The 141,964-nt window shown below is 37.9% G+C and overlaps 12 protein-coding genes, 1 long non-coding RNA gene and 2 pseudogenes across 16 annotated transcripts in view; 5 read left to right on the top strand and 10 right to left on the bottom strand.

Annotated features, from left to right (window-relative positions):
* Positions 1–2,228, bottom strand: part of LOC143851800 (tetraspanin-8-like) — a 4,414-nt gene extending 2,186 nt beyond the window's left edge. Inside the window, exon 1 of the mRNA XM_077361285.1 lies at positions 1,521–2,228. Within this exon, the coding sequence (XP_077217400.1) occupies positions 1,521–2,030 (510 nt within the window). The 5' untranslated portion in view covers positions 2,031–2,228. The remainder of the gene's footprint in view (positions 1–1,520) is intronic.
* A 963-nt stretch (positions 2,229–3,191) lies between these two features.
* LOC143849463 (enolase-like) lies at positions 3,192–12,380 on the top strand (annotated as a pseudogene).
* A 351-nt stretch (positions 12,381–12,731) lies between these two features.
* LOC143849461 (NAC domain-containing protein JA2L-like) lies at positions 12,732–14,607 on the bottom strand. Its single transcript, XM_077358469.1, has 4 exons — positions 14,451–14,607; positions 13,860–14,194; positions 13,026–13,152; positions 12,732–12,901 (listed from the first exon to the last, which is right to left on the bottom strand). Exons 1-4 carry the CDS (start codon positions 14,605–14,607, stop codon positions 12,732–12,734), a joined length of 789 nt encoding a protein of 262 aa, XP_077214584.1.
* A 1,563-nt stretch (positions 14,608–16,170) lies between these two features.
* LOC143849460 (uncharacterized) lies at positions 16,171–18,005 on the bottom strand (annotated as a pseudogene).
* A 3,527-nt stretch (positions 18,006–21,532) lies between these two features.
* On the bottom strand, positions 21,533–27,452 carry LOC143849935 (Methylenetetrahydrofolate reductase family protein). The gene is made up of 4 exons (XM_077359241.1): positions 26,869–27,452; positions 23,239–23,884; positions 21,866–22,106; positions 21,533–21,728 (listed from the first exon to the last, which is right to left on the bottom strand). Exons 1-4 carry the CDS (start codon positions 27,406–27,408, stop codon positions 21,650–21,652), a joined length of 1,506 nt encoding a protein of 501 aa, XP_077215356.1. The 5' UTR covers positions 27,409–27,452; the 3' UTR covers positions 21,533–21,649.
* Positions 27,453–30,004: 2,552 nt separating this feature from the next.
* On the bottom strand, positions 30,005–45,254 carry LOC143851025 (choline/ethanolaminephosphotransferase 1-like). The gene is made up of 20 exons (XM_077360350.1): positions 45,141–45,254; positions 45,013–45,049; positions 44,583–44,788; positions 42,478–42,487; positions 42,317–42,367; positions 41,327–41,404; positions 39,815–39,890; positions 39,696–39,718; positions 39,507–39,607; positions 37,097–37,191; positions 36,811–36,879; positions 33,963–34,032; positions 33,435–33,498; positions 33,310–33,350; positions 33,117–33,201; positions 32,095–32,157; positions 31,764–31,822; positions 31,585–31,637; positions 30,581–30,653; positions 30,005–30,293 (listed from the first exon to the last, which is right to left on the bottom strand). Exons 3-20 carry the CDS (start codon positions 44,720–44,722, stop codon positions 30,272–30,274), a joined length of 1,173 nt encoding a protein of 390 aa, XP_077216465.1. The 5' UTR covers positions 44,723–44,788; positions 45,013–45,049; positions 45,141–45,254; the 3' UTR covers positions 30,005–30,271.
* A 780-nt stretch (positions 45,255–46,034) lies between these two features.
* LOC143849459 (uncharacterized protein At2g29880-like) lies at positions 46,035–47,009 on the bottom strand. Its single transcript, XM_077358468.1, has 2 exons — positions 46,689–47,009; positions 46,035–46,604 (listed from the first exon to the last, which is right to left on the bottom strand). Exons 1-2 carry the CDS (start codon positions 47,007–47,009, stop codon positions 46,035–46,037), a joined length of 891 nt encoding a protein of 296 aa, XP_077214583.1.
* A 217-nt stretch (positions 47,010–47,226) lies between these two features.
* LOC143851931 (uncharacterized) lies at positions 47,227–48,419 on the bottom strand. Its single transcript, XR_013236567.1, has 2 exons — positions 47,889–48,419; positions 47,227–47,805 (listed from the first exon to the last, which is right to left on the bottom strand). It is a non-coding gene; the product is annotated as an uncharacterized LOC143851931 (long non-coding RNA).
* Positions 48,420–52,124: 3,705 nt separating this feature from the next.
* On the bottom strand, positions 52,125–59,869 carry LOC143851329 (cell division protein ftsH). The gene is made up of 4 exons (XM_077360716.1): positions 58,482–59,869; positions 57,568–57,891; positions 57,160–57,460; positions 52,125–52,537 (listed from the first exon to the last, which is right to left on the bottom strand). Exons 1-4 carry the CDS (start codon positions 59,526–59,528, stop codon positions 52,338–52,340), a joined length of 1,872 nt encoding a protein of 623 aa, XP_077216831.1. The 5' UTR covers positions 59,529–59,869; the 3' UTR covers positions 52,125–52,337.
* Positions 59,870–67,213: 7,344 nt separating this feature from the next.
* Positions 67,214–87,530, top strand: LOC143849389 (Ypt/Rab-GAP domain of gyp1p superfamily protein). Of its 2 annotated transcripts, none has more exons than XM_077358396.1 (9): positions 67,214–67,460; positions 68,769–69,007; positions 69,207–69,402; positions 71,801–72,004; positions 72,108–72,224; positions 73,005–73,202; positions 84,082–84,141; positions 84,225–84,323; positions 87,127–87,530. In XM_077358396.1, the coding sequence occupies exons 2-9, from the start codon at positions 68,835–68,837 to the stop codon at positions 87,250–87,252; spliced, it is 1,173 nt and encodes a 390-aa protein (XP_077214511.1). In that variant the 5' UTR covers positions 67,214–67,460; positions 68,769–68,834; the 3' UTR covers positions 87,253–87,530. The 2 variants fall into 2 exon arrangements, with proteins under 2 accessions (XP_077214511.1, XP_077214512.1); XM_077358397.1 differs by having other exon boundaries at positions 67,219–67,460; positions 71,834–72,004.
* Positions 87,531–89,044: 1,514 nt separating this feature from the next.
* LOC143851555 (ribosomal RNA-processing 7 protein) lies at positions 89,045–103,082 on the bottom strand. 2 transcript variants are annotated; one of them, XM_077361021.1, is made up of 9 exons: positions 102,929–103,082; positions 102,716–102,844; positions 101,606–101,734; positions 101,073–101,222; positions 100,581–100,709; positions 99,292–99,450; positions 97,601–97,698; positions 96,656–96,863; positions 89,045–89,536 (listed from the first exon to the last, which is right to left on the bottom strand). In XM_077361021.1, the coding sequence occupies exons 1-9, from the start codon at positions 102,930–102,932 to the stop codon at positions 89,451–89,453; spliced, it is 1,092 nt and encodes a 363-aa protein (XP_077217136.1). In that variant the 5' UTR covers positions 102,933–103,082; the 3' UTR covers positions 89,045–89,450. The 2 variants fall into 2 exon arrangements, with proteins under 2 accessions (XP_077217136.1, XP_077217137.1); XM_077361022.1 differs by having other exon boundaries at positions 102,716–102,852; positions 102,929–103,077.
* A 706-nt stretch (positions 103,083–103,788) lies between these two features.
* LOC143851877 (H/ACA ribonucleoprotein complex subunit 2-like protein) lies at positions 103,789–108,059 on the top strand. Its single transcript, XM_077361377.1, has 4 exons — positions 103,789–103,952; positions 104,742–104,811; positions 105,477–105,582; positions 107,618–108,059. The coding sequence occupies exons 1-4, from the start codon at positions 103,826–103,828 to the stop codon at positions 107,777–107,779; spliced, it is 465 nt and encodes a 154-aa protein (XP_077217492.1). The 5' UTR covers positions 103,789–103,825; the 3' UTR covers positions 107,780–108,059.
* A 1,160-nt stretch (positions 108,060–109,219) lies between these two features.
* LOC143849702 (inorganic pyrophosphatase TTM2-like) lies at positions 109,220–127,243 on the bottom strand. 2 transcript variants are annotated; one of them, XM_077358860.1, is made up of 12 exons: positions 126,975–127,243; positions 125,493–125,886; positions 124,065–124,179; positions 123,765–123,960; positions 123,509–123,622; positions 123,245–123,418; positions 120,341–120,535; positions 111,067–111,189; positions 110,850–110,971; positions 110,437–110,560; positions 109,930–110,202; positions 109,220–109,774 (listed from the first exon to the last, which is right to left on the bottom strand). In XM_077358860.1, exons 2-12 carry the CDS (start codon positions 125,857–125,859, stop codon positions 109,559–109,561), a joined length of 2,019 nt encoding a protein of 672 aa, XP_077214975.1. In that variant the 5' UTR covers positions 125,860–125,886; positions 126,975–127,243; the 3' UTR covers positions 109,220–109,558. The 2 variants fall into 2 exon arrangements, with proteins under 2 accessions (XP_077214975.1, XP_077214976.1); XM_077358861.1 differs by having other exon boundaries at positions 110,437–110,557; positions 126,975–127,238.
* Positions 127,244–130,945: 3,702 nt separating this feature from the next.
* LOC143850890 (putative fasciclin-like arabinogalactan protein 20) lies at positions 130,946–133,559 on the top strand. The gene has a single exon (XM_077360168.1). The coding sequence runs from the start codon at positions 131,022–131,024 to the stop codon at positions 132,015–132,017; it is 996 nt and encodes a 331-aa protein (XP_077216283.1). The 5' UTR covers positions 130,946–131,021; the 3' UTR covers positions 132,018–133,559.
* Positions 133,560–133,688: 129 nt separating this feature from the next.
* Positions 133,689–139,540, top strand: LOC143850889 (uncharacterized). Its single transcript, XM_077360167.1, has 6 exons — positions 133,689–134,012; positions 135,854–135,996; positions 136,432–136,575; positions 137,507–137,692; positions 138,541–138,665; positions 138,976–139,540. Exons 1-6 carry the CDS (start codon positions 133,811–133,813, stop codon positions 139,199–139,201), a joined length of 1,026 nt encoding a protein of 341 aa, XP_077216282.1. The 5' UTR covers positions 133,689–133,810; the 3' UTR covers positions 139,202–139,540.
* Positions 139,541–141,964: the final 2,424 nt, after the last annotated feature.

Genomic DNA, 141,964 nt, shown 5'->3' with positions numbered 1-141,964 from the left:
CTTTTTGTTTGTTGTTGTCTCTATGTTCAGACCATCTCTGTCGCAGTTCGTCTCTTTCCATCTTTTAATAAACCTTAACCATTCAAAAAATATATATCTGATTTCGACTTGATGAACAGGAAGATCATCAAACTGTTTTTTTTTTTTGTTATTGTTAAACATTTCTTTTACACTTAAGGGGCCTTTTGGATACACGGATTTTAGAATCTTGGATTACCTCAAAATCCTAGAAGGGAGATGAGAGAAGAAGGAGACGGTTCATTGTTTTCTGATTTCTCACCTTTCTTTCTGTTGAGCGAGAGAGTAGGAGATCATTCCGTTTCCAGGTTTAGAAATCTCAAGATGTGGAGAGATTTCTAAAACCTGCATTCTAAAATCCACATATCCAAACAGCCCCTTAAGAAGTGCCTCATTGTCTGCCAAGTAACATACACATGTTAGCTGCTTTAGTTTTTTTTTTTTTTTTGAAATGGTGAATCATATTAGAATGGAAAGGGAAGCCCGAGATGGGACAGCCCAATAGAACAGATTACAAGAAAAGAAAGCAGAAACAGAAAATACGCAACATCAACAGAACAAGACATGGCTGATCAAGGGGGAAGATAATCAAACCATTGTAAAGAGTCACTAGAATGGAAAAGTTAGCTGCTTTAGTTACAAATAAGGGTCATGAATTTTGCTTCTAAAGAGAAAGCACTACGTTCTTATTGACAATTCTGTATATCTGCTGTCCCAAGGCCTTTCTCAAATTCCCTGATGAAAGGAAAATAGCACCATCAAAATATGGTTCACAAGTATTTATTTGTTTTAGATCGTATAACTATTATTTATGATATGAAAATAATAGACGTGTAGGAAAAATGATTAAGGAAATATCTTAGTAGTATTGGGGAGTTTAAATTTTAGTCACACTTGCACATGTCACAGATGATCATTTAGCCTGGATTTTTTTTTTCAGGATATTACTTTTGTTGGTTGAAATTTGATTTAAACATGCTTCCTAAAATTACCTTTGCAAAGTCAAATGTATCTTTCTATTTCTCATAAGTTATCTCCTTTTTTTCCCCTTAATTGTTTTAATGCATCTTTTTATTATTATTTACTTTTTCTTTACCCCCATGGATCACAAAGGGTTTCTTACTAGTTGATTTCTTTATCCCCCAAGCACTCTTCTGGGTTTTTTTTTACAGTGATTGTAACATATACTAAAATAACAATAATTTTGTTCGATCATCTTCCCCCGTAATATAATTTTGTTATTTTTATTGTATCTTTTTTACTTCTTCTCTGTTTCTTCTTTCTTGTTTTTGTTCTCTGGGGCAAATCGCTATTTCAAAAAAAAAAAAAACAACAATGAAATTATAAGAATGAGAAAAAAACCACATATTAGATTTATAAGACGTCATAACAAGGATCAATGGATAGAAGGACATAATTTAAAATTTTGAAAAACACTGACCATAAAAAAAGGTCTAAAAACAACCCAACAAAAATATATAAAAAAGGAAAAAAATCGGAACCTGGATCGGCGATAGATTCCTCTTGTAAAATTCCTCGGCCTTCTGATAAACACCATGTCCAAGACTCTCACAAACCTTCGCATCATGCAAACAACTATTGATCTTCTCCCAATTATCTGCATTAGTAAAGCGCTTTTGCAGCCAATGCGAATAATCTCCCAACCGATATTCCTTATAACCTCTACCCGATACTACTTCTCCCACACCTTTATGGGTCACAATAAAGGCAAAGATGGTGAAACAAAAGAGCCCAATGATCAAAATAAACATCACAAAGAGATAAATCCACAACAAGAATGCGGCACGGCAACATGATCCAATCAGGCCACATAATGAAACAAGAAATAAAAAGACTCCAAAGATCAAAAGAGGGAATTCAAGAAACTTATGGCAACCGGAATTCACATGATGATCAAAGTATAAATATAAGGAATACACAATGATGGGAAGAGAAATCAAAAGAGTGATGATATTTAATAAGCCTAACAGATTGTTGCTAATACGAACCATTGTTCTAATATCAAAAGAGAGAGAAAAACACAGAGAGATTTGAAAGAAGATATGGGTTATTATGATGAGAGTCTCTTTGTTTTTATTGTTTTACTTTGCCTTCTAAAAATCTCTCCAAGAAAATGGCAGAGAGAGAGAGAGAGAGAGGAAGAGGCAAATAAACGTCAAGGAAGGTGGTTTTCTATTTTTGTAGTATTAGGATTATTTGTTAAGTTGTTGTAACCAATAAAAAAACAAGAAAATATTTATTAGGAAGGTGGTTTTCTATATCTAAGATTATCTATCTTCTGAACACGTGTCTTTTCTGTTTATCAAGAAGCCTAGGTTGGAAGTTGTAACTGTAAACCGTAAATTCCGGGCATATAATTTCACGCTATCCAATATATTATCTCAACCGTTTAATGTGTTTGCATCATCCATCCGTTACGAGGTCACTAAATGGACGGCTTAGATCACATAGATGTGGTAGAGAGCTCAATAAAACCATAGGAATTTCTCCAAACACTAAAAATAAGCTGTACTCTATTTATTTTTTTTAAATTTGTGAAACTGAGTGTGGCCCTCATATAACGCGTATTTATTCAAAAAAAAATTATTTGGGACCCACCCTGTTTGAAGGATCCAAACGGTTCATTTGTTGGGGCCGGACGTAAATAGGGTTTCTTTCTCAAAAATCATCTCCATAAATTGAGCCTAACTCAGACGGGACGGGTTTATATATGGTGTCATCTATTTATAGATTGGATGGTTTGGATCATCCAGCGGAGATGGTTTTTATATGGGCAAGGCCTATATGGGGTCCAACAAATGAACATTTTTTTAAACAAACAAAAGCTGCTAGGATGGGGGAACCTGACTTTAAAAAATGTGACAAGTACCTGAAATTTTTAGACGGCGAGGCAGAAATAACCAAAATGCCCTCGTCTTTCCAACTGAAAATTCGGATTTGATTCAAACCCTTGTTTATTTATCAACATAAACCTTTGATTTAGGAGTTTTATTTGTCTTCATTCACACCATTATCTCGATTTGCACATAAACCCTAATATTTTAGGGCTTTTTTAATGTTTTTATCAATGTTTTTTTCTTGAAATGTGGGTTTGATGTAGCCATGGGGTGGGGTTTCATTGTCTGTGGTGAAGATGACGGCGATGGTCGGAGATGGCGACGGCCCCAGTGGCCAGAGGTGCGACGGTGGCAGTGGGAAATGGCGTAACCCTAATCCCTCTGCAAATGAGGGTATTTCTGTCCTCAAAATATTAACCATGGTTAGTTTCAGTCTTTCCGTCAAGTTAAACTGGCGGACCGTTGACGGAGGGGGTGTACTTGTCATGTTTTCAAACCTCAGGGTTAGAGTTGAATGTGTCATAAACTAGAGGGGTGTAAATGTAATTTTCCCTTTTTTTTTCATTAACAAAATGAAGCCTGTAATAGTGAACAAGGTGGGCCCCATCTAATTTTATGGTGTACTTGAAATGATTGCAGTTGTTTGATATATTTGCTGCTTTATATGAAGATCTTACAAAAGGTGACACTTATTTATTTATTTGTTGAATGGTTACAAAAGGTGACAGTGTTATCCCTTGGCTTATGAAAGCAATTGATTGATGAAATTGTTTAATTTCTAGTCCTCGTATAGTTTTTAATTATTCTTTCTTTCCGGGTATCATCTTGGAAGGATTTCAATATTGTGTTCCCTCATCCCATGTTTGGATTGCAGACAAGATAGTTCTCGATTGATTTTTATGTAATCACATGATCAACTGTATAACAATATACTTTCTACCATTCAAAAAAAAAAAAAAAACTTTCTGCACAATTACATACTTCAGTATGCCTGGTAATACTTTTTAAATGCTTCCCAGTTTATGTTCATCTGTGTCCTTGTGTTTATGGCTAAGCCGAGTAACAACCAAGCAACAGATCAACTTAATAAGGTCCAGCGACTAAACCTTGAGTCATGTTTAGATGGTTGAATTTCAGTCACTGCATTGCCCCTGCAATGAATGAAAGATGAAATCTCTATTTTTAGGACACAATTTTACAATAAATACACCTATTGGGGAGTGCAAGAACATTGCCTCAAAAATGAGTGGCTCTTAATCCTTGTTGTGATATTGCCTCCTTAAATGAACGAGGCATTGCAAGGTGAATGAGTGAAGCATGAAACCTCTATCCCCAGTACTGAGGATAATAGCAAGTTTTAGGATAAGAATCTTCTTGGAAGTTGGAAGTGCATGGACATGGTGAATCGGAAAATGAATCCGTGTTGGTGATTTCGGATCAATGTCACTCATGGGCTGGCAATGAGGTTGGGAAGTATATAATCCCCTCCACAGAGTGCATGTTCTGGAGCATGCTTAGCCCGTAAGTGTTGACCATTGACTAGCCAAAAAGCAGCTCCTGTAAGAGCATCTTTAGTAGTGTCATTTGTTGTATACTCTAGTAAATTTGACTCACTAGGGAAACAAACTAATATCTATAGATATTAATGGGGCTCGAAAAGATATGGATCTCCCTATGAGAAATGAACAACAGCTTGGATGCCACCCCATAAACGAATAAAAACAATGAAGCTGGATTTTGCTTGTCTGTCTTTTCTGTGAGGGAGTACCACAAGGCAAGCTGTTAGTACGATGCAGACTTATACAATGCTGTATCCAGAGGAGCAGTCCATCAAACAACAACAGTAGAGGAGGACCTGTGCCTTAATTTTTTCAACACGACTACGATCAATCCTCTTACTATCCTGGTGTGCTTATATCTATCATATCTTTACTTCTACAATTTGATTTTTATGCATTTCTTTTGTGCAGTAAAATCTCGTTGCTTTTTGTGAACAGCCTGCGTTCAGTATTTACGGAATATAAGGCCCTGACATGTATTCCTTCCTCCTTACTAATCAGGAACCGAGTTTGATGGAGCTCCAAATAAATCAAAATTTGGGGCTAATGCCTTTCTCTGAGTATCATTAAGTGTATGTAGCTGGAGCAAAGGTTGTGCCTCTGTACAAGCACATTCAGGAATTGGCTGGAACAAAGGAGCTTGTTATGCCAGTTCCCGCATTCAATGTGATAAATGGAGGCAGCCATGCTGGCAATAATTTGGCAATGCAAGAGTTTTATGATATTGCCAGTAGGTGCCTTAGAAGCAGAAATCTTCCCACGGGGTGCCGCTCCCACCTCGGAACCTCGATTCGGCGCTCCTTAGGAAGGAGCTTCCAGAGAACGCGACCCAAAGAGACGGGAACCGCTCCAATGACGATACTAGCTTGCTTCTATTACTCCATAAGTCCAACCGTCACCAACTTCCTTGCATCAAACTCCTCCAACTCTTTAAAGCACTTCATTGGAGCAAGCAAAAGGCTTTGCATCTTCAAAAGGCACGAGGATGTGCACGTAAATGAAGATGGTTAGAAATTACTAGTTTTTGACGTACTTAAATTTTAGAAGATACATATGAAAATGGTTAGAAACTATTATTTTTTAATTTACTTGAATTTTGAAAGATGTATAAAGAAAATATTACATACACGCTCCCATGGTGCTCCCAAACTTAGACACTTCTAGACCCCCCGCTTCCATGCCCCCGCTCCCGCACCCGCTTCGTGCTTCTAAGGTAGGTGCCACTTTATTCGCGGAGGCTTTGCGCATGGGTAGTGAAGGTTAGCATGCTCTTTTTTTTTCTCCAAATTCCCTTCAGTTTTTTCCCTACTTCCATTTAAAATTATGTTCAGCCCATGGAATTTGTTTGCAGTTTCCAGTTTTCTAATGTATGTACTATGTACTAGTTGGTTCGGTATGCTGCTTATTTGCTTGGAAGGGTGTATCTGTTGCCATTATCTGCTATATCTGTCAACTACATTGGTAACTTTCGACACTAATCGATTTAAAACGCTGTTGTTTTGTAGGGCCAATGTAATAAATTGTAGTGTGTCAAGCTTATGTCAGCATTAGTCCATGATTAGTAACGACGAAACTGGAATAATGTGTTCAAGTTTTATGTATGGAACAGTATATCATATATTGAAGGGCATCATCAAGGCAAAATATGGGCAAGATGCATGAAATGTTGGGGATGAAGGAGGCTTTGCACCTAATGTTCAGTATAACAGGGAAGGGCAGGTTTTGCTTCTTGATGCTATTGAAAAAGCTGGTTACACTGGGAAGGTAGCGATTGAGTGATTTTTCGTGCCATTTCCATTGTGGTGTTACGTCTCATTCCCGTATGAATAACCTCAAAATGGGTTGCGCAGATTAAGATAGGGATGGATGTTGCAGCCTCGGAGTTGCTCACAAAAGATGGGAAATATGACCTGGATTTTAAGAAGCAGCCAAATGATGGTAACCACGTGCACACGGCTCATAATCTTGGTGAACTGTACAAAGAGTTTGTGAGAGATTTTCCAATTGTGTTAATTGAAGATCCCTTTGACCAAGATGACTGGAGCTCATGGGCAGCTGCAGTTATCAGCTGGTATTCAAACAGTAGGAGATGACTTATTAGTCACAAATCCAAAAAGCATAGCTGAGACAATTCAAAAGAAGGATTGCAATGGTTTGCTATTGAAGGCAAGTGTTTTGGCATCCGTTGTGCTTTGTCCCTAAGGACATTATCTTTGTCACTTGGACTGTTCACTATAATTTTACCTGCTCTATTCTCTGTTAGCATATCCAGTTTTTATTTTTCAATTTTTTGGGTACGTAAGCTGGGATTACTGCGACCTCAAGGTTGAGATACAAAGCCTCAACCAATTGAGCTACAGGCCCAACCCCTGCATATCCGGTTATTTTGGAATCCCAGTTTTAGCTCCTGAATTTTGTGTTTTTTTTTTTCAACTCACTGTTTATACTTGTATGGTTACCTAGATAAAATAATACTTTCATTTGGCACTAAAAATGATATTTTCATTGTTTATTATTATGCACTGCTGAGAACGTGAAAATCTGCACTGGCCTGGGAGTCTGGGACCATTCTGGAAAGAAATCAGCCCATGCGAATGAGAAACCAATAAGGCGTTCTTTGTTTCAATCAAATGAGTGAATTCCCCCATAAAAAAATCATTTTGAACTTAAATAATTTCATAATATAGGACCATAAGCCACTTAGGAAAATTGGGAAGGGAGTTTCCCCACTAAATGAGCAGTTAATTGTCATTCTTCCATGTTGAGGTATGTCCTCATCTAACAATTATATTTGTTTTGCAATTCAATCCTGAGTTCTAACACATGTATAGTACAAATGAAGGCTTTCTTATTGAATGTCACTGTGTGTTGTGACAGTTGATTTTTTTTTCGAAGCACTCAATGTTAAGATCATTTAACTTACCAAAAGTACTTTATTCGGTTATTCAGCAATAACCATGATATTTTTAGCTTTGGGTCAATTGTATTTTCTCATCATGGAGCATGGCCCCTTCTTATGTTGAGCTCAATCTCGTTGAGGCACATCCTTTTGCAGGTAAACCAGATCGGCACTGTAACTGAATCCATACAAGCAGCTCTTGACTCGAAAGCTGCAGGCTGGGGTGTGATGGTAAGCCACCGTAGTGGTGAGACAGAGGATAATTTCATTGCAGATCTCTCTATTGCTCTGGCGAGTGGACAGGTATTGTTGGAGTTCCACGCAAAAGCAAAATAGCCCTACATCGGTAAAGTGAAGTGGATGGGGATGGGTTATAAGGGAATGGGCACCCTCCCTCTAACAGCTAGCTTTTGAGGCCGAGTTCTACCCGGGTCCCAACAACTGGTAACAGAGCCGGGCACGTGGTAACCCCGGTTTAGCCTCCGAGGATGGAAATATCCCTCAAGGAAGATCTCGGTAACCCCGGTATGCCTCCGAGGACGGAAAAATCCCTCGGGGAAGATCTTGTAGTTCCCACGTTCCTGCCGTGTGGAGGGGCGAGATTGTCCACGGTGCTTCCATGTGGAGAGGGAGATTGTTGGGGGTTTCGAAAGAAAAATAGTCCCCACATCGGAAACGTGGAACGATGTGGATGGGCTTATAAGGGAATGGGTTCCCTCCCCTTAACAGCTAGCTTTTAGGGGTGAGTTCTACCTGGTTAAGTTTCCCTAACAAATGGTATCAGAGCTGGGTGCGTGGTAACTCCTAGGAAGATCTCGGTAACCCTAGTGTGCCTCCGATGACGGTGGAATTCCCTCGGAGAAGATCTCGTGGTTCCCACATAGCTGCCATGTGGAGGGGCGAGATGGTCCATGTTGCTTCCGTGTGGAGGGAGAGATTGTTGGAGTTCCAAGCAAAAGCAAAATAGTCCCACATCAAGTGAAGTGGATGGGGATGGGTTATGAGGGAATGGGCACCCTCCCTCTAACAGCTAGCTTTTAGGGGTGAGTTCTACCCAGTTAAATTCCCTACAGGTATGACCTCTAGAATGCTCAATTCCTGAGGTTATTGCCTATGTCTTTGTTGATGGTATTTTGGACTTGTAATTTTTATACTGTTTGGTTTTTTTGTCTTACCGATCAAAACAGGAGCTCCCTGCCGTAGTGAGCGGTTAGCAAAGTATAATCAGGTACTAAGAGGCTCTACTCCTCTCTTTTAAGTGATTGTTATCTTCTAAAGTGAAACAACTTTTTCCTGTGTACAACATGAAATATTTCTCAAAGAACTTGAAAAATGATATTTGGTTAAATAAGCGAATGAAGATTTGATTTAAGTAGTCATGGTGTCACTCTTTGATAATGATTGGTGCTCCACTTATTCATTTTGTTGCTAGTTTGCAATGACACCCTAAATTCTTGGTAGTTAATTTTTCAGAATAACATTCAGTTCCCCATTCCAAAAATACCTCGTCTCCCATCAATCTGTAAAGTTAATTCAACCATCTGTTACATTCGCTTAAGAAAATGTGGAACCTTCTATTTCAAAAAAAGAATTTGTGGAACCTTTATAATTTTCAAAACCATTTGAGTGTTAAAAATCTGGACTGTTTCACTCCAAAGGAGCACGCAGTAGTTTAGCCCATGGTGTCAAAACGACCCCCAAGTCATTGTCGGCTCGCCCAAGTGGACTCTCTTTTTCCTTGGCCGCATCTTTGTCCGAATCCGCATTTTTCCCTGTAAAATCATTACTCTGCTGACTCTCCCAAGTTATGAGCCTGGGATCCGCCTACTCGGGCACACCAACTAGGATTTTCTTTGGCCGCATTTTAGCCTGCTTCCACATTTTAAAAAGGTGGACTTTCACCATAAAAAAAATTGGTGATTTATCTTTCCCTAAAATTGTAATTATCTTACAAATTGTCACTACACCTTAACATGAGCTTATTAATTTCATTTAGTCAATTTGGTTCCAGCTTTTGCATATTGAAGAGGAGCTTAGGAATGTGCACTATGCAAGGGGATCCATTATCCCCTTTCTTGTTGTAATTATGGCGGAAATTCTTAGTAGATTGCTGGCTAAAGGTAGTAGCCTGGAGATGTTTAAGGGTTTTAAAATAGGGGGTGATAATGTAGAGGTATCTCACTTACAATTTGTGGGCGACACCTAATAAGGATCAAGTGCTCAATTTGGAAGCTACTTTAAGATGTTACGAACTTATCTCTTGTCAAATATCAAATTTTCACAAGTCTAAAATGTATGCCCTAAATATTCCCTCGGCTGAGCTTTAGAGATGGCCGGAATTTTAGGGTGTGATCTTGATTACCTTCCCGCTTCTTATCTTGGTTTACCTTTGGGAGTTAGTAAACCTGATAAAACTGTTTGGGAACCGATAATTGAGAAGATTGGAAGAAGGTTGGATACTTGGAAAAGAAATATTGTGTCTAGGGGAGGTAGGTTGGTATTGATTAAGGCAGTATTGGCCAATTTGCCTATATATTTTATGTCTCTTTTCATGTGTCCGGTTAGTGTTGCCTTGTGTATTGAAAAGATCCAGTGTAGATTTTTGTGGGGTGGGAATGAGGAGAAGAAAGGCATCTCTTTGGTAAATTGGAGGGATGTATGTGTACCTATAAAGTTTGGAGGTTTTGGCATTAGGAGGTTTAGGGAGTTTAACCATGCCTTATTGGGGAAATGGTTGTGGAGATTTGGGGAAGAGCAGTCTAATTTATGGGCTAAGGTGATCTGTAGTAAGTATGGATGTATTCCAGGTGGGTGGGAATCAAATGACGAATTTAAGAAAAAAGGGGTTGACTGCGTGGAGAGATATCTTGAAACTAGCTTGCTCCTTTAATCTAAAGGTGAGGTTCAGGGTCTATGGTGGTGATAGAATTAAGTTTTGGAGTGATGTGTGGTGTGAAGAGGAGCAGTTAAGGATCTTGTTCCCTAGGCTGTATCGGGTGGCTGTTAACAAAGAAGCCTTAGTTTGTGAATGTTTTGATCGTAGTGGTGGTAAGTTGATATGGTGTCCTGCCTTTAGAAGAATCCTTTTTGAGTGGGAAAGTGAGGACGAATCTCAGTTGCGGCGGCTCCTTAATAAGTGCTATGTAAAACGTGGGAGTGAAGACAAACGAATATGGACAGTGGAATCATCCGGCATTTTCTCTGTTAAATCTTTTTATAATGGTTTGATGCCTCCTTCTGTCCCTGCATTTTCAGCAAAGGCATGGAATTTTCATTGCCCACCTCGGGTTAGTATCTTCAGTTAAGTCGTTTGTCGTCAAAGGATACAAACCATTAACTTCTTGAAAAACCGTGGGATGTTGCTAATTGATCACTGCCCTCTTTGTCTTAATGATGGGGAATCTATGGATCATTTGTTCATGCATTGTTCTTTCACTAGGATCATATGGAGATGTATCTTTCTGAGGTTTGGAATCACTTGGGTCTTCCCAAAAACTATTCAGAATCTTTTGAGTATATGGGGTTTGTGCCATGGAAAAAGAGAGGGAAATTATTGTGGAATGTGTGTTTGCTAGCTAGGTGGTGGGTGGTTTGGAAGGAAAGAAACTCTAGGGTGTTTGAGGGTTTGGCCAAATCGCCTTATTATTTGTACATGCGGATTATAGCATTGGTCATATCGTGGGTTAGATGTCTTCCATCCTTTCTTTTTGTATCGGCCTTTGATCTTTAAGAACATTGGAGGGAAGTGTGCTCTAGTAGTGAGAGAAAAATTAACATTGTCCAAAGATGAGAGCCTCTAATGCTAGGAATGTTGAAAATCAACTCTGATGGTGCTTGTTTTGGAAACCCAAGTCCAGCGGGGGTGGGGGGGCTTTGTCGTGATGAGTTTGGTGAGATACTTTGGGCTTTTTCTGGTCCTATTGGTGTGTGTGATTCTTCTGAGGTGGAAGTCAAAGCAGCCTATTTTGGGATCAAGAAGTTGAGTAGGGAAGTCTTGGACCATATTGTTGTTGAAGGGGATTCATTGAATGTCATTCGGTGGTTGAAGGGTGGTGTAGCTCCTCCTTGGAGATTTTTGGCATTTTTTGATGAAATTGAAAATTTTGTTGCGGGTTCGACTATTGTCTTCAAACACGTTTGGAGGTCTTCAAACACGTTTGGAGGTCGGCAAACGAAAAGGCGGATGTGTTAGCCAAGCAGGGAGTTGGGATGGAGAGTATTCTCTGGTTCGATCATCTTCCCCCGTAATATAGTTTTGTTATTTTTGTTGTATCTTTTCTTCTTTTTCACTGTTTCTTCTTTCTTGTTTTTGTTCTCTGGGTTGCCCATTCTGGGGTGCTCCCTTGTCATTTAATACAAATCACTATTTCAAAAAAAAAGAAGGAACGTGCACTATGCTGCCGAAGCTTTCTGATCACCCTAGCAAGAGTAAATTCACCTTTTTTACTGAATCAACACATCTGAGTTATTATTTAGAGTAGGTTTAGCAAGGGCCAGAAAAATCTTTTGTAGAATGCATTTAGGAGAGCATCTGTTGATCTGCGAGTGTTAGCTACACTTTTCTTGTTTTGTGGAAATATTGCATTTTATTCAATTCAATAGGAAATGTGGCATTTTGTGTGCTGCATTTATTGGTAAATTTGTTCCTTTTCTCTATGGATTTTATCTACCAAATCATGAACGCCTGCAGTGTGAGTGTATTTTGTAATGTTGGATTGGTTTGGCTTTTCCAGTGGTATATAAATCCACATTGCAAAAAAAAAAAAAAAAAAAAAACCAGCTAACAAGGGCACGCCATTGGATCTTCGCCACCTTATTGCCTTTCATATATTTTTTTAAATGTTAAATTTTTCAGTGCCTTACAAATGCAGTGGGAAGAGATCCAATGGATTACCCTTGCCCATGGGTATTCGCATGGCCATCCTTACATTTGGCATTCCTCACAAATCAATTACGTGGACTATACAAATTGTAGTCGACCGGCTCAATTACATCGATTTAAATGCCAAAAATACCTATACCGCAACAAAAGATGAATGGGTTTGATCATCCATTCATGGGAGTAGCAGGGTACGTTGAGAGTGAGGAGATTGTAATGGGTGAGAAAGAAAAAGAAGTCCAGATTAGGGCCTCTCGCATAAGGCATCACCTACTTAAACTGAGGTTGTGACGTTGTGTACTCAACACGATGATTTTCTACAATTTTGATTAAAATTGCCTAAAACTGTGGGTGTATTCTTAGATTAGACACCCAAAAAAACAAACCATCTAAATCATATCTTCAAAGGCCTTCTACTTAATTTAGAACGTTCCGCGTTCATAATTCGAACATTTTTTATAAGTATTGATTAGAACTGGTAGGGTCGCTATATACCACTCAGATCTTCATATGGAAACTCAATTGAGACGATGACGTTTAAGTGGCATGGAGTGAAGTTGTGGCATCGAATGAACCAGGCTTTGATCTCCATGCACATGTAAATCACCATCAACGATGTCTCCCTCCTCTGAAATGCCCTTCAAGATGTGATCGATGCTAAAATTTTCTTGGTTGGCCGCATCCAGCTCTGCATAGATGTCAAAATCTTCAAATAAAAGACTGAAATTTTCTTCTGAGTAGTCTTCTTCTTCATTGCATATCCCATCCGGCAGTTGAGAAGAAATTGGTTCATCTCTCCATCAAGGGTTCACTGGATTCATTAGCATTATACCCATTGCCTTCGACAGCTACTTGCTCAACTTCCCTCGGTTGACCTTTTGCAGGTTTATCTGCACCTCTGAAACTCTGATAAACCTTACATAGAATGCAATCATTCAACTGAAAATGAATAGAGGGTTATAGTTAGTAGAGAAAAGATAATATAAGGCATAAAAATGACAAATTAAAAATATCTATGCATAGCATAAAATAAACGTTAAAATATAGCAGGGGAAAGTTACGAAAGTTGGATCTTTAATACCTTGTTTTAAAAGTTTTCTTAAATGCAAAAGATAATTTTTTTTTTGCTGTACAAGTTTTAAGTGAAATCTTAAACAACAAACCTACAAAAAAAATTCATTAAAAATGAAGTTTTGCAAACTATTATCATGTATGAGATTAATGTAAATTCGAACATAACAATATTCCTATTCTTTAAGGCTCTGTTCACTTCTTTTCCCCGGAAAGAAAAGGAAAGGATTTCGTTTTCCTTTCCTTTCCAGGTGATGTGGCAGAAGGAAAAGGAATCCAGGGAAATTGTCAAGGAAAAGGTTTCGTTTTCCTTGGAAAGCCTCTTTCTGATATATTTAATCGGAAACCAAATCTCGAGTAACAGGGAAAAAGTCAATTTCCACGTCATTTTCAGCTTTTAAAGAAGAAATTCCTCATCTGATAATATTTTTCCCTGGAAAGGAAGTGAACACAGAAATTTTGTCTTGTCAATGTCTTGTCAGGGAAAAAAAAAGTTGTTTTCCAGGAAAAACAGAACCAGGGAAAAGCAGTGAACAGAGCCTAAAAGAAAATATTATATTGTTTCTTTTACGTACCATCATGTTGCTGCCGGGATGATCCTTTTTCTTCTTTGTCAATTCTGGGATTGTATACTCTTGCATAAGCCAATTGGTCTTAGTTGCCTTTGGTTTATTGGTCTTAATTGCCTTTGGTTTATTGGTCTTAGTCGCCTTTGGTTTATTTTCTCTATAGTAAACCAGTGATTGCTTCTTCCCATAAACCTTCCCGTCATGTATAACATCCATATTTTCTTTCCTAGGTTTCCAGAAACCATGTCCGGCAGTGCGATTTGGACGATCCCCACCCTTATACTTCCGTTGTCTGGACGTGAAGAAGTACCATTCGTTCTCACCACCAGGCTCGTAATTCTCTGTTAATCAACAAAAGTGTCTTTGATAAATAACAATATTAAAAAATAAAAGAGCATTGATGTACTTAAATACAATACAATACTTTAGGCTCCGTTTCTTTGTACATAAAATGTACTTAAAACAAATTTTAAAGAAAATTAGCTTAAAGAAAGATTTTTTCCAGTTTCTCATCTAAAACAAATTTTAGATATGTTTTACGTCCAGTTTTAAAATATCAAAAGAAAACGCAAAAAAGAGATAGATAAGAGTACGGACTTGTAAGAACATCGGGGCTGGAATCATAAAGATTTACTTCTCTGATGGGATTGTAAGTAAGGGAGAGACGATGAACCCTCTTTTGAAGATAATGAAAAAATAGTTCATGGTCACGAGGTGTAAACCTGTAACAAGGAGGTACCTTTCCACTTTCCATGGCCATCAAGATTAGAACGAAAAGTGGTAGAGATGAAACTAGAGTGGGAGTGGGAGAGAGAGAGTTGACGAGGCTTTTAAAGGGCAAAAAAATCTTCATAACGGAATAATGAGATATAATCTCTCTCTTTCCTTCTTCAGTTGTAAGAAAAGGCGGTGCACCAATGAAAATGCACCATGCGCACAAAAATTCTAATGAAATAGAGGGGAGCTAGATATGTGGAAAACCGTAAAATCTTATCATTTTCACTTACCAAAAATAGATTCAAAAAGATCTGGCCGTTAATCGGATGATCAATCTGATTGGGTTATCAGATTAAGTGAAAGAGAGAGGCCGGGACCGAGAGAGAAGAGAGATTTTATAACTAACCTCTACCATCTTACATATATAACTTTAGACCAATATATGTTACGGTCTTTTTATCTAGAAGTTTCCACCAATCTGATTTCTCAAAAGAAACCTGAGAGATACCACCAAAATCGTTCCTTATGTCCAAAAATATTTACCCCCCATTATTCACTTCTAAAATTACATGCAAATAACACCCAGCATATAAGGTCACACGAAAATGACTCTCATGCAAAATTTATGTGCTTTTATGACTTCATGTTTATGAGATACAAATATAACTTAAGGTTACATGGTTAATAATTAAAGGAAGATGACATCATCCCAGCCGTTTATTTGTAATTGCACAGACTCATCTTGTCTCTTCATTTTTAATTGGCTTGTCACAGCTTTTGGAAACTGTAACAACCTTTGACATGCAACTCTTTAAATAATAAAAGACAAGAGGAGTTACTGCAATTATTAAAACACAGTTGTGCTGATATATATCATTTCCCTAAATAAATTTTAGGGGTGTCAATGGACCAGAGACATTGAGATGTACTATCTGAATCCAAAGTTAAATGGAGAAGACCTAGACACACTACTAAGATCCATGGACATATTTTGGATCTTGATCATACGATCCGAAAAAATTACAGGACAGTCCTAAGTCCGATATTGTTATATTATTTTATGAAAATATCCTCCAAACTTGATATCATTAAGTATTATATCAAAGGGTATTTTAGTAAAAATAAGCCATATCCACTTATTGCCATTGCTAGGTGGAAGTTTGCCCTGCCATCTGTTCATAGCCCATGGCTGCTACAACCATCACAACAAATCCCACTAAAGAGATTGAAGAATGTTTCCTATATAGTTATATACAATGTATAGATTGAACAAAATTATGTATGTACTTTGAATAACATTTCCTATTAAGGTTCCCACTATATCTTATATCATTAGATTTTTGTAATAAGCATTTGAGAGAGAGAGAGAGAAGAGGGGGGGGGGGGGGGGGGGGGGGAGAGAGAGAGAGAGTTTTGTACACAACTTTTTTAATTTATTTTGCATCATATTGACCTACTACACATGAAATTAAAGGATATAAAAGAGAAACCTCTCATTTTTATGTATTTTACATTACATAAACACATGCACCACACTAGAAGTAATATATGTAGAATTGAACCTTTGTCAAGGCATTGGTGCAATACAAACACCCATTAATCACTCCCATTTGAATTGAACACGATGGGTGTGCCTAAAATCATATGTTAGCACCACACTTCCATCCATCCTCCTCAGTACAAACCTCTCCACCAACACATAACAACCAAACTTCTTCCATCCACCACCTTCTCCTCCTCCTCCAAACTCCTCCACTCTCTCCACCCTCACTTCCCCTTCTTTCCCTTCAACCCACCCTTCTCTAACTTCCTCCCATCTCATTCTCTCTACAATTGCCAAACTCAAACCCACACCCAAACCTCCTCCCCCTGCTTCATGCGTAAGAGGCCTAAACCATCTCATCCCATCAATCACAGATGCGTCTTCCTCCACAGGTTCCTCACTAGGAAGCGACACCGCCACAACATTTCCTTGGTGACCGTCATTCTCACACGTGTGAATCACTTCCCAAAATTGCTCCATACTCATCTCATAGTACAAGGATTTCTTCATTTGCCTCTTCCTTAATGAACATGAAAGGGCAATACCATTTTCCCACGACCGTGCTTGGTGAGCGCTTGTTAAAGATTGGAAAATCGAAGTCAGGAAGTCGGGATCGGAGAGAAACATCGAGCCCATTCGCTTCACCTAACTGGCAATCATTCGGACTCGAAGCATAAGCTGTCCATCCTCTTCTCATCAAGAATCTTGGGGGGAAGGAGTCTATGGCTACCGATTTGGCAACAAAGTGACCACTACTACGGCGGATGATCTCCACCTGCTGGTACATGTTCATGTGATCTAGAGGCCTTGGTGTTACATCTTTCACGTAGTTGCACAAGCAACATGTACCCATGTCCTCCTCTCTTGAACAAGTGCATGCTTGCCTGTAAAAAAAAAGTTTGACTAAAAGCTGGTTTGGATGCACAATTTTGTATTTTTCTCATTGCGCGCACATAAAATATGATAATAAACTACGGGAGGGAACACTTTCTTTCCAATAGACAGTTTTGGTTGGCAAAATAACATCAATGGATTTACAAAAAATGCTAAAAAGACTTCATTTTTTCCTTACTAAAATGAACTTTAGGTTCATTCCAATAGAGGTAAAATTGTCGTAAAACAAATTGTGGACCCACTACCTCCTCTATGATCGAACGACCACCCTAACTTCAGCTAAACGCCTTTGAGAACATCTTGATCGGATTATCCTAAGCCCTTGATCCATCAAGGCTCGTTTAGGGTTCCAGCAAGAATATATACTGTTGATTTTTGTAGTTCTTTGTATTGTCTGATGTCTTCTCTGGCTAGGACCGAGACTGTGGGCCAACTCATTATGATCTACAAGATCAATGGTGGAGGTTTCACACAAGCCCCTATGCATCCTTATAGGATCAACAAATTTCCTTAATTTTATCATCCTTATAGAATCATCCGATGAAAGTGAGATCAAGGGCAATTGGCCAGACTTGTGATGGGCAACAATATTCATGTACCCGATCGCAGTGGGCCCATGCAGCAGAAGTGATTTCAGTAAAGAGATTTTAAGAGAGAGTTTAATTTTAAGAAGAGAAGGAGATTACCCTTTGTATTGCCCTTATAACATAATAGCGATTGGAAGCCAAAGGGTGGTCCAAGACAGGGACAAACAACACCTTGTCCCAGTGATGCCGGTGAACCTCTCCATGATGCTCAGTAAATCTAACGGTTAGCATCTTATTCTGAGGAAATGGAAGATCTCTAACTCGGTTATCTATACAGCTTCCAAAACAACATGTGGCCTCCGATTCTTGGTCAAAAATAACTAGATAACCAGAATTTGGACCTTCAGGGGGAGGCATACGAGCTGCCTCAGCAGATTTCCTGTACATTGAAAGAGGCCTTGTCACATGCATACATCTCTGTATCTCTATAACTGTCTCTCAGTTATTTTGAACCCGATCTTCTTGTACTATCTTATATAGAGAAATAGGAACATGGGTGGTGAACAAAAGGCCGCTGAATGAAATTTTATGGAAATGATATCCACACCCTTTTACTTTATTAAACTCTTTTCAAATGATATTCAAACACCTTGGCGCAGATATCATTTCCCTAAATTTATTATTATTGCGACCTTTAACAGCTTATTAGAATATAATAATGTCATTGACCCTGGAGGTTATCCGCAAGATATGACAGTCTTTTTTTATGACACGTCATGGCCAGTTCCCAAGAAAAATCCCAAGGTGGAATTTTTCTCTACATTAAGTAAGAATGAAATTTTTCTCAACATTGACTAATGAATGTGCTGCTAGGTTCCTTCCTAAGTCCTAACAGCCACTTTCTGGGCCCCACATGTACCATGTAGATGTGATCATGTCTGTTGATATCAGCACAACCATGTTTGATATTTTCACTAAGGGCCAGTTTGGATACCTCATATTTTGCATTTGGATTTGGAATTGAGTTTTGAATACAAAATGAATAGATCCGCCAGCTCATGTTGAGGGAGACAGAGAGGGAAGGGGGTACTTCCTATTGGAGGGGAGAGGTTGAGGAGCAAAGAGGGTGAAGGAAACTGCGACATCTGTAATTTCCAACAGCATATTTGGAAATCTGTTTCTTTCACTGTCAGTCGCCGATTTGGAAATCCAAGGATTTGATCCCGATGAAAATCACAACCCAAAAAAGGCTGCAAATGTGAGGAATCCAAATCAAAATCTTCTCGGCATCCAAACGGGCCCTAATGTATCTTGTCTATTTAAAGAGTTGTCCAAAGTTCTCAATAAGCTCTCACAAGCCAATTAAAAATTAAAGACAAGCGCAATTATTAAGACATGGTTGTCTGGTATCATTTCCCTAAAATAAAGGCAGCAAAAAGTATGAAAAATTACAAAAAACAAGAAACCAAGACTGTAAATGACAACATATTAAATAAAAACTTCAGGAGATAGAAAACTTTATAAAACCAAATTGTTGGGGTTCCACGCAAAAGCAAATAGTCCCACATCGGATAAGTGAAGTGGATGGGGATGGGTAATAAGGGAATGGGGACCCTCCCTCGGACGGCTTGCTTGAAAGGGTTGCTTGAAGCGGTGAGTTCTACCCGGTTAGATTCCTAACAAGTGGTATCAGAGCTAGGGCGTGGTAACCCTGGAAAAATCTTTGTTTGGTTGCTTGTAGATGGGTGGGAGACTAGAGAAGAAGAAGTCAATGGGGAGATCACAAGCAAATTAGTCAACGGGGAATTAGTGGTGAATCTATGAAATATTGTTTGGTTGCCTTGGGAGATCTCCGGAAATTCAGATGATGTTGAAATAGAGCCACAGATTTGATTCCACGAGAATTTCTCTTCAAAATTTCTTTGATTTGATAAAATTCGTTGAGGGAATTTTAGGGGTGCCACGTCACTCGACAGTGGCACGACCAAGCCGGTGGTCAAAACCCCTATTTTGGTGAAAAAGGCAACCAAACATCTTTCAGGAATTCAACAGAATAAGTTTTGCCTCTATTCTCCTCACAAAATTGAACCAAACAGAGCATGAAGATCTCGTAGTTCCTAAGTTGCCTCCGCGTGGAGGGGCAAGATTGTCCACGATGCTTAGCTTTTAGGGGTGAGTTCTACCCGGTTAAATTCCCAACAAATGGTATCAGAGCTGGGGGCATGGTAACTCCCATGAAGATCTCGGTAACCCCGGTGTGTCTCCGAGAGTGTTCCCACATTGCCAATCCGTTGGGGGGGGGGGGGGGGGGGGGGGCGAGATTGTCCATGTTGCTTCCGCAGAGGGGCGAGATTGTCCACAAATCGGTGTGTCTCCGAGGACGGTGGAATTCCAAGACCTCGTAGTTCCCACATTGCCAATCCGTGGAGGGGCGAGATTGTCCATGTTGCTTCCGCAGAGGGGTGAGATTGTCCACAAATTGTCCACGTTGCTTCTGCGTAGAGGAGGGATTGTTGGGGTTCCACACAAAAGCAAATAGTCCCACATCGGATAAGTGAAGTGCATGGGGATGGGTCATAAGTGAATGGGAACCCTCCCTCTAACTGCTAGCTTTTAGGGGTGAGTTCTACCATGTTAAATTCCCTACACAAATAAAACTAGAAAACCTAATGTAGGACGTTCCCATGAAATTTACTTGATGCAGGACGTTCTTTGTTTTAGGTCTCTTTTAGTTAGCTTATTTTAGGTCTCTTTATTTAGCATGAGTAGTAGTTCAGCCAGGAATCCTAATCCTTGTCGGAATAGAGATAAGAGTTTATCATAATCCTGATTGGATTAGAGATAGAGTTTGATTAGAGATAGAGTTTATCCTAATTGTATTTTACAGATCTTTTCATAGGGTGAGGCCCGTCATTTTAAACCTTATGTTTTGATATTGTAATGACCACCGTTTCACCTCACGCTTTGATGAATGTGGGGCCCACCTCCAACACCTTATTCCATGCCTAGGGTGGGGCCGACTATTTCACACTCTGGTTTGATGGGTGGATCTAACCAACTCAAGCCCATGCATCTAGTAGAGCCCGCCATTTACCTCACATTTGTTTTGATGAGATGTGTCTCAGAGTCTCCACCCAAGCCTACGCATATGGCAGGGCCCATCATTTTGCACCTCATGTTTTGATGCGGTGGGTGCCACAAACTCCACCAAACCCACAGGCTCACCATTTACACCTAATATTTTGATGTGGTGGGATTCAGTATTTTACACCCATGCATGGCACGGGCCAAGAATGCTAGTATACACACACGCCCCCGATACTAGTGAGCCTCGCTTTTGGTTAATCTGGCCCATACATATGGCGTGCCCTACATTGGATCTCTTATAGCTGAAACGTCACAAGACCATGTAGGATTCCTCTGATTCACTAGGCAGTTGACTAAGTCTATCCAAATCCACAATGTTTTCCTCATGCTCACTTCGGTAAAACCGAGAATGAAAAGCATGCTCCGTGTCTCAATGTTTTTGGGTGGCAGATTGATATACCAATTAAAGGCCACTCTTGTGAGAGTTGGGAAAAAGCCGAAGTTTTTAAACTTCATGGCTTGTCTCCCCACACAATGAAATGGCCTCCATGGTCGATGGAGGATGGTAGAGTTAATATCTTCCCCAGAATAGGATTCTCCAATTGGTACGAGTTTTTGGCCCTTTGGAGATCCAATATAGGTCGTATCAAACGGATGACTTACTATAAAATAGTGGGCATACCTCATTCTATTAGTATAAGGCAGCACCCGAATAAGCATTTGTCCGGGGCTGAGCCTTAGCTCAATTGGTAGAGACTGTTCTTCAAGCATGAGCCTCTAACTCAATTGGTAAAGATTATGTTCTTCGCCTCAGGTCGGAGGTTCAATTCCAGCTTACAAAAAAAAAAAAAAAAAAACATTCTTCCCTGACCCTTCGTCAAGAAACAAAAGTTGATAATGATTTCCACACATTAATCACAAAGCATTTCCATTTTATTTATGTACAACCTACATATAAAACACAACCCCACATATTTCCAAGTTACACCTTGCTAATACATAATGGTCTTGTTGTCATCCATGCTTGATCAAATATTGGCCTTGGGTACCATCTTGTCAACCTCGTTTCCCAAGATTGCAGCCTTCAATCTTCTATTCAGCTCCCTCCTAAACACATGCAAAAGAAACAAGGTCTGGAGCTGTTAAGCTGAGCTTTTTGACAATTGATATTCAGATATTCTTACTTTGTTTAAGTGAATTCTATGAGAAAAAAATAACATTTTAACTTGGTAAATGTTGAATACCTTATAAGTTGTCTATCTATTTTTGATGCAGATAAGAGACCTCTGTTCTCTTCAGCCCTTCTAAGAAGGTAAGGTATGACTTTCTCAACTGGCCCAAAGGGCAAATACTTGCTCACATTGAACCCTGCATTTCTCAATCCAAGTGAAAGCCCATCTGCCATTCCCTTCAATTGTGCGAATTGAAGCCTATGATTCCCCTTCCCAATCCTTAATTCCTCAGCCTTAGCAGCTGCCACTTTTCCTGTAGTTGATCAAAAAATAATGTTAAGATAACCAGTTGAAATTAAACAAAATGATCATTTACCAATTCATTTAACAGTTATTGAAGAATTAAACTGCTTCTGAGTAAATCTTTTGCTCAGACATTAGATAACTGTTAAAGATCCAGTTGTTGAAGAATTGATGACTTGCTTGAGCAGCAGATGATTCTTCTTTGTGTATTGAGAAAAAAAAAATCGACTATGGATAAGACATTATCATGTATACAAATCATAATAAAAAAGGCCTCTTTCGATGTCACAAAAATTGGTCTCTATTTGCAAATAAAGCTAGGGATTTGCTAGGGAATTCTGCAGAAAGGCATTTCGCAGTTGACTTTTGCATAAGAGGACGACCACAAAGGCTCACTTTTCAACAGATCTTGTCTTTTTAATCTGATTCATTGACGTGGCTGTGACCCGGGTAGAACTCACCCTCAGGGGAGGGTGCCCATTCCCACATAACACATCCACATCCTCTTCATTTTACCAATGTGAGATCTTTTGCTTTTGCGCGGAACCCCCAACAGGCTGCTCCGTCATGCAAAAGTGAGTAGCGTAATTCCTCTCCGCAAAGTTCCAAAGCAAATCCCCTAAAACTATATAACAATTATTTGCAGATAATATTTGGGCAGTGATAAATCGACCCCCCAAAATGATAAATCGACTCCCCATGTGTCTATCTCTCTCCTCTTTCTCTCTCTAACCCAGAGGAGAGAGAAAGAGACATGGGGAGTCGATTTATCACTCCCCTAATATTTAACTTCAAAACTATTTGCATATAAAATTAGAGAAATGCTAAACAAGTAGCTTTTTTTTTCAAAGCCGCCCTTCAGTTTAGCATTTCCCATAAAATTATAAACAAATAATTTTTAGAGGTGTCCAAAGAGGCATTCAGAATTTCAGACAAATGATCCTGCTCTTTACCTAATTGTTGAAATTTGAAAGGGAGATTAATTATTAGTTGATATGTGTCATCTAAGGGTTATAGCCTATCTAAAATATGGCCTATTTAATGAACGGCCTGGATCAATGAAACTCACGAAAGATTCATTTAAAAAAAATATATATTTTATGGGTCTAAACAAAATTAAAAATATTCATGAACCATCTTACCAGAGTCAAGATTATGAGTTGCAAGTACGACAGAGCCATGGCCTTTGGCTATCTTTTCGATCATGAACAATGCGCACTCATTGTAGCATGCATGTGTCTCCTGAATGGATGAGTGAATAGGACTGGGAGCACCCAAGGAAGAAGCAAGCTGGGTTTCTCTTGTCATATAAGCCCCTCTAACCAATTTAAATCCAATGGGAATTCCCTTTTTCTCTGCAACTTCAATAGCTTGAACTAATCTCTCCTTTGCATCTTTCAAGTACGCTTGAATTGTCCCGTAAACAATTGGGTTGTCATCTTTGTTGTAATGCAATGCGGCTGAGTATGTGAAGTAATCAATGGCAGGTTGAATTGATGTGTATTCAGCATCAACAAGTAATGGAAGGATGTGTTGAAGGCATTTTTCACAGAGTTTAAACAATCTTTGGTGAGCTAATTGGAGGTCCTGTTCTTCTGTTTGGGATAGAGGGTCAGGTTCTGATTGGGTGTGATAAAGAGGGCTGGAATTAGAGAGGACTGGAAATGAATTATGCTTCCATGGAAGATTGAATGAAGGGTCTTTCTGTTCCCATCTAATTAAATCGCTTATTCTTTCTAGCAGCGAAATTGGGCAGATTGCAGAGATCTTCACACAAGCGAAGCTCACCTGTTACAGAAAATTAATCAATCAGTTATTGTTTTGATGAAATTTGATGGTCCAACATGGATTTATTAAAAGATTGATGATAGATTGAGATATCAATCCATGGTGATATACCCTCTGATTGGTCATCTACCTGAAGATGCCACGATCCAGAGTATAGATCCATTAGCCTGAATATTCAACTCGATGGACAATCCTAGCCGTCCGATCAGAGGACTCTAATGTAGACTAGCACTAATTTATTTTTAAGCTCTCCTAGATACCCATTAGATGGTTAAGATCTTCCAATCAGCGTGATTTTGGGCTATGGAATCTTCACTTGAGTGGCATAATCTTGTGAAAATAGATGGGGAGAAATTATCCCTGAACTCCATTGGTTTGATAATGGCACTCCTCATTAATTGGTAAAGTGTAAATATAATCTGCACCCCCTTATTGATATTGGCACTATTTATTCTACACTCTCCCATTAGCTTGTACAAAGGAGGAGTTATAACTTATAAGGTGTCGGACGTAAAATTTGAGTGAAATAGCGCATTTGTTTTGGTGCCGAAAAGTTGAATGGTTTGGATCATCAGATCAAAGTGCTAGGCACCACCTGTATCTAGACCATTATATCTTTCCTCAAAAATATAAAAATTCACAGGGACAGCAAATTAAGTTCCCAAAATAAATAGAGTGCCAGTATCAAAACATGGAGCTATCATAGTGACCATAAACTATACACAAAAACAGACGTATAATAAGCAATCTCTAGGTCCAATTAGTGCACATGGGTCAGAAGTGGACCCACGCAAAAGATCCTAACAGTCCGATAACTGGACTCTTTTTGTCTTTAGCTATTTCCGACAACTTTATTGTCCATCCAAAAGCTGGCCATTGGTTGGGGGGGTCTAGATCTCATTGGCATGCGCACTGGTTGTGGGTGAAGATGGATTATGCCACCAACTTTTGTTTTATAGTTTATAAGGTAAGATCACTATTATTGACATGGATATAATAGAATAAACAGAGCTAGTGCAGATATCATTTTTTATTAATTTTCAAAAGGGGACCTCTCTTGTTTATATTGGTAGCCCTCTCATTATTTTAGCCTAATACCAAAACAGAGAGTGCGGTTTTCAGTTTTTCCCTATTCAGAAGGAATGCTAGCGGCAGTCACAGGGTGTCCATACGCACCATAGACATATCGACATTTCAGCCCAAATAGCAATCAAATAGGTATGCAAAAAGCATGGAAAACACATTGGAAACATGATGATCAGGACCGTCCTTCTAGTGAGCCAGTATTATTTGGCTTGAGCCGACCATGAATCCATGATGATCTGGATTGCCCATACCCCAAAAATCGCCAATGATCAGACAACTCTACCATCCATCCAACGAGTGGAATCTCTCCCCCTCCCCCCCCCCCCGCGCTGATTGAAAGGCTAGGATCATCCGATCGCTACTATTTTTGGGGATATGGCCTATCCACAAGGATGGCCCACCAGTTTAAACAGTCTTGGATTGTAGGAATTTTATGGAAAAGCTTGAAATGGAAAAATGTTTCTAAAATTTCCTACTTTTTTTACACGCTACAAGAGATTATTTGAACCAACCGTATTCAATTTTTACATAGAAGGACCTTCAAATTATAATAGGGGATTTTTGCTTATTAGTCCCTACATGGCAAAATATTTGCCTATTAGTCTCTAAGAAAATTACCCAAACAGTCCTACTTTTAGAAAATATTTGCTAAAGGTCCCTAAAACTCACCAACTTCAATTTTCTACGTTGAAAATTTTAAAATGACAAATTTACCCCCAACCCATTTAATCCATTTTAGGGTTTTTGGATTTCCCTTCTAATATTTTCGGAAAAAAACTAGAAAAAAAAGCAAAAATATTATCTCTTCCAATATTCTCATCAAAAAACCTTCAACAAAAAAATCATTATATGAATTAAATAAATTGAAAATCCCTCTAAAATAAATTAAATATGGTCGGTTTGAGTTATCTTTTCTTCATGGATAAATAAAGTAAGAAATTTTATGAATATTTTTGGTTTCTAACTTTTCCAAGAAATTCCTATCTTGATTGTATTGCAAGAAAATATCTCTCATGGAAAATTATTTCTATGGACATTTTTTTCATTGAGTAATTATGTCTGATTAATTTAGAGGAATAACATCATACGCCGAAGGTCCCTGACTGTAAAATTGCATATGGTTGGTTTACTTTATCTTTTTTTTCATGTGTAAGAAATAAGAAATTTTAGATTTTTTTTCCTTTCCGAACTTTTCAAATAAAATTCCTACAATCGAAAATATTAGAAGGAAAATAAATAAAAAACGCTAAAATTGATTAAATGGGTTGGTGTAAAATTTGCCATTTTAAATTTTCCAACCGAAAAAATTGAAGTTCCTGAGTTTTAGGGACCTTTTAGCAAAGATTTTCTAAGCAGGACTGTTAAGCTAATATACTTTTTTTTAGACACTGATAAGCAATTATTTTGCCATGCCTCTAAATTTACCATAATCATATCATTTCCCTTTAAATCATGAAAAATCCAAAGAGGGCCTGAAGGTGTGCCTCGTGTACAGTGAGTGGTGACGGAGGTGACAGACAGCTAGCTACTACTATAATGGGCAAAATAAAGATAATCACAGGAAATCAAGTACCGCTAAATTTAGCAAAAACTGTTATATTTAACTAAAGATGGAAATCCCTCTAAATTTACCAATACAGAAACTCAGCTTTTCCAGTAAAATTTTAAAGCGGATTTTAGTTCAAGAGCTATTAAACTAAAAAACGGTTATAACACCAGGTAATAAAAAACGGTCTTGCTTTTGATCAAACAATTTTGAGGTGATCGAACGAATAAAAAAAAATCCAATTTTTCTCAACCGATCAAAAGGAAAAACAAACAGAAACAAGAAATTCTACTTTAATTCATCTAAAATCAAAGAAACAGAGGAGAAATTAAAAAGAAGGAATTTTGCTTACTGAAGAGGGCGGAAGCATCGAATTCATCTGGACAGTTTTAAGAAACCCCTCAAGATTCCGATCGCAATCTTCATTATTCTCAGCATCTTCGAGACCGTAATCGAGAATTCCTGACAGACCTTCTTCCCAAAGCCTCTGCAAATTCCGGCCAGCTTCTTCCAGTCCTTCTCCGGCACAAAAATGCTCGTAAGCAGTTCTCTTTAAGATCGACACCATGAGTCCTCTAAAAGCTTTATTTTCCATCAAATTCGATCTCATCAGACGAATTCCGATATCAACGATCGGATCAAAGGACGCCATGTGAAGGTTTAAGGAAGAATTCAGAAGCTGTTTGGTTGGAATCGATGAGAAGAGTCGCTCGGAATCGCCGAGATTTAAGAGATCACTGGTTGCAGGTTTCGTAATCGACGGTTCGGATTGTTTCTCCGCTAGATTCAGCGGATGGACGGCTGAGATTGACGATGAGGATGACGATGACGATGATGATGAGTTTAAGAATCTGAGATTTCGAAGGAGCTTTGGAGAGAATCTGATCGCCATTCAAAGTAGCTAATTTCTATTTGGGAATGAATTGGAATGATAGAAATAGAATAGCAGAGGGTTTAATAGAGGGTAGGGGTGAATTCGTCATTTTGAGAAAAGGTAGGGGTAGTTTAGGTATTTAAAGAAGAGATATATTGATAAGGATTGAAAGCGGGATTATGAGGTGGAAAGACAGAGAAGAGGAGTAAGAATAGGGGGTGATAGTAGCCGAGCCATATGGGCGGTTAATATCAAAACGGACCGTTCTGATATTTAGAAGTAAATCCCGTTTTTTTCCCACTAGTTATGAACTTATATGACTAACGAGTGTAGTTTTCTTTGGCCTTCCGGTATCTTAGGTAAGCTGTCAGGAAATTTGTAAAGGGGACGCATCTTCCTCACGCAACTTTAAACCGCAAATATCATGGTCCCACGTGTCTAGGCTTAAACCCCATGACTTTTCCAAGACAGTGACTCAGTACACACGTGGCACGTGTTTTGGGTGATCTGGAAGATTGATTGGGTGCTTGCCTAGGAACGAGACTAGGGGGATTCCGACCCGGTGTTGGACAAGTTTAAAGGACCTAGCCTAATACATTTCATTGGCTCTTGCGTTTAGGGTATTGGTTAGTTACCTAACATTTGGTACCAAACCAGTCACCACATCACATGTTCAAGTCATGGAAGAGGGGTAACACATAGGATAGGATGGACTATCTCAGCCAAGCTGCCCAGTAAAAAACAAAAATGTTAGACTGAAAGAGTGGACTGCCACAGAAGTGGACCCACCCCCTATGGAAAGGACTACTTAGAAAAGAAGGATAGTGAAAATGGGACGAGGTGGGACCTAGCCTAATGAGTTTCATAAGCTTTGAGACTTTTGCCGTATTGGTTAGGTACATAACAAATCATGTAAATGCATTCTTGTTTAAAATGTAAGTGCATAAATACGTGTCCATTGGAAGAGTAAAGGAATCGCAGGCGGATGGGATCTTTCACTGCAGATAATTTTTTCTAAGGATTTTTTTTTTGTTTCAAAATTCAGAGGGCAATGATATGACTATGGCTTATTTAGAGAGATGTCTAGTTTAAGCTACTTCTTTTTACAATGTAATTAGACAATGGAAAAGTGGGAAAAACTTGAAAAGGTTTTCTTTTCTAACTTTTTAAGAAAATTCTTGCAATCCAAATAGGGCCAAACTTTTTATTTGCACTTGGCAGGCAACCAATCATTCGATGACACCGTAGAACTGCTTAGGATTGTAACATTCTAAAACTCTCTGAAGTCAGCATCTTCTCCGACCCACTTTGTGATGGCTTTCACTTTGGTTTTCATCGGTCGCCCTTTTGTTCGTAGTCCACTTTGTACTACGCACTCACTCTAGTTGTTGTATGTAGCCCTTTTCACAGGTCACCCCTTCCAAACAATGGCCAACTTAGTGACGGCTTTCACGCTGATCGCTCCATGTAATCCTTTCCATAGGCCATCACTTTCATGACAAGAACCCAAGACTTGGCGTTAGTTCCGATACCATATTTTAGGTATCTAGCCAATAGGCCAAATTCCAGGCCCTTAATATTCGATATTAACATCAGGAAGTGATTTGAATTAGTTAGTGGGCTTAGTGGGAAAGCACCTCATCAAAAGATTCTACCAAAAGAAGAAGACAAAGTGAAAGCTCCCCTCACCAATTAAAATCCAAAGATAAAGGGATATGATATATCCCCCCCTTTTATCACCAGGAACACCCCTGTCAGTGTATCAATGACTAAAGAGGGGCTGTGGTACTTGTATCCGAAGAACTGGTGATCAAAAGGGGCGGATATATCACTTCCCAAGATAAATTATGAGATGGACCCTTTGGGTCGCTTGTTAGGTTCTCCAACAAAGGGGCAGTGAAATAATTCCTTTTGCCTTCTATTATCAAATGACATGGTGTAAACGAGCCGAGCCCAGGCTCGGCTCGTTAAGCTCAAAAGCTCGGCTCGAGTTCGAACCAAGCTCAGCTCAGTCATGCTCGGCCAGGCTCACGCTCAGCTCAGTCATGCTCGGCCAGGCTCACGAGCCTTATCGAGCTCGGGTTATATTAAATTCACACCCCTCATCTTTCCTGGACAGCCCTATCTAGTGTAATTTGACTACTCTTTTTACAATCATCACCGGTAGAAGACAACTTTTTAGTCTTACAATGAGGGCCCAGGGGTTGTATGTGAGATCAAGACCGTCAAGGCGTCAATATTGGAGAACATCAGGAGGCGACCCCAATGGTCTCTGTTCCAGACACTTCATGTGTAAGATAAATAACCACAAAAAATCAAAATTTTAGCTTTTGGGGGAAAACTAAATGAGAATTGATGGAAATAAACAAAATTTTATTTTAAAAGCAGGCATAAATTTTGTTTTTTGCTCGTTTTACATAGAAAGAAATGGAGGGTTAATGTTTACTGTCGTCATTCATAGACCATGATCAACAGATTAATGCCATCCATCTACTATGGGGCCCACAGTACAAGAGGAATAGTGGTGGCCAGTTAAATCAATGGCCCCGATCTCATCTCTTCCTAAAAATTAGAGGAAATAAATGAAACTGATTTGAAGTGTAAATGCAATAAATCAAGAAAATAATTCTTAATTCTTCATTAAAAAAATTGGAAACCCTATTGGAAAAGCAACCAAACAGACACAACCCCACTTCTGATCAATATCTGAATGGAAAAATAGCATATTCCTCTCAACTGAGAGGATTCTCAATAGAAATTCATGGAGATACCCACAAAAATAGAAGAAAATGAAAATATAGTACAACACAATGCTCTGTTTCCAAATGAAAAAAATTGGTATTTGAGAAGAAACTACCCAAAAAGACTCGCAAGATTGATATCAAGCTTCTTTCCTGGTTATCCTGACAGTCAGATAAAACAACTGTTAAATAAGCTACTTAGGCCCTGTTTGGATTGCAAGAAAAACCATTTCTGATGGAAAAAAATTATGTTTAATTTAGAGGACTATTATCATAAATTGAAGGTCTCTAAATAAAAATTCAAAGGGTCGGTTCAAGTTATCTTTTCCCCGGGTAAAATAAGTAAGAAAGTTTAGAAATATTTTTCCTTTCCAAACTGTTTCAGAAAATTCCTGCAACCAAAGAGGGCCTTAATATGCAATGAGTTTCAGATGAAGCATTGCTCTTACTTGAAACAGTAGATACCGAGGGCAGTTGTGATTTCATGGGCGACTGACGTTGCAAAATAAATGTAGCGAGACACTGACATGAGAGAAAAGAAATATGAGTTGTGAGGAACAAATATTCAACAAATGAAAACACTGACTTTAAATGTAGATTTTGTAATGGAGCAGAAGTTCTAGCATTTCAAAGATGCTTGGCTCAGCAGTTTCAGTTAACTACAGAACTCAAGGTAAGGAAATGGATAAATTTTTTTAAGAAATGGATAAATTACGTTTATATTCAGTATTTTTTATTTTTTTTGCCCATCACAAATATCTGACTTTTTCAAAATATTGTGATATTATTGTGATATTTTCCATGGTAAATGGTAAATGTAAAAATATTGTGATTATTTTTAATATTTCGGGATTATTTCGGGGTATTGTAGTTTCATAAAAAAAAAAAAAACTTTATATTTTATTTTTTCTTAAAGAGAACAGGAAACCAGTTTTTCAACAGAGCAGGAAACCGAACAAATGGGTTGTTGCCACCAAATCACAGGTGGTGTATAACCAGTCCTTCGGTTTAAGAAAATCACCAAAAAGGTATTTTTCCGCACACATGGCACATTCTCATTGCTGGTTTCTCCCATCTGTCTTACTCTTGGTAGCCATATCATTTTCCTTTCTTAAATTATAGATTTTTCTATACTTTATTATTCTAATTTTTCCAGTTTTTTTTCTCAATATAAATCCGAAAGTAATAAAAAAAATTAAAATCTCCCCAGATATACACTTTCCAAGAAATTCCTGAGCCAAATATTTGTGACTAAGGTTTTTGCTCAGAAATTTCCTTGGGAACTCAAGGTGTAGGATGACGCACCAGTGCCAATCTCAGAGATCAGATCTTAGTCAAAATAACATGGACACTGGGCTGGGGTTCAGCTACTGGCATTAATTTGTTTTAGATGTGGTTTGCACTACAAACATGTAATAAACAAGAACTATAAAAACAACAGAAACTGTTTTACCTGAAAGACCACAGTAAAGGAAAAGAACGAAAAGCTCATTGACCAAAGGAGTTCTGCAACAAAAAGAGGCACCAAAGGAACCTGTGGGTAAGCAGAGTGCTGCATGCATGTACAGACTAGAATGTGTAATACAATTATAATCTTCAAAACATCATAAGGAAATTTGAAAGAGCACATACCCATTATTTAGCCTAGAAGTGAGTGCATTTGCAATTGCAAGTGGAAGAAACAATAGTGACTGTTCAAAACCATATAGACATTAGTATTCTGCATGCCAATACCATTAAATAAGAACCGTGCATTGGAAAAGATAGAAATTATTTGTTTTATAAGAAAAAACAATCATAAGGTACCAGTACCAGAATTTTAAAAGAACTTGTATGGCAAAAGCTGCCATAAAAAATAAAAAATAAAAAATAAAACATGCATATTCACAGCCAAAAAAATAGTATGGAACTTTGCTACAAACAAAAGGTTTCATAATTACTATCACATGGAAAGACTGCATACCAAAAACATTCCAGTTTTCAAGCCTTTAGGTTCATCACATAAGCGAGCCAGAATCATTCTTCCCTGCCAATCCAAAGGTTTGATTACAAAGAAGCCATTAAAATAAAATGAGAATATCAACTGCGGCTAGGATGCAAAGAATTACAGACATGGAACTATGTGGTCTAGTTGGGATATATGGGCTCTTAGCAGAGTCAATATCTACCCAAAAGCAAAAATATCTCCAAGAAAGCAGGGGATTTGAAACTAAACACAGATGAGGCTGATAAAGGCAACCCTGGCACTTCTGGTGGTGGTGGGTCTTGAGAAATTATAGAGGCAGCTTGATCTTTCTGTACTCATACTTTTATAATATTGGTACTAACATGCAGGCGGAAGTGAGGAGTAAGTTGGATGGCCTCAGATATTACAAAGCGCTTGGTTTCACACATATCCCGATTGAAACGGACATTAAGATTTTGATTGAGTTTCTTAGTGATAATAAAGATCCTCCTTGGACGATTAAAATGTTGTGGCGGGAGCTGAAATTATTGATCATGGAGCTGAAGCCTAAGATCTATCATGTTTTTAGAGAAGCTAATCAAGTTGCTGACTTCTTGGCTAATTTTGCATGTGGAAGAAAATTCCATAAAGCCTTTAGAGAGTGGAAGGAGCTCCCTACTAGAGCTAGGGGTACTATAAGATGTGATGGTTTGGGCATTCCAAGTATCCGTTGTAAGTAGCGGGTAATTTTTAGGTTTAGAGGTAAGGCGGCATGTCCCTGTCTTTTAACTCTTTTCACTCATTAATAAAATTTATGGTGCTGCCTTGGGTTCCTAGATAAATTCCGGGAAAAAAAAAAGTACAAACATGGAACTTACTATTGGCTGACATCCATATGTATCGCTTGAAACATCTCGATTTTTCAGTGGGACAGTACAAACAGCGGAATGTATGTATCATCATAAACTTTAATATCCAATGAACCAATTCAATTAAGTAATTAAGGGAAAACTAGCCCATTAAAAGCACACATATCTTACCACAAGGTATCCGAATGCCAATCCAGTTCCCACTATAAGTAAATGTGGGTGAGTGCGCATAATATCTGAAGGGGACAAGAAAGTCCTGCAGAAGATTCAGATGTCATATGTATAGAGTTTTTCTCATCCGCATAAAGTCTACATAGAAAGGATAATCTAAGTGGGACAGTATGAAGAAATCATATAGCCTTACCAGAAAAGAACTCCACCCACAAGAACACCAAAAGGGAAAAGCTGGCAAAAGTATCATTTCTCAGAAAAGAGAGCAAAAAAAAGTTTCTCCAGATACAGATCACATATTTCACACAACAGTATTACCATTGCTAATGCCAGTAGCATATTTCCGTTCCTTGCACGAACAACCTGATAAACATTGTAAATGCTACACAAGAGCATGTGAAATAATGACAACTTGGGGCACAATCTCAGCTCATCTTTGAAAAATAATTTTGCATTAGCCAAAAATTAAATTCAATGTCGAGGTTAATCAAACTTAGGTTGATCTCATTATAGTTGGAAATCTTGAGGCTTGGACTTCAGCTAAATTTTTGACTTGGGCGAGTCAGCACAATAACTCGGGAATTCTGTAAAATTGTACTTCTATAATGTGCAAATATAAGTTCGAAAGTCTAAAGTTCGAAGGCTATTATAATGGAATGGTTCAGCCCCAAAAAATACAACCTAGAAGACTTTTAGGTAACAGTCTGATCACTATAATAGGTAGTGCAAAGTAAAGAGTAATAACATTTAATAAATACTTGAAACATGGACATATATGCAATGATGCAAACAAGAAGAGAATAGGTGAATTGTCAATTATCATTTAGAATAGGGAAAATTACTTACTTGTATCCAACAGTCGGTACAACACCACCAATAATCATTAAAAATAACCCAACTCTGTATACTGAGATATCTGACAGCAATAAAAAAACCATGTGATAATTCCTGAAGAGGAAACTATGACAAATCATGAAAATGGTAACTGAGAACACATAGGTCGGGAAAAGCATTAGATCAAATAGCTTCACCAAGTACAGTTAACATTGTTATATATGAACCATCATTCAATGCATGTGTATGGAATAAAGAAACCTCACCAAAAAAAATTTTGAAACATTTAATATCAGCAAGCTATCATGCTGGTGACCAAAACCAAAATTATATCTGATCAAAGTTGATGATATGGATTGTTAACATAACAATGGCCTGCCAAAAGCACCGTGAAATCCAAAGCACAAGACATAATCAAGGTTACCTGGAACGCGGTTCGTTCCGGTACGCAGTACGGGAACGGGTACGGGGTACAATGGTAGCCTGGTACGCGGTACGATGAGAGTAGGCTAAGTCGGTTGGCTATTTTAGCTCACGGGTTGATTTGGAGCACAAATCTGGGTCGCTCTTGTACTCTATATATATAATTTCATATATTTTTTACAAGAATATCATTTTATAGTCCATACTTACATACATTTAATAAACAAAACCAAAAACCTCATGTATGCCATTCATATATATTCAAAATGAAAATTCCAGTTCCAATCCAATCCATAAAATATAAAATTTGAAGATCTCCAAATATCACTAAATTAAATACCAACATATATTGCATTCTCAATCTTAACCGAAAGCAAACAGAAAATAACTACCCGGTTCTGAAATAAGAACATAAAAATATAATCAAACTAATAAACTATTGTGCAACTCTCTTTTCATAGTCCACCTAAGTATTCCCTCTCTCTATGCATTGCTCCCTTTAGCGCGGGTCGCCCGGGTCGCCATTTTTTGTGATCTGGGTCGCAAACGACCCACGTTTCGGGTCGGCGACCCCGGATCATGGGTCGGAGGGTGGGAGGGCGATCCTGGTAACTTTGGACATAATATCAGGGTCGATCTACTATCAGTGATCTCGGCTAGGGTAAGAAAATTTTATTATGGGAAAATACAATTAATGTAGAAAGGGGAAGTACAATCTTTTTATCTAGGAGAATTGCTAGTCTCATAAACTAAAATAGAAAAGGGGATACTGTGATGTAGATGGAACCTGAAACAGGACAATTGAAATGACTGAGGAGCAAAATATGTTGATCCATGAGAATTGCTAGCCTCATATACAAACTGCAGAAAAATATTTCAAAGCACAAAGCAGCATATGCCCTAAAATGGTGTGGCTTTAGACCTATGATTTGTGGACACAGATTCGTGTGTTGAGTGTCGACACGGATACGAGGTGTCTAACACAGCAACCTCTAAAAATTTAGAAATGGGATGTTGGAATCGAAATTTTACAAAGAGGGCAAAATAGTAAAATCTCTTATTAAAATAAGAAGAGAGAGAAAATGAGTGGTTACGCATTACGCTATCCCCTAAAGTAAAAAAGATAATTATAAAGTACTTTAATAAAAAAAAGGGGGGGGTGGGGCGTGGGGGGCACAACTAAGGGAAGAGAAATCCCTAAATTTTAGGAAATAAAAATAACTCTCGCCAAGGGAAAAGTGAGTCATCCACTTTTTAAAAAGAAGTTACGTAACTCCACACAAAAGGGGAAGTGGAGATCGTGAAGTTGAGAGAAAAGGGGTGATGTGGCAGTTGCCAACCACTTTAAGAGAATTCTATAAATAGAGAGAAGATCCTTTAGCAAAGGATCGGATCTTCTAGGGGAGAAAAAGATACGCGAAAGGAGAAACTGAAAAAAAGGAGAAAGGTGAGAAGATTTGGCTAACAATTTCTTTTTTTTTTCTTTCTTCTTTCTTTCTTTTGCGGATTTTCTTCTGGTTTCATGAGAAGGATGAAGAAAAACCCTTTAGAGTCTCTTCCAAGGACTTTCTAGGATATCTTCTCAGAGACTCCCTAAAGGGAGAAGACCTTTCTCTTCAGGGAGAAAGATGATAAAGGCGGTGGTTTCTCCCAAAAAGATAAAGGCGGCGGTTTCCCCAAAAAAGAGAAGACCTTTCTCCTTAGGGAGAAAGAAGAAGAGAAAGAAGAAAATCCCTTTAGAATCTCTTCCCAGAGACACTCTAAAAGTCCCTTTAAGATCTCTTCCCAGACTCCTTAAAGGGAGAAGAGCTTTCTCTTGGAGGAGAAATACAATAAAGATGACGTACCCCCAAATGAAAATGAAGAAAGTTTGAGAAGATGAAGAAAGTCCCCAAGACTAACCAAAAACCATATCTTTCTGGCATATAATTAATTAAAAGTTGTATTTACATAGGGAACCTCTTGATGGATAATCAGAGGTATTTTCTTTCTTCAAGAAACGTAATTAACGACCAATAAAGCCGGAAGTGTACGATCCCTACCAAAATTAATAAAACCTCTTCTCACAAGAGAGAAATTTTGCACAAGCCGGAAGTGTACGATCCCTACTATTTTCAATTATAGTATCATTTTCTGTGCCCAGTACCAAACAGATACTTATTCGGCAAAAATATTACATGAGACATTTCCATAATTCACTGAGTGACTAACTTGATCATTAATTGGCCTGGATTTGCTAGGGTCCATTGCAAAAAGCATTTCGAAGATGGACTGTCGCATCTCAGAGTAGCCACCTCATAACTGATGACAAAATCTACTGAAAGTGAGCCTCTGTGGCTGCTCTGAGATGCGACAATCCATCTGCGAAATGCCTTTTGGCGATGGATGCTAGCAAATCCTTAATTGGCCATTTAAAAAATTTAGTGCAAAAGCTCACCAGTGGCCAATGGTATCCAACTCAAAAATGGGATAGACCTCCTGAAATCTTGCACCCACCATTCAGCGCCTAGAAAAGAAAGAGTTAAAAGAAATATATCAAAACAACATAAAAACATGAAGTTTTACAATGCATATTAGCAATTTTTAAATCTAAATATAGTGTACTCAACTCAACTACTCAACTAAGCCTTTGTCCCAAACTAGTTGGCGTAAATCTAAATATAGTGTGAGAATATAAAATCAGAAGTAGGCATTGCCTCAAAGATGAAAGTTTACTAGCATACCTACAAGACATGTAAGGAAATGGCACATATAAATCAGCATGAGACCTTCTGTGGGTCCATTTATTTCTGGAAGAATAAGTGTATTGGTGAAAAAGCTGGATCAATGAAAAATAGAGTTGGTAAATATGCTGACAAAATTCACAATAGAATTATAATTCAAATAAATATGAGTGATATTGAGAATTTGTCTAAAGCAAACTTTATGAGATAAAGTATACACTAAGAATGTATGGCTAACTAGTAACATGACTTCAAATTTCAATGAAGAAAAGCCAAAAGAATAAGAATATTCAAATCTACAATAATGAGCAAAAAATCCTTGAGCACTTCATGTAGTTATTCAATAAGGGTGACTCCACAATTGCCAATCTAATAATTCTCCTTCACCATAATTGAAGGATGTAGGAATATTCAAATACAACTACAGATAAAAGTGTTGGGAAGGGTAGATTCGTTATTTTTGACATATTGTATACAGGCCTTTATAAGTGAAGTATTGACCATCTATTTTTATGATTAAATAAAATATGGGAAAGAATCGAGAGGCAAATACACAAAACCGATTCCCTTCCATCTACCTTCTTTCCCCACTAAAACCCTTAGTCTCAAAACTCCCCTGCGTCATCGTGGACTCTCCTGAGTCGACTCCCTTTTGCCCTAACCATGTTCCGTGTTTTGCCTTGCAAAGTCAATAAAAACTCCTTTGGCTCTCTTGAGTTATGACCGTGTCAACCGAGTACTCAACAGCGTTGTGCCGAGATGACTAGGATTTTCTTCGGCCCTGTTTTGATCCGCATCATTTTGAAACACTGCTCCACTGCTTCTCTTCTTGTCATAAAAAAACACTAGAAACATTTTCATCTTTGTAACAAGCAATTATCAGATCTGTACCTGGGTCTTTCCTTTCTTCTTCTGATCATAAGATCAACGAGAGGCTATATCATCATGGTGTACAGCTGATGACATCTGCTCTGTGACAAGGTCTATAGCAAGCATGAGTGTCTTGTGTGGTCTACCAAAAACACCAAAAAGGTTTGTATACTATATCTTGGTATGAGATCAGCTGTATGACAAAGTTTATATATCTTGTTATTTTTCCCATAAATTTCTGGCATTCATATGTATGTTCATCAAAAATAACTGAAACAAAAAAGATTTCGTGAATCTGAACTTAGTTTGAGTTGGGATTTTTTCGCTGGGGTGATGTGCATTGCCTGTCCCTTACCAAGTTTCTGACAAAGAAACAATGCCCATAACACCAGAGAAACAATACTCATAACACCATCGAATTATATCAAATCAGCACTTGCACCTGCAACTTTCAGATAGCCAATTCATCATTGCTGCAAAACCCAAATTCCATTTTGCAGTGTGAAAAAGTGCTGGGATTTAATGGGCTGTCCAGTCAAGCTTACTCAATCAACTACTGCACATACCATATCTTCTATTGGCATCACTTTGCCTTCTACCAAAAAAATCTCAGCAGCCTTCTACCAAAAAAATCTCAGCAGCCAATTAGAGAAGTGTAAAATAAGGTGATTCGTCCCATTATCAAAAAATGGTCCTGCAGATATCAGTCCCCTCAATTTTTACCACATTTGTCTTTATCATATCTTCATATTCTAAGCCTTTCAACAAATTTGTTATAAATTAGTAGTATTACAAAATCTTTAAACCATAAAAGAAGTAATATATTCAAAAAAAAAGGAAGTAATAAATACATAAAAGTGTTTGAAGGAAAAAATGAGAGACATACAAAATGCAAACCAAATATTACAAGCTAGACTGTCCTAGGTGGGTTTCAACATGGTGTGCAATTAGCCAAAGTTGAATGAATGCAGGGGTGTAAACCAGCCGAGCTGAGCCGAGCCGAGCTTGGCCCAGCTCAGCTCGGTTCATTAAGCTCAGGAGCTCGGCTCGGGCTCGAACCAGGCTCGGCTCCGCTTGGTGAGGCTCGGCCAGGCTCGCGAGCCTTACCGAGCTCGGGTTATATTAAGGCAATGATATATTCACACCCCTCATCTTCCCTGGACAGCCCTATCTAGTGTAATTTGACTACTCTTGTTACACCACGGGGGGTGGTCCAAGTAATAAATGGGGTTCCAAAAAAAAGTGACATATTTTGCCTCCCCCTTTCACTCCCTGGACAACCCTTTTTAGTGTATATATTAATATATAATATATATATTTAAATATACTAAATCCTTAACGAGCCTTAACGAGCCGAGCCTGGCCTAGCTCGGGCTTGGCTCGTTAAGCTTAACGAGCTTGGCCAGCTGGCTCGGCTCGGCTCGGCTCGTTAAGGATTCGAGCCGAGCTCGAGTGAGCTTTCGAGCCCGAGCCAAAATTGACACCCTTAAATGTATGAATTAAACCGTAAGACCTGATAAATACCCTTAAGATAACTTACTGTTCCCATGTTGCAAAATAAAATGGGGTAGCTGAAATAACCCAGAACCAGAAAGTGTTCCTTCCACACATGGCAGTGCTTCCAAAAGCAAGTGTTTCGAACTGAGGAGCATAAAAAAGCATGTCTTGAAAGGAAGCCGAAGTGTTAATGATGCAAAACAACAACCAAATATGAGAATGACGAACATACCGCACATGCAAGCGCATCACATCCTGCGTTTAGATAGAATTTGCAAGGTTCAAAATATATTTCACGACTTTCAAGAATTTCTAAAGGCAACATTGCAACAACAAAAAAAAAGGAATCACCATGATCAAAAAGCTCCCCTAGTGGACTGGATGAATTTGTACGCCTTGCTTGCTTTCCATCAACGGCATCAAAAGTCTGGTAAGCATATTTATTGAAGAATTTAAAAGGCACATACACAAACTAATTAAGAGAAAATAAGATTAATAAAAAATCAGAAAATAATGTTCAGGATGGTAAGGAAACTAGTTACTCTTGGCCCACGAAAGAACAGGGCAAAAAGGGCATTGAAATCAGTGTTTAAAAGGTCGTACTAAGACTAGAATTCGGCCAAGAAAAAACTGATCAGTTTTTATCAACTCCGGGGAGTCAAATGAGTTTCTGATTGACTAGGTAGTGCCAAATCTGAGTCGATTCAAGCAAGTTAATGGTTGACTTGGGGAGCTTTAAGTAGTGATTGAAAGAAGAAGAAGAAGATTGGAATGAGGGCAACTCAAGAGTTGCTAACTCTTCTTTATTCTTAACTTGCTATTTTCCCTTTCACATGCAATGCGCTTGCAGCAGTAGTGAGTGATGATGATAGCTCCTTAAATGGAGATAAGAACGAAGGTGATGGATATGGTGGTGATGGTGGTCATCCTTAACCAAATTCTTGGATTAGAATCTTTGTTTTATATTGCTTGTGTTGGTTTTTCTCCCCTTGAAGATTGACATGCTCCTACTTGAAGGTATAGAACTACATATATCATGCATATGGTATACAAAGAATTTATCGATGTGTTTAATGGTTGACCTCTCTAAACTATTCTCTCCTTATGGCCAATGGGCACCAAGCCACTGGCATTGGTGCCCAAGGGAGGCCACTGCCTAAGTGACCTGAAAACATTCTTTTCAACTTTTTGTAGCCACTCTCGTTTCCAAAAACTCAGATAAGGTCATGACCAAAACCGACATAGATACCCATGTCCAATGCTGATAATATCCTAGACCGTAGACAAATCCAACATAACATCTGAGCATTCATGAAAGCAATCAAAAATCAGTACAGATTGAAAACTCATTTTCAAATGCATATAATAACAAAGTAATTGAAACTACCACACCTCATCTAAGCATTCTATATGCACATTGCAGTAATTTTTTACCCAAATGAGTTTGAATTTTGAACAGCACTAGAATAATATTTGCCTTCAAAAGAAGTACGCTAAATCCATTGTATTCAGATGAAAGTTCATTGGGAACAATTGTCTACATCTATTTCCACAAAGAAATGTTAGCATCATAGTGGACATGAACAGACTGCAATATGAGTAGCTTGATTCATTTTTTATGAGGCAATAAATACAATGAGAAATTACCCAAGAACAGAAAAAAAATATATAATCAGAAATCATGATGAACAGAAGGGCTGGTAAAAGCAAACTAGATAGAAATTCGTTTATGCAGACATCATACATATACAATTCTTTTATAAAAATATGATCCAACACACTTGCACATGCAATGCAATGGCATACAGAAGCATGAGAAACATGCACGAATGCACAGCTCATAGAATAAGAACTTGAACGAACCTGGTATAAGAACAAAAGCAAACCATGAGCAAAATGTACCCATCTCGGGGGAGCTGAATCCAAACGAGGTGAATAAATCTGCACCAAAAAGAGATAAAACCAAGGGGAGAAAAAAATTAACAGTTAAGTAAACAAGAGACCCTTCTCATTCAACTTCGATATCATTTCTTCAAAATGCAAAGAGGAATTCACCAGTAGGGTTGAGATTTGAGAGAAGGTAACCTCTTGATCTATTTAGATAGGAAAAATACCTCACCAGCAAACCATATAAAAAATGGTAACATGCGAAGGCTAAAATGATAGAGGGTTGCATTAGATAGAAACAGGTGAATGTACTTATATGGATGAAGAAGGTATGCCCCCAGACAAAAGTTCTAACACCAGCATGCAAATAATATTTAGATATAAATGCAGTAAAGACTAAGTGATCTGGGCACAACAAAGTCACGCTTCAACTATAAATTTCCAGGTGAGGCAATCATCTTGGGGAAGACCTAAGTATGAACCATGATCAAGATCCGTAGGTTTAATAAAATAATTTCAAAGGGAGCTCAACACCAAAACCAATGAAGTTGTTTATCCATAAAAATGTGGAACACAAAATTTTTGGAATTTCGGGTCATAAAAATTTCAAATAACAATTACTAAGTTTTGCATTGTGCATGATCTTTTGTTCGAAACCAGAGCGCAAACTATGTGTTAGAAGTTGAGTACTGATGGTCATCACTAATTCTGGGTTTTTGAGCATGTATCTGAGTCGCTAACTTCATAGTGATATGAACTTATGAAGCTACAATTACTGGCTCCAAAAAATAAATACAATGAAGATTTTATACCTCAATTTTTCTTAGTAATTCAATATATTAAATTATCAAGCACAAATAAATGCTAATCACGAACAAGTTCTAGAAAGAGACAGTTAACAGTAAGAGAGGATTAATATCAATGCACTGTTCAAAGAATATAACTATATGAGAAGCTCCCACTTACATAGCCAAGGAATGCAGATATTACTAGGAAACCGAAACCCATAAGAGTAATCTAGAAAACAAATTAAAGCACGAGCAATTTTTCAGTAAATAATCAATGAGGAGTATATATTATCAAATGTTTTGAATAAGGTGTGTGGCAAGGTATCAAAGAATATTTACCATATTTGGTCTGCAGGTGAGCTCAAATGCATAAACACAGAAACCAAGTAAATTACAGTTAGCAACTTATGGTAATGAGACTGTAAAAAAAGAGAGCATTTGGTGAAGAAAAAGTTACTGAACTTTGCATCAAAATAACTCAATTTAAGTAATAAAGCCAATTATATGGAGCATAACAACATACATTAAGCTCCTCAGATGGAAAACAGACTTATTACAATCAATTATCAAATAATAAATAGGATTATGCTTTATGGAGCTTAAATGAAGTGTGCTGAGAAGTGATGAGAATAAACATGCATTGGTCAGGACCAAGAAATTTGAAAACTACCAAAGCACTTAACCATAAAAATAAAAAAAAAGAAGAGAGAAAGTAGAACACAGGTCATAGCCCCAAAAAGTGCATATAATGGTATAATAAGGACCATCTGTGAAACAACCAATTACTCAAAAAGCTTAAGCTGTTGGAGAAGGCATTATTTAATCTTTTATTCTTTAACACTGTCTATGACCCAAAAACATCATTTTTACAAATCCATAATGCTATATAAAATGTGCAAAATAATATGGATATGTAACAGTGCAAAATGCTTGAAAACAACATTAGGAAGGAATGAAGGCATGAGAGAAGGACGGCATGTCTACCATGGTAATTATTAATGCAGTGTAAAAACTGAATTAATAAGATGAATAGCAGGCCCATAAGCTGTCAACTCATTATCACCCTCAAGTAGCATAGTACTTAAACCCACAACATAGGGCCACAAGTAGGTGACAAGTAGGTGAACGGTACTAGTTTGTGTTGGTCAAGTAAGATGACTGAGTAGGTGAACAGTACTAGTTTGTGTTGGTTGAGTAAGATGACTGAATGTGCAAAATATTACGAATTGGTACACAATAAGTTAGTATGTTACAAGATACTTAATAATGAGGGAAGACGTATGTAACTATGTATGCAATAAGTTCCATCAAAGCAAGGGATTAGTCCTCGGGTACTCATTGCTTCATAAAGCATAGAACCAAGGGATGACAATATCTATGAGTAGAGTTGGAAAAAAACTGTCTGAAATTGAAGAGATTTTTTATGAAGATATTAACAACGATGACTCAGATCTATATTCCTTGGACCAAGAATGGCTGATCCATAGATAGACCAAAGTGACACAAATGATGCTTTGGCACCGGCTATGAGAACGGATGCAAAACTATGTAAGAAATATCAAAGACCACTTAGAATTACAGATTCACGGCAAGTGAAGATGGCAAAGAAAATGTCTGGTCCATCTTAGAGTGGTACAACTCTCATGATAGCCATCATCATTGACTACCAGTCATGCATCCACAAGAAGTCATCCATCTAGAAGACAATCTGTACAACATTCAACAAGTTTTTGCGCTTCAACAAAGCAACCAAACATAAGAGAAGGAAAAACAAAGATGTGTGGAGAAAATTCTGACAAAGTTGTCATGTATTGAAATTTTGATTTTAGGGACATATGAAGTTTGCAATTTTAAGTTTTTTTTTTTTTTCCTTTTTTGAATGGTAACGAAATCTATATTGAATGATAAACCAAGAAAAACCTCGATGGAGATGATCGAGGAAAATAACAAAAGAGTTGGAAAGTGATTGTGAAAGTCCATGGAATTTGTGAGCTGCAATTTGTGACTAGTAAAATAACAAAATATGCAAATGCAACATAATCTATTCATAATTATGATAAACTCAAATAATTTATAGCGATTTTTTACTCGAATCATTGGGGTTAATTATATCCTCTTTTAAAAAATTTGTATGTTTTTTTATGAACAAGATAGGAAAGACATTAACCTTCATCTCCAAAAGAAAAATAAGCACAGCATAGGCTAATCCACAGAACTATACTTGTACTTATGCAGGCAGAGATGCTGTAACGGCCAATGTAGCACATTTGCATCTCAAATTCATAACTTCTATACAATCAACCAAAAGAATGTAACAGAAAAATAATCTATAGAAAGATAAATAGATGGAGAGATGGATAGATAAATCAAAGACAATTTAACAAGCAAATAAGACCCTTATAGTAGCAGAAAACATAGTCACCTGAGGTTAATAAAGCACTTACGGCATCCAAAGAGGAAAGAGTGTAACACAGCGACTCCAATAGGGTTGCAAGACATATTTAGAAATGTATGACCTATCCTCCCCACTGTACTTGAACTTATGCAAAGAATCAATACCATGTTGACCAATATAGCCTCCCATTTACAACTCAAAACTCAGAATTTCTTCACGATCGACCAACTAAATAATTAGCCTTAAAAATCTTATCTGCTCAAATCAAACAGCAAAAACAAATAAAACAAGTGCATTTCACCAAACAAGTTTCTAGGGTTCCAGTTTAAGCAGTGCAATTTATTAGTTGCTCAAAAGAGAAAACGAATCCTGAAATTTCGATTAGAGAGATCAGAGAAAAGGAATAATGAATATAAAATAAACTACTCCAGAATTAACTAGCATGTCACTAGTGTGATGCTGATTAAGTATATGCTTACCTAACTTCAATTGCAAGAAATAATCGCCAATGAAACCCTGTATACTTTTAGTTAGTGATTCCATGATTATGAACATAAATGAAAATGAAAACTAAAATAGTAAAAATCATTGAGCTCATGGTTCGAACCTTTGAGTTTCAGGAGCGATAGATCTGAAGTTTCAGAGATCCAACTTTCCTGATTTTGTGTAAAAAAAGGCGACATAGTTTTTTATTTTTTTTATTCTCCCGCTCTAAAGCAGAGGAAAAGGAGAAAGAAAGCGACGAAACGCACGATGCTCCTTGCCTTGGAAACCGCCAATTCGTTTGATTTCGTACGTAATTACGAAATTGCCCTTGTATTTTGTCTTTATGGCAACACGGAAATGTACTTTCTACTCAACTCAACTAAGCATCCCGGACTAGTTCGGGTAGGCTAATGAATCCTTTATGCTCAGTTCTCTCGTTGGGAAAGGAAAGGAAAGGGAAGTGAAGGGAAGTAAACTGATGTGGCACAAAGGAAAGTGAAGGAAAAGAAACCTGACAGAAACCTGTCAGATGAGCGTTTCGTTGCACAGAAACCTGACAGAAACCTCACAGAAACTACAGAAATATGCGTTTCGTTGCAGGGAAACTCAATAGAAACCTGTTAAATAGAAACTGTGACAAACTGACATGCAGAATGATGCCAACATAGAATCTAGTCTAAAATAAGTAGGTCTAACCCTCTGAAGTCAATCAAAATAAGAAAACCATGACAAACAGAAGTTGAACAATAACAATGCCAATCAAATTGTCACAAATATAGAGCTGCCAAGATATATATCAGGCAACCAACATAGACTTGACAAAAAATTGTCACAAAAATAGAGTTGCCAAGAAGAAGCAGACCATAATCGAGTCAAGACCATAAACATGTTCACCAAAAAAAACAGACAAGCCAACCAAAAAAAAGATCATGTCCAAATGAAGTCCACATCCAGAACCATCCAACAACCACATGTTTATGTACACTTCCACATCCACATCCACATCCACAATCACTCAGAATTCAAGGTTTTCCATCTTCCTCCACATGTAGCGCTCCCTCCTTTCTACTGTGTACTTCATAAAAGCACGAACCTCCGTAGGGTTACGGTTGAGGTACTCATAAGCCCTCTCCAAGATGTCCTCCTCGAATCCTTCTAACCCAAACACAGCATCATGAAGCTCGTCATTGTCAAAAGGTTCCTTCGATGGATCCTTGATTGCATCTGCAACCTTCTCCAAAGTTGAAGTAAACCCTTCCATCAAATTCATATATTTTGCAGCACTACGCTTCGTCCCCCTCTGACCTTCATCGCTTCTTGCAAAATCTCTAACCGGAGATGAAGTTCTAGGCCCAGGTCCTCTACTGTTCTCACCCACCATAGGAGACTCTGGAATTGTTTCAGTCTCAGGGGTATCGCCAATCCCCAAGTCATCTATATGCCGAGCTGAACTCTGCACCTCCTGACTAGGGGCAACGTCATCCCTACTCCACCCACCCGTGGCATAGTCTTCGCCAAAAATGTGACGAAAATCATCTATCAACACATGTTTCTCTGTAAAATATTTCTTATGTTCAGGGTGAACCTACAAGAAATTCGGAAAAATAGTTATAAATATTACGAGTCAGAGTAATTAACAAATGAAACAAAGATGTCACTTTGTACTCACAGCGACCCAAGCATTGTAGACATCTTCCGTCACTTCGATCTTTTTATTGACGTCATCCCAGCCAAATCCGCTGGTGTTTATTATAGTGTTGACGGCCACGAATTTCTTTTTTAGGGTCTTGACTCGATTTTTGATATGCTCTTTCGTCATATCTTTCCCATATCGATTATTCATTGCTCTGCTTGCCGCCATGTATGCGACATCTTTAAAGCCATTGGGTATCTTATGCCCTTCCGATACTTGTTCCAATAACGCATCCACCAACACCTTATCCATCTCAGTATTCCAGTAATGATTCCTACCCACGCGACTTGCAGCCATCCTATATGAATTGAAACAATAACGAGAAACTCATGAGACCATACAATAACGAGAAACTCATGAGACCATACAATAACGAGAAACTCATGAGACCATACATAAAAGTCATGAGACCATACAATAACGAGAAACTCATGAGACCATACATAAAACTCATGAGACCATACAATAACGAGAAACTCATGAGACCATACATAAAAGTCATGAGACCATACAATAACGAGAAACTCATGAGACCATACATAAAACTCATGAGACCATACAATACGAGTTTATTGTTTTTTAAAAACAAGCTACAAACAAGCCATAAACATTAAAAAAAAGAGGCGAAACATAAATCAACGTTGAAAGTCATTCCACATATTCGTGGTCAATCCATTTCTAATACTAGTCCCCTCTCGTGCATCATTGGCCCTACTAAGTGGAACATATGGGACAGGCTCTTCTTCCTCAGGCGGGACCACTGCTCGTAACTCTAGATCTACGTCATCAAGAAGATCATCATCTGCCATCTCCCTCCGAATGAAATTGTGGACACAACAACAAGCTAGAACAATATCAATCTGTTTTTCGTATGGGTACATCGGTTCCTCGTTTAAAATTCTAAAGCGCTTCTTGAGGACGCCGAATGCACGTTCCACTACATTCCGGAGCGATGAATGTCTGTGATTAAAGAGTTCCTCTGGCGTTCGTGGTCTTCGACCCCTGATTTCATTTAAATGATACGCTATGCCTCGGTGCGGTGTTATAAAACTACGAAGTAAAGGATAGCCACCATCGCCGAGATAAAACTTCCCTACAACGAAGAAATTATTGTCTCAGTATCGCCATTGTCTATTCATAATCGACATAATAAGTAGAAGGAAAGGTAAAGTATACCTGGAAGGCAAGGAAGCCCATTAGGTCGTGATGTTGCATTTCCTAATATCCTTGAGTCGGATGCCGATCCTTCCCACCCAGCCAAAATGTAATTGAACTTTAAATCGAAGTCACAAACTGCCAACACATTTTGAGAAGGGTAACCTTTTCGATTAATAAACCGAGGCTTATATTCGGCTCTCACTTTAGCAGGAATATGAGTTCCGTCAATTGCACCAATGCAATCCTAGTATAGAAAGGTTAAAATATATCAGTCAGTATCTTGAAGCTTAGAATAGTTTAGTATTTGAGGTTACCTTGAAATAAGGCCAGAATCTTGGATTAGTGCGAATGACTTCTGGTATCTCACTCGTCGGAGGTTTTATAAACTCGGATTTCAAGCTTAGAATAGTTTTCAAGACCTTGTTGAAATAACGAGAAACCGTGGAACCTGATCGTTGTGTGAAGGCTCTAATTGACCGGTTCCGTTGATTGTGAGATACAATATGTAAGAACATTGCAACCTGCTCGTCAATGTTACAATGTATTGTATCTTGAAGTTCGCTGGTGCTTCTAAGCAGTCGAACAAATCGTCCGAAGCACCTGACGTTCATCCTAAGTACGTGCTTGCAATGTTCGTCTGACGTCATGGCACGCGTAATAAATTCCCGATCTGTGAAGTAGTTGTTTTCGTTTGGAGCTCGTCGTAGGTATTCGTCATAATACTGTTGGAAGAATACGAGTGCAGTGGTTGCTGCACTCACTATTGTCGCAACAGCACTCACAATCAGCTTTGCCCTCTTTGTGAGGCGACCATCCTCGGTTCTAAGTCTCCTATCGTCCATCTAACAATAAGTGGATAGTACTAAAAAAAAAATCATGAGTTAACAATAACAATTAAAACATGAACAGTCAAAACCCAATTAAAACATGAATCGTGAGTTAACAATTATGTGGTTAAGTCTTTTTTCAGTATCATTCACCTATCTCCACTCTCTTCTGCTAAACTTTCTAGGGCTGACTACCTAACCCTCCATAACACTGATTAAAAAATCCAACTCGTGAAGCCCATTAAAACTGATTTCATAACATGGCAATTCAAAGCAACCCTAGATTTTTTACCTTGAATCAAAGATTATAAAAAAAGAAATCAAGACTACAAAAAGGAAATTAAGAACAAACCTCAGGAAGGTTAGGAAGAAGGAAATTGACAGTAGGATGATTACCTGCAAAAGAAGAAAACTAACATGATTAACAAGAAAAAATCATATTTGTGGAACCCTAAATCCACCCAAAATCAAAAATAGATCAGGTGTTCAAATTGATAAAACCAATTGAGTATTAAATGACTCAATCAAGTATCAAATAGACAGAGTCACAGAGACTTGCATCAAAGATATGTGGATCTACAGAGGAGAAACAAAAAATCCGAAACCCTAACCCAGTAATAGAATACCAAAATAGAATGGGAAAAAACAAAAAATGAAACCCTAACCCAGTAAATCCAAATCCCTACCGAAACCCCTTATCCGAAACCCTATCCAAACCCCATATCTGAAACCCTATCAAAACCCCATAAATCCAGCAGAAAAAAAATTACACAGATAGAGATAGAGAGAGAGAGAGAGAGAGAGAGAGACAGAGAGAGAGAGGGAGACTTACCGGAAGGTGATAGTCGTCTACCTCCGGTCTTGCGAGGGAGAGAGAGAGTCGTCGAAAATGGAGGTCTCGAGAGAGATTCTGAGCGAGAAAAGAGAGAGAGAGCTTCGATCGTCGGGTGAAACTCTCGGAAAGAAAGAGTTTCCGATGTATGAGGTAGGAAAAGGGGTTTCCGCGATTTCACGGAAAGCCCTTTTCCACGTAATTTTTAATAATTTCCACCTCACCGAAAAAGGTTTCCCCAGAAACTAAAAGAACACACTTTTTATGGGTTTCCACGGAAACAAAGCGGACTTTCCGCAGAAAAGAGGGGGAAGGAAACTTAAAAGAACACAGCATTAGAAAATAGAAAATTTTCATGAAGAAAGATCTACCTGCTCAAATTGACTGAGTCTAATCCTGACACTAGTTGAGTTCGTCTACCTCGATCATTTTCTTCCATTCTCTCCTATCTAAATTCATATTCTTCATTATGTTCTTAGTCCTCAAGTCTTTTCTTATTGTTTCTACCCAAAATGCTCGTGTGGAGACAAAATGCTTGTGTGGCATTATCAAAATAGAGCATGGAGAAATCCTCTCTCTCTCTCTCAATGGATTCATTTCAGCAGAAATCGGAATTCACCGCGAGCTTGCCTACCAAACGCCATTAAAATTAAACAAAGTCGTTTAGTGGTGATATTTGCAGCCCTTTAGAAGCAAGAGTCATCAAAGGCTTAAGAAAGGAGAGAGTGTACCCATAAAAAAAAATGGAGAAAGAGTGTAATAAAGTGGTTATTTCATGCTCAAGTGTGTAAGAAGAAGTGTTTTCCGATATGTAAGATTCACTCATTGATCTAAGAATAAAATACATTGCGTAATTATTTGAACGGCAGCAATGTTCTTTCCATTTTGTTTTATTTTTTTGTACCATGAACGGTCTCAATTCAAATAAACTTAGTCAGTAGTTCGGTATGTATAAGGGGCATGGAATATAGCTAAGCATTTTATTCGAACAAAGTGTAACAAGAATGGATGGGTTTAGTTCTTCCTCCAGAGTAGTTCGGATGGGTTTAGGTATTTACTAAATCATATGGGGGTGTTTGTGTAAATATACAAAGAATTTGTTGCGTTATGTTTACTCGAAATTGAGCACGCACATGAAAGGGGCACCTTTTTCCAAAGGTTCTCTAAAGTTTCGGGCCCAAAGTTCAGAAAAAATTGTCCTATTACCACCTGATGAAAGTGTTCTCAACGGCATTGGTCAGACCGACATGTGGTCACCGATCAGATCAACAGGTCCGATCGTGACCACATGGTAAACACATGCTACTGCACCCAAAAGTGGCTTTTAGTATTAGGAAAGGGCCATCTGTTAACATTTTTCAAACTGAGAAGAGGAAATACTATAAAGGCAAGGGTGGGTGTTCCTCGCAATACAGTTTTAGGCCCCATTTGCACCCCGCTTACATGATCAGATCCATTGACCCGAATGGCGGCAATAAATCCAGCCAAATGCAGTTAAGAACACCTTGGTCGGATGGTACTCGGCTTTTGATCCATCGCCAAGTTTAGGGTTCCTCCAAGAAAAGCTAAACCCTTGATTCTTGTAGCCTTTTTATCTTGTGCATTAGATGTCTATTGGCATAAGACTAACATCTACAAGATCAACGGTCTCAATTTCACATAAACATCTCCCTGTATGCATAGCCAAAAATCCTGTTCCTAGGCTCTTTGTTGGTCAGTTGATCATTTGATTTCACAGATCAAATGCCTAAGGTGGAGCCCACAAATTGACAATCCAGATTGACTGAAGGTAGGTCCACTATGAAACTTGGCATGCCTCATTACAAGTAAGAGCTTAGCATTCCTCAAGTAACACTACAGATCCTTTGACCGTTCGCCATCATACCTGCTAGGAAGACACACCCCTTGCCAAGGAGGTCCCTAAGTGTTATATGCCTTTGCTCCTTTACTTTCGGCATAAGATGGGCGTAAAACAAATTCTACACCCAATTTCCCACTTAAAATGGGCGTAAATTTTTTTTTTTACGCGCATTTTAACTTGAAAGAAACAGAGCTGTTCTTGGGCCACTAGCTCAATGGTTGAGGCTCTGTTTCTCAACCTTGAGGTGGCAGGTACAAAAAAGAAACAGGGGAGTGCCAGTATCAACTCCCTTAATTAATTTGAAAAACTAATATAAGATGTCACAGGGCAATTGAAGAACACCCAAGTTTCAGGGGCCGCACACAACCACTGATTTTTAGTCCATGTGTCTTTAAAACTGCAATTCATAGGCAATCTTATAATTTCAAAAGCATTCTTCGGATTTTGTCAATAAACTTGTAGTTATAAGGTGATTTCAAAAACTATCAACAAATTTTGCAAGCCACATGGTAAATATGCATTTCCTTTTTTTCATTTTAATTTTTATGGACCGATATCCATACAATAATCTCACTTACTACATCACCAATATGATAGCCAAGAACTGTTTGTGGCAAACACACATACCTGTCTATGTTACTTAAATATGTTAACAGTGTTTTGATCTTTAAAAAATAATAATACCAAAAGTACCAGATTCAATCCACAACTGGTATCTGATATTTGCCAAAAAGGAGAAAAATAAAAGGCTATTATATAATCAAAAGCCTGTAAAATGTGTTCAGTGAGAAGACCACTATTATCACACCACTGAAACAGTTCTTGGGTGGTGTGCAGAAGGTTAGAGCTGAAACCTTCATATCCTTGTATCAATACTATATTCATGATATTTAACATTTGAAGAATACAAAGGCATTGGAGAAGTAACATACCCATGAACATTATCATCAGCTTAGTGTTTGATAGCCCATAGGGCCTTGCAGGTCATCCTCTCTTGCATCATTGCTTCTAACTGGAGAGGGCATCCATGAAAAAAGCCGTCCAAGTTCCCTCCTAATAGTGCTAGCAGTCAACTGCCTATCATTGATTCCGAATTTCGCTCTTTCTATTGCTGCCATGATATCTTCTCGGGTTACTTTCTCCCCACCTGTGAGACCATAAAAGCCAACATTGCTTTATTTTGGTAAGTGATGGATGCTTTTTCTATAAAATGGAAATCAAGTTTTGTGAACAAAACAGGGGGAAACAAAAATTGTGCATTCATTGGATACAACATAACCATAAAAAACTGAACATCAAGCATGTAATGTAAAGCTTTCAAAGAATTTATTACAACCAACATAAGTTGCTTACTTCTCTGTCTCAAAAGTTTGCCTCGCTGGACACAAAAATTTCCCAACAGAAAATAAGAGGCCATGCTCAGACTCCTGAAATATGTTATCTTGCCCTTCAACCATCTTAAGACATTTGAACAAGTCACCTCCTATCCCTTGGAGATCTTGAACCTGTTGAAAACTAACTCGTACTCCACTTTACTCCCTCTACTGTCCTTACTCCCACCTCCCTTCTGGGGCTGTTCACCTTAAGGACTGCAAGATAGGGTTTATTTGATCCTTGGATAGACTCTCTATCCTAGCTCATGTTGACCCTTGTTCTTGGATAACATATTACCAGAACAAAATGTGTGAACAGTAGACAAAACAATTTCAAAATAAACTAATCCAAGTAGGATAGCAAATCCCAGAAAAGTATATCCAAGAGTTTCTATCCCCGTAGTGAACAGCTCATTTAAGTTTATCCACTCAATGCAGAACCTTGACAAATAGTTTGACCCCATGTGGTAGAGCCAAATTTCACCTTGATAGCTCCAAAAGGTGAAATCCGGGCATAACTTCGGAACAACATCTGAAAGTCTAACGGCAGAGCACTTGGAAACCAAACTAAACATAATAAGTTTACGATATAGCTATAAAATCTCAGTTTCGCAAAAAAGTTAAAGAAAGGAGCAGTTCAGATGGGAGAGATATTAATGCCTGGCACATTAACTGATGCAGTTCTACCTCCATGATTTTTTTTCTTAAACGCATAACCTTTCTTGAATACTTCCAACACCCTCTTTGCTATTTCTATTTGATTTTAGCAAAACAGCTTGTGTCACTGCTGTGTTGTGACTAAGGTTTTAAATTTCAGTTTCGGAATGCGTTTCGGTCCTCGTAGAAACCGAAATTTCGGCAATTTCATTCGAAATCCGGCGAAATCTAAAAAGGCAATAATTATCTTCCCTGAAATTTCGGACGAAATTACCGAAATTTCAGGGCAATATCAAATAATGTATATTCTAACGGATTTTCCTAAAATTTCGAAAACAAATTTCGACCGAAATTTCGGTCGAAATAAAGTAATGTTTCGACTTTCCCCAATTTCGATTTCGCTATCCACCGAAATCTGAAATTTCGGATTTCGGTCGAAATTTAAAACCTTGGTTGTGACTCAGAAGACCGTACTAAATATGTGCCTTAGTTGGTACCTTAGTTATCAATTCCGTTCCGTTCCGGTCGGAATGGAGCGGAATTCCGGAACGGTTTGGGCATATTTTCCGTTCCGTCCGGAATTCCGGTCCATTCCGGCAGAATGCCCTGTTTCGCCCAGAATCGACTGAAAATGCACAAATTTTTTGAAAAAAAATACGACAACGCCATTATAGCCGTTGGGATTGCTTTTTGACCCTTTTACCCTCATTTTATGACCGTTTATGACCATTTTATGGCCGTTGGAATGCACCGGAATGACAGAAATCCCACTGAAATTTCAAGAAAGGGGATTTGTGTGACCGAAAAGTTTCGAGCGGAATGCACCGGAATGACCGAAATCCCACCCGAATTCCTTTCGGTGGCCAAAACAGAATGGCCACCGGAACGAAATTTACAACTAAGGTTGGTACCAAGTGCTGGTGAGTTGGAATGAGAAGAAATATGAGGGATTACAATCCTTCCTCACCTACTGAAAAAAAAATTACTTCACATCCTCCAGCAAAAGATCCCCATGGCCCATGTGCCAATGATCATTTTTTTTTTAATGGTGGTAATTTTATTCAAGGAAGCAGGATTCGTTCCTTGGACTGGGGAATCGCGATTCCCCGGAACGCGGATCCGATTCGAGAATCGGTTCGAATCCCCGAAAGTTGGGAATCGGGGTTCGGATTCGTCAGAACCCCGATTCCCAATTTTGGGAACCCCGATTCCCAACTTTTAGAACCGTGATTCCCAGGCGATTCCCCGGAGAATCCCCGATGAATCCCAACTCCCCAGCGACTCCCAGAGATTCCCTAGCGAATCTCCGGCGAATCCCCGGCGACTCTCCGGCAAACTCACGATTTTCGCTCCCAACCATCCCCAGAGCCTTTGATTCCCGCTTTCGAATCCCGCCCTGGCAACCTTGATTTTATTACAGAAGGAAAAGATGACCGAGATGGTCGATACAAATCTATCCTTGCAAACCATATAAACAGCATATAAAAGCACAACAATAAATTAGAAAACATCAAAGGGATAAACTCAAGGAGGTAGAGAATCGAACAAAGCCAAAGCCTCTTTAGAACACCCCCCCCCCCAAGCAAGGTTATCGGCCACTTGATTGGCAGATCTCCTGACATGCTAGAAGGCGATGGAAGAGGACCCCACTCAATCTATTATCTCATCGAAGAAGCGATCAAATCTCCACGAATGACGATGAGTACCTTTAAGCCACTGAATAACATTTAGGGAATCCCCTGCCACCACCACTTGATTTAAGCTATTTCTATCTAAAAGCTTTAGACCTTGATGAATTGCGCGCACCTCAGCCTCATTAGTATCTGCAACCCCAATTGGGCCTGCAAAAGCCCAAATCACCCCTCCTAACTCGTTCCTTAAGACCCAGCAATTCCAGTGGGGCCCGGGTTACCCAAGCTAGACCCACCAAAGTTAAGCTTTAGGAAGCCAAGGGGAGGAGGAGACCACCCTTGAACACACTTTGTCTTATGCTCCACACTAAGACATACCTCCTGCCACCTGTTCCATAAATCAAACTCAAAGACAAATCTGAAACATGGGAGAGACGTTACCCACGATATAATCAGGGCTACCGCTTTGAAATAAAGGAAAGATGATTTTTTAGCATAACCTTTGAAGATTCGAGCACTTTTTTCCTTCCAAAGAACCCATATGATAGCCAAGAAAGTAGCGTTCCATAATGTTTTTCCTTTTCTCTTCTACAGAACTGCCGACCATCTGAGTAAGAGGCTAATGAGGTTTGCTGGGAATACCCAAGCAATGCCGAATCAACACAAATTTTTGCTCCAAACCTCCTGAGTTAATTCGCAATGCACTAGAAGGTGGTCCACTGATTCCCCCAGTCTAAGCAGAGGGCATAATGATCAATAATCAAAATCTCCTGTTTGCGCAAAAAATCAACAGTCTGAATCCTTTCTAGGAGGGCCACCCATCCAAAAACGCATACCCGTGGCGGCACCTTGATCGACCAAACTCTATGTGCCAATGATCATGTACAAAATGAATAGAAAAGGCAATACCAGTCATCTTCATCTTCTGTTACCTATAATTGGCCTATACCCGTCGTTTCTTACTTTCCTTGATCTACCTAATCCACAGCTGGTAACAGAAAGTCGGAAAAAAACTTTTCTAGAAAATGTTTGTAGTGCAATCCAACTAAAACATAACAGTCACAATGATGTTCTATGGTAGGCTGCAATTGTAAAAGGGCCCCTCTAGAGCTAGAATATAACTTCCTTGCAATTGCATTTGTTTCAACTTATGCACTGTTTCATATCCCGTGATACATCCAATCATCCCTCTTAGTGCCCCTAACTAAGGGAAACCAAAGGAAGAGTTGGATTATAAAAATCAACCATTACTCTCCCAAAATCTCTGTCCTTTCTCTCTCTTTTTTACCCAATGTGTAAGGAATAAAAACTGTCACAGATGCATACTCTGCCTATGTTCCAATTGATGACACCCAAGGATGTCATGTACTATAAGTTTTAGACTTACAATGGCTAGATCCAGGTAAAGATCAGAAATTCATTGTGATATGACATAAAAAAATTCTTATATAAGACTAAATTCAAGCAGAGAAAATGGTTAGTTCTTAATTATTGCTAGTGACAATCATAAACCAAATTATTTATCAAACTATGTAAAAACTGTTAGAGATGTCTTTTGAGATCCTTGTAAGTCATTGTAATCTGTATTTTTTGAATTAAATGGAATGCAATCTCTCTCACACAAAATCTCTCCTCTCCTCTTCTCTTTTTTTGTCTCTTTTAGACCATTCGATTCAACCATTTTTACTCTAATGCCCATCATTTTCCAACTCCTTTCCCTTTTCTGATATCAAAACATGTGTCTCCGTTAGCTATATAACTAGCTAACTACCACGTATTTTGTGTTACCGCATCTGACATTTCCTAATCATGAAGTCTGATATACTTACTTTCTAGGAAATTTTTGGTGAGAGTAAGTATTGTAAATAACATAAAAATGAATGGAAAAGAAACTTAAGGATTTGCACACCTAAGCCAACCAAACTTTTTACTCAAGTGCAACGTATAACTGTACCAATTTTAGTTGAAAGGGCTTTCAGAGATCTATCAGTAAAAAAATAGCATAAAAAATCAACTGATTTTCTGCAGGAAAATAGTAAAAAAATTACACAGCAATGACTGATAACTTGAATCATATTTGAGATGAGGCTCATAGCCTTTTGACTCACCTCTGCGAGCAGCAAGCAAAGCAGCTTCATTGACAATGTTCGCTAGATCAGCACCTACAAAGCCTGGAGTGAGAGATGCAACCAGATTGCAGATAAGTTGTGGGTCCTCTTCCAAGGGAACTACCCTAAAATGTACAGCCAAAATCTTTTTCCTTCCATCTTCATCCGGTACTCCGACAAATACTTTCCGTGAGAAGCGACCAGGCCGGCAGAGAGCTGGATCTAATGCTTCAGGTCGATTAGTTGCCGCAATAACAACCACCTTCATCTCTGACTCAAACCCATCCATTTCTGTCAACAGCTGTAAAAGAAAATATACTTACCCTATCAAATTTTATAAAATGGAATTATCAACAAAACCATCACCAGATAGGAGGATATATTAAGACTGGAAGGTAAAAAAAATGCCTGGTTCAATGTTTGGTCTCGTTCATCATTGAAACTTCTACCACGCCTTCCTCCCACGGCATCAAGCTCATCAATGAATATGATTGATGGGGCACATTTTCTTGCTATACTAAAGAGGTCCCTAATGCGTGCTGCTCCTCTTCCAACAAACAACTCTACAAATTCACTTGCGGACACTGTGAAAAACGGCACTCCTGCTTCTCCAGCCACAGCACGTGCTAGTAATGTTTTCCCTGTTCCTGGCGGGCCAGACAACAGCACACCTCTGGGTAACTTTGCTCCCAATTTATTGTAGTTAATAGCTCCTTGTAAGCACGAGACAATCTATAAAGAACAAAATGCTATGAATTAGAAGAGACATCAGTTAAAAATTGGTACAGTTAGTAATGCATGAATTAACCCAGGAACCACTAGGATGGAATTTCACAACAACACGATGAAGAGATATGAACCCAAGAGAAAACCAATAGAATACTTGCAAAGAAATACGTGATAGAAAAAACAAGAGTATTAGGTTCCATTTTCATTGTGAAAAGCAGCAGCAAAGAATAACTTTCACAAACTTCAAATCGTCTGATTGATCAAAATATCTGCAAAAAGTGTGTTTTAATTATTTAAATATAGACTCTGTCACCTCCAAAACACTTTCTTTTCCAGACACATAACACCCTGCACACTGTTTAAATTCAGAACACTACTAAAACAGTCCTAAAACAAATTATAATCTACAAAGAAAATAAGGAACTTTCTAAGAAAATCTAGCCTAGAAAATGCCAATTGAGGATTTCTTGCTAGCCCCTTTCAAGTCTAAGAAAATCAATAATATCAGTTTAACTGATGAACCCACACTCTAAATATTAAGACAGAATTGGAGTAACAAATCAAAGTTAAATACAAGAAAAGAGTACACTCACCTCCATAAGCTCTGCCTTAGCAGCACCAACACCCTCAACATCGTCAAAACTGACTGTCTGATTGTTGGGCCGCCTCTTTTTTGCAGGGCTATTGGCAGTAGAAAGTTGACGATAAACCAACCACATTAATGGCATTAAAGGAATCCACAGAGATACCACTGTCAACAAAGTACTCCTCAAAGACGATAATGCTGACTGAGGAGCTGAGCTATATGTAGCCCCTTTCTCTCTCATTAGACTAAGAAGGAAGTTCTCGTCGTGGTCTATCTTTCTCGTAAAGAATTGCCACTCCAGGGACGAAACTTGAGCCCTTGAAAATCTCTGTAATATGTTCTGACCCATTGTAACACTGGTTCTTTCACCATCAGCATTGTCCAATGCCAGTGAATTCTCAGTGTTCCCATCAATTGTGCTGTAGAATATACGACGAGAACCCTCTTCGAAGAGAACCTTTGATACATGTCCTCCTTGTAAATTAATTATTAAGTCTGAATAAGGAACAACCTTTGGAGAAGGCATCGCTGCTAACTTCATAAACAAGTAGCAAAGACCCAATCCGACGGTAAGAGACGCAAAAAGGGTCACCCTTTTCAAATTTTTCCTCAATGACACTCCAATGCCTTCTAAAATCGACTGAACCGAAATCCTCTTAACATTCATTAACACCATTTTCAGTTTAATTGAAAACAAACGCAATCTCGGTCGCAATCTTAATGAGAATTGCTTTCTTATATTGCGAATCTCTCTACTCTTCATCTGGGTCTGGTTTTCTTGGCTCCTTGTATTGATCTGTGACTTGATTTTCTTGTTAAATTGTGAGCCACAACCAGATTTATAACAACACCACCCCCATGAAGAAAAAGAGGGGTAAGTATAGCAAGAAAGAGAAACAGAAGCACTAAGAAATCTATATCTATGTGAAGATTGGTTTTTTTCTACTTGAAACCCCAATTTTTCTCCACTACCGCAAATAATCGAATGATTGAAAAAAGAAGGATGAGTAACCATGGCACCAAAATCGGAAGCAACAGGAAAAGGAACAACCATCTTTAATTGAAGCAAGCAGTCCAAAACAACCTAGATATACAAGATTTGCCATTTGTTCCTTTCATACAAAACAGAGAAATAGAGAGAGCGTTTAACTCTCCTGGCGTGAAATCTAACAAACCCATAAAATTATCTGGAAAACATTTATTTTATAGTACAATCAGGGATTTGAAGAACAGTCCAAATCTCATGAAAACTCTTAAATAAACTTGGAGTGGAAGTAAAGGGGTTTTGGAGTGGAGGTATCAATAAATAAATACCTGGTCTTTCTCTCAGCTCGAAAGTGGGAGAGGAGAAATGGAATTTAAAGAGAGTATATATGGGAGGATGTGGAAGAGGTTTGGATTTTCTTCAGCTTATCCAGAAAACAGGAAGGAATTCTTGGGAAATTTTTGGAAAGGAAAATCCTTTCTACTGCTTTTTTTAACACGGAAAGAAGAAAATTTGAACCAACCTTATTCAATTATGAGAAAACATTTCCTACACACTTGTGTAGGTAAGTTACCTACACACTAGCTTAAAATACAATAGGGGCCCACATTGTTTGGGTGATCCAAACCATTGGTCCTCACATAGATAGGGTGTCCACAAAAAATCAGATCCATAAGATCATCCAAACCATTCAAACTATGGAGGCAAAAAATGGACTAATTTGTGAAGGTTTATACACGTATATTTTACCTCCACAAATCGTAGGGTTGGAATGATCCTATGGATCTGATTTTTTGTGGACACCCTATCTCTGTGAGGACCATTCAAATGAATGGTTTGGATCACCCAAACAATGTGGGCCCCCAATGTATTTTAAGCTAGTGTGTAGGTAACTTACCTACAGAAGTGTGTAGGAAATGTTTTCTCTAATATATCTTACTATTACTATATGTTAGCCGTGGCCGGAAAGAAGAAATTTTTTTCCAAGATGTTTTTTTCATAAGAAATATTTTTCTTGCAATCTAAACAGGCCCCGGTCTCATCAAAATTTTTTTTTTTAATGACTGCAAGGGACTCGCCTATGGGTTCTCCTCGAAGCCAACGCAACGCACCTTGATGACAAGTAATCTATTGGTCGTAATGTTTTATGGGATTTGCTAGGGACCATCGCATAAGGCATTTTCACGGATGGGTTGTTGCCTGTGGAGAACAACCCCCACAGCTGAATTAAGTGGAATGACAAAATTTGAGCCTGTGTAGCTGCTCTCACATTAGAGGTGCAACTTGGGTTGGGTTGGGTTGAGTTTTTCGCTAAAAAATGAATAAGAATCAATCTGAATCCGACCCGATTTTAAGGTAACAGTCCATCCGTGAAATGACCCGAGTTGCACCCTATCTCACATGCAACAGTCCATCCGTGAAATGCCTTCTGTAATGGCCCCTAGCAAATCCCATGTTTTATAGTTAAATTACACATGATCAGTCTATGCAAATTATTTAATTAATCTTTCTTCATCAGTATTCACACGTGAAAGTGCCAGATGTAGATAGTAGTTTACCCTATTTTCTTAATAGCCTATGTTGCTTGGACGGATTGACCCCTTCATAATTTAGGTAGGAAACAAATATTATTTAAACAAAATTGGTGAACATTGAGAATTTCAAATTATATTGACTTACGCGAGCAGCATTACTACTCATAAGGGCAACTTATTCAATCGTTGCCCGACTCAATCAAACTCAACAATAATCTACATTTAATGAGCAAAACTGAAACAATAATCTACATTTTCTCACCTCTCTCTCTCTCTCTCTCTCTCTCTCTCTCTCTCTCTCTCTCTCTCTCAGAAATCTCCCTCTCACACCCTCCCTCACCATTGGGTAAGGCTAATTTTTCATTGAAAAGTAATTCATGGCCTAAGTGTAGGATTCTTAGAGATATTTGAATTGTTACTAAATTGAGTGGATCTTCCATATCTCTCCCATATGTCATGTGCTTGATTGAAGATCTTTCCCATTGTATATATTCCTTATATATCTCTTCCTCATATCACCTGATTGTATCCCTTAATTAGATTTCCTTCATTGTATTCCTCCCTTGTGTTACGGGAGAGTTACATTTCTCATTGTATATTTCTCCCTTGTGTCATGGGAGTCAGTTACATATCTTTTTGTATTTATATGGATTCTTTACATAGTGAAAATTGAGAATCTCTCCAAATCAATTATCATGGTATCAAAGCGGTAAGAGTCCTTACATGCTACCTTTCTCGGAATTCTCTTAGCTTCAAATTTATTTATTTTTCGTCTTTTTCATCAACATCTCCATGGCAGACAAAATCTCTAGTAACCCTCCACTATCATCCACTCCACCCATTAATCCCTCTATTTATGTTTCTGAAAATGAAGCCCAACAACCCATCACTGATGTTTATTCTTCTTCACCATACCAAATTCATCATTCTAATAGCCCTGGCGCTATTCTTTGTCTCCAAACCACTCACAGGGGACAATTATTACAATTGGTCTCGCGCCATGAAAATACCACTTAATGCCAAAAATAAAATGGCATTCATTGATGGTTCCTTACCATGGCCAGATCCTTCTTCCCCACTTTCTCTAGGTGGGATAGGGCCAATGATATGGTCCTTTCTTGGATCCTTAATGCCCTCTCTGGGGATATTTTCGACAGCATTATGAATACCTCCTCTGCATATGACGTTTGGATCGACTTACGTGATAGGTTTTCTCAAAGTCAGGCGCCTCGCATTTTCGAGCTAATACGCTCTATCGCCACGCTGCAACAAGAAAATTCCTCAATTATGTTTTATTTTGGGAAGCTGAAGTCTCTATGGGATGAACTCTCTGCTATCTCAGCCAAACCTTCCTGTTCATGTGGTGCAGCCCAAACCTCTTCTGCCTTTGAGCAACAACAACGAATGATGCAATTGTTGATGGGTCTTAATGACTCATATTCTACTATTAGGAGTCAAATCCTCCTCATGGACCCACTACCGACTGTTAATCAGGCATATAATCTTTTACTTCAAGAAGAGCGCCAACGATCCTTGAACATCTTGCCCAAACCAGTCGTGAGACATCTGCCCTTGCCGCTGCACGTCCACCACATCCTCCTACTTTTCCTTCCAACAATGTACATAAAGTAGGAAGATGTAGCCATTGTGGCCGAGATAACCACACCGTTGAGAATTGTTGGAAACTCATTGGTTATCCGAAGAAGCGAAACTCCAACAACCAACGTTCTCAGCAGACATCACGCGCTAACAATGCAGCAGCTTCTTCAAGTAACATTGGTGAAAATAACAACAGTGACGTCCCAAGTGTTCCTTCATTCACACATGATCAATATGCACGTATTATATCATTGATCACCCCAGGTACAAATCAACCAGCTGTCCACTTAGCTGGTAAGCCCTCTACTCTTAATACCTCTTCTACTTGGATTATAGATACAGGAGCCACCGACCACATGGTGTCTTCCCCTTCTCTGTTGTCTTCCATTTCCAATCATTACTCATCTAAACCTGTGGTTCTTCCAAATGGAAATCATGCTGAAATTTCTCACATTGGTTCCACCCAATTGTCTCCAAATATCACACTTAACAATGTTCTTTGCATTCCTACATTTAATCACAACTTGTTATCTGTTAGCCAACTCACAAAATCTCTACACTGTTCAATAACTTTTTTCCATGATTCTTGTGTCTTGCAGGACCTGTCAACGAAGATGAATATTGGATTGGGTAGGGAACAAGGTGGCCTATATCTACTGCAACCTAGTCAGGCCAACTTTTCAATCACCTCACCACCAAGTTCAAACCTCTGGCACTGGCGGCTGGGGCACCTCAACTCTTCTCGTCTGCAACAACTTTCCAAGTCTATTCCCAATATTTCAGTTTCAAATAAATGTATCTGTCATGTTTGTCCACTTGCTAAACAAACCCAGTTAGCCTTTTCATTAAGTAACATTAGTACTTCTCGTTCTTTTATGTTATTGCATGTTGATATTTGGGGAGGATACAGTACCCCCTCACATTGCGGTGCACATTACTTTCTCACTATTGTCGATGACTTCTCACGTGCCACTTGGTTGTATCTCATGCAACACATGTCTGATACATTGAACTTTTTCTTGCCCTTGTTCAAACTCAATTCCATTCTCAAGTTCAACAAATTCGAACAGATAATGGTTCTGAGTTTTTCTCCAACAAGATGCAAAATCTTTTTAAAGATAAAGGGATTATCCATCAATGTAGATGTGTGGCCACACCTCAACAAAACGGAGTTGTGGAACGTAAACACCGGCACCTCCTTGAAGTTGCCCGTGCGTTACGCTTCCAAGCTCATCTCCCTCTTGAGTTTTGGGGAGAGTGTGTCCTCACTGCTGCATATCTAATTAATCGAATCCCTTCATCTCTTTTGGGTAATCGTTCCCCGTATGAAATTCTTTTCCAAAAGAAACCCAACCATGATCACCTTCGAATTTTTGGATGTCTCTGCTATGTCTACAATATCAACCATAGAAATAAATTTGATCCACGCGCAAAACTAGATATCTTTGTTGGTTATCCTTTTGGTCAAAAAGGCTATCGTGTGTTTGACGTTGAAGCCCTGAAAATTATAACCAGCAGAGATGTTAAATTCCATGAATATGTTTTCCCATTCCGAGATGTTTCACAGCCAGCAAATAATCCCACTCGAGTTCTTCCTTCACCCGCAATTGACGGCGATCTTTCATCCTCCTTCATACGACAACCCTCTATGCCCCTACAATCATCCACTTCTCCTCCACCGCCAGTGCCACCCTCCCCTACATCTCCCTCCCACAATACTGTTACACCAGTCACCATATTACAACCAAGGCGCTCGACCCGTACCATCAAACCCCCCACTTATCTTAATGATTACCAATGCTCACAAGCTCAACACCTTTCCCTACACCTCCCCACTCTTCACTCTTCAGAGGCGGGCTCCAAAGGTACAAAATATCCCATTTCCAATCATTTGAATTTCTCTAAATTCTCACCTTCTCACAAAGCTTTTTCAGCAACACTTCACTCTACAATAGAACCCAGGACCTTTTCTCAAGCTGTGAAAATACCGGAATGGAAAGCCGCAATGGAAAAGGAAATTCAAGCACTAGAAGAAAATAAGACGTGGATCATCACTTCCCTACCTCCTGGCACACACCCCATAGGCTGCAAATGGATCTTCAAGATCAAATATCGTGCAGATGGAAGCATTGAACGCTACAAAGCCCGCTTGGTCGCCAAGGGCTACACTCAAATGGAAGGCCTCGACTATCATGAGACTTTTGCACCCGTTGCAAAGCTCGTAACTGTTCGTTGCCTTCTTACCATTGCTTCCATTAGAGGTTGGTCTTTACAACAACTTGATGTCAACAATGCATTCCTGCATGGTGACCTTGCCGAAGAAGTGTACATGAAAATACCACCTGGTTTTACACGAAAGGGGGAGAACCTAGTTTGCAAGTTGACTAAGTCGTTATATGGGCTTAAACAGGCTTCCAGAAATTGGTTTGCCAAATTTTCTCAAGCTCTTATAGATGTTGGTTTTCAGCAATCCAAGGCCGATTACTCATTTTTCACCCGCATCATCATTCTCGTCTATGTTGATGATGTCATCATCACTAGGAATGATAATACCTCCATCGATGCCGTTAGATCTTATTTACATAGCAAATTCCACGTCAAAGACTTGGGGACTTTGAAATATTTTCTTGGCATCGAGGTGGCGCGATCTCCTAAGGTAATCTATCTCACTCAAAGAAAATATTTACTGGAGATACTCAATGATATAGGTCTTCTTGACACACGTCCTGTTGATTTTCCGATGGAACAACACCTCAAGTTAGATAACAGTACAGGTCCTTTACTTGATAATCCCTCCTCTTATCGTCGTTTGGTTGGTCGATTGATCTACTTGACCATAACACGGCCCGACAGGGGTGACGACACTTGACAGGAAAGGGGGGCAAAAAGGGGGACAATTGCCCCCCTTAATTTTTTAGAAAAAAAAATATACTTTTATTTTTTTATATTTTTTTAATATTTACCCCCTTTTTAAATATAAAAAAATATGCCCCCTTTTCAATTATCCCTAAGATAGAAAATAAGTTTGAAACTTTAATTTTACCATTTTTATATCCCTTCCTTGTGCAAAATTTACTATAATTTTTGCCCCCTTGTGCAAAATTTCATATGGAAATTTTTCTATCTTAATTTTAAGATAAAAAAAAATTACTATAACTTTTGCCCACCTTGTGCAAAGTTTCTGGCATCGCCCCTGCTGCCCGATATAGTCTTTCCTGTCCAGCTACTTAGCCAATTCATGTCACAACCAAGGAAGCCACACATGGATGCTGCATCCCGTTTGTTACGATATTTAAAGGGCACACCTGGCCAAGGCATCATGCTATCATCTTCTAGTTCATTACATTAGACTGCCTACTGTGATTCTGACTGGGGAAGGTGTCCGATGACTAGGCGATCTACCACGGGTTATTGCATCCTCCTTGTTCACTCACCAATCTCTTGGAAATCCTAGAAACAACACACTGTGTCTCGTTCTTTTGCGGAGGCCGAGTATAGAGCCATGGCTATGGTCTCTTGTGAGCTACAATGGTTGAAGTTTCTTCTTCGTGACCTTGGTATACATCATCCTCAACCAATGACCCTTCATTGCGACAATCGAGCAGCCCTCCATATTGCTGCCAATCCGGTATTTCATGAGCGAACCAAGCACATTGAATTGGATTGTCACCTCGTTCGTGAAAAGATTCAACGTTGTCTAATCAGTCCAAGCTACATATCCTCTCATTCACAACTTGCAGACGTCTTTACTAAACCTTTGGGCCGTGACACTTTTCGATCCATTATTGGCCAGTTGTGCGTCCAAAACTTGCACGCTCCAACTTGAGGGGGAGTCTTAGAGATATTTGAATTGTTACTAAATTGAGCGGATCTTCCATATCGCTCCCATATGTCATGTGCTTGATTGGAGATCTTTTCCATTGTATATATTCCTTATATATCTCTTCCTCATATCACTTGATTGTATCCCTTAATTAGATTTCCTTCATTGTATATTCCTCCCTTGTGTCACGGAGAGTTACATTTCTCACTGTATATTTCTCCCTTGTGTCACGGGAGTCAGTTACATATCTTTTAGTATTTATATGGATTCTTTACATAGTGAAAATTGAGAATCTCTCCAAATCAATTATCATAAGCGGGCTTCTAGTATTTTTGTTTGATTATAGCCTGTATGCTAATAGATGGAAACATGTAAATTTTGAGTCCCATGGAGAGTTGTTTTCGTCCACACATATGGTGAATGACTCTAAAAATCAATGGCTTGTCTTGTTCAAGACTTTTTTTTTTGGGTAGGTAAGCTGGGATTGAACATATGACCTCAAGGTTAAGATACAATGCCTGAACCATTGAGCTATAGGCCCAACCCAACCCTGATCAACACTTGATCAATTGGGGCCTAGGATCACTGGAGGATCATGGTTTTCTCAATATCAATTTGTTTTATCTTATGGCTGTTAGTTAGATCAACGATGCTGCACTTGCAACACAAAAGGGCCCAATTAGTGCCCGTTCCACTAGTGGGTCCCAATAGAACATCGTTGTTGTGCTTTGGAGGGTAAACTTAGGGCTGTCAATGGACCCAATTCTGATTGAATCCGCCTAGATGTCGCAGTGCGGATATCAGCCCAAACAAAGTTAAGACTTCAGAGAGCGAACTCACGTTCTTCCTGAGACGGCATTTGTTGGGTACCAATTTCGTCTTTTCCCCATTTTTTCTCCCACGTAAAACTTCACATTTCATCCCCCCCCTCTCTTTCCTTTTTCGCACCCCCGATCGAAATATCTTGGAATTCAACGACTCCATGTGAATTTTATTTCATTCAGAAACGAAGAAAAATACGCACTTCTCGAATCCCAATTCTAGGTTTGTTTCTCATCAAGAATGACTTTTAATTCTTGATCGTAGTGACCCTTTAATTCTTCTTCTTATTTTTTTAGCTTTCTATTTATGATCCATACGACCTTTTAATTCCTGTTCTCAGTTTTAGTTTTCGATTGGCTTTTTGATGTTAAGCAATAGCTAATTTGCCAAATACTCTCCATTTTTTTATTTTATCACTGAGTTTTGATTTTTATTGTGGGTTTCTTTGTTGGATTTTTGAATTATTGGTAAGTTGCTTGTGATCTGGTATTTGATTTACACTATGTTGTTTATGCTTGTTTAATTATTGTTCTCGTCAATACATTTTTGTTATTGTTGTGATCTTTTTTTGCTGGACTTTTAAATTATGTCTATTCTGCTGTAGATAGTTCACATTCTCTTCTTAGGCTCTCTGATTACACTGTATAACATGTCTATTTTTGTTCATAGGGTTTTACACTTCTGATTGTCACTATGATATTTTCTCTGGGCTTTTGAGTTATATCTGTTCTGTTCTATATATTTTGTTTTCTATTGTGTTTTCTTTTGCACTATATAATCCATTTTATGGGTCTTTCCTGCCTTGTTATCCATTTTTTTTTAGTAGTTTTTGTCTTTTAACTCACCATGTGTTATCTTATGCTATTCTGGCATATAGAGAATAATTCACCTTCAGGCTATTTAAATCACCAATGTATTGTCTTATGCTCTTGTCGCATATATAGAGAATAATTCCTTTTCAGGCTCTTGGGTTTTTCTCCCTCATTTGTTCAGTCTTCTTGGTTTCTACTTCTCATACTCAACTAAGCCTTTATCCCAAACTAGTTGGTTTCTACTTCTCATACTATTTTATGTAATTCACCTTTTATGTACCCGTGGAGAGCGTTGAATTGCTGAATTACATTTTTTTTTTGAAGTCCAGACACATTTTTATTTACAGTTTTGTCAAGATACATGATTGGGTGACTTATATAAATTCTCATTGCTGGTTTGATTATGTCATACAGTACATTGGTTAGTCTCATAAACCACCATCTATCTGAAATTTTGATATGGATGACTTTTTGGCAAGCTGGTTTGGATCATAGACTTTCTTTTTCTTTTTTATTCTCGGTTTAAATAAATGTTTCTTTTGACAGTCTGATAATGGTATAGTGTGCATACTGAAAGGTCTGAACCTGGAATATCCGAATATCACGATTCTGCTTGCAAAAAAAAAAAATCTGCCATTATCTTTGAAGAGAAAAACAGGAATAGCAAGATTTTCTCAGGCACATTGATTTATGATTTTTTTTTTTGGTTTTGGATCAGAGGCCAACATTTTGCAAGTGCAGACCATGTTCAGGAAAATAATAATTTTCTCTCTCTCCGTCTGGAATGGGAGGGTTTATATCACATAATGCCATGGAGAAGAAAAGAGTGAGTGACGAATTTGAACCAGGACCACTTCCCCCTGCAAGACCAGTGGACAGATTTGGGTTTGTAAAGCAAGATGGCAGTAACTCCCCTGAAGGCTTAACCAAATCCAGAACCACAAATGAGCAAGAGAGGTATGCCGTTCGATCACTGGTTTGGTACTGCATGAAAAGTTTTTTTTTTATTGTTCATGCTATAAAGGATGGGATGGAACATGACAAGAGGCTTCAGTATGACCAATCCACTAGTTTTTATATTGTTCAGGTCATACACCTTTCTTTTAGTTATTAGTATTATGCTGCCTGATGCTCTATGACTATGAATGCTTTTCAGGGAGGAAAGGAGAGTTAGAAAATGGAGGAAAATGATTGGGGTTGGTGGAAGTGATTGGAAGCACTATGTTAGAAGGAAACCTCATGTAGTTAAAAGGCGTATAAGAAAAGGAATACCTGACTGTTTAAGAGGTCTTGTATGGCAGTTGATTTCTGGAAGTCGAGATCTCTTGCTAATGAACCCAGGGGTTTATGAGGTACTCTTGTTTCATTGTCTCATATCACTAGAATATCTATTATGCTCAGCCTGATAAGATTTATTTATGTATTTTTATTTCTTGACTGTCAATTTTTTTTTTTTTAAATTTCTGGTTATATATATATATATATATATATATATATATATATATAGAGAGAGAGAGAGAGAGAGAGAGAGAGAGAGAGAGAGAGAGAGAGAGAGAGAGAGAGAGAAGGGTTGCTGCGCTCGAGCACAGAAACAGGGGGTGGAGCCATTGGGGGGATGATCCTAACCATTCATTTGGAAGGCCCCATCATGGATGGGGGCCCTACCAAAAATCAGCTCCATTGGATCACCAATGGTGTCCATTTGTGGGGCCAAAAATGGGCAGATACTGTTTGTCCACAAATCTGTCCATTTTTGGCCCCAGAAATGGACACCCTAAGGTGATCCAATGGAGCTGATTTTTGGTGGACACCCTACCCATGAAAGGGCCCATCAAATGAATGCTTTCGATCCCACCAAAAATGTGGCCCACCTCTGTTTCTGTGCTTGAGCGCAGCAACTCTACTCTCATATATATATATATATATATATATATATAATAGGTGACATGCTATACATTGGGTTTGATCAAGAACAAGCTTCGTAGGAGAAGATAAAGTGATATACTCCTGTTCTATTTCTGGGCATAGATTCTACAACTTTCCAAGTGAATAAGGATACTCTTAACTTAAAAGCATTTGATTCCAATCAAATTTTTTTTGGAACAAAGACAAGTACTCAACTAGACTTTCTAGAATGAAGCTATGCTAATTGATTACTCAAATCTTTTGTCAAAGTAATCTAAACCTAAACCTGATGCCATCACACTAGAAAAGGATAGAGTAGCTGTAGTTGGATGAACTTGGTTGACTAGATGGTTGTAATGGTATGCGATGCTATAATTTTTTCATGGGGCCCAATTTCTGGGTCTCTAGAATAGCCAATCCAACCAATCATGACAGCTAAGAGCATCCCAACCTCTCATATCTTGTTCTTTGGCACCTGCCTTCTTGCACAAAGGGAATCAACACCTTCTCTTGAGGTAGACCTACAAAAAGAACAGAAAGAAGGGGAAGTATAGTGCGGAACACCCTTTTTTTCTTCTTCTTCTCATCTCTGTAAGTTAATCTAATTCATTACATGCAGAATATGTGTACTAGATTCTCACTGTTCATCCACTGGGCCCCGTCGTGGATGGGCCACAGCCCAAAGATCATACTGGTTAGATGACCCTAACCGTCTTATGGGAGGACTTCTGAGGATTGCAGAAGAATGACTGGGAAAAAATTCCAAGTGTTCCACATTCAACTGATAAAAGTCCTCAGGTTTGATGGTTAGGACCATCCTTTTAGTGTGACTTTTGGGCTATGTGCCATCCACTGTGGGGCACACCAAATGAACAATCCAGATCTCATAACTGTCTTTGACGTGTACTGGATTAGTTGAATTGCCCCACACACCGGGCAAAAGAAACTCTGAAGTGCTGAAATATGGTTTTGGATTAGTGTATTATATTAGTATGACTATGCAAACAGCCCACAGCCAACCAAAAAAATTGAAAAGGAAATAAAAAGAAGAAGTGTTAGAATATGGTTTTGAATCAGGGAAGTATGAATATGCTCACTGACATTTTGGACAGGAGCATGTACTCCATTTGCTGAGAAATTTCTTTTAGCATCTCGCTGTCTTTGCTAGTTGCATGGGTCTAGATGGTGAGCGTGGTGCTGAAGGTCTGACTGTTGGGAAAGTGCCATGTTTCCCACTGCATGCCGTAGAAGCCAAAATTGAAATAAGTGATTTATCTTTAGGTTTTGGGAAACCTAAATATATAAAGCCCCATCTCCTATGACAAAGAGTTGGCGGTTGCAAAGGCGAAAGGGCTTTTATCTTGGGAAATTGCTTCTAGGTTTTGGGAGGGAGGGAGGGACCCACCATAAATATTAGATTTACACAAACTGTTAATGTTTACAAGTTATGCACCATTCCTACAATGTTTTTAGAATGTCTCACTCAACTACTACGTATTTGCTCCAGCAAAAAGACTATTTCATCCTTTTTCATTTAGGCTTTCTTTGTTAGTTGAAACTTCCTCTTTTTTGATTAAAAAAGCCATTTCTGTTGATGTTGGCCGCATTATCCCCATGCTAGGGCCATTGGTGTTTTTAGATACAGCAAGACTATGTCTAGACTAGCTGAATTGATTGAAATATCCTCTCCTATATCGTTCTTTGAGTGTAGTATTATGGCCTTTTTACTATTTTGAGTGGAATATCCTCGCATTGTCTCTATTGAAGCTTAAATCCTATTTCCCTGTAGTTTTTAATAATAACCTGATCTCTATTTTCTCAGTCATCTTGGAAGATCTCTTTCAGGTTTGTCCTGATCACATTGTGCTTCTACTGCAGCAACTCGTGATATACGAGACATCCGCAGCGGAATTGGACATAATTCGAGACATTTCTCGAACTTTCCCTTCTCATGTTTTCTTTCAGCAGAGACACGGGCCAGGCCAAAGGTCCCTTTACAATGTTCTCAAGGCATATTCTGTGTATGACAGAGATGTTGGATATGTTCAGGTTGGGTTCTAATAAGCCTCATGGTTTTCCCTTGTTGTAGATCAAAAAGCTTTTGATGAATTGTGTGGAGTTTGTCATTTGACCCACATCTCGTAAAATGCAGGGAATGGGATTTTTAGCAGGTTTGTTGCTTCTTTATATGAGTGAAGAGGATGCTTTTTGGCTATTGGTTGCTTTGTTGAAAGGAGCCATCCATGCACCAATGGAAGGATTATATCAGGTAATGTTACATCCTTTCTAAAATACTCAGCTTTTTTCATACCATTTCGTCTGAAACTGGTTTCATTTTTAGTTCTGTTTCCATCTGTGATGATAACATGTAAATTATTTGTTATTTCATTCTAAACAACTTCTGTTTATCATGCGACACATTATATTAACTTCTCATTTCTATAAATAAAGATGCATGTACATGGTTTAGTTTTATTCTACAACAAAATGCCTTTCAGACCTCCCTCCCCTAGCATATGCAAGCAGAACTGCATTGATCGATGTGTGTGTGTGTGTGTGTGTGTGTGTGTGAGAGAGAGAGAGAGAGAGAGAGAGAGAGAGCGAGAGAGAGAGAGATTATATGATGAAAGGCCTTATAAACATGTAAAGGTGGTATGACAGAGGTACCACCCTTGATATTTGATCCAACAGCAGCTCCTCAAAAAGTGAGCTGCTGTTGGATCAAATATCAAGGATGGGATGATGGGTACGTGTTTATACGGCCCTTCGTGTTGATATCCGTGCACCCGATTGAGAAAATAATTCTTTCCGCCAAGCACTCTTCAGATATTGATTCCAATTGCCATGGGAACTGGCCAAAATTTTATACTGCAAGTATCTCAAACATTATTCTTAATGACTTATTGGGTTGGAAATGGTTCAAGTATTCTTTGAGAGCCTTTTCCACAGCACTCTGAAGTATGTCAATGTTTGTTACCCTATGGCTCGCTTTTATTGTCTATGTTTCGCTTTTATTGTCATTGTTCTCAGTATATTACTTCTGGAGTAGGTCGGATTACCACTTGTCCAGCAATACCTCTCTATGTTTGAGCAGCTAGTGAAAGAGTATTTGCCAAAGCTGGGAGAGCATTTTTCCCAAGAAATGATCAATCCAAGCATGTATGCAAGTCAATGGTTCATAACAGTTTTCTCATACTCTTTCCCTTTCCCTTTGGCTCTCCGAATCTGGGATGTTTTTCTTTATGAGGTTAGTGGTTTTAAAGTTTGTCTCATTTGTTTTCTGGATTCTTATTTTATCTTGTGAATGCTATTCAATGGTTTGGAATGGACTGTTATTTGAAGGTCACATGTTAACTTGCTTCTTTCTTTCTTTAGCTCTCCCTTCAATTTCACACATCCTTTAAATACCAAATTTTCATTAAAGTTAATGTAATGTGACAATGGAATGCTTTAACCTCTCCACCAATTGTTGGGTCCATGTGTTTCATATTTTGTACATGTTGGCATGCATGTCCGCTAAGGTGGACATATCTATGTGCTCTATGATCTATGTGGATGCAGATATTTGTGTGTGAATAGGCCATTTATGCCTTGGTCGGCTAATTTTTATATTTGTAGACTCACATTGACCAAGTCATACATTTGACTGGACATTGCAGAACTTTCATCACTTGACTGCGATTTTATGTATTTTTTTTTAAATTGGATTTAATAATTTATGATCAAGAGGGCACAAAAGGGGGATTGAGCCTCTTCCGCAATTGGTTAAAAACTATGTTCTTCAACCCTGAGGTTGGAGGTTGTAGCATACCTTACTACAACCTCCCCCAACCAACCCACACCCACCACCACCCCAAACCTAAAAAGAAAAGAAAAGAAAAGAAAAAGGGTACAAAAGTTTCACCTCTGATTATCATGTAGAAAAAAATGTTCAACGCTGATGAGGGCTGGCCCATAGTGCTCAAGGGAGGATTACTAAAAGATGTTGGAGGGATTAGTTATAACTTTATATTATTTTTTTTCATAAATTAATCACCTGTTGCATTGATAGAATACTGAGGGTTGTGTTCGTCATTCGTAGTTTCATGACGGGGGGCTCTGTGGAGAAGTCTTGTGATGCAGCACCGTGAAGAGAAAATTGAGGAAAGGGGAGAGAAATAGACGAAATTGGATAGAATTAGAAGAATAGGGGAAGAAGAGACGAAAATAACCTGAAGAAGAGACGAATTTAGAGAGAAGTAGAAGAAGAAGAGAAGAATAGACGAATTTAGGGAGAGGAGAAGAAATCAGAAGAGGGAAGAAGAAAACCAGAATTAGAGGGAGAAGAATCTTTATTCAATATCAATCAAAAGTTAATAATCTCTACTACATAAGGCTTATATATAGGCAATTAGAAGTCCTTAAAATGAGGAAACTGCCTACTTTAAGAATCCCTAAAAGGTAAATATTGAAATAAAATTCCTAGAAACTAAAATGACGTGGAAAATAAATTCCTAAACTAAATAACTTGGAAATATAAATCCTAATGGGCAAATATGCCACTTATTGGCCTATTATCTGCATCATTCTCCCCCGGTTGAAAAGAACTCGCCCTCGAGTTCTAGTCCGCCTGGGTCAAATATGAAAATAATCCAATGAAGCAGAATGAGACGCAATCCGTCTGAAGCAATCCTGATGGCTAATGCTCGAGACAACAATGAAAGCGATTTGAAAGGCTGGCGGCGGAATATGGAAGAAAGCATCCATACAAAATCATCAAAATACACGCCTTTCGTGAGAATCAGGGAAGCTGGGAAGATGGCAACATACTCGTCCTGGATCGGCGTGATCGGCAAAACAGCTATGAGTGGTACCAATCGGGGAACATCCTCCACATAATCAACATCAACTGGTAATTCAGTAGGCACAGGAGAATTTACATGGAAGTCATCCGCTATTATCTCATCAGGCTCAGTAGAATCAATGATAAAATCAGAGTCTAGGACTGAAGCTTGGGCAGTGATGTCAGGCTGATGGACCTCATGATCAATCTGCGGAACAAGTTCATCTGTGTCGGCACAAGTCTCGGCAATCTGATCAATCAGCGTAAATATAGGGCAATCCCTAGTAATATGCTCGCGATCATCTGTCTCAGGTAATGGATCAACAGTCATGTCACTCGGCTCTGACTCAGGACGATGCTCGATCAACTCTGTCAAGGGAAAAGCCTCACATGGATCTACTACAATATCTGCCTTAGAAGTGTGAAGCTGTCTCTGCTCATGTATACGACGCACTGAATTTTCAGCTATAATTTTAGCTTCGCATATATAATGACGGTCTTCTTTTAGTCGTTCAAGGAGGGCTTCGACTTTACTTTCAACACTACACAACACTCTATATTCTCGCTCAAGATTCAATCTCTGTTGATTCAAATAGTCGAGCGTATAAATATTCATAAACGCATCACGAACATCCTCCTAACGACAGATTGGCTGCTCACGTCTTCTACGACGGTTCGTTTCAATGTGGCTCCATGAGCATCGGGCTTGTCGTCGCACAGTTTCTTTAGCCCAGTAGATAGTCTGGAGGTGATCATGGCCATTGTACTCATGATATGCGGCTAGAGCATCAATCCAATGTAAACATGAATCATCATAATATCGAAAGTAAGTGCGGCCATTCCAATAGCTTTCGTCGTACCCATCAAAATATGGAACATAGGGCGGAGCCATTGGATCGGCGTCGAAAACTGAAATCAACCGTCTGATTTGTTTGTCATGTCGAGAGGAACACAATACATGTCTCGGATCTCAAATCGGATGAGTGAAAGCTGATGATCGGAAGAATTGGTGCAATCAACAGCTAAGATGGGTCCTGAAACTGTGCGGAAGACTACGGTCCGCTGCTGAAAATAGGCTGAATGCGCTCTAAAAGTTGTCACGAACAACTTTCGCGTCGAAGTCGAGGGCCAATTTTGAGTGGAAGTAGCTCGGGTGAGGAGAGATAAAATGTGACGGAGAGAGGAGAGAGAAAGTGTAGAGAGAGAAATGAATTTTCATTTTCTTATAATTTTTTTTTTATGTGGGGGTGCCTAAAGGTAAAAAGAGGGGAGTTAATAGGTTTAATTAATGGAAGAGGGGGTGCCCTAAAGGAATTTGGTGGGTTTAATTGGTCTTTCAAGAATGGGCGTAGGGGGAAAGTGCCTTTCTCTACTTTAATCAGTGACAGATGGGTGCCCAAATAATAAAGGAGGGGTTTTAAATTTGAATAAAACTTACCTTTATATCACTTGCCTTAAAAATTCACCGTGCAACTTTGGCAACCCCAAAGTAATTGATTTGTGTGGACACGTGACTTGTTTCCTTTAATTTTGTGATAACTTCTCCTGCAAGTCACAGCACTACAACTTTTCCTTTCGAAAAGGAATTGTATCTCTAATACTTATCTGTTGCCCTTTTTACCTCAATAGATAAGGTAAGATAAAGTAAACAATATCTTACCTTATCAGTAACTTGCTTTTATTGGAAATCTGCTATGCAGTAACTCTTTATTGCATGTCAGTTATCCTCCAAGTAAGTGTATGGTGATGTGGCAAGGCAACTTGCTTTTCTTGTTATTTTTTCACTACCCAACAGATAAACGTGACTGCACTTCCCAAATTGAGGCCGACTACTTCACCTGGTGGTCCCTACCACCCATGGACTAGTATGGCCTACAGGCTACCACACCACTTTAAGCTTTGGTGATATCACCCCTTCAAAAAGAATACCAATCCAACACGTTATCTGGTCTAAAATCAAGGACTTAGGTGCAGAGTCTGGCTGGGTGGTTATTGAACAGAATGAAATTGCTGCAGTAGGGTTCAAAAAAAACAAAAGAAGCTTCAAGGGGCTATTTCTCTTAAGAACAGAAGCTACTTTGGGCTGCAACTATGGGCTTCGGTTGGGTAAGTGGTAGAGAATAGGGACCAATTTTGGGTTTAAAACAGAGTTGGTTTGGGGGCTTGTATAAATCTACAAGACTTAACAGGTTTTGGTGGAGGGATTTAGAATCTGTTTACGGATTTTTTTAATTGAAGGTTGGAATAAGAAAGGTTCGGGTGATATAGTGGGGCAAGTTTTAGGGTTTATAGATGGATGGCAAAGAGGTGGCTGGGTGTAAGAGGCAATCAAGACGGCAAGGCTTTTAGGTTGGGTAATAAGAGGGTACTGTACTAGAGGTGGTGAAAGGGTTCTTGTGTTAGGGCTAGGGAAGATGACTGTTGGGTTTTGAAGAATGAAGATGATGAACGAACCTGAATTTAAGGGCGATTCGCGGCTCGATCTTCGGAAACCAATCTTCGAAAACTTGGATCTTTTGCTCTGATACCAAATTGATGCAGCACCGTGAAGAGAAAATTGAGGAAAGGGGAGAGAAATAGACGAAATGGGATATAATTAAAAGAATAGGGGAACAAGAGACGAAATAACCTGAATAAGAGACGAATTTAGGGAGAAGTAGAAGAAGAAGAGAATAGACAAATTTAGGGAGAAGAGAAGAAATCAGAAGAGGGAAGAAGAAAATCAGAATTAGAGGGAGAATAATCTTTATTCAATATCAATCAAAAGTTAATAATCTCTACTACATAAGGCCTATATATAGGCAATTAGAAGTCCTTAAAATAAGGAAACTGCCTAATTTAAGAATCCCTAAAAAGTAAATATTGAAATAAAATTCCTAGAAACTAAAATAACATGGAAAATAAGTTCCTAAACTAAATAACATGGAAATATAAATCCTAATGGGCAAATATGCCACTTATTGGCCTATTATCTGCATCATCTTGATTGTCACTCTATACATGTCTTATCATGAATGCAACAATTGAGATATCTAGTTTCCCACATTTAGTACAATGACAAAAAACATAAGAAATGAAATAATAATAATAACCCTCAAGATTTTTGCTTTAAATGCTCGCCAATAGCAAGCCATGTCTTTCATTTGATGGAACATAGAACTACTTCACCTTTTCTTGTACAGACTACAAAGTGGTAGCATATCCCAGTATTATGTGCTCTTCCATGGCACACAAGATTCATAGCGAAACCCCAATTCGAATAATTTTTACTGCCATCGAAGCTTGGGGCTAGAAATGATCAATAATAAAGATGTTTGTTGGGCAATCATTTTTTAATTCCTAAATCAAATTCATGATTCATATTTAATTTTAATCTCCATCTAGTTTTGAAGTCCGTGATAAAATAGATGTTTTCTTAATATTCTTTTTTTTTTCTATATTTTCTTACATCCTACTTCCAACTAGGGTTGCAAGTCGGGTCAGGCGGGTCGGGTTTTCTAAAACCCTACCCTACCCGAGAAACTATCTCGGGTCGGGTCGGGTCGGGTTTTTTTTTGGAAAACCCAGGATTGTTAAACCCGGCCCTACCCGAGGTAGTTTCTCGGGCCGGGTCGGGTTTTTTCGGGTTTTTTCATATCATCGCCTTTTGGAACATCGCCTTTTTTTTTTTTTGAAACTATAACTTATTAGCCGCATGTTACAAATATAAATGACATACACAGTATGAATTCTTACATGCTTTGCCATCCCAAAATCTGTCAGCGTAACACGGCCATTGGGGTCTACAAGGATATTTGCACCTTGATGTCCCTGAAGAGGAAATATGGTTTAGCTACAAGTATGAAGAATGCCTAGAAATGGGAAAATCATACAGGAACCATGCAAAAGAGGTTATTAATATTATTATTAAATGCTTGGAATTACTAAATCCCACCTATTAGTTTTAAATGAGTATAAGAGTTGGAAGTAGTACACCCACCTATGCACACCTATGCACAGTATTCTTAGCATGCAAATATGCGAGGCCCGAAAGGATTTGCTGGGTGTAGCTCCGAATCGTCAGTTCCCCGACATGCCCATACTCTTGAAGAAGCTTATGGATTGAACCACCAGATACATATTCGAGGTAGATATACAATTTGTCATCAACCTGTTCAAGGGGTGGAGAATCACGGCACTGAAAGAGCATTAAACAAATCTGACATTTGAGCACAAACAGCAGCTTGATATATTCTTAATTGAAAGAAACTCCACAGGTGCAATTTAAATACTATCAGAAATTGATTATTCAGATCTTGGCATAAAAAAAAAGAAGGCTCAAAAGTAAAATCCTTTAATTTGAGATAAAACTCGGGAGAATACCGGAGTTTGTCCACTCAACTGTTCCAAGACCTATAAATCATAGCTCTCATCACCGTAAATTATATATATTAGAGGAGTACTTCAAAGAACACAAAAGAAAATGAATGCTCCATCTTTGTGGCATTTCATCTAACATAACCACAATTGCAACTGTGACACATAATCACAACTAACAACTGTGACACATATAAGAGAGTTTGAATGCAAAAAAAGTCATTCTACATAAAGAGAGTCATTCAATCTTTATCATTAAGCTCCAGAGCGGTGAACACATAACGACGCCTAATACATCATTCAACTCTGCAACCAGAAAGAAAAGAGGATCACTCAACTATTTAGAAAAGTATAAAAGAATATGTGAGTGTTTTTTTTGAAACATGATTAAAATTAACATACAAGATTAAAAATTCACAAAAGAAATTTACCCCATCTCAAAATATGGTATAGATATGGCAAGATTGTGGCATGCTACGAAATTTGTAGAGGTTCGGCGAGGCCTTCAAAAAAGGAATCAAAATACATAAGAATTTTTCAAATATATTCATACTTATCAAAACAAATGAGTTGTCAAAGTACCTGATTCAATGATTTCAATATCATTTTCATGTTGGTAGACTTCAACTTCTTCATTCGTATCCTCACATGTATCATCCCGTAGCCAATCTTGAGTGCAAACCAATGCTTGCACAACTCCAGGACTCAATAAACTTCGATAATTATCAAGAACTCTACCTCCAGTGCTAAAAGCTGCCTCTGAAGCAACCGTAGATACAGGAATGGCCAAGATATCACGAGCCATATGAGAAAGTAGAGGATATTTTGAGCTGTTAATTTTCCACCAACTCAAAATATCGAAGTTAACAGTGGGATGATTTTTTTCTTCCAAGTACTGTTCCAACTCCGATGACGACGCTACATTATTTTTCGCTGCATTCATCTTGAAATTTTTTTTTGCATATTAGAAATCCTTCTCTCACCACTACAAGTTCCACTATCCACTTCTGACTCTTTTTCCATTGAGTGTACAACACGCTTTTGCCTTGAACTGTAAGTGGATACATACTCATCATAAATTGCAAATATCTCCCGCTTAATACATGAAACTTGTGCTTTAGCTTCATCCTTGGAAAAAATTTCACCATACATAAAGCTAAGATATTCAATCTTATACCTGGGATCCAAAACCACTGCAATAGCAAACATCACATTGCATTCCTTCCAATACTTATCAAACTTAATTTGCATCTTCTTAGCCATTAAATTAATAGATACATCATCATGATTTGCCATATCACGCAAGCGTACTTGAATTTCAAAAACTTCATGAAAATAAAGATTGGAAGTGGTATATTTATGGCCAGAGAAAAGCTTTATTGCATCACAAAAAACTTTCAGAAAAGTGCAAATAACTTTAGCCTTCTTCCAATCATCGATAGTAGGAGCTTCTTTTGCAAAGTTGGAATCTCGTGCCTTTAAACGGGTGAAGGCACTCTCAAATTGTATGGCGGACTCTAACATAAGAAATGTGGAGTTCCACCTCGTACACACATCTATGCATAAGCCTTTCTTATTAGAAATTCCTTCTTGCAAAACACACTCTTCAAACTGTTGCTTTCTAGCTTGTGAACCTCTAACATACTTGACACTACCTCGAATGGTAGTGACCGATTCTTTTATCTCATTTAAACCATCTTGTACTATGAGATTGATCACATGTGCTGCACAACGCATATGGAAAAACCGACCTTCTTGTAGTAACATTCCTTTTCTAGAAAGGATTGGAGCAAGTGTTCTCACAAGTACATTATTACTCGAAGCATTATCCAATGTAATTGTAGTTAATTTACAAATGCTCCATTCAATCAAACACATTTCAACTACATCGGCCATAACTTCTCCACTATGTGGAGCTGGAACCATACAAAAATTAAGAATTTTTTTATGCAACTTCCAACTATCATCAATAAAATGTCCAGTAAGACATAAATAACCTAAAGTCTGATTTGATGTCCACATATCCGCAGTTAAAGAAACTCTCTGACATGTACTTATCAATCTTTTCAATTTAAACTTCTCCTCTCCATAGATATTCAATACTTCTTTCCTCACAGTTGTGCGTGACACAATATTGAGCTGAGGTTGAACTACCCTCATAAAATTTCGAAAAGCAACCTTATCAACAATATTAAATGGCAGTTCAAGCATGACTAACATGATTGTCAATTCCCTTCGAGCTCGGTTTTGGTTAAACACCCAAGGAGTAAGACCTACCCCTTCCTCACCATCATCACCCTCTCTAATTGGATTAAAAGCTAATAATTTCTGCCTCTTGTCTCTTGTCGAGTACGGTATACATGTATTTTTCAGATGCCTTATAAGACTACTGGTGCCATTGCTGGCTGGGCATGCTAAGGATTTTTTACAATAATTACACGTAGCCTTCGAAGTCATTCCTACACCTGTTTTGTCCTTTGTAAAATGTTTCCACACATAAGATGTGACCAAAGACGCTCTTTTCTTAGATGTATTCGTTGTGGAACCTCCAGCAGTGCTAATAGTATTAGCGGCATTCTCGGAAGAATTCAATTCCTATATGATACAAAAGTAATTATTTGATAACAAACAAAAGGGTTAAACGATTAAGTGGACACTTCATAATTGAGAATGAGATAGATGCATATCTATAATAAGCAAAAAAGTAAATCTTACATCAATATCCTTGTCGATATCCTCCATTTCCATTTAAAATTGATGTAACCTCTGGATGCTCTACACAACGACAGTGAGATACAAAGTTATGGCCTGCATAAAAAGAAGCTCACAATTATTAGCCTTTTGTAGTTGCAATCAGTCGTGTTGGCTATGAAAAAATAATAAGGAAACAGAACAGGTATTAAAAAAATGAAGCAACTCCCTACCTAAAACCGCCATTAAACACACCCTCCTGCCCATTATATGTATTTGTTTGAATTTTTTATTATTAATTGTGGTATTGAGCACCTGAAAAGAATGAATGTGGATGCACACAACAGGGCTGATTTTATGATACATACAAGCAATACACGAGAAGTAGCGAAAATAAGCACCCACACTCACTGATGTTGTAAATTATACAAATTCTATTGATATTAGTTACCCTGCTTCATCCCATTTTAACAATAGAGGATCATTTTTTCAAGACATTGCAATTTCCATTTCTAGTAGAACAAAGCACAGGGAAAACACAACAGAGTCCCTTTTGTTTCCTGAATTTATAGAAACTATCAGACACCTTTACTTCCTCAGCCATGTTTTGATTGCATGGGTTCTTTCAAACTTTCAATTGTAGTGTAACAAGCAACAACATTGAGATTAAATTACAAGGCCAAAACCAGAAACGAGATTAAATTACAGGGCTAAAACCGGATACCTGGTGCTGAAAATTATGGCCCCATAACATTACGCTATATAGTACTACATCCTTAATTTATCTCAGTTTCACCTAGAAAATCAAATACAAAAAATGGCAGTTGAGACTTCAGTCATTGTGGATACTTTTTTCTGAACCTACAGATTCACATTGCAAACAACAACATTGAGCCTGTTATTGTTAAGTTTTACAGTTCAAAAAAAATAAAAAGAACAACAGCACTGATCCTCATGAAAATTCATTTTAAAAAATGAAAATTCATTTTTAAAATCATGAAAATTCATTTTAAAAAAATGAAAATGCAATTTCCATTTCCATTTCAATTTCCATTTTTTTTCCATTTCAACATAACTAAAAGCAAAAACCTAGAAACATAATAAAAGACAGAATCATGATTGGACAGTTTGCCTTTAATGCCCCTTAACAGTTGTGATCTTCTTCTTGGAGGATACCTTCACTAATTCACTTCCCCGTGGATTTTAGGTCTTTAACATACAAAAGCAAAAAATACATTTTGGAGCTAAGGATCTTGAACCTGATTAGTGATTAGGTTCAGGTTCTTGCAGAAACTTTGGCTGAAAAAAAGAAGGAAGAAAACCCCCTTCTCCTAATTAGGTTCTTGCATAAACTTTGGCAGAAAAAAAAGAAAAAGAAAAAGAAAACCCCCATCTCGCTTCTGCTCCTAGAGAGAGAGAGAGAGAGAGAGTGACCTCCATTCAGTTCCCGTCCAGAGAAAGGGGTGCTAGGGTTCCACGATCCGAGAATCACTCGGGCGGAGGCGGAAGTCAGAGAGAAGGGGAGCTCGGGTTACACACTTACACGATCGATTTTCATTTCTGTTTTTAACTTTTTATTATAAGTTATAACTTATAACTCATGTCTCATTTATACGTATAATTTTATAATAATAAAAAGGTAAAATGCGGGTTCTCGGGTCGGGCCGGGTTTTCCACCTTTAAAACCGGCCCGACCCGAGAATCACTCGGGCTTTGGAAAATCAAACCCGGCCCTACACTTTGAACCCGGCCCATGCTTTTTTTGGGCCGGGCTGATGCGGGCCGGGTAAAACCCGACCCAAGTTGCAACCCTACTTCCAACTAGATAACTTGATCAAACCACCAAACTTCGAGCGATCCACTTGCAAACCTCTATGTGCCTTAACTAAACTGGAGAAATGTTACCCATCTAGAAGTGTCTTTATTAAATGTAAATACTATGGATATTCGTACTTACATTGAATCTTTGCTTGGAAGAAGAAAAGGACTGCAATCCACAAACAAAAGCAATAGAACTTTGCAAAACTTTTCTGAATCCAATGGCCCTTGTCCATTTTTTGAAAGTTTTTCCTTTACTTTCTTGATGGACAACTTTTTCAGCTGAAGCATCATTGCCGATTACTTAGAAGTCGAGGCATTCATCCGTTCCACGATAAATCTGCTTCGTAATGTTGTTGAAAGATGTGGATCCTTGGAGATCTAAATGAAATATTCTTGCCATAGTTTTATGACAGACTTATTATTTTATTATAAGCAGGGTTTTAAGATTGTTTTCCAAGTTGGATTGGCGTTGCTGAGATACTGCCATGATGACTTAGTAAGTTAATTTCATGCTTTAGAGCCAAATCAATTCATACTAGTATTGTTTTTGGTTATCTAAGATTCCCTTTTGGTCATCAGGTTAAATTACCTTTTGAGAAACTTGTACATGCTTTGCGTAACTTCCCTGAGGATGCAATGAATCCAGATACACTATTACCAATGGCCCACTCGATCAAGGTTTCTTTTCTGTTCAGCTTATGTTTTTTCTACTTATATGCATATTAGCTATGTTACTTATTGCTTTTAATTTATGCTTAGTTTCTATATTATTGCTAAAAAAGGAAAACTGTATCTATGATATTGCCAGGTAGTTTCATGCCAGTTAAATTAAAATTTGTTGCAATATAGTTTTTGTATTGCCGTTGGCTAAGCAATGCCCCAACTTATTTAATAAATGTCAGATTTGGCCCACATAAAAAAGTTCTATTGCTAACATAATTTCAACAAATATAACATTGCACAACTTAATTTGGAAGAGACTTGATTGGATTTGCTTACATCATGATGAATGAGACCAGATACCTTTATAGGCATGCTTGTACTGGGCTCAAAATGTGACGGAATTGGTTTTGTTAGATCAAGATAAATATGGATCCCTGGAAGGATGATTTTGGATAAGAATTTTAGTTGCCAATACTGGTGAAGAAACATGTCCTTTTGAGTTCTCACTGTAAACCATAGTTACTGGAAACTTCCTATTTGGATGGGAAGCGCACTTCCCCGGAAACTCGCTTTGGAAGCTAAGTTCTTCTCGATTCTCAAATTTAGGAAACATGTTTCCTCTTATTCAAGAGTATGTTTCCTATTTAGGTGATTATTTCTTCTTAAAAGGATATTTTCTTCTTTTGATAATGCTGAAGGATCGTATTTAAAAAAAAAAAAAGAATGCATTTAAAACTTGAAAACTCATGTTAAGTTCAAATGAAAATTATCCGGATTTTTATCCAGACACTTTGCATTAAATATAGGATTCATTTCATAGAAGAGTAGCAAAGTTTACGGCTGGCTGCCAACCTGACGCCAACCCTCCTCCTTTATCCTGGCTTGGGACAGGCTGTGAAAACACAGGTGAAGTTTGGACATATCCTACGTAGGCCTTTGGATGCTCCAGTGAGAAGAGGCAACTTGTGCCAAGTTGCTAGACTAAACAGAGGTAGGGGTAGACCGAAAACAACTTGGGTAGAAACAGTGAGGAAAGACTTAATAACTAGGAACATAATAGAGAACATGGCATTGGATAGGATAGAATGGAAGAATGATCCACGTAGAAGAACCCAACTAGTGCCAGGATTAGAGCCGGGTAGATTCCTTTCACCTTCTTCATGAAATTTTTCTTAAGGATTCATTTAGCCGACCCCAACTAGTTTGTGACAAAGGCTTTGTTGAGTTGAGTTTGCATTAAATATATGTGAATAAAACATGTGAAACTATAAATTCCTAAAATTTGTAATTCTAATTAGTCGCGGAGTCTTCTTTTCTGCTTGTAATCCTTGTATATATTAACCCTTCTTCTCCGACCTGCTACAATCCTGCTCTTTCTATATACTTCTTGTTCGCTTCCATTGAGGCTTATTACATGCTTCGTATTAACTTCTAATGACTAATGTTTTCAGAACTTTTTGCTTCTCTCATTTTCTCTTTTCTACCTCTCGCTTCCCACGTCGCTTCTTGCACTTGCTTCTCACTCTAGCAACTGTGCTGTAAACCATTTCGGATAGCTATTTTCAGTTAAAATAATAACCGTTTGCATAAAGATTCTCTTGAAATCCTCAGGTTCCTAAATTGAATTCGAGATGACCTTTAAACAATGAGTAAATGAGTTATCATGGGGCTTATTGTGATCGGTCTTTAGAGCTTCCTAGACTTTTCGATGGGCATAATTGTAATCTATGCTTTTTATCACATTCAATCTCAACTCAACTCAACAAAGCCTTTGTCCCAAACTAGTTGGGGTCAGCTAAATGAATCCTTTAGAAAAATTCCATGAAGAAGGTGAAAGGAATCTACCCGGCTCTAATCCTGGCTCTAGTTGGGTTCTTCTACGTGGATCATTTTCTTCCGTTCTATCCTATCCAGGTCATATTCTCTATTATGTTCGTAGCTCCTAGCTATCAAGTCTTTCCTCATTGTTTCTACCCAAGTTGTTTTCGGTTTGCCCCTACCTCTTTTTACTCCATCAACTTGGAACGAGTCGCCGCTTCTCACTGGAACATCCAAAGGCCTACGTTGGATATGTCCAAACCATCTTAAGTGGTGCTCTCTCATCTTCTCCTCAATTGGTGCCACCCCCACCTTTTTACGAATGTCTTCATTTTTAATTATATCTAACCTTGTGTGGCCGCACATCCATCTAAGCATTCGCATCTCCGCTACACTCATCTTATGCACATGCTGCTTCTTGGTGGCCCAACATTCTGAGCCGTACAACATGGCTGGCCTTACAGCTATCTTATAAAACTTCCCTTCAACTTGGTAGGGATTATAATTATCATGTGCTCTATTGGCATACCTGCAATGTATGCTTTTCATCACATTCAATAGGGAATAAAAGGTCCATCTTCAGGACAACACAGTTGTGGACAGACTCATCAGCTTTGTTGTAAATGAATTGAATTTTCTGTTCTAGAAATCTCAGTTTGCCCAGTCATTCAACATGTGTGCAATAAGATGCCCCCACGGCTTATGGATTTCCTTCAGTATGGCACTAGTTATCATCAAATTTAACTAAAACTGGTTGGTTTTCTCCATCTTCAACCATAACTGACTAACCAACACGCCATTTCAAAAAAAAAAAAAAAAAAATAAAATAAAAAACACCTGACTAACCCACACATTGATGGATTTGAATCCTTGGTATATGTTTCTGATATCTGTCTTTACTGTGGTGTTCCCAATTATAAATGAAAGAACAATTGGAAGAATGTACTGTGTATGCAAGCTTACTTTGAATTCTTCCCTCACTATTGTTGTTTGTTAACAGGTATCGAAACGCTTGGAGGAGCTCTTACAAGAATATTGGAAGAAAAATCAGGAATCACAGAAACCAGCGGAGTCTAGTGGGAAGCAGCTTCAGACTAAGCAGAAACACTCGTTCGGCAGACGTTAGATTGTGCATATCTATTAGAATCATCTGTCCCCAAACCCTGCGAAAAGAAAACTGGGGAAGAAAGTGGGAAACAATTATGCTTCATGAATTCAAAGTTAGAATGAATGATGAATGCGTCTTGTTGTTCTGTTATATCGACTGTTCTAATCTCAGGAAGTACTAATCAGCATGTAATAATCTCATTTGTTGTCAACATTCATCGGTGCAATGTAAAATGAATGATTACAAATTCAATCAAACCTTTGAGTTCGCGTTTTGCCCTACAAAGTCAATCAAAACTCCTTCGACTCGGGTTATGACCGTGTCATCCGAGTACTTGACCGTGTTGTGCCGTGACTAGGATTTGCATCCACATTTTGAAACACTGAATAGAAGGATTTGGACCTTAGATATCATATAATATATATGTAAAACGGAATCCTGAACGACATGAGAGCCACACGTGTCACCCCTCTTAAAAAACGTAAAACTCTCTCTATAAAGTGATATATTTGGATTGTAGAAAAAATCTCACAATATCCCACGTTTTTAGCAAAGTTGTTTCTATTACTCAATATCCCATGTATATTAGCAAAATTGTTTCTATTTCTTGGAGAAAAAAATCTCCAATGTGTCACCTGATTTTTGCAACATTCTTTCTATCTCTCAATATCCTACGTATATCGGCAAAAATTTTAGCGAATTATTTATTTTTTTGCCCCCGTGCATCACAGGGGTTGCCCACCCACTAGTAAACACTAACAATTCAGCCTTGGATTTATCTGTGACCCTCTTGCAATATAATAGTCATCCAAGGGCCGCATCATTGAAACCTTTGAGCTCAATTAAACCTAAACTTCTCTTCCAAAGAAAAAGATGAGGGAGAACCTTTTCCCTTCCCACAATTTAGAATGAAATGATACGGTTATGGCTTGCTTGGAGGGACAAAATCATAAATTAAGGTACCACTAAGTAAAATCTGAACTGCACTAAACAATAAACTTATTTCCATGTGTAACCAAACAATGGGCAAGCAGGAAATTCTTGAAAGGCTTTTCCTTTTTTGAACTTTTCCAGAAAATTCCGGCAATCCCAACATGGCCTAAAGATGGTAATATTTAGGCTCTGTTTCTCTCAACGTAAATGCATGGCAGAAAATGGAAAAAAAAAAAAAAAAAACAGAGCCTCATTTTAAATGCATGATAGAAAAGTAAAAAATTACAAAGAACAAGAGAAAAAAAAAGAGCGTTTCACAATGTAAATTTCCATAGAATGCCCTTTCCTACAGATAGTTCTCATTGAAATTGTATGGCAATAAGACTTCCTTATGAATACAAACAGTTGTTTTTGGGTTATTATCATCCAATAGGGGTGGATTTTGCTCCATGGCCCATCCATAGGCTTTAAGGGTTGTGTTTTTTAACCTTTCTCGGCAGTGCTTCTGCATTTTTTCTGGTTGGGAGAATGGAAAAAAAACAGAGCTTTTATTCAGCAAGACCGCCAATTTCTATAATTTTCTACTTTTGAGCTGTATTTGATGGAGATTTGCAATGAATTTTGGGAACGCAGTAGTCCCTCCAAGTGATTATTCTCCTGTTTCACCCAGTGAAAGGGTTAGAGTTTTTATATGGTGCATGCCCGTATAGTCCAGTATTTTCAAGTAAGTATTCTACGGCCCACACCGTAGGATGATCTGAACCGTCCATTTGATGGGCCACAATGTAAATAGGATGTGGGATGAACCCAACACTCCGATCGGTTTACACCACATAAAGCTCTATTTTTTTTGGTAGGTACGCATAGATAAGCAATATTAGTTCTTACGAACAGTTAAGAGCTCCTGTTCATATACCTACTTGAAAGTAAACATTCTACAAGAAAACACAAGATTCTGTAAAGAGGAACTTGTTTTCTCAATATATGAAATTATATTACTAATCAAAACTTTCTAATAATTTGCAAGATATCTTTCCACCTTTCGGCTATTGGAGATTAGCGGAATTCTGTAGTAGGGTGTGACCTCACTGTAATACAACAAGATGCATCTGCACTATGCCGTACAGGCGAAAAAGCTGCACACTTTTTATGACGACTTTTGCTATGCCTAGATCATCAGGATCCAATCTGCATAAAAATTTTAGACATTAATTTTAACTAGATGGATCCTTAAAGGACTGCAAACCATAGAGGGCTTTAATTCCCTCAAATTAGAGGCAGTGTTAGTATGGCTTGAACTTCCGCGCAGCTCTCATCTGTTGTATCCTCTTCTTATCCTGCTCGAATTTGCTTTGCAGCATCATAATCTCTGCAATATAGAAACCTATTTTAGCATCGAAAGCACATACTAACAATGAGGCCATCCAATGTCAAAGTTCACAAAGTATTGGCAATTATTCCTAATGGTATATAATCTGCAAATAATTTAAAAACAGAAACATATCGCAGGCTGTGAGAATGATGTTGCATTGACAACTACTACAATCACCATTGTAGTTTACACACTGTACAATAATAATTAGATGTAGCTCATAAATCCATTTTCACAGAAACATCAAAATACAACAATCACCACTGTAGTTAACACAGTAAAAATATAATTGGGTGTAACTCATAAATCCATTTTCACAGAAACATCAAAATGCAACAATAAATTGAATATATTTGTCGGCAGTTTCTGCTGAGGTTGCACCTAATTAGTAGAATTTTTTGACCAAGTTTAGCGAGAAAGGGAATCTGAGAACTATATAAGGATGGGCTGTGTTGAGCATAATAGTGGCATACTGGTGGGAGAGAAGTCCCTCAAAAGACTGATGCTATATCAAGAGAAGCCCCTCAAAAGACTGGATGGGACTAAGTGATCCACAAAAGAATAACTGAGAGTCGTCCCAGATTGAAGAGATTCCAGTTTTCCTCCCTGACTAGCTGCTTTGATTGAATTTGGTTTGCAGCTACTCAGATATGGGGCCTTGCCACTCTAGAGACCATCAAAATATTTTTTCTGAAAGGTGACATATTTTCATTGATACTATAGAAATTACAATGGGGACAAGGAGTCCCACCTAGCAATACATAGCATAAAAAAAAACTGGCCAGGGCATACCCTGAGCCAGAAAGGGTGAAGAAAACATAGCGAATGCATTGCTTACAGTCTGTACCAAAAGAAGCTTACCCCAACCATACAGAGGCAAACACCCTATCCTACAGTCATTTCACCCTTTGTCCAGCATCTTCCTCCTCCAGCAATCATCAAAATTTCAGGAGTTCATCCAAGACTCAAAGCCATCCCAACCACGCCAAGATCAAATAAGAGGAGCATTTCCCAAGCTCGTCCAGAAGGCTTTGGAGGTGGGAAGTCGGCAAACCCATGACAACCTCTTCCGGATTTCTGCCCAAAAAGCCAGCGCTTGATCGAGTCTCAATTTCTGTCTCGAGAAAAGAGATAACCACCTCCCTCGAAAGGTCCCATAATCTCCTCCGGCGGTTCCTATCTTCTGGTAAATCTTCAGAAATCTCATGAAAAGTGGGGGTGTTGGTGGAGGCTATCATTCAATCATAAGTCATTTTTCTCATCTTGTGAAGGATTTTTTTCAGCACCATAATATCTATGAGTAGCTTCCCACTGAAGCCCCCTGGGCATGCAGATGACTCCTGGCGCAAGGGATATTGTTCTTCCATCTTTACTTGCTTAGATATGAAGGTTGCCCATAAAACCTTGCAAATTCTACTCAGTTAATGTTATAACTTATGTCACCGCCATAAGATCCCTGTCTTGAACCCAGATGTCCCGAAATCTTTTGCAGATACTAAATATTACTTTAAGAGAGCCATCCCATCTGAGGGGCCCTGCTTACCTTCCCAAGGTAAGGGCTGAAAGCAGTTGCATATATCTGCCCACCCTACCTTTGACTCAAGAGTAACTAAGAAAGAAATTTAGTAGTAGTCCAATCCTGGACCCACGCCCTATCACCGGCCAGGGTAATCCATTCAGGGCCCAAAACTACGAAATTAGCTATAGATGGGACCTAACCTACCCGATTTAGAAAAAGACTTTAGGAGTTTGAACAACCTGTTATTTATCTTCCTTTGTCCTAATTTCGAAGCAAGGGTGTTCTCCAGAATTTTCATAAGGACACTTCCTTGAAGTCTAGGCCTCCTGGCCAGAAGATTAGAACCATCATAGACATCGCCAGTGGCTCGATAGTCAAAGCTTTTTCTGACTCTTAGGTTGGTATTCGTGGCCAAGCAATCAAATTTCTGCCTAGGGGTAGGGTTTCTAGATTTAGGTATCTCAGGATTTACCGACGGTTTTTCGGGTCGAGTAAAATGGGCTTTCTTGGGTGCACCGATCTGAAAATTTAATTGGGTAGATTTGAAATTTGAAATCACTACACGGTTCAGCGGCTCGCCAGGCAAAAACCCCTTACTCGCCGGAGGTAGTTCGTCCGGCGAAAAAGAACCCAATCCAGGAATAGCTAGAGCAGGGGTTTCCTTTTAAATCTCCACCCCAACAGTATAGATCTGGTCTGAAATTTTGGGCTTAACACAGGAAGAAGAAAAGTGCCAGCGGGGAGCTACAATTTTGGCCGAGACATAACTCATACAGTTCTGATGATTACCTTCCATCTTGGTTTCTACAACCTTACCAAAGAGGCCCCCTAGCGCCTCCACCGTTGAGACAGCCCAGGCGTGTAGTGGGATACTGAAGAAGTGAACCCAAAAAGCCTCCTCTCCCTGAATGAATTCCTTTTTCCATGGTGAGAGGGAGAGCAACTGATTGTCCAAAGCCTCAGATCCCTTACCATGAATCTGTAATGCTTGAGACTCAGATTCAAACATAAAGAGAACTTCATTCGTCGCCAATACGGAGGGCAATGTAAAAATGGGATTCCTCAGGACGCTTGTGCCCAGTTCCAGAGCTCCTGTAAGGTTTCATTAGGGTTCTTCGCTCTCCCTATTAAGCAAGCTCTAAGGGAGCCCATACGTTTCTCCACTTCCCTACCCGTGATAGATAAAGATGGAAACCCTGAATTATTATGACGGAGGATTTTACCCGAATCAGGCCAAGGGTCATCCTCGCCACCATCGAGGACTTCCCAAGAGACCATCAAAATATGGCAACAATGTATCAAGTTCATAGAGGATTCACCCTTTGTGATGAGTTCAGTCATCAAATAGTGAGAGAAAACCCACATTTCAAAACAGAAATGAGAGAACACCCGCTTGATGTGCGCCAAGTTCCTCTCTATACAAGAGAGTTTAGCAGGGGTTATGCACTCTGCAATTGAAGAGCATAAAGAATTTGAAAGTTCACTCTCCCAGTGGGAGAAATTGAATAGAGGTTAAAGCTCCTTCCCAAACTAAAAGGAGAGGCAGAACTACATTATGTTCGGAGACGGTTATTTCTCTTATGTTGGTTGAGACCCACTAGAGAGTGGTTGCAGTGGCATTTAAATCACCGTCGCAAACAGATACACACCATTTAAAAAAAAAACAAACAGATACACATCTTTTTTCTTGGTAGGTAAGCTGGGATCGAACCTGCGACCTCAAGGTTGAGAAAATAAGACTCAACCATTGAGCTACAGGTCCAACCCCAAACAGATACACGTTTGTCCTAAGAGTCTCCATTCACTGTTGAGAGTTTACGCCCCTCTCAGAGCCCAAGGATCCTCCCCAATTCTAAGTGTGTATTTGCACTTGCCCATGAATTTCTTGAAGTTTCATCTTAAATTTCCATTATTAGCACAGGTTTTCATATGTTTCCACGATTTTATAGGATTTCCACCAAAATTTCCAACCGAAAATGAAATGTTTCCGTTTCCATCATGCACGCTCCAGGTCTGATCGGTGATTTAACAAAGTGATGGGGACCAACCTAGGGCCCATATTTCAATTTTGAAGTGTCTTTGGGTGCCTTTTAAGTCCTATAAGTTATAAGGGGGGTAAACCGTCTTTTCCCACCAATATTACTTAGTTTCTTTAAGTTGTAATTGTTTAAAATGGGACCCACAAGTGTAATATGAAAATCTTAAGTGATAAGGGTATTCAAGTCATTTGGAATTAACCACATGTGTGTTGCAAGATTCTTTCCTAGTCTTTGCCCTAGCGGCCATATTAAACTTAATCCTCCAAGTAACCCAACCAATTTTGTTGCTCTTTCCTTCAAAAGCGTTGAGTTCCTTTCTTCCCAAATTTCCCATAGAATCCAAAGAACCTAACCTGCCCAACCACCAACTTTCATGAAATTCATGATCGAGTTAAATATAACCCAATGAATTCCAAACCAGTAAGCAACTGCGTGCCAAATTTTGAATGCCACTTGAAAGCGAAGGAACGTACACTGGGCCGTGTACATCTAGCCCTCCTCAAACCCCGCAATGGCGGGAGCCTCGTGCACTGCCCCCGCCCCCGCCTTTTGTTTTTTGAAAGTGAAGGAATGTGATCAATGGACTCCTTCGTACATTATAACACATAATGTACGTAATCACTGTCTGACTTGAAAGAAGAACATTGAACCCACAAGGGAAGACAACAAAAAACTTAGAACTCCATTCAATGAAAGAACTATCTCAACACAACCACACGTCCACTATATATATAGATTTCTTTTCCCTTCCTAACTACATTCAAACTTCTCTTCAAACTCAAACTCAAACTACTAATCTTGAACTTCTCTTTTTATCCAGAATCCTCTTCTTATTTAGAGTTAGGAATTCTGCTGTTATTAGAATTCATCCTACATCATGAGTCTATCCAATGTATTAATCTTTTTTAGCAAAACCATCCAACAAAAAGCTTGAATCGTGGTAGGAACCAAGGCCAACCAAACTTTTCTCCAAGGAAATGATGATGAGATGCTTGTGGAGAGATCTGAAAGTAAAATCACCCCTTGGGTCAGGGCCATAAACTGAGGGATCAATCTCCACATGAGACAAAATAACCTTCCACAATGAAAAGAAGCTTAATTAGACAATCAAATTAGCAATCCTCCAGGTTCCTACGCCCCCTTCTCTCCCCACAATAAACACACACAAACAACAAAATAAAAATTGCAATCATGTATGTGAATATTTATGAGAGAAAAAATTGCAATCATGTATTTTGGCAACTTCTTTAACATTCGAAATTTTAATGATAATTCCCCGACATTAAATGCTCTGGAAGTGGTGTATGAGTTGCCCCATAGCTAAAAAAAGATGTGAATGTATTTGGACGATCATCTTGCTCAGAGGCATAAATAGCAGTACAGGGGGGCGGGGGACATAAATAAATGAACAGATTTTTTTTTTAACAGTACAAGGGAAATTGTAAATAAAATGATAATTAAGGTGTCTGAAAGAGCCTCTAAAACCTTCCCTTTTGCTGATTGTTCTATGACTAAATTAATTAGTGATTGGATAAAAGTTTGTAAAGATTAATCTTGCCCCCAAAGAAATCAGTGCTCTTGGGTTGCTCCCCCTGATAAATTTTGATGGAAGTATCATGGTCTCTTCATTGAACACCGTGAAGATTTGTGATGGTGGTGGTGGTTTTAGGGGGGGGGGGGGGGTAGGTAATTTCAGATTCTAATGGAGATGTGATATTAACATACACAGGCCCATGTAGCGACAATCAAGAATGGAAATGTGATATTGGCGTACACAGGCCCATGTAGCAACAATCAAGAAATTGAGGCAGAGATGGCGGCAGCTTACACTAGGATACAATATCCAAGCAAATTCACCAATACCAAAGTTTGGACTGAGGGAGATTCCTTAAATACTATATTGTGCATCAAGAATGACAGTCCCCATGCTTGGAGATATAGATACTTATTTAGTGATATGAAAAGTTGCCTGTCATTATAGAAAGATTGTTCAATCATTCACATTCAACATGAAGGAAATTCTAGCGCAGATTTTATGGCTAACTATGGTGCTAATTGTAGTGAATTAAGAGGTTGAGATGGGATGCCATATATGCAGTGCACGAATTTTTTTAGCTGTTTCAGCCTCTTTTGTATTAGTTTTCTTTTGCTGATGACAATTATTACTAGATTAAAAAAACATGGTAGCAAATTTCAGATTACATATAGAGTGTCTTTATTACGTGCTGAACGTATACTCATGGTTCCCTTTTATCATGAGTCGCTTTGTACTTTTTTTCTAGTAAACAAGTTCTTTCGCTCATTTAAGGTTGCAAGGAAAGAACATGCATTGAAGTAAACAAATAGTTACAAGAACAGAGAAGAAGATACATAACCCTTCAAAGGGGGAAAGACATCATATAAAGACACCCTCGACATACATTCCTTAGCTAAACACTTGGCTAACGCCATTACCAAATGGTTAATCTCATCATGGACGTATGACAACCTCAAAAAGCATGGCACCAAACTTTGTTAACTGATTAGCCCTGAGAAAGGCTATGAAAAAAAGCATCAAGTCATCTGATAAAGTTCTTGCAACTTTGTGAGGTAGGAATGCTGGGATTGATCCCGCAATCTCATGGCAGCAAGTTGCAACACAAAGCACCATCCAAGTTCCAACTGAGGTATGGGTTCAAGCCCATAAACTAAAATGGAAACAAAGATCTTGCTTCCATTTCATTAGGGTCTTTGGGATTAAATGGATTCAAGGCAGACAATCTAATCTCCCCACTATCATCTCTTATGACATCATCTACACATGTACCCGATAGACTGATGGTCATGGCTCCTCAAAGTAACATCAAAATCATGTGTCAGAGAACTTGATGTTAAATATTTTAAAAACCTTCAAAACCCCTACCCCATTAAAATATATAGTTTTATGATTCTATTCTATTAAATTAACCACGGCATTATTACAATATGAGTTTTAAGTCCAAGTTATGACTACCTTGTTAATAATTAAAAGAAATCAAGCAGAAAAAGGATCTAATGAGTAACTGCGGCATGGACTACCTTGTTTATAATTAAAAGAAATCAAGAAGATCAAGGATCTAACGATCTAAAATTCATAATAGCTACTTAACTGAGAAGTTGGCCATCCTAGAACATGTTGGATGTCAAGCAAGCAAATAAATAAACAAATAAAATGAAACACAAGGAAATTTAGATAAGATAATTATACATCATAGAAACATAAAGAAAAATGTATAATTAATTTAAAGCAGATCAGAAAGCCTTCAACTTAAAGTTTAAAATCATCCCTGATACTCACATCAAGTAGTAGCGCAAAAATTTAACTATCTGTCCATCAAAGCAACCACATTTCCAAAACATTTTAGGAATAAATGTGTTTCAATATAAGAAATCCCACTGATATGGTAGCACAAATCACAATGTTGTTCCACAACCAATGATCCAATCATATAATAAATGGATGTGCTATTCAACTATAACTGTTTCTGGAACTAGAATTTAAAAAAACAAAAAAAAAGTCATTCAGAAAAGCAGACATACCATTCCTCTTCGCTTCCCGTCTTTGAAAATTGTAAAAATCTAAAGCAACTTTACTTTTCTTTTTGCCCATTTTATCCACCACAACAGCTTGGGCAACGGAGCCTACGGTTATTCCACTTTCAGAATCTGTTGTTTTTTTCCTTCCTTTATGATGTACCACAACAGTCCATCCCCCTTCTGCAGCAAGTGCTTCCCTCTCATTCCTCACCTATAAAATTCAGAGCAGAACAAATGAATGCAAAATCAAGGGCAAAGAATCAAACACTACAAAAACTGTTATATTTCGGCGAACTCATGCACATTGCTAGGAATAGGATCATGGCACTCCTAAGGAAATATAGACAATTGGATGCATTTATATACATATTTATAAAGAGATAACCAGATGTACAGAGTGTGTGTGTGTGTGTGTGTGTGTGCAATATTTGAGAAAAGCGTTCCTGCGCTGCAGCGCAGGGAGCTTAATTGCGCTTTAGTGGTTTATAAAGCCTCCTATTGGTTCGTATAGCGGGTCCCCCTTTGAAACGTATAGCGGGTCCACAAGAAAGGAACCAATGGGAGGCTTTATAAACCACTAAAGCGCAGTTAAGCTCCCTGCGCTGCAGCGTAGGAACGCTTTTCTCATAATATTTATATATTTGAATGGCACCGGATGTACATTATATTCCTACCAAAAAAGCAGAAAAACACACAAGCACATAAGAGGCATATGTCTACCAGAGGAAAGAGAGCATACATATACACATAAATATGTGCTTCTGAACAAGGGCGCCACACAATAATGGTCACTTGGGTTTTTTTGTAATAACCGACTATAGCGTATTTCTCATAGGTGTCACAGAAAATGCAAAAAGTAATGTGTGTGTGTGTGTGTGTGTGTGTGTGTGTGAGAGAGAGAGAGAGAGAGAGAGAGAGAGAGAGAGAGAGGCAGAAAAAGACATTTACCTTTTCCTCTTGTGTCTCATGAGACGTTATATAATCATCAATTCTTTGCTGCAGTATCTCCAAGCCAGGTCTACCTTTACGGTATTCAGTGAGCCATTCTATTAAAAATAACAATTAGTAAACTAACAATCCCTGTAATAAGGGAAGATAAAAGTATAAACATTAGTAAAAGATCAATTGAATCGGGCATGGACTTCTTATGCAGAAATTCTAGAATGATGCCGACCACCACCTTGTCAAAAATAAATAAATAAAACTAAAGGACCCCTTGAAGTCACACCCACATTTATATTCCTCAAAGGCAATCCCAGCACATGCTCACCCTCCATGGAAAGCAATACATGAAACTCATGCCAGGCCAATGAATGGTGATACAAGTTTGCACATATGTAAAGAGACACTCATTTGAATTCCTTTTGCAAGCAAAGATAGGCACAAGCACAACCTAATATTGGCTGTACTCATTTCAAGAAAAGGTTAGAGACTGAATTCTAACTTAAGTCAAACTGGGCCTCCATAAAGAGGATGAGAGCAAAGCAACAAAATAATAAAATCACCATTAATAATTATATTTTTTTGAATGCTATAATCCTTTTCTTGAATAATTATATATATAATCATTAACGATATATATAATTATTCATGATATATATATATATATATATATATATATATATATATATATATAGAGAGAGAGAGAGAGAGAGAGAACGGTTCCTACACATATGCGTAGAGAGTTCTCTACACACTAGCTTAAAATACAGTGGGGGCCCACATTGTTTGGGTGATCCAAGCCATCCATTTTAAAGGCCCTCACATAGATAGGGTGTCTACAAAAAATCAGATCCATAGGATCATCCCAACCCTATGATTTGTGGAGGTAAAATGGATGTCTTTAAACCTTTACAGATTAGTCCATTTTTTGCCTCCACAGTTCGAATGGTTAGGATGATCCTATGGATCTGATTTTTTGTGGACACCCTATCTATGTGAGGGCCTTAAAAATGAATGGTTTGGATTACCCAAATAATGTGGCCCCCACTGTATTTTAAGCTAGTGTGTAGATAAGTTATCTACACATATGTGTAGGAACCGTTTTCTCATATATATATATATATATTAGTTTTTTAATGAAATCTAAGATTTATTAAACTGAGATGTAGTGTTGGATGTAGAAAACAACTAGTTTTGGATGTCGAAGAGACCTAGGTGAGCAAATAAGTTTAGCATTTGCTACAACTAGTGCTGGATGTAGAAAATAATTAGATTAATTTAACTGGTTTTTCACCCACTGTTTTCTTGTCATTCTCGTCTCCTTTTACGTTTTCTTCTTTCCATTTTTTGAGCTAGAGACATTTTAAACCATCTCTTTGGATTGGGGTTTTTTTGCTATACATTTTGCTAACCATGAATAAAAACTGATTATGAAAAATAATTATAAGCATATGGTTAATGGCATATGTTCCATTTACAACAACATTTTTCAAAAAGAGACCTAGATGAGCAAATAAGTTAAGCATTTGCTACATATACCTGCCACTCTAATTCCTCATCTAACACACATGACAATATACCATTTGGAATACCACATAACAAATAAGTAGCTCGGGAGGGTACGCACACACACAGACAAGAAGAGAGGAAAAAAAAAGAAACAAAAATGTCCCAACACTAAGAAGAATATTCCATACTTTTCATTCCTTTGGACCAGTCTTCATCTCCTGAAGAGAGATGATAAACCCCATCTTCTTCAACTTCAATTTTCTTTATCACTGGCTTCGTTTCTTTTTCTGATGTAAGCTGATTATTCCTTTTACTTTTTCCAGCTTTCATGGATTTATCCGCTAGCACTACCAAAGAGACAAAACAAAAACAATCATTCAATTGCAGAATCTCCTGAAAATACAAATTTCGGACCGAAATTTCGGATTTTGGTGGGGACCAAAACCGAAATTTCGGATTTTGGTGGGGACCAAAACCGAAATTTCCCGAAATTTCGAGAAAATGGCATTTAAAAAAAAAAAAAAATGTTCCAAAATTTCGGTCCGAAAGTTTGGAATTTCAGTCCCAAATTTCGAAGCTTAATACCAAATTTCGGTGGGGTCCGAAATAGGTACCGAAACCGAAATTTAAAACCTTGGTTAAAACGTACAGTGCATGAAAACGAAAGTTTCATGATCAACATAAGTGACAACAATAGTATAAAATGAATGGCAATCATCTAAGGTCCATCACCGATGACAGAGACTTGGTGAAACAACATATAAATATTGGAATTTTTTCAGCAAAAGGAATTTACAAAGAATGACTTACAGCAGGAACAGTCATGACTTCCAAGAGCCCAACTTATTTACCAGCACAAAGAATTTTTTTTAGTGGAATTATCAGCACAAAGACTTCCCATATGGAATTCAATGTACGGCTCTTTGCAAATTCATCAGTTATTTGCTAAGTAAATCTCATGATATAGAGGTCCAATCTTCCTCATCTTTCCACAAAATTTTATACTGCTGTTCATCCGATCACAGGGTAATCACTCAAAATATACATCAATAAAGTTTAAATTAGAAGATGCCAATAACTGGTAGACATATAACCTCACGCCAAGCATTTGACTAACCAATTAAAAGCATCGACCTCTGGAGAGTTAATGGATCTAAAAGAGAAGATTTCTTAGAGCAAAAAAAGGACCATTTTGGGGCGATTCATGTCAGTTGGAAAATCCTTTGCGTGGCAACCACAAGCTTGTGGTTCATGCCAGCTTACCCACCAAAAAAGGACAATTTCTCACAATATATTAACAGACCAATCCTTCTATAAAATATGAAATAGGGATTACAAATATTTGATAAAATAAAAGTTCGTTTCATTGAAATATAATAAAATGATCTAATATAAAGAAGTAAAATCCTTCTCCTGATTCATAAGATGTAAAGGGAAATTTCCAAACTCTGTAAAGTGATAAATAAGCTATACTTACATTTTAGCCCATTTGAACCACCATTGCCATCTTCAACATCAACTTCTCTTCTCTTCTCCTTCTTCCTTTTCTTCTTCGATGACAATGTACTATTTTTCTTTCCTCCGTCCACTTCGCTCGACTTATCCTCTGGAAGCAGCAAAGAGCAAGAGCACACAATCAAGAAAATATTCCACTCGACCATCAAAATAGTATAGAGTACCGGTGCCATTCATTTGTGATTTGACCACTATTGTTAAACCTCCAATCCAAGATTCAAATTATATGGCTCAGTTAAAAATGATTCAAATTCAATTTGAATCCAATTTAAAAAAAAAATAACAAAACAAAAAAGATAGAAAAAACATGCAAAGCATCACCTTCTCTTAAAAATCGATCAAGGTACAGTGTTGTGATTGTTTAAGATTTTGACGTTGATTATCAAGCAAAACATTAAAGAAATATTTAGCATTACACGAACAAAGGCGTGATTTTAAGAAATTAAAACAATACCTTTTGTGTATGTCTCGCTGTCTTCGTTCTCAGAATGAATCTGATAAGCTTCTGATGATTGGATGAAATTCCCATTTTCTATTGACTTCCTCTTCTTTGATTTCATTGCTTCCTTCTTGCTACTTTTACTTAATTTTCTTGACGCCTTATCTAATAATAACAGAAAGAAAAACAAAAACAAAAACAACCATGAATAAGGCATCCAAGGACAAGCCAAAAGGGTTGAAAACACTATAACTCATGGATTGTAGATTTTCCATGATGAGAAAAGGGAAAATTCCAAAATCTGAAAAGTAATAATTAATAAATAAGCTCAATTTGCTGCCGCTATTTTATTAAAAACATTATCCAAATTCCAACCCACGATCTGCAACAAAAATACCGTAGGCTTCAACTTAAGGCATTGGAATACAAAACGAGAAAATACATTCAATGATTACAATACAAACTATACTACCTTCACTTCAAGTTTAGGCATTGGAATGCAAAACGAGAACATAATGTGTTCAATGCTTAAAATCTATATTACATACCTTTTAGCTCATTTGAGCCATCATTGCCCTCTTCAACATCAACTTCTCTTCCGTTCTCCTTCTTCCTTTTTTTCTTCGACAACAATGTACTGTTTTTCTTTCTTCTGTCTGCTTCGCTCAACTTTTCCTCTAGAAGCAGCAAAGAGCAAGAGCACACATTCAAGACAATATTCCACTTGACCGTCAAAACAGTTTAGGCCTGCTCGTTTAAGATTTTGCCCAGTGTTTAAAAACTCCTTGACTCGACAAGGAACTCGCCCGAGTCGACTCCTTTTTACCTCGGCTGCATTCCGCGTTTCACCACATCCGCGTTCCGCGTTTTGCCTTACAGAGTCAATAAACTCCTTTGACACTCCCGAGTTATGACCTTGTCAACCGTGTTAACCGCGTTCTTGGCCGCGTCCGCGCCGAGTCAACAAGGATTTTTCTTGGCCGCGTTCCGCGTCAAATCCGCGTTTTTAAACACTGATTTTGCCAACCAATTGTAAGTCCAAAACCAAATATTGGACTCAAAATTACATTTAGGCCCTATCCGTTTAAGATTATAACAACCGATTGTGAGTGCTGAACAGATTATTGGACTCAAATTTAAACATAAGTTTGAGTCCAATAATAGGTTTCGGACGGACAATAGGCTGTCATAATCTAAAATGAACAGGTCCAATAATTGGTATTAGACTGACAATAGGTTGTCATAATCTCAAAGATTGTTAAGCCCAACCGATTATTGGACTCAAAATTAAACATAATTCGGAGTCAAATAATTGGTTTGGGGGCTAACAATCAGTTATCACAATCTGAAACGAACAGGGCTTTAGAGCACAGCTGCCATTCATTTGACCACTATTGTTAAACCTCAAATCCAAGATTCAAATTACATGATTCAGTTAGAAATGATTCAAAATCCAATTTGATTCCCATTTGAAAAAAAAAAAAAAAAAAGGAAATCGAAAAACAAGCAAAACAGTACATTCCCTAAAAAAAAAAAAATCAACCACAGTACTTTGCTATGATTGGTAAAGATTTCGAAGTTAGTTATCAAGCAAAGCATTAAAGAAATATTTAGCAATGGGTGAACAATGAGGTGATTTTAAGAAATTAAAACAATACCTTTTGCGTAAGTCTGGCTTTCTTCGTTCTCAGAGCGAATCTGATCAGCTTCAGCAGATTGAGAGAAATCCCCATTTTCTATTGACTTTCTCTTCTTTAATTTCATTGCAACCTTTTTACTACTTTTACCTAATTTTCTTGACATGTTATCTACCAGTATCAGGAACAAAAAAAAAAATTCATGAGAAACATATATTGAAGGAGTAGTCTTACCCATTACAAAGAGACGATGGAAAATTTTCACCCTGAAAAAACTATGAGACGAACTGTGCTTCCGAGGACTGGTTAGGGTTTATTTGTTGGAAGTTGGAACGGGAAGGCTTGCGGGGGGCTGTCTCAAGTAAAAAGATAGGGGCGGATATATAACTTGGTGTGTGGAGTTTTTACATGGTGTAAGCGCTTATGGTCCCGTATTTTCAAAAAGTACTGTAAGGACGACACTACAGGATGATCCAAACCGTCCATATACGTAAATAGGTTCTGCCACAAAAATAGGATGATCCCAACTCTCCGATCTATAGACGAACTGCATATTATGAAAACCGCTATAGATCAGAGGGCTAGGATCATCTTTAAGGGCTCACACCATATTAAGAGTCTGCTGTTGGACCTACACTTGACTTTACGGTCGGGCACCGTATAATTTCTCTCCAGGACCCATCAATTGATTTAAACCATTCATTCGTTGGCCCCGGCATCGTGACTCAAAAGACAAAATAAACGAATGGTTTAGATCATCCAAATTTTGTGCGCCTTAAGTGATGGGCCCCACCATTTTGGTCCAATCAGACCCTAGATTCGTATAAGCTTTACACCTCCATTCCGTACGAAAATTTGACCTAAAACGAGGAATACACTAAAACCCTAATTTCCAAAGCCTGCTAATATTTGCACTACCATTTTTTTGATAATTGCAATAACTCACCTTGTCTGTTAATTTTAACCAACTGTCAATAATAATTATCACAATCGAAAAAAGCTGTGAGAAGCAAATTAATAAAGAAAAGACAAGATGAGTTAGTGCAACTATCAAAACAAGTTAGAGACCTTTCCACTTCTTCGACTTAAACCCTTTTGCTCTGTTTCCTGGAGGTGGAAAAAGAGAAGAAGATGGGAAGTGATACCGAAGCAGAGAAATCTCACAAGGAAAAGAAGAAGATAATGGCACTCGCTCCTATAGCCAAACCTCTTGCAGGAAAGAAGCTCTGTAAGAGAACTCTCAAGCTCGTCAGGATAGGTATATGTTGGGTTTTCCTTCTTTTTTTTCATCTTTTCATTTGGGTGTTCGTTTGTTTCCTATATATGTTTTCATATTGGATGAAAAGATGGTGTTTGCTTTCTGTAATCTTTTGGGGTTTTTGTAAATTTATGATTTTGAGTTCTAAGTTTCAGTGTTAAACTGCTCTCCTAGTTGTGAAAGAGATATGGCATTACTGAGTCACCTTTCACTACTAAACTATCTCATTAATTCTATAGAAAAGAGGAAGACCTTCTATGGGAGTTCAAATCTTCGCCTCATTTGTATGTCTAATACGCAAAGACCCAAATGAGCCATTTCAACCCCACCTACTTATTTTTCTTCTTTAGATTAGAATAAATCTTAGGGGCCGTTTGGATACATGGGATTTAGAATCTTGGATTTCCTCAAAATCCTGGATGGGAGACAGGAGAAGAAGGAGACCGACCGTTTCGCTTTTCTTTAGAATCTTTGATTTTAAGTAAGAAATACGGGTTCGGAAATCTCTCCCCCATCCTGAGATTTCTAAAACCTGGAAACATGGGATGATCTCATACTCTCTTGCTGACGGAAAGAAAGGCGAGAAATCAGAAAACGACGGTTGGTCTCCTTCTTCTCTCATCTCTCATCTACGATTTTGAGGAAATCTAATATTCTAAAATCTGTGCATCCAAATGGCCCCTTAGTGTTTGGGTTTTGATTTTCTAGCATTTCTTTTGACATGGTTGTTCCGTTTCTCAGCATTCTCACTATTTGTTGTTACTATGGTTTTGTGTTTTGCGTTTTCAGCTTCTGAATCCAAGTGTTTGAAAAGAGGAGTGAAGGAAGTGGTTAAGAGCATTCGGCGTGGTAACAAAGGGTTAGGTTTCTCATCCTATCAAAGAAATCCATCTTTTTTTATTTATATTCATTTCTTTTGACATGTGATGTGGGTGATTGAGTCCGGTCATCTGCTTGGCCACCATGAGATTACTAATCAGATGATCCTTATCACAAGCTTAGCTCCAAAATATGAAAATCATTTTTATCTATATATAATGGTGATTCGTATTCCAATGAAGCTGAAGTAGTTGAGCTCCTTGTGTCTCTTTGTATTTTCAAAGAGGAGTTCTCTCGTCCACTTTGCACGGAAGTTGATTCTCCTAACATTATATCGTGGGCGTCTAACAAGCACAAAGCAGGGCAGTGACTTCTATCCCCATCTAATTTGACAAATAATGTGTAAACTACAAAAAAGAAATTAGCAGTAACTTACTAGCGAAATCTATGTGCTAAAAAACTGATGTAGGAATAAGAAAGGTGGAGAGGCAAAGTATTTCATCTCTTGCAGTCAGCATATTCTGATAATCACGCTTTTCACTTATGATTTTGTTTCGCCTATTTCTCCTCGCCAATTCTTTTGATTCCAGATTAGATAAATTTGAAAATTTACTGCATGTATGTGTTTTTTGGTAATTTTCCTGTATTTTACATACCGAATAACTGTTCAAGTTCAAGTACTGAGATGTTTTTTGGTGCGTTCAGACTGTGTGTAATAGCTGGAAACATTTCTCCAATTGACGTGATCACGCATGTCCCCATCTTATGTGAAGAATCTGAAGTCCCGTATATATACGTCCCCTCAAAGGAGGTAAGTTGGGATCTTTTGTGTTGACATTTTTCTATGTGCTCTTTATGTGTGGGGAGTAAGGATTTGAAACATTGAATATTGGGCACCCAAAACCATGACAGCCTACATCAGTACTGCCTTAATGAAAAGCTTGAATTCATTTTGTTTTATATATTTGCTTTGGGGTTTTGATATATCTTAACCTTTGTTCTATGTTTTTGTGCTTATTTCTTTATCATTATGCTTTTGAACATGATAATACATCTGTATTCTCTGCAAATATTTGTTGTTGTTGTTTTTTAACGTAAAAACTAACTCTACTAAGCCCTCGTGTCCCATCATTTTCTTCAGAAGAGTCATCAGTACCTGTCATACTCAAAAACTAATGGTTTTGTTCACCTTATTTGCTTCTACCATTCTTTAGTTGGTGTTTGGTTAATATATCTTGGATGATGGTAAATTCACACCCCCTGTTGGATGATTCACATCCCTTTAACATGAATTGACGTCATAAAGCGTTAAAGGCTGACTCTTTTTGACGCTTTGTTGACGTCAATTCACCTTGAAGGGGTGCGAATCATCCTACAGGGGGCGCGAATTTATCTTCTCCCTATTTCTTTTTTCTTTTTTAATTTTCTATATATGTATATCATATTGCTCGTTGGCTGTATATATTTATTCATGAAGATACTTAGGAGTTGTTTGGATACGCGGATTTTAGAATCTTGGATTTCCTCAAAATCGTAGATGGGAGACGAGAGAAGGAGACCAGACGTCATTTTCTGATTTCTCGCCCTTCTTTCCGTCCGCAAGAGAGTAGGAGATCATCCCATGTTTTCAGGTTTTAGAAATCTCAGGATGGGGGAGAGATTTTTAAAACCTGGATTTCTTACTTAAAATCCAAGATTCTAAAGAGCAACGAAACGGATTGTCTCCTCTCGTCTCCCATCCAGGATTTTGAGGAAATCCAAGATTCTAAAATCCGTGTATCAAAACGGCCCCTTAATGTTTCAAGAACTTGCTTACTCACTTGGAATTTAGCTGGAACAACTCGGTTTGGCCAGTTGCTGTGTATCAAGTCAGAACTACAACCTTCTGACAATCAGCCAACTACTATAATTGGTTCTTTTCTCATTGTCTCGACCAATGTGGACTGGTTTATGGGTTGACTCGAAGTTTTTGGGCATTGGATGGTATGACACTACTGTTATGAAGTTAAATGCATTACTGTTGGAAAGAAGTCCATTGCTCAAATGGTTAGGATTGCCCAATGGAGGTGACTTTTGGGTGTGGCCCATTTGAAGTGAGGCAGACTGTTGGACTTCTTTCCACAGCCAAATGTCACCTCCATTGGACAATCCTAACCATTCGAGCAATGGACTTCTTTCCTTTAAATGCAAACTGTTTGTCGATTTTGTTAAACTGTCCATTGCAGTCCACTTTTCAGACTGTTGGACAGTTAGGAATGTCCAATTTGTACGATATCTAGCCAATGACCCATCCACAGTGGGGCCTATCGTGACTGTTTCTGATCATTATACGTGTATAGGGAGAGCCACAATTGAGAAGGTCTCACAAGCTCCAAACAGCCCAAACCAGTCCTCATTCATTAAACATTGAATAAGAGCATGTTAGAGTTAGCACTAACCATTGAAGCAAGTGCATGTTTGCTGAGAGTGGTAAACTAAGCTGACATTGTGTGTCAGCTTAGTAATCCGATGGATGGATGGGAGTTTCTCTTACACTTCTAGATTTACGGATATGATCGAGAAGATCCAGGATCAGGTGCAGGGGTAGCCAGTTCGTTTCCAGCATTTTAGAGATTTGATAACTCTGAAGCGGATTGGCTCGCTCGAACTGGGGTTGCCCGGGCTACATTGGAGTTTTTTGACGCGTCTCCCCACTTGTTTTTGTCTTCTTTGTTCTTCTGCTATGTAACTTTGTATTTCTCCTGTTGTATGGACCAGCTCGATCGCTTTCTTTTTTTTTAATAAAAATCTATCATTTTAAAGAAAAAAAACTGAGCTGACAGTGTGTGTCTGTCGTTCCTTTTCAGGATCTTGCCACCGCAGGAGCCACGAAGAGGCCTACATGCTGTGTTTTGGTGCAAACCAAACCTAACAAGGGGGAGTTAGGCCAGGAGGAAGAGGAGAAATTGAAGGCAGATTACACCCAAGTTGTATCAGATGTGAAGGAACTCGCATCCTCCCTTTTTTGAAGAGTTAACCCAATTCCATTGCCTTGTAATGTTTGCTGTAGATGCACCTATTTTGGTATATACCCAGGCATTTACATGTCAGTGGGTGGAAGCCTGTGTTCTTTCTTGCAGGGGAACAGAAGCTCTTTTGTTTACTATTCATACATGGAAACTGAATCTAGTTTTCTAGTTGTTTTTGTATTGAGTAGTTAAAATCATCACAAACTTTAGAGTACAGAAATGACATTGAAATATTTGAGTATAACTGTGAGAATATAATATTATCTTGTCTTACTGGGCCCATCTGATTATCGATTCTTTGTTATATTTTTCTGTTTAATAAGTAACTGTGGTTATTAATCTAGTTTCAAAATTCCTCAAATTACTAAAAAAATCTTAAAAATAATGCCCCATTCCAAACTTTAAAAAATTCCTGATTAATCCAAATTTTCCAAATTAAATGAATACTTCATGGATGATGTGATGTATTGTTTCTTAATATCTTTAATTTCAACAGCAAACTAAAAGGAAGATTGCGAAGATTAGTAATCGGATGATCCTTAACACAAGGTTAGCTCCATATATCACAAGCTTAGCTCCAAAATATGAAAAACATTTTTATCTATATATAATTGGAAAATTGGGTGTCCCCAAGGTTATCTAGCCGCTTGATGCTGGCATTCTTCTTTAAAGCTTCAACTATTAAATACCTAAACAATATATGATTCCAGCTGCTGATAATGGCACTACCATATTTTAATAATTGCACAAACTCAGCTTGCCTTTTCTTTTTAAATTGGCTTCTGAGAGCTTTTTGGGAACTGTAGTAACCTTTGACGGCCGTTTAAATAGTCAAAGAGGTAGTATTCTGATTCCTCGAGGGGTGCAACTTGGGTCGGGCTCAAGTTGGGTCGGCATTTCCTTGCGTTGGGTTGGGTAAGGAAAAGCCAGCCCGCCCAACCCGAACCTGACCTGTGTCCTCTATTTTTATCTTGATTTTGTGTGGGTTATTGTATTTTTATGTTTGGCCCAAGGCGAACCTGAACCAACTCAACTCAACCTGGCCCGATTTCAGGTTAGATGGGTAGGATTAGGGTTCAGAGATTTAGAGGTGGGTTGGGTTAGGGCTGACCATCGTCAACCCGAGGGTGGGGTTGGTTAGGGTTAGGGTTGAGGGAATGCTATCTCGGGTTGGGTTAGAGTTGGCCTCAACCCGATCTAAGTTGCACCCCTAGGTTCCTCCTGATTGGAATAAAATTTTAATTAAAATATTTTGAATTAATTTTTTTCATATCATTTATAGGGGAATTGAAACAGGAATTGGGATAGGATGCTGATGGAGATACTTCCTTCTGGCAATCCAAACCTAAACCCAGCCTTTTATGTTGGTAATGAAGTACTACAAACTTGCCCCACAAAAAACATTATAACAAAATCTAAGATAGTCAATTAATTCCAAGATTATCCTTAAAACAAGTAAATTTGAAATTAATTAAATTCTAAAGCATTCATAACTTATAAATTATTTACCATACAAATAAGACTCGAAATCAGACAAGCAAGGGACCAAAGAAGACTTAATTTATAACCATGCAGCCCTGGAAAAAAAATATTGGACTACATTCATTCATTCTTACCAAAGAATGCCTGCGTCGAAATAGAATTGCAAAGGCGGCTGGTGAATTGAACAACCAAGTTTTCCATGAAGAGTAAGCGTCGTTAGCAAACTGAAAATGCAATGTTTGTCCTCTCTGAGACAAGAAAACATCTGAAATTTTGGCATTTGTGCAACCGGAGCGCTCAGTTTCGGAACAGACCCTTGAACAAAATGATACCAATACCCCCTATTGCCAACGTGAGAATAAGGGGGTTTCTGCAAAAATCAACATCAGTTATGATGCTTTTGCCATGTGTTCTTCCTCGGCGATCCACCTCCTCGACCTTCTCATGCAGAAAACTGCTGAGGTTATCTAATTGATGAATGAGTTGACGTTGACCCCGTGCAATGACTGCAATCTATTTATGACAAATTTCACAAAAACAAAGGACTAGATTAAAATAGATTTTTGGGTAGAATAGCAGATTAAATTAGATTATGCGTAGAATAGCAGACTAAAATAGAAAACAAAGGACTATGAGCTGACATAAATGAAAAGGACAGAATGGTATACATCTTCCAATAACTGAGATTCCTTGGCCAATTGGGTAGAAGATGATGAATTTGGTATTAGGGATCCAGCCAAGGTACCATTGCTTAAACCAGACACGAAAAGAGAAGTAGGTGCAGATCCGTTACAAACTTCAGCTTGCTGAGCGAGGTTTTGTTGGCTAGTAGAAGATTTCCCAATGCTGAACTTGGAATTCAGTTCTTCGATATGGGATGTGAATTCATCCATCCTCTCATTCAGTGTGGCTATCTGCTCTGAGAGTTGAGTAATGACTCCCTAAAAAGATAAGAAATAAAAGAGCGGGGAAAACGTTAAGAACTTCAGATGGGAGTTGCTACAATACAAGTATTCTGTATGTTGTTTACAACCACCTAAGAGTGTCAAGAGCCCGAGATTTGATGGTTGAGAGCAATGTCAAGAAAGATTTCCAATTGTGTTTCAATGTCATAAGATGATTTCAGTATTGTAGAATAACTTAAAAGTGTCGTTTCTTGAGTTGCACAAACTCACCTGGTTTGCAAGCATTGCAGGCGATTCTGGGGTTCTTCCATCAAACCTTCGATTGCTGACAGCAAGCTTGGTTAGGTTGGTTAGCTTCTTGTCCCCTTGCATCGAATAGGAACGTGAAAAACTGCTTCAAAATATACCACACCGACCAAGCCAGAAATCAGTCATATGAACTTTCATTACCATTCAACCATACATACATATAGACCACATCTACTGCTACAATATCTCTATACTGCTGCTCCAATGATATTCCGATTCCCTAATGACCTAGCAAAATCCCTACCCTCTTCTTAGCTTCCATTTCCAAAATCTTAGTAGGATCCAACTATCTTCTTCTAAAAAATCAACTGCTTTCATTTCTTTTCAACAAACATCTCATTGGCTAATGGAGGAATGGGATCAGAAACAAATACCTCTTCATATTCTTAGCTCTCTCGGCAACCCTATCTGCAGAGGCTCGGGAAAGTGCTTCTTTGGGGCTTGAAACCAAATCTTCATCTATACTGAGCTTTGTCATCAAATCATCTGGTAATGCCTGTGTACCAATCATATTAGATTAGAACAATTTACTATATGGAAATAGGGAATGAAATATTCAGCTTAAGGTGGCAAACTCAAAAGGTGCCATACCATAACTTCATTTACAAGTTTTTCCAGCTGAATCTGCTCTATATAAGTACGAGGAATATATGAACCCTCCAAACCCAATTTCTCTGCTAGGATTTTTACAGCTGAACGATCTCTTCCTTGCACCTTTCGCCAACATCAATACAAATTAAAGACAGTGCTAAAATTAGTGAATAAAACTACTGGCAGATTCATTCCATACGCCAATAAAATTCATTCATAAATGATATAGTTTGCCAAGCAATTTAAATGTATAAGCTAAATAGGAAATAAGTCATTTTTTCAAGTTATATAAGAAATTAGCTTTCTTGAACATATGCCCCTATTTTTAATAATATGCAGAATGCACTTTAACTTTTAAGTAGTAACAAAGTAATATGGTTTGCCAGGCAATTTAAATATAGAAGCTAAACAAGAAATAGGTCTTTTTTTCAAGCTATATAAGAAATGAGCTTTCTTGAATATATGCCCCTATTTTAATAATATGCAAAATGCACTTAACTTTTAAGTAGTAACAAAGTACACTCTTATACTTAAAATATGGATTACTAGTATGCTTCCAACCAAATTTTGAGAATTCAGCAATAAATAATTGCTTCAATCAATAGATTGACAGGGAAACATATTGTAAGCCCAATGGTTTCCACCTTGGCATTCCCATCTTATTTTGATGATTCCAATACACAAGTGATTTATGATCACTAATGTGTTTGATTGTCTAAGTTGTAGATCACATTGGTGCTAAGACAACATTGCTTGGATTGAGGCCAAGAAGATCTCATTGGACCACATCATGAAGGCCAAAGACATCGAAGTCCAAGACAAATGAAGACTTGAAGAATCCATTGAAGACCAAAGTCATATTTAGATTGTAAAAGATCCAATCTTAGTTTTAGATTTTAGAGGCATAATTAAGTAAATAAACAAACACCATAAATATATAAGTGATTGACTTTGTGGAGTTCCAACACCTTGGAACCCTCATAGCAATCCCAACTTGGTGTTAAGTTGGAAGCCTAAAAACAAGAAATGAAAATCTGCATGAAATAGGCTTCTCGGAACTCCGAGAGAAATTCTCAGAACTCCGAGAAATTGTCCAGTAGACTTTTTTCCAACTTCTGTTTGTATTCTCGGAACTCCGAGAACACTACAACGGTCGGACTTTTAGCCGTTGCGAATTTTCCAGGAATTACAACAATGCCATTGAACGGTCATATTTAGTTTTTCCTATATATATGGGCATTCCAAACATTACAATGAGGAATCCTAACACTCTAAAACTCCATTTGAACATCCAAAGAGTGAATCAAACTTGATTAATGCCTCTCATCCTCTAAAGATTAGGATTTGGATCATAGGCTCAATTTGTACATCTTCTGCAATTCTTGTAAACCCTTGTGAGGGATTTTTGTTCTTTCTTTCTTACTCAAAGAACTTGTATTGGGCGAGTGTTCGGAGAAGTGTAGCCCACTCTCCGTGGTGAAGATTGCCACCAAGGTTAAAGGTAATCGGAATTTGTAATCGGCACCGATCTTCGCCGAAGTTAAGAAGATCACATAGTGAAGCCATCAACGGGTTTGGTTGGTGGAGTAGAGTAGGCCTCGCGTTTGGAGGACCGAACCACTTTAAATCCCGGGTGCAATCTCTCTTACTCTTGATCTTTATTTTGCATTTGCACTTTAGATTTAACTTGTGTGCTTGAATTTTATTGTTGATCTCTTAATTTCCAAAATTGGGTTTGAGTTTTCAAAAGAGTTAAAACTTGTTAGAAACCTAATTTTTCCCTCCTCATTTGTTGCCAATTCGGGATCACCCTTGGAATTTCACTTGGTATCAAAGCAAAGGCTCTTAAAAGATTTTCTTTTCTATAAATCTTTGGTAAATTTTTCTTTAAAAATTTCAAACAGGGGAAAGATCATAAGATCTTTGGCAACTTTCTAATTGTGAAATGGCGGATAGAAACGAAAGCGGACTTCCGGAGGGCCATTCCACAACTAGACTTCCCTTCTTTAATGGGTCCAATTATGGACATTGGAAGACAAGGATGCGCATCTATCTTCTTTCGATAGATGTGGAACTTTGGCACATTGTTGAAAATGGATACATGTTGCCTTCCAAACCATTTGAAGAATGGAATGTCGTAGAAAAAAGGCATGCAAATTTAAATTACAAAGCTATAAATTCTTTGTTTTGCGCCCTATCTACGGAGGAGTTTAATCGAGTTGTTCTTTTTGATTCCGCCAAGGTTATTTGGGATACACTTGCCGTTACCCATGAGGGAACATCTCAAGTTAAGGATTTCAAAATAAACTTGTTAAAGAGCAAATATGAAATGTTTAGAATGGATCAAAACGAAAGCATTTCCGAAATGTATACCTGTTTTTCTAAAATTTCTAATGAATTAGTAAATCTTGGTAAATCTTATCCTACTGATGAGCTTGTGAGTAAGTTGCTCAGGTCTCTTTCTCCATATTGGGATCCAAAGGTAACCGCCATACAAGAATCAAAGAATCTCAAGACGCTAACCATGGAGGAGCTTGTAGGATCTCTCATCACCCATGAGATGCTCCTCACTAGCCGACAAGAGGAGAAGAAGCCGAAAGAGAAAGAAAAAGAGAGTCGATCTCTAGCTCTAAAAGCCTCCAAAGCAAACTCATCATCCTCTAGCGAGGCGGATAGCGATGAAGAAGAAGCTTTAAGAAAATTTAAAAGCTTATGGAGAAAGAAACATAAAAAGGATAAAACGAAGAAGAAAATGAAGTAGAAGGAGGAATAAGATGCTATAATTGCAAGAAGACCGGACACAAAAGTCCGGATTGTCCTCTTCTCAAATCATCTTCATCAAAATACAAGGGAAAAAAGGAATGGAAGAAACATAAGGCTCTTGCCGCCGGATGGGATGCTACTAGCACCTCGGAAAAGAGTTCAAGCGAAGGGGAAGAAAAGAAAGATGATCTTTGCTTCATGGCACTCACCCATGAAGATGAGGTAAACTCTAACCCCTCGTGTTATTCATCTAGTAGTGATAGTGAAAAAATATCATATGATGAATTGTGCTCAACCTTGCACTCTCAAATTTCTAAAAATAAAGTTCAAAAGAAATCCATTTCAAAATTAGAAAATGAACTTAATTTTTTGAAAAATGAATCTTCTTCCAAATCTCAAGCACAACTTGAAAATTTTAAACTTGAGATTGAAACCCTTAAGGGTTGTTTGGATGAGAAAACTTGCCAAATTGCAAAACTCCAAGATGTGGCAAGCTCTTCCAAATCTTATGAAGATGAATTTAATTATTTTCTAAATCAAATAACCCATCTTCATAATGAAAATGAAAGGTTAAGATTATGTCTCCATGGATTCTTAAATGGTGACAAAATTATTACATAATCTTAAAGAAGACTAGTCAAAGACCTAAACATGCATATGATAGGACTAGCGTATCTAACCCTCATGTTAGATGCCATTATTGTAGAATAAATGGTCATTACCAATTCCAATGTGCATCTAAGATTAGGGATAATGGTGGAACCAAGAAATCTTGGGTTCCCAAAGCCCCCATATGATTATCTTCATATGTGCTTAGATTAGGGGCGTTTGCTCTAAAAATTGAATATCTTTCTATGGGTAAATTAAAATATCCCCTCTTATGTTGAATAAAAATTCTAAATAGGGGGAGTTCTAGGTTTGTCTTTTTTCTTGAAAAAGGGGGAGCTTTAAAGTGAATATTTCATCCCATTGTTTCTCTTTTACCCCAATCTTTTTTATTGATGCCAAAAGGGGAGAGAATTCTAGTGTAAGGAAAATATGTATGCTTTTATTGGAAAATCTCTTGTGCTTGTCATCATCAAAAAGGGGGAGATTGTAAGCCCAATGATTTCCACCTTGGCATTCCCATCTTATTTTGATGATTCCAATACACAAGTGATTTATTATCACTAATGTGTTTGATTGTCTAAGTTGTAGATCACATTGGTGCTAAGACAACATTGCTTGGATTGAGGCCAAGAAGATCTCATTGGACCACATCATGAAGGCCAAAGACATCGAAGTCCAAGACAAATGAAGACTTGAAGAATCCATTGAAGACCAAAGTCATATTTAGATTGTAAAAGATCCAATCTTAGTTTTAGATTTTAGAGGCATAATTAAGTAAATAAACAAACACCCTAAATATATAAGTGATTGACTTTGTGGAGTTCCAACACCTTGGAACCCTCATAGCAATCCCACTTTGGTGTTAAGTTGGAAGCCTAAAAACAAAAAATGAAAATCTGCATGAAATAGGCTTCTCGGAACTCCGAAAGAAATTCTCGGAACTCCGAGAAATGGTCTAGTAGACTTTTTTCCAACTTCTGTTTGTATTCCCGGAACTCCGAGATTTTTTCTCGGAACTCCGAGAAATATTCTCAGAACTCCGAGAACACTACAACGGTCAGATTTTTAGCCGTTGCGAATTTTCCAGGAATTACAACAATGCCATTGAACGGTCATATTTGGTTTTTCCTATATATATGGGCATTCCAAACATTACAATGAGGAATCCTAACACTCTAAAACTCCATTTGAACATCCAAAGAGTGAATCAAACTTGATTAATGCCTCTCATCCTCTAAAGATTAGGATTTGGATCATAGGCTCAATTTGTACATCTTCTGCAATTCTTGTAAACCCTTGTGAGGGATTTTTGTTCTTTCTTTCTTACTCAAAGAACTTGTATTGGGCGAGTGTTCGGAGAAGCGTAGCCCACTCTCCGTGGTGAAGATTGCCACCAAGGTTAAAGGTAATCGGAATTTGTAATCGGCACCGATCTTCGCCGAAGTTAAGAAGATCACATAGTGAAGCCATCAACGGGTTTGGTTGGTGGAGTGGAGTAGGGCTCGCGTTTAGAGGACCGAACCACTTTAAATCTCGGGTGCAATCTCTCTTACTCTTGCTCTTTATTTTGCATTTGCACTTTAGATTTAACTTGTGTGCTTGAATTTTATTGTTGATCTCTTAATTTCTAAAATTGGGTTTGAGTTTTCAAAAGAGTTAAAACTTGTTAGAAACCTAATTTTTCCCTCCTCATTTGTTGCCAATTCGGGACCACCCTTGGAATTTCACATATCATAAGATTTGTAACATTATCCTTTCCATTTTTTAACATCTCATCCATGGACTTCCATTCTCACATAACAAAGTATCACAATTTCTTAATAAAATATGGTGACTTATAGGATTTGCCAATTAGTCACTAATTATAGACACATTATGCTGTCATTTCTCTAATAACATGCATGGCCTAATGAATTCTTTTAAGCATAGTGAGAACATGTTTATTGCAAAAGTGCATAGATTCACTGGTGTTTCAGTAATACTTAGAGGGAAGGGTAAGGTTGTTTGCATTCTGCAAAATTAAGATTCTGGAAACTTCTTCCAGGTTATATACTGATATTAGTCAAAGAGAGAACTTATGTTTCGCTAGTCACTGAATCACATTGGATTAAACTAGAAGACTCTCCAAACAAGCATTGTAATTTGTAATACCCGGCCCAAATTGGGAATTTTAATTATTTATATATATATATATATATATATATATATTTTAATGGGTGTCATTATCAAATTAACAGGCAGCACTTAAGTATTTTTGAGGGTGTCCTTATCAAACTTACTATATATAGTAAGTCCGCACTTACTATAAATAGTGAGTCCGAACATACTATAAATAATAAGTCTGTTCTTACTATAAATAGTAAGTCCGAACTTACTATAAATAGTAAGTGGGCCCATGACTTTAATTAAAACCCAAAATCTATTAATTTCTTTAAATATCAAAGATAAGTATTGAAACTACCTTGAATATAGCAAGAAAACTAATTAATTAAAGAAATAAAGATGGGAAGACAAAAAAATGGAATTTGTGAGAGATTTTTGGGATTTACGATCCCCATTGGGGGGAGAATACGAACACACAACTCCCAATTTTAGGAGTATGCGTGAAAACTTGTGGGACCACCTAGTTTACTTTACTTTTAGTCCTCTTTAACATAGCTAACTTACCTTGATAAGATCAAGTAGATTAGAGAAATTATAGCAACCAATTAAAACTTTAGAGTTATATTGGAAACCAATTTGTGAATAATAAACAAAGAAAAAAAAATATGCATGTCGTAATCTCTCTCGTGCCCAAATTTCCACACGCCCATGAGTGGGCCACGTATGGAGTGCCAATATCAAAAGAATTAAAGTCTTTTTAAGAATTGCTTAAACACTAAAGTAATTAATAAAGAAACTAAGTAAATTGGGAAACTTACTAACCTATTAGACTTAGATTAAGAAACAACAAGCAAAAAGGGAAAAAAAAAACGCATATCTTGGTCTCTCTCTCTCTCTCTCCCCCAACTTGAGCAAGCGTAGAGAGAGAGAGAGAGAGAGAGACTCATGTAAATAGAGAGAGAGAAGAAAAGAAGAAGACAAAAGAAGAAAAGAAAAAAAAATGAAAAGAGAAGAAGTAAAAGAGAAAAAGGATTTGTGGTCTTCTACCTTCCAATCAAGTAAGAACCCTAAAGAACTTTTTGTTTTCTTGTTTTCTTTTTAAAAAATGAGTAACATATATATTAGAGTTTTAAAATCACAATTTTTACAAAGAAAATAAACCCTAGAAATATTTTTCAGCCTAATAAGGAATTCTAGGGCATACCTTCGATTTTTGTATAAGAATAAACATACTCGTTAATCGATATGTAAAAGCATACACCTAATCATTCAAAAACGCGTGTAATAGTTGTGGAAATTAAATGAAAACATAATATATATATATATATATATATATATATATATATATATATATATATATATTTGTAGAGGGTATATTAATAATATGATTTCGGAGTGTTATAATTGGTTTTTGAGGGCATAAAACACTTCCAAAAGTCTGGAACAGCAGTAGGTCTTTAAAGAAACTGCGATTTACATGTTTAAAAACAATTTAAAAATACATAGCTGCAGTATAAGCCAAATTGTACTTGATTTTCGCATAAAAACATATTCCCGAAAAATTGTAAATATGTACTAAAAACATGATTTACATTTATGAATGATCCTAGACATATGAAACAGTGTATTTCGTGTTAAATAAGTGATCTTGTGTATAAAGATGTTAAAAAAAATTAGTTGTTGAAAATAGTTATAAATAGCATGATTATTGTGCGTATGGATTTAATCCCTAAAGTTAACAGTTGCTAGTTTAAAAAAAATGTATGATCACACATTAACATGAATTCCTTGTACCAAACTATATATATATATATATATATATATATATATATATATATATATATAGCAATGATAGATACAAGGGAGCCCTTGCATAAAGAGCCTCAGAAGGGCTATTCATTGGATCCACGTCATTTTCAGTTACATTTGATGACGTGGATCCAATCTAGAGCCCTTTTTTGGCTCTTTATGCAAGGTTTATGCAAGGGCTCCCTTGTATCTATCATTCCTCTATATATATATTATTTTAATTTTTGTGTGTGTTTGTGTAATATGTAAAGTGCTAAAATTTAGACAGTTATACTTGTAGGGTAAAAATCGATGAACCTTGGTGTAACTATTGATAGGTTTGAATAATCTAAAAATCTCATAGTTGACTACTAGGGGTAAATCGTGGAAATCGGGTATTTGAATGGACTTTGAATCTTTAACAATTAATTATATTTTAACTAGTGGCTTTGAATGGACTAATGAACCTCAAACCTTAGATATGAGTGCTTAATTAAAACTTAATTGGAACTTGATGGTTTAGATAAATAAACGGATAACTAACGTTAAAGTGACACAAAAATATAAAAGTGTTTTCAAAATTTAGTCTAGAAAGGAGTTAAGGAAACTTGGAAAATTAATCTACATGCTACCTTATATTTCAGGTCGATCACAGTCTCTTCTCACTTAGAGATTTTCAGGTTTTGCCCCACAAAATCCGGTTTAAATTCAAGGCAGGTGACGGTACTCTATTTAAGTGCTTTGAATAATTATTGATTTTAATTGTGTATGATAGGAATTATTTAGCGAGCATGAGATTTTTATTATTTGATGGTTGAAATGTAGAATCATGAAATGTTAGTGGTTTCATATCCTGATATGTTAGTGTTACTATAGAATGAAAAATTGAAGTATAGAAATTGTTTAAACGGGTATAGGAATATGATTGGTAAATAATACCAATACACTGGCAAGAGATATAAATGTATAAGCATAAGGGTTATACGGAGGTATGAGTCGTCCAGGAATCATAGAATTTCAAGCCGGCCTTGGGTTTTAGCGCACCCCCCTTGGCGGTAAATGCATCATCTTAGGCCTTGATGTCAAGAGGCGGAGCGGCCAGTAGGCGCATCGTAAAAAGTCCCCCATGCCCACTATCTTTGGCAGGGTTAGTGGAACGTATTGGTGGGCAAGGTAATAGGCGATTTGAGAGCCTCAGTACCTTGGGAAAGCTGTCACATGTTACCCATTTCATAATTAAAGAACTCTAAATTTTTCGTTACACATTCATAGTTTAATAAGAGTAATAATTGTTTGGATATGCCCTGTGTAGTTAAGATTAATTTGTGATACATAGTTTATCTTCTTAATCATTTAGTTGCCATATTCTTGTAGATATCATTATTAATCTATACTTACAAATGGTTCAATTATGCACTTTAATATCATAATTGTTTTTGGTACTTCTTTAGATTACCGAATGACCCTGTATAGTTCATTGAACTAACACCAAAAATCCCCCACAGGTTTTGCTACAACTGATGACATTGGATGGCAAATGCTAATGAGGAAATTGAGAAAAAAAAGGGGTGTGCAAGAGTGAGGATAGAGTAATTGGTGTAGCCATGTGGCCTTGACGGAATATCCTGTCTTGATATGTCTCTCTTTTTATGTTTGATGTCAGTAGAACTATTTAATTTTGATGCTTCTAGTTTATAAGTTCAAAGGGGAGAAAATAGTAGTAGTTGTTACATCTAATGAGTTTTAGCTTGTTTCTTCTGGGTAGCGACCCGGGTTTTAAAAAAATAAAATAAAAATTCTGTCCAAAAATCCGGGTCGTTACAAGCATGCTAATAACTGTATGTGGTACTAGCCTAACTATGACCTGTACACAACATTTTGACCAAATTTCCTAGCCAAAATGCAACTTACATGGTGAATAAATAAACTCTTGCATGAAGAGTTATATCAAGAACAAGAAATGGCACACAAAAACTACTCAAACATAAGAATAAAATGCAAGTTCACATACCTGAATATAATGGCGATTTAGTTGTTCTAACCAGTCAATTTTCACACAAACTTTATCATCGGAAAAAACATGGCTTCTTCTTTTTAAGATGGCAGCAATTGTATATCCCAAGGCCATCAACCCACCAAGAAGGCGCACGCTAACTTCAAAGGTGATTCTCGGTGATATGATGAATGGAGGGTCAGTAACCCATTCCTGAAATCAACAAGGATGCTTTTGTGATTTTAAAAATGGATATTGATCCAATAATGCCCACCAACTCTCAAAGAAAAGAAGTTAACTTATAGCAAGATATGACAAGTTAGACACTATCCTTGGTCTTCCTACTAATGAGGAAAAAAATTCATTCGGGAGATGAAGCATACCGACCATATTTGGTGTCACATAGTTTTCACAACATAATATTAAATAGGTTCATGCTACAATAATCATGTGGGGCACGCAAGATAGCAGGACAAAGTTGAACCATGGAGATTTTACAAAGACAAAGAATACACATATAGAAAGGGTTTCTTGCACAGTTGTAAATTTCGTTTCGTTTCGTCCGAAATGGACGAAACATTTCGGTTTCCGCCGAAAACCAGAACGAAATGACGAAAATTTCGTTTCATTCCGGATTTCGGCCGAAATCGACCGAAATTGACCGGAATTGACTGAAATTTAAAGAAATTTGACGAAATTTACCGAAAAGTTTCGAACGAAATTGTCCGAAATTTCGTTTCGGTGGCCAAAACGAAATGGCCACCGAAACGAAATTTACAACTATGGTTTCTTGTGAATATGTCCAAATTTTAGTTGGCTTTCTTATGAACAAGTCAGTTGCTTCTGCTTGTTAGAGTTCATAACAAATTAACCTAAATAAGGGCTCTGTGTCTATATATTTTGTTGTGTCAGCATGTAGGGAGAAAGTGGATCGCATTTTTGCAGTATAGCTTTTTGCATCCAGATAACGCGTATAAATTTTAACAAGAAAAACAGCCGCATTACCCACATGTTGGCATGCTTATTTGAAAGGAAAACCTTGATTTATCTAAGTGTCTCACTTTGTATTATTCAAATACTATCTATAAAGTTTTAATGTAATTCCAAAAATATAGATACATCGGGATAAAGAGTATATGTTTTAAAAACTGCTGCATTAAACATGTTGGCATGCCTATTCAAAAGAAAAACCCTTGATTTATCTAATGTAATTCCAAAAATATAGATACATCTTCCTCCATCTTATGCTTTATGAACTAAAGTGAGTATAAAAATATATCTTTTAATATAATCATATAATGGTATGGACATGTCAACGTGTCAAGTTTCCATTGCCAACATGCCAGAAACATGTCTGTCTTAGTTGAAAAGCTACAGTGTATGGTGTTCCTTAGTGAAGGACAAAATGAGGATCTCGCTGTGCTAGTTTGGCTTGCCAAATTTACATAAGTTTATAATTAATCAACGCGGTCTTTTATATGTTCACTTCCGAATCGTGGCATCAGAGAAACAGAGAAGGTTCATGAACTTTTCCCTGGTTCGGAAAAGTTCATGACAGATTAAAGAATTGGTTAATTTATGTCTAAGCAACCAAAAGGTAGCTGTGATTAAAACTCAAAAGCTATTCTTATATTGGTGGTTCTTCATGTTTTTTTTTTCAAAAATGCTCCCCAAAAAATGTTGATTATCCTACACAGATCTTTTGGCACTAATCAACATCTTTTGGGGTATACTGAGATTCAGGTTGTCATCTTTGGATTTAATCGGTGCCACTGGTGGTATTTGAGTGGCATGGTACAATGTGACATTTTGCATTAGAGGAGGTTAGCGGTGTTTATGTGGTTCCTGTTTGCCTGAGACGACGGTTAGTGGATAGTAGTGGGCCTTTTCAACAATTCACAATGTGAGGGCCTTCACCATTTCTGTTTGAGTTGGTTTGACTTGAGGAGTGGAACATGAGGGAGAGGCTGCCTGGTTGGTGGGTACTAGGTAGAGGCAAAGGTTCTGGGACCAATGGATGTTCGAACGGGGAAGAAGCTTAGATTTATTGAATCTAAATTGAGATGGTGGGCCAGCGAGGGGAAAGTCGACATTCTTAGGATGATAGTGAGATAGATGGTCCAGCATTGATGGTTCTAGCTTTGGGAACCCAAGTCCAGCTGGCATTGGTGTTTGCTCCGTAAGTGACGAGAATGAGGTTATGTGGGAGTAATCTGATCCGAATGATTCTAACAAGGTAGATGTTTAGGCTCTGTTGATTAGGATTCATCTTCCTTGATTCTCTCATAGTGGAGGGTGATTCTTCAACGCCATTCGCTGTGTAAAGGGCAGGGTCAGCTACTCTTGATGCTTTGTGGATGCCATTGAGGCGGACCAATTGGCCCAGTCTAGGGTGGCTAGATTGGGGCTAGAGACCTTTGATCATCTACCTCCTTGAGGTTTTTTGTTTGCGGTATTTTCTCATTTTGTTTGGTGTTTTGTTTTTATCATCACGGTCGTTGAGACTAGCAATTTTTCTAATAAAGCTTCACAGTTTAAAAAAAAAAAGAAAAGATGTTGATTAGCCAAGGTTGGAGACAGGGATTGATGAAACTCTGATGATTTCAATAATCCCGTTTAAATCTTAGCTTTAAGAATATTTCATACACCACTAGAATAGGGTGTCTTCTTTATGACTTTCTATGCAACCATCACCTAAAAATATGCAATCCATTAGATTTTCTCTATATGTGTTGTAACATGCAAAGATCAAAATAGTGTAACATTTAAAAGGTAAACCACACAAGCCAGCTATTTAGATATTATTCCTGCAAATCGAAAAACAATCAGCAACATAAAGATAGGCATAACTGTCCCTACTTCAGAATTTATTTCATGGTTTTGAAAAAGATGGGAAGATGCTATACGTTACCAACAACAAACCTCAAACATAAGATTGTATTTTCCATCCCTATTTCGCATCCTCAGATATGATTGGCAGACTTCTGGATCTTCACCTGGTGGCAGGAGATATATGTCATAAGTCTCCTCCATGGTTTCTGTATGTTCTGGGGAGATAACGGCCTTGATTTGATCCGCTGTCAAAGTCCTTGGTGACTACAGTAATAGCAATCAATTTACAAATAATCAGTAAAAGCATTGTCAGATGATCTTGTGAACTTCAAAAGAAATGGACCAGATATAAACCTTTAAAATATAAGTAGGATTCTGGAACCCAGAGAAAGGATTAAACTTGTTGATAATTTTTACGTGTGCGGTTTTCAGATCTGGCTCAATAAAAGCCTTGTACATTGGGTATACCTGTGAAGAATGATGTAGCAGAGAATCATTAGAAACTGAATAAACAAATCCATCAATAAGAATTATATGTGCAAATCAAAGTTTTTTAAACTTTACTTGGATGTGAAGAAAAAAAAATCCAACATGGGTTAAGTGAAAGAACCGTTTCAGAGATTTGATGTATTATTTCTTCTGGTTCTTGGCCAGCACGTTGGATGTCCCGTAAAACCCTTTTCACAAGGTCAAAATGAACACCACCCGTCACAGATACACGAAGGTCTATTACAGGTCGCAACCTTTCGCTCAAAGCGTAGATGCCTTCAATAATTACAATCCGAGAGCTGGGTACTTCAATAGTCCTGTTAGCAGTACCAAAAAAAAACACACACACACACCGTGAAAATTATGGTTCAATAAAAATATCAAAACCCGTTTAGAATATAATAAGAAATTGGTGTATGACCTGTATCCTATGCGACAGCTGGACTTGAAATCATATATTGGCACCTGAACAGGCTGCCCCTTTTTCAGACCATGAATATTTTCAAGCAAAGTGTCATAGTCTGTCAAGCGTGGGTCTGTTTCACCATTACAATTGTTAGAATATTTCATGCATTTTGCTTGCATTTTCATTACTAGTGTGCCCCAATGAATGGTACAAAGTTTTCTGGTAAGACATGTAAAATGATAAACAAGAAGCATATTTTAAATAATTTTTAACAGAAGATCTATAATTCGGGAACCCATATATTTAATCAGCTATATGGATGCTATAGAAAATACAAAGAGGGTAAGTTTCAGCAAGAGTGACACAAAGACTGTTTGAAAGATGCAGATATGAGGATGGAGCTAACAGTTCAATAATAATCACAAGAAAATAAGGCAAAACATAAGTTATATAAAACGAAACATGGTTCCTTCAGGTCATGTTTTGAAGTTTGCAGTTCAGAAATAAGATTTGAAGCAACCTCACTTTTGAATGAAAATTCAATAATTTTGCAACACCATTAACATACAGAAACAATGACTCGTGTCAAAGACTGGTTGGTTGTTAGAAATTTAATATCTTTTACCTTGTAATTATGATACGTAATTTTAGAAAATTAAATCAAACTTACCATCTATAGACTAAATCCAGCAAGACAACTTCCAGACGTATATTCGACATTGTCAAGATCCTTCATTAATTTCCTGTGGGCTCACAATTTTGACGGAAACAATGGAGTTGGTGGAATCCATTGAGATTTTGTTTTGGGATATGGAAATCATGTTTCCACATTGCGACTGGTGTTTTATTGTTTATCATAAAGCAGTAATAACAATATCAATAATTAAAAGGCCTCGGATATTAGCTTGCAATATAGAAAAGATGTTAAATTCAATATCTATTAGTCATATTTTGCGTGAAGCAAATGTGCTAGTGAATTCACTTGTGGAACTGCATTTGGGAATCTCTAACCCTAGTATAACTAATTTCTCTTTGCTCTATCATAAAAGTTGTTATTTACCCAAAAACTAATGTAAAAGAGTACTAACTATAGACCTACTCTTTCAAGTTATAATAAAATCAATAACATAAAAACTTCTATACTTCAAAAGGCCAGGATGAACAACACATCAAATTTTTGGCTTCTTCCCCCCAAAAAATATCATCCAAAGGAATCAAGAAGCAGCATAATAGTCACCCAAAGGAATCTGCAAGCTATGGAAGGACTCAATGTCAAAACTAGATCTTCTGTATTTTAAATGTCATAGATGCCAAGATCAATGCGTTTTATTCATGCTGATTCCACAGAGGTTCAATTGCTGCATAAGAAATACATCCAAAACAACAACCGTTGTGTAGCTCAGGAGAACTACGCTAACTCTGCATGCAGGAAGCAAAAGTTACCATCAAAATTGCCATCAATAATACGACTGGAATCATTATAGCTGTCCATCGATAAGACTGCAATGCTTGGCATAAAATTGACCACCTTCTCGCTAAATACGGTCTTTCCAGCCCCAGAGGGACCCGCTACCCCCACCAATATTATCCCATCATTCTTTTGGGCCAACAACTGGCATGCGCGGATAATTATAAAGAATCCTTTCTCAAATGACAGTGTTTCTTGGATAGGAACAATTTCATACCGATCAGAGTCTTTCCTCTTTACCAGTTGGACTTGATCTCTTAACAGACCAGCCCTTCGGCGAGGTGATTCGGAACCAGAATTATCCTGGCAAGGTGATTCAGAACCAGAATTACCTTGAGCCATTGACAAGCCAATAGTGTCAGGTTTCTCCTGCAATGAACAAAATTCAGTTAACATCTGCAAACACATATATTTAAACAAAAAAAAAAGAAGAAGCCTCCATTATGCAGAGAACATAGAGCATAAAAACTTGGATAAGTCCTAAGATATCAAAAAAACAATTGTTGAAGTTAATGCAAACCCACTAATAAAGTTATAAATTCCTGACTACAAACTGCATATTGCACATTCACGTGTTGAGCTTAAATCCTAAACATTTTCCAAGATTATCATATGATCAAGGGCTTAAAAAAAACAAGCGACCCATGGTATCAATTCTCTTAAACATAAAATTTCTTTGAATTTAGTGCAAACCCACTAATGAATTATTAGACTCCCAACTACAATCTGCATACCACAAATCCATGTTTCAAGCTTGCTAAGATTCCAAGGGGCCGTTTGGAAACATGGATTTTATAATTGATTTTTGTAAAATCCTAGACTTTACAAACTAAAACCTGGATTTTACAAGTTAAAACATGAATTTTATAAGCTAAAACCTAGATTTTACAATTCTGAAAATGTAGAACCCAGGTTTTAGTTTATAAATTCCAGGTTTTAGCTTATAAAATCCAGGATTTTACAATCCTCGATTATAAAATCTTTGTATGTATTTCCTATGAGCAATAAACATAACAGTAAACATAGCAATCTGATAAACATGATACATCATTTCTCTTAATATCAACAGATTTACCAAAGGATCCAATGCCAATTCACATGTAAAGCAGCAGAAACTGATTCCATTGCATAAAGAACATTAATTTAAAGCAAGAAACGAAATAACTCCAGCATCTAAAATAATAAAAAAAAAAAAATTATAGCATAGACACAATAGAAAATGGAAAAATACATGCTTCGTAGAAGGAAAAATATCAACAACAACAACAACAAAAAAACCCCGGTGAAAAAACAATGAAATTATATCAAACAATATCAATAAATAAAAATTCCTGACGGTCTCATTCATTTATTGGATCTAATCCATGTACAAGCAAGCATATTCAAACGGAAAATATACATCGGGAAAAAAAATCTCTAAGCAATAAAAATTGGGGAAAAAAAGAGAGGAAACAAACCGAGTTTTAGTGCAGAGACGAGTCTGCGTGTGGCGTTTTGATTGTTTTTAAGTTGTTTATTGTATTGGGGTTTTGGGTCTTTCTTGGATGAGAGAAAGAGGGAGAGGAGTTCGGTATTTTTTTTTAGGGCAGTGAAGATTCCTGAAACTCTCTCTACAAACAACTGGTGCTTAGCAGAATAGCAGAGAGAGAGATAGATATTATGGTCACATGGCTCGTAACACCGTGACATGACTTTCATTTTGGGAAGGAAAGTGAATGAGAGAGGTATGGGGGTTACTGGCGTTGATTTGGTTTTGACTAGGTCATAATTAGTTCGGTACTTTTCTCTCTGCCAATTATTCTTGGAAATTTCTTTTTTTTTCTGTTCTTGCTTTATCGTTCGGCTATCATTAGAAGGGCCACAGCCTAAATAGGTAGTGCCCCAAAAATCATTTCCAGATCCTAATCCTCCGTTCTACAGATCGGAGGGTTAGATCAACCTAAGGAAATAATTTTGGAGCACAATCTATTTAGTCTCAATGGTCGGTTTGGATCATTCTATGGTACGGGGTATACCGTACATTTAATAAAGTAATGAATGCGATCATCAAAATACAGTAGTGCTGATAACATTTACCAAAAAATAAACTGGCCAAATATGTATTTGGGAAATGATATCAGCGCAACCATATTTTCATATTTTCACTAACCTATCTTATCTTTTAGTATTTGAAGAGCTCTCAAAAGGTTCCCTATTACATTTTCCCAAAAAAAAATGCTCTCTCGAGCCAATCGAAGAAGAAAAGACAGCTGGGTTTGTGCAAATATCAAAATATGGTTGTGTTGATAACATTTCCGTATGTATTACATTGAGAAGTGATAATTTATTTTGCTAGGCAATTTCACAGAAAGCCTTTTCGTAACTGACTTTTGCACGAGAGAACGGCCGCACAGGCTCACTTTTCATCAGATTTTGTCTTATTCATTAAATCATCTAAGGTGGCTGTTTTCTTGTACAAAAGTTAGCTGCACAAAGGCTTTATGTGAAATTGGTTAGCAGATCCATTTCTTCTAATGAGGTTGTCTTGGCAATTTGGCAAGAGCAATTTTGCAGCCCCACTTTTTCAAGAGAGAAGTGCCACCTCATACAAAATAAATGAATGAGGCAAATTCTCTTATGAGGTGATCCTTCTCTCTTGCAAAGAGGGGCAACTAAATATGGCTTTGAACCAAATTGCTTGGAGATTCCCTTCTTTTAACATGTGCACTTGTAGTAGTTGTTTCAACTCTATCGCCATCAAGTGTGTCGCACAAAACTCTGCCTTTCACAAAATTAGAGGACCACCTTAGATGCCCTTTAGCCCCTCCCCCACAAAAAAAATCTCTCTAAAGTCTCTCTCTCACCCACTTTGGAATTTAGGGGACCATCCAAAAAATAAGGTCATATATATCTTTTCATATTTGAAAAGGTAAATAGCATTGATAAGCTTTCCCAAATGTAAAAGCTGATAAATCATCTTAAGCATCATGGAATTCATCTCATCTGACTAGGATGTGAATCGAATTGTAGGATCCGAACTGACCGTAGAGGCTCTAAGTTAGGATCACTTAACTAACTAAAATGATCTCGGCTGTTGATCTTGCTTAGGCCACATCCACCGTTAGGATTAAATCCTAACAAGTTCCATTTAGGATCAGAATTGAGATGGCATGTCTCTATTTTCTCCTCGAAACGATACGTATGTAATAGTTTTTTTCTTAATTTTTTGACTCTCGTAATCTCAAATTTGTATGATGCCATTGCTACCACTGTGTCATTGTGCATGTGAGTTTCATGTTTTTATGTATGAATTCCACACCACGACGTTGGATTGATGCGAGGAATTCAATGCATCGTACAAGAAAGCATCATTTAAGGTTATGAAACTTAGACTAATTCTTTTGGGTATTCACACCAACAACTGATAAAAATCATTGATATTCTTTGAAAGCGAGCAATGATGATTGTATGTTAAATCACGAACTAACATCTTCGAATACATCACAACCTACATTCATGTTCTTGGATCAATTGATGAAAAATCATCTCAAGGTGTTCCAAATTCAATTTTAAACATGTTTAAAATGATGGCCGGAAGCCAACATTTTCAACTACATGGATTTCGGCTTCCATTGGACCACAAATTGACATTCTTTTAAAAAAGTGTTGCAAAATGAATGGAAGCGGAAATCTTCGAGTACATTGGACCACAAATTGATATTGACACTACCTAAGTTCATGTCTTGCATCAAATGTGAACACGCACTGCAAGTGCTCAAATTCATTTTTGCAAGCCTTGGCAAATCGCATAAAACAAATTTTCCTAGCTTTGGTTATGCATTTTTAGGTAAATTTATTTCGGCTAAAATGTTTCCAAAAAAAAAAAAAACCTTAGAAACTTTTACCTGAAATGATTTTTACCTTAAAAAAGGGTTAGCGAACCTTGGAATTGTTTTCCAAGGAAGAAAATTTCAGGAAAAATATACCATGATTGCTAATCAATTTAAGACATCCTTTAGATCACCCTTACAACCTTACGACATTATCAGAACGAAGATAGAGTCCTCCTATGTTGGTGCTTATATGATTCCCCTTTTCATTATTTTAGTATTTTCTTTATAGAGAAAATCCTTAAAAAATACAGAAGAAGAATGGGCATCCAGTGTCTTTGATCTTCCACAAATCTCCCTAGTTGGAATTCTCCTTTTATCACTCTTTCCACTAAGGTAAGTCAGGTATATGATCGGATGGATAAGACCATCTGATGGTTTTGAACATCTTTACCATTGGATAGTATCATAGTAAAGATATCGTATACATTATTGGCATATTTGGCTTACATTGAAAAAAAAAATTGTGAAAAGGAATTTTCACAAAATCCAATCTTCCTAGGTTTGGTCAAGCGTCTTTTTGGTGGAAGTCTTTTCAAGTAAATTTTTTTCATAAAAACCTTTGGAAAAATCATGTTGTAGCTGTGTTTTCAAAGGGAAAATTTTCACTCCTATCAAGGGAAAAAAATTTGCCCATAAAAAAATAGAAAAACAAAAATCAGCATAGCAAAACATGCCTACAACTCTACAAGGGATGCCTCTTTCATCAACCTATTTTTTCCTGTCGTGCAAATCACAATAATAGAGTTTTTCTTTTCTCTATATGATTTAAAGAACAAAAAGTTATGAGGCTCTCTTCTATTGTGTGGTTGTGTTGGAAATAATAAGAGGTCTAGCTGTTGTCTGGGACTCTCTATAGAACATGGGCAGCAGAAGAATATCCCAACATGGGCAGCACATGTAATTCATGTCCAAAGAGAGGACTGTGGGTTTGTCGAGATCAATGCTAAGGATCATTTTTGGGCTCCACACAGGGACACATGCCTAATTGAGACCATTGACCTTGTAGACCATGGTGAGGTGAACGGCACGGTCCTTGTCTCATGCCAAATGAACATTTTCATCAGTAAGAAAAAGGCTACAAAAATGAATACTTTAGATTCTCATTTAGCAGAACCCTAATCCAGGCTAGATGGATAAGAGACTAGGATCACCCAATCAACGTGGGATTGATGAAAATTGGGTTCAAGTTGGTCAGAGGGGTACGGTTCGGTTCTAAGTTGAGTTTCCCAAGGCTCAACCCAAAATTATTTGGTGCTGCTCTTCCTTGCCCTAACCCAACCCAACCCAACCCAACGCAACCCAATCCAAGAAAGTGCCAACCCAACCCTAGCCGAAACCAGTTTGAACCTGTCGGGTTCAGGTTGAGTCCGGCCCAAGTTCCCCAATACTGATAATGGCCATCTTTTTTAGCATTTTTAAATCTAACAAGGGCTATTTTCGTCATTCACTTAAAAACTAACCTCTCTTAACTGACATTCAAGTTCTTCACCCTATCACAACCAGCCACGTGTCCCTCTTTCCCGCCAAACCTTCCAACCTATTTAAACTCGTCTCCTCTCTGCAACTCCCCCGCGAGAGAGAAAAAATAAAAAAAAACAAGAACACGAAGAAAAGCTCCTACGAAAATCATCCATGGCGGTTTACCTTCTCCTTTCTCTCCTCCTTTTCTCTCTCTTTTCCACCTTCTATTTCCTCTCCTCGTCTTCCCAAACCGCACTCAACGCCCTCGAGATCCTCTCGAATTCCAGCTTCACTTCCATGGCTTTAACCCTCCAACTGATCACCTCCCAAACCCTAATCCCTGATTCTTCCTCCGCCACGATCTTCTCTCCTTCCGATGACGCCTTCATAATCTCCGGCCAGCCTTCACTCATTCTCCTCCAATACCACTTTTCCCCTATGAAATTCACACCTCAAGACCTCAGATCCTTCACATTCGGCACCAAGATCCCCACCTTCTACCAAAACCATTCTCTCATCGTCACAAATTCAGGATCCGATGGCGAAATCTCACTGAACAACGTTAAGATCAACGAATCAATCATCTATGACGACGGATCTGTAATCATCTACGGAATTGATCGTTTCTTTGATCCTTCATTTGAGTCTACAGAGATTTCGTCGAGATCTGATCTTTGGCCTTGCAAGCCTCCATTGTTGTACGATCGCTCGGATTTTAGCGGTGATTCTTTCTACAGAGCTTCGGAATTGTTGAAATCCAGAGGTTATTCGGTCATCGCTTCGTATCTTGATCTGCAATTGGTAGAGCTTCAAGATCAGACGAAACTGACGATTTTCGCACCCCTGGATGATTTTTTGACACAACACTGGGATAATTTCAGTGAGTATCTGTCATTCTTTAGGAGGCACGTCCTTCCTTGCAAGCTTAAATGGACAGATCTGGTTCTTTTAAAAGATGGAACGGAGTTACAAACCCTATCGAAGGTCAATGTATCCAGATCTGGTGATATCTTGGTGTTGAATGGAATTCCGGTCATTTTTCCAGACATGTATTACGGTGAATTGCTCGTCGTACATGGCCTTCGCCAGGTACTCACGAAGCAGGTGGATCCAGACCAGGATGAAAATTCTTTTGAAGAAGATTATGCTGAGTTCGAAGGATATTGATGTTCCTGATCTCATATTTTTGTACCAATATCTGTAAATTCTCTGCTGTTTTTCTTCCTTTGTTTTGAGTCTTGATGACTACAAACAGAAATATGAATTACATTTTACTAGAACTTGCAGAACTGGAGACACCTTTTGATCGAGAGCGTCCAATTTATGGGTTAATCCAGGTGGGCCCTAGAACAATTACACTTAGATTGGAAGAGTAATTTCCTCAACAACCAGAGAAAAGATTTTGCTGATGTGCACCTGAATGCCGAGATACCCCTAAATCATCTAGGCTTTAATTGTACAAGAAATGCAGGTTTCTACACGTTCTTGGCTAAAGCTTCCATGACTGCAGCTTTATCTAAATGAACTGAATGGTGATATCCATTATGAAGGGAAGTCTCATTTAATGTTCCTAGAAAACAAGAATGTGCAAGTGCTTGGATGTTTATGTCCATTCCTAGGAACAGACTTAGTAGAGCATCACTTCCATGGGTAAAGGGAACATTTGTTACAGGTTAAGCAATCTCACCAGCATCTCTAATGAAGGTGGTGAAGGAATTAGGGAGCCCGAGAGGATCCAAAATCTTAGAAGACTACTTGCCCACTATTCACTTGTCAGTCCCATGATTGCTGAGGTAGCATCTTTTAACTCTACTACTCGATTAAAAAATTTTAGAAGGAAGTTTTTAGTAGTACAACTGTGGGATTTATGTCTTCTTTCTCTCTCTATGCTACGAGGAGGGTACAAGCAGACTACTCTTCACACACCGTGGGGTTCACCACCATTCTACAAGGAGACTGCAACCCCACTACTCTACCAATTGACTACTTGCAAACAACTCTGTTAGGACACGTCGTGCATCCAAACAGGGTCTTAATCGGTTTTCAAGGCCCTCAAAATTAATTTCGGGAACCAACATGCCCATCTAAATGTATTATAGCCCGGTTCACTTCGTACACCTTTCAATAATTAGTTGAGAAATGATATCCGTGCTCCCATGTTTTGATAATGGTCCTCTGTTTGTTTTAACACTTTTCTGTGGTTGTTAACATCACTTTAACAAGGGAGGTTATATATTTGCCTCATTCCCTTTTCTTCCCCAAAGTCACCCCCTGTTGTGTAATTATGAGCTATGAACTTATGACTACTCTTTTTACACTACAGGGAGGTGACCCGGTGAAGAAAATGCGGGCATTCGAAGTGATATATTTGCCCATTTTCTTCCCCGTGACACACCCATCTAGTGTATTGAACTATTGATGACTAAAAGGTGTGGCCCGACGAAGGAAGGGGTTGAATATATCATTTTCCTCTTTTGATAGGGGTGCAACTCGGATCGGGTTGGGTCGGGTTGAGGCCAACCCAACCTGACCTGAGGAACCCATTTTTCTAACCCGAATCCGACCCAACCCGAGTTCAACCTGGCCCAGCCCGGCCTGACCCAACCCAACCCAAGTTTTTAGGCTTAAAAAATTAAAAAAATTATAAATATTATCGGGTTTCACTCGGGTCGGGTTGCCAAACCCTCAACCCGAAGGTTCAACCTGACCCGAGTTGCACCCCTAGGTACAAGAATTTTAATATAATAATTTTTTATCAATGGTGGGCCCAAATTGCGGATGCTCACAATTTGAGCGGTCTTGCGAACCACGAATCCAGTGCTGTAAATAAAAGTTGTCAACTACAAGTTGAGGGGTCTAATGAAGCAAAGAAGGAGCTTGTAAGATTCCGGGAAAATATCAGTGAAATGGGTTCTTAAATAAAAACTGAGATCTGTTCTCGGAGAAGACGAAAAGCCAACATGGGATGCTCCTTTTCTGGATTGAATGCTCTCTACGATTCCGTTAATGGTGGTGGGGATGTTTGGATCAATGAGAACCGTTTTAGGATCGTGAGGCAGCTTGGAGAAGGCGGATTTGCGTATGTTTTCCTCGTCAAAGAGGTTAATTCAGATGTTTCTGATGGTGTTGGGAAGAAATTCAAGGACCCATCTCATGTTTCAGGTCGGTTTGGATCTATAGGATCTCTTCATTGGATTAATGGGTTATTGAGTTTCTTTATTTTGACTTTAATTTTCAATATGGGCTTATGAATTTTGTTAGGTTTTGTTTTTTCTTATGAGTTTGGAAAGTGGGTCTCTTTTTTCATCTTGGTCTGCAAAGTACTGTGTATGAAATTTGGTTGTTTTTTTCCCCTTACTATTGGAAATGTGACTATGAGCTTTATTTGCATGCGTTTGCTTTATTTTTTTTTACCTTAATTGCAAGATGTGCTGCTTTGATGTTCAGAATAAATGTGTTTGTTTGCTTTTTGGTCCCCCTCTTCAGCTTATTTAGTTTTTAGTATGGATTAGGCTTCAGTTGAAGTGAGAGGTTTTTCCTTCATGTGATAGTTATCTTGAGGCAGTCATTTTTATGTGCAAGGAAATCAAATTGGGTGTCCTGCCTTCATTAATACTAGAATGAAAGCTACAGAACGAAAGAAATTTCATCTTGCTAAGCTTTTGATTGTCTAAATTCTTTCAATTGTAACCAATTGTAAATTAATTGCACTCAATTGATAGAGCTATGTTCTCCCAATATTTCTATATTATTGGTGCATTTGAGAGTGCCATTTGTTTTTCTATATTTTTTTTGTAGTCCTTGATACTGATAAGCAAGCACAGGGAAAGGCATTATAGGGGCAGTTGATTTTTGCATGAGCTATTTTAGTTGTTCTATCCTAATTTTTCCAGTTCTACTTACAGCTTGGGATAGACCTTTTGATGTGGTTTTCAAATATGCCCTTACTGAACACTTGTGAATCAATAATTTGGCATTAAAGACCTCACAATCACTTCCTTGACCCTTGAACTTTGGTTCTCCCTTTGAGAGGGTTTGAGCTAGGATTCAAACTTGTAAAACCTCGTGAGTGTGAGGATTGCTTCATCATTGTAATACTATCCTACTAAGAGGCACAAGAGAGCTTTTAATCCTTTTCTTCAAAGTTGTAAGAAGGGTGGTATCCCTTAGAGAGTTCAAGACTCGACTTTGTAAGGCAGCCTCGAATCTGGCCCTTGTGTGGATTCAGAATAGTGGAGAGCCCAATGAGACAAACTTGGAAGAGTGGAGTAGGGCTTCCAGGTGAAGGACCGAACCATTTTAAATCTTGGTGTCTGTCTTCTCCTTCCTCTTACTCTCCTTCTTGGTGATTGGTAACACCTTTACTTTGCTCATTTCCATTTCTAAGTAACAAGGGATTGATTGATTTTGAAAATCTAACTTCTTTTTGCAAAAATTTTAATTACCCAATTCACCCCTCCCCCCCCCCTCCTCTCGGGTTGCCTTTGTGATTTCACAGTGATCTAGTTGTACGTATTTTTTTTTTTATATTCTTCATAGTCCTACACACAAACAAATGAAGAAGTTAGGGAATTAGGGAATTACTCTCTCTTCAACAATTTGATTCCTGCTATTGACTCACTGTCCAAATTTTTCGTGTTCTATGTGGAGTGAGCACCATCTGGGAGGATGCTTATGTCTCCCTGTTTTTACTTTGGTCAAACATGATTTATGGAACTTCTATCTTGAAATTTTTGGGGTATTCTATTTTTTTTTTTGGTTAAGGTATTATGTTATTATATGTATATGTCTGACCACTTACACTGCTTACACAATATATGTCTTACCACCCACAGTTCTTACACAATTAAGATATTGGAATGTGAGCAGTCAATTTGTGGTGAAATGCAAACCATATCAAGCATGAATGATTTGCCTTTCTGTTATCATTTGATACCCTCTTTCTATCTCATCGGGTGAAATCAATTATACTGATTCTTTGTTGTCTTCTACATTGGCTGCAGATGATGGCATGTACGCTATGAAGAAAGTCCTAATTCAAACTAACGAGCAGCTAGAGTCAGTGAGGCAGGAGATCCAAGTTTCGTCTCAGTTTAGCCATCCCAATCTGCTTCCCCTTCTTGATCATGCTATTGTTGCAGTTAAGGTAATTGCTCCAGATTATTCTATGCTGGGCTAATTCATGTGGAGATCCATGCATAGACTTTAAGTCCCCATTAGTCCGTTTAGGTAATGCTCCTTCTCTCAATTCATGCATCCACCCTCTGCAACTGGGACGTCCATAGAATCTTGAATCATTAGCAGCATAGTTACTTGAATGTCAGTGCTTTCTTCAAAAAATAAATCAAAAAAATAAAAATAAAAAATAAAATAAAAATAATAATAAAATCATCAGTATGGTATGTAACTACAACAACTTGTATTAGCTTCAAATGTAAGGTGTATCATAATGTGTAGTGTAAACATTTTTTGACAAAAATGATGCCCTACCTCAGATGCTTGGTTCTTTTGTGGAAGATTTGTTGTATGGAGTCATTTTTCTAGTGGTTTAATGCACATGGTACTTATTTTAATTGTCTAGGGTGGACAAGAAGCATCATGGAGTCATGAAGCATACTTGTTATTTCCAGTTCATCTGGATGGAACCTTACTGGACAATGCCAAAGCTATGCAAATGAAGAAAGAATTCTTTTCTACAGTTACTGTTCTTCAGATATTCCGGCAGGTGAATATGAACCCTAATGTCCTTTGCCTGTGCAGTTTGTGTTTTGAGGTACAATTTCTGATACTTACGAGAATGATAGTGCCGTGCGTGCATTGACATGTGCTAGTGTGATTTGAACAGGCAATTGGGGTGTTAAGAGCACTTCCATTGCCTTTGTCAATTATGCCAGCATGGCGCTACTTGCTTTGAAAATTATAAACGACACCTTCATTAGGCATGAATGTGTAAAAGTGTTCAAAAGCTAAAGTTGTTTAGTGCCTCTTGTTTTTCTTTATACGGCAGCTTCCACACAGTTGCTTTTTGTTTATGATATATTTTCTGAAGAAATTCGAGTTGACCTTTCATCCATTACTGCATTATTAGCCGTTATAGAACCAGACATGCTCTTCATGACTATCGTTAAAATAGATCCCCGAATCTACACACCAGTAGCAACTCGTGGCTGATGACAACAGGCCCATGTGTTATTATTTTGATTGTCTGAATTAGTTTCATTGCTATGTGGAGGTCGAAATGGAATCGGTTGTTTTCACGTTCTTGGTAGGTACTGATTTGTCTTCATTTCCAATTAACAAGCAGGAAATGGAACTGTTGAAACGAGGCAATTTTGTCTGCATGTTAATAAATTCTTTTCACGGTTTAGACCTCTTGTAACATGCAATGATCTCTACCACTAGTAAGAAATAAAGAATGTAAAAAAGGAATAGGATGATCTGATTTTTATATGGAACAACTTTATAGTTCGGATAATGCTCTGAAAGGCAAACATTACAACCATTCACAAGGAACTCTACGAACTAGTGGCGCTCGCATAAGCCATAATTAGGAGGAGCTTAGTCCATTTTTTTCACCATTTGTGGTGCCATTTCATTATTCAATGCTGATTTGAATGCATGCACCTCTGGCACTTGTGATTAATGAAGGACAACAGCTTTGTGCAGGACTGAAGCACATGCATAGTTTTGATCCTCCTTACACACATAATGATGTCAAACCAGGTAATGTTCTTATCACACACAGAAAAGGACAGCCGCCTATGGCAATTTTGATGGATTTTGGAAGTGCTGGGCCTGCAAGGAAAGCAATTCGCTCTCGTCCGGAGGCACTGCGATTGCAGGTCTTTGGCTATTCTTTTCTGCCCTTGTATTTTTCATTTAAGCAATTTTCTTTTATCATAGCTTTTGTTTATGTAGTGTGGAGATACTGTTCATCATTAACTGGTTAACCATGCTTGCATTCTTTAATGGCACATCAGGTTTATTCTACTCATTTTGATACACAGTGTTTCTTAGGGGCAGGTATTCTGTTGCTTCAACATTCTTTTACTATATCATAGTTTGAAGAAATGCTTCTATCCTGTGCTAACCAATGGTCAATACTGCTTTGTATTATGTGTGTAAAATCTCCATGCATGATGAAAGACTTTCTGATGGGTGAATAGTGGGAAGCTAACAAATGGAGCCCAGTATCTGCACTAGTTTTAGTAACATAGCGATCCTACCTCATGGCCAAATACAACAAACCGCCGCTCATATTAATTCCAATCATTGTAGAATGGGCAATACATACGAGTGAGGAGATAATATGTTAATGTTCCATCATTCACCTTTTGCTTCTTTTGCAAGTTTTGACATGAACAAATACCTGTATTTGTATTATTCAATCCATTTATGTAAAGATAAAGACAATCCTCTCATGGTGTAGGTCAGTACAAGTGGTTTCTAGCATATGTCATTGTCATCCTGTGCTAAATTTTAACCATATCTCCATTGGTTGGTTTGACATATTTCTACTATGTAGTTAGTCTTTGACCAGTATGAAATGGATTCAGCAGTCGGTACTCTTATTTTGTATTGCATATATCATTAAGAAATGGCTTTGCTCATTTTCATCAGATATGCATGTTATTCTTCTGTTAGATGCTTCATTTTGCTTATAGACCTCTCATGATGGTTTGGTGTGCAGGAGTGGGCAGCTGAGCACTGTTCTGCACCTTTCCGAGCTCCTGAGTTGTGGGATTGTCCGAGTCATGCTGACATTGATGAGAGGACAGATATTTGGTCTCTAGGATGTACCTTGTACGCAATAATGTGAGAACTTCCTCTTTGTTTTTGTCTTAATGTGCCTTGTCTCAGTGCTATCATGTCCAATGTAATCCATATCTTAATGTGCCTTATCTCAGTCATGATGATATCTATGCCACAAAACCTTTCTATTGTTGTATATTTTATCCTTCCACATTTCTATTTTGTTAAAAATGTTTTTTTTGTAAGCATTAAGATCAATGTGTTCTGCATCACTGAGATAAGCTAAATAAATTACCCATGAATCTGTTGCTTCTAAACCAGAGAATTCTTCAGTTCTTATTGATCTAAGAACTTACTTTTTTGCTGATTACAGGTATGGTGTATCTCCTTTCGAGTACGCACTTGGTGAATCTGGAGGAAGCTTACAGTTGGCTATTATAAATGCCCATATAAAATGGCCACTGGGCCCGACTCCCCCTTACCCGGAAGCCCTCCATCAGTTTGTGACATGGATGCTCCAAGCTCAGGTCACAGTCCGCCCTCGCATTGACGATATCATCATTCACGTTGACAAGCTGATACCAAAGTTTTCAACTTGAGGAAAATAGCAACATATAAAGTTGAATCCAGAACTGGAGAAACCTGCTTGGCCAAATTGGATATATGTTTCTCTATGTGCACCCCCCATCTGCTTCATAATGTGGAAATTTCATTTGGGCCAGTCTTACTTTGCTTTGATACTCATATATTTATTTTTGGTAGTTTTAGCAAATGAGTCATGAGTTCATTGTATTTGATCTGAAAATCATAGAACTCTTGGAGTTGAGAGAAGGGCATGAGTGCCCTTTGTAGATGTAAACCAGGGATATGCTTCTATAAATTAAGGCCCTGTTTGGATTGCAGGAATTTTTTTGGAAGATAAAGTTTTTTTTTCCTAAGTTTTTTATTTGTAATTGTTTGTTTGCAAATGAGAAAAGTAACTTGAACCACAATAGTTCAAGATTTATTTGGAGGGACCTTCAATTTTTATTTAAAGTTCGGGCGGTTCACCAAGGCTTCAAATTTCTAGAGAAGACTTCAATCGAGTGGTGGTGGAGGGTGATTCTTAAATGTGATTCGATGGTTGTCCGGTTCTCACATCTTTCCTTGGTGGTTTGTGGATCTCTTTAATGAGTTAAGGGACATTGTGGGTTCTGCTGGTGTATCCTTCTGTCACATTAGAAGATTGGAGAATGGAGCGGCGGATAAGCTTGCTAAGAGAGGAGTTCATCTGGAGTCATTGGATAAATATGACTTTCTCCCTCCTTGAGCTTTTTGTTGTGTTGTGGTTTTCCTCTGTATCTATATCTTGTATTTTTCCGACTATCTCGGTCTTTTTAATGGAATCTTTTACCATTCAAGAAAAAAAAAAAAGAGACTAAAATATTTACCTAGGCAAGATTTTTTTTTTTTCCAGCAATCCAAACAGGGCCTGAGGGAAATGCTGCAGTGGTCTCAACCGACACGCCGTACGTGTGACATTCATCGATCCAAGCCCTCCAAAAGGGGCAATCATTCTAGAAATTCATTGATAACATGGTTAGGATCGTCCCACGGTTGTATTTTCCCATGAAAGTACGACCCACAATTTTGATTTTTTATCATTGATCTTACAGATTGAGCGTGCATGTGGATCGTGTAGGTGCCTCATGTGGATCTACCAAATCAATGGTCTTGATAAAAAAATGTAGCTGTGGGACCCAAGGTTGATCCTTAAGATTGTATCTCTCTAGGCATCAAATATATCTAAGGCCGTGTTTGTTTTGGATTGGAGAACTGATTGTAAGTCCAAAACTGATAATTGGATTCGAATTTAAGTTTAATTTTAGGGAAATGATAAATGAGCCCCTTTTCATTACTAGGGCTCTGTTTGTTTTGGATTGGAGAACTGATTGTGAGTCCAAAACTGATAATTGGATTCGAAGCGGAAGTGACATGATTGCCACATACAATGCAGCTGGGTGTCCCAAGCGATGAAAAGGGGCGCATTTATCATTACCCTTAATTTTATCTAATAATATGTTTTTTTTTTGGGACTCACAATCACTTCTCAAACCCAAAACAAACCCGGGCCTAAGTGATATATTCGATTAATGCATCTACACCGTCCGATGAAGCTTCTCACAGTAATTAGTCTCGTCGTATCACTCACCTTGTTTAACGAGCGTTCGCTTTCCGTTAAACATTGAAATATTTCCTATCCATGAGACTATTTAGGAGCTTTTCCAAAACAGTTGGATAGTGAAACCCAACCACGGATTTTTCTGTGGGACCCGCACAAAACATTTTGTGGCTGACATTGGACCCGATCGAGTTTGCTTATGTGGCAATCCCCCATTGGCTGCTAGACTTCTTGTTTAGGACTTCACATGTTGGCCCGGCCACTCTAGTTTTTGTTTTGTTTCCTGCTACTTTCGAATCACGTGGACTTCCGCAGGGTGTCCACGTGAAATAGCGGTTAGATGGGCCCCATCTAGCATCTCCTGTTCAGGTTTAGTATATCTTGTTTTGGTGGGCCCGCTTGGGTTGTCCGGTTTGAATATAGTAGATGAGGAATAGGTTGGTTAAACTATAAAATAGGGGTCCACATATCCTTATTCCAATTTTAACAATGGATAATGGATATCCCAAAATAGTGAATACTTGAAATTTAACAGACCCTATGTTTTTTTCTTTCTCTTCTTGCAGAATAACTAAGATAAATAAAAAAATTTACCATAAAAAGAATAATGCTTCTCTCTGTTTTTTTTCTTTCGTTCTCACAAATATGGATTTTACTGAACAGGAATAATAATAAAATGATAATGCCAGTCATTTCGATCTGGTACAAACAATAATCTAGATTTATTCATATACTAGGCGGGTTTGGTCGGGTTGAGGCCAACCCTAGCCCAATCTGGGATCGGATTTCCCCAAGCCTAACTTGATCCAACTTGAGTCTCGGGTTGAGGAGGGTCAATCCTAGACCGACCCTTTTCTAAATCTCTCATCCCTGACCTAATAAAAACGTTGGGGGTGAATTTATCCTCAAGCAGTGAATCATTCTCACAGAAACCGTTACAGGGGCACGGGATATCATTTCCCTTTTGAAAATCACCACAAAATAAGACGATGGGATTGGAATTGGATCAGATTTTGGGTCTGATTAGATGGATAACAAATTGAGAAAAAAGAAAGAAAGAAATTCTTTCATTAACTTTCACAATTAAGGACGTAAAAAAAAATATTTTAAATTTTGAAACAAATAAACTCCAACAGAGACCCCCTATTCTTTATTACAACACCCTTTTATTGTTTTTATACTTTTGAAGGAGGGTTTATTA

Source organism: Tasmannia lanceolata, unplaced genomic scaffold, assembly GCF_043159265.1.
Source record: "Tasmannia lanceolata isolate RefF3 unplaced genomic scaffold, GAP_Taslan_0.1 ptg000018l, whole genome shotgun sequence".
Lineage (NCBI taxonomy): Eukaryota > Viridiplantae > Streptophyta > Magnoliopsida > Canellales > Winteraceae > Tasmannia > Tasmannia lanceolata.
Note: the sequence above shows the minus strand (reverse complement) of the source record. Positions and strands in the feature narration are given on the sequence as shown.

Excerpts from the sequence above, each read along its gene's own strand:
- LOC143850890 (XM_077360168.1), top strand. The coding sequence starts at position 131,022 with ATGGCGGTTTACCTTCTCCTTTCTCTCCTCCTTTTCTCTCTCTTTTCC.
- LOC143849459 (XM_077358468.1), bottom strand. The coding sequence starts at position 47,009 with ATGGCTGCAAGTCGCGTGGGTAGGAATCATTACTGGAATACTGAGATG. Across the intron at positions 46,605-46,688 it reads TCTACAATGCTTGGGTCGCT|GTTCACCCTGAACATAAGAA; the intron begins GTGAGTACAAAG and ends AATTTCTTGTAG.
- LOC143849389 (XM_077358396.1), top strand. The coding sequence starts at position 68,835 with ATGGGAGGGTTTATATCACATAATGCCATGGAGAAGAAAAGAGTGAGT. Across the intron at positions 72,225-73,004 it reads CAATGGAAGGATTATATCAG|GTCGGATTACCACTTGTCCA; the intron begins GTAATGTTACAT and ends CTTCTGGAGTAG. Across the intron at positions 73,203-84,081 it reads GGGATGTTTTTCTTTATGAG|GGTTTTAAGATTGTTTTCCA; the intron begins GTTAGTGGTTTT and ends TATTATAAGCAG.
- LOC143849461 (XM_077358469.1), bottom strand. The coding sequence starts at position 14,607 with ATGGAAAGTGGAAAGGTACCTCCTTGTTACAGGTTTACACCTCGTGAC. Across the intron at positions 14,195-14,450 it reads CAGCCCCGATGTTCTTACAA|AGAATTACGAGCCTGGTGGT; the intron begins GTCCGTACTCTT and ends GTTGATTAACAG. Across the intron at positions 13,153-13,859 it reads ATCCCGGCAGCAACATGATG|TTGAATGATTGCATTCTATG; the intron begins GTACGTAAAAGA and ends ATTCATTTTCAG.
- LOC143849935 (XM_077359241.1), bottom strand. The coding sequence starts at position 27,408 with ATGGCGATCAGATTCTCTCCAAAGCTCCTTCGAAATCTCAGATTCTTA. Across the intron at positions 23,885-26,868 it reads CGATGCTTCCGCCCTCTTCA|GTGAGCTTCGCTTGTGTGAA; the intron begins GTAAGCAAAATT and ends TTTCTGTAACAG. Across the intron at positions 22,107-23,238 it reads AACTCATAATCTTGACTCTG|GAAAAGTGGCAGCTGCTAAG; the intron begins GTAAGATGGTTC and ends GATCAACTACAG.
- LOC143851555 (XM_077361021.1), bottom strand. Across the intron at positions 100,710-101,072 it reads CAGCGAGACATACACAAAAG|AGGATAAGTCGAGCGAAGTG; the intron begins GTATTGTTTTAA and ends TGCTGCTTCCAG. Across the intron at positions 89,537-96,655 it reads ACGGGAAGCGAAGAGGAATG|AGATTATGATGCTGCAAAGC; the intron begins GTATGTCTGCTT and ends TCTATATTGCAG.
- LOC143850889 (XM_077360167.1), top strand. The coding sequence starts at position 133,811 with ATGGGATGCTCCTTTTCTGGATTGAATGCTCTCTACGATTCCGTTAAT. Across the intron at positions 135,997-136,431 it reads ATGCTATTGTTGCAGTTAAG|GGTGGACAAGAAGCATCATG; the intron begins GTAATTGCTCCA and ends TTAATTGTCTAG. Across the intron at positions 136,576-137,506 it reads TTCTTCAGATATTCCGGCAG|CTTTGTGCAGGACTGAAGCA; the intron begins GTGAATATGAAC and ends GAAGGACAACAG.
- LOC143851877 (XM_077361377.1), top strand. The coding sequence starts at position 103,826 with ATGGGAAGTGATACCGAAGCAGAGAAATCTCACAAGGAAAAGAAGAAG. Across the intron at positions 103,953-104,741 it reads TCTCAAGCTCGTCAGGATAG|CTTCTGAATCCAAGTGTTTG; the intron begins GTATATGTTGGG and ends TTGCGTTTTCAG. Across the intron at positions 104,812-105,476 it reads ATTCGGCGTGGTAACAAAGG|ACTGTGTGTAATAGCTGGAA; the intron begins GTTAGGTTTCTC and ends TGGTGCGTTCAG.
- LOC143851329 (XM_077360716.1), bottom strand. The coding sequence starts at position 59,528 with ATGGTTGTTCCTTTTCCTGTTGCTTCCGATTTTGGTGCCATGGTTACT. Across the intron at positions 57,461-57,567 it reads GAGACCAAACATTGAACCAG|CTGTTGACAGAAATGGATGG; the intron begins GCATTTTTTTTA and ends TTTCTTTTACAG. Across the intron at positions 52,538-57,159 it reads TTTGCTTGCTGCTCGCAGAG|GTGGGGAGAAAGTAACCCGA; the intron begins GTGAGTCAAAAG and ends ATGGTCTCACAG.
- LOC143851025 (XM_077360350.1), bottom strand. The coding sequence starts at position 44,722 with ATGGGAGGCTATATTGGTCAACATGGTATTGATTCTTTGCATAAGTTC. Across the intron at positions 39,719-39,814 it reads AGGGGAGCTTTTTGATCATG|GATGTGATGCGCTTGCATGT; the intron begins GTGATTCCTTTT and ends ATCTAAACGCAG. Across the intron at positions 33,499-33,962 it reads GTACCGACTGTTGGATACAA|CATTTACAATGTTTATCAGG; the intron begins GTAAGTAATTTT and ends GCTCTTGTGTAG.
- LOC143849702 (XM_077358860.1), bottom strand. The coding sequence starts at position 125,859 with ATGGCTCAAGGTAATTCTGGTTCTGAATCACCTTGCCAGGATAATTCT. Across the intron at positions 123,419-123,508 it reads ATCCTACTTATATTTTAAAG|TCACCAAGGACTTTGACAGC; the intron begins GTTTATATCTGG and ends CTATTACTGTAG. Across the intron at positions 110,203-110,436 it reads CTGCAATGCTTGCAAACCAG|GGAGTCATTACTCAACTCTC; the intron begins GTGAGTTTGTGC and ends TTATCTTTTTAG.